We start from the raw sequence: 126,234 nt of genomic DNA on the forward strand, positions 1-126,234 counted from the left end.
GCTATCAACAAATGTAAAATCTGGAGAGAGGAGTAAGATTTTTAAAAATGTCTTGTTCTATCCTGAAGTCCATTTTTGTTTGGTTTTGGCCTGAAATTAATGGGGCAGGAGGAAAGAGGGTGGAATCTAATACCTTCTCATGCCAAGCGGTTTTCATGAGGGAGAAAAGGCAGAGGCTGGTCCAGTGCTGGAGAACAGTTTCTCCCTTATTTCGTAAGGTAGAGAAACGACAGGCTGAAAATTTTGACAAGAGGCAGCTGGTGAGAATTTGGTGTCTGTTGGCCATAGGTGCGAGAACATACGATCACCTCAAGAAGACAAGAGACGAGGAGCGCCTGAAGCGCACAATGCTTTCGGAAGTCCTGCAGTACATCCAGGACAGCAGTGCCTGCCAGCAGTGGCTCAGTCGACAAGCTGATATGTACGGTTACAGTAAGACTGTGCATTTTACATGCATATGCTTTAGCCAGAGAGGTACCTCAAACACATCCCATCTGATAATAATGAACGCATTCCCAATTTATTACAGTAAGAACAGTCTGCAAAATTCAGAGAAGCAACTGGATAACAGCAGTAGTACTTGCTGAATTTCAGACAAGGAAGTAACTAGTAAGGGCTCAAAAAAATCTTGGTTTTCTATATTTTATATTTCAAGAACTGAACTGCTGTTAATAAAGTCATTGAGGGAGGTGAGGTCTTTATGGGTATTAATGAGAGCACAGATGACACCTGAAATGTTTCAGAGGATTTTAGATGTAGCAGCATTATTAATGTATAGTCACCCTGCACAAGCCCTTTGAATTAAGGAAAGGGCTGCAATGCAAAGGAAGTGCATCCTGTATGCTGCAGTCTGAGCAGATGATCTGTAAATTCCCCAGTCAGGCTCCACTGGACTTTTCATGCCCCCTCCTTTTTTTCAAAAAAAAAAAAAAAACAGGTTTCAAACATGGTCTTCAATCTCAGAAATGCTAAATTTCTAGAAATCCTGTTGACTTCAGATCAGGGCCTGAGTTATGCAAGTTGAATTCTCTAATTATTAGAAGTGGGAAAAAAGTAGTTTCAGGGCCAACATATGCAGCTATTCTTACTTAACATGCAGACAGTTTGAAAATTTCCTTTCTTTTCAGTGATTCTGGCCTGAGTCCCACAGTACCAGTTGCTTCAAATTCAGGTAACTCCATTACGTGACAGTCTGTGATAAAAGTCAGCCATGCATCAGTAATGCCATTCTGACAGTCAGTTGAAGAGTGACTCTTTTGCTCGAGTGCAAGAGTGTCAGTCCTCAAGCCTCACTGCTTAACCACTGCACAAGTCAACACTTCCTCAATCTGCAACTCATTCCACATGCAAAGTCTGTAGCTTTGTGCTGAATTTCTGGATTTTTCTGGCTACAGAAGGAAAATCCGTCCTAAGGCTACATTAACAAGGCAGGAAAGAAGAGTTTTCACACGAGAACAAAATGTAATATTTAAAAGATAAAGCTATTCCAAATTTTTAATGCAGCTGTATACCGCATATCACAGCAATATGAACCTGACAGAACGCAGATTTGGGAGGGTAGAACGCCAAAAAGAGTTGCCCAAGAAGCACACAATGGTCGCAGTATTGAGCGCTCGAGAATTACAGAATGAAAGAATACAGGTTGCCTGTGCAACTTCAGTTTTCCTTTCTCATGAATATGCTTAGATAGTTTTTAATTCCCTAATCACAAGTTATTTTTTTCCCACCAAGAGGACCCCTGTTTCTTTCAGTACCCAGTATGGCAGATTCAGGGGTTAGTCAAGGCCCCTGTGAACAAGGCTGTTCTACACAATCCCATCCTCATTTGTTGAGGTCACCAGATGGCATACAATGAATGAGACTTGGGGGGGGGGGGGGGAAACAGTATAAATCTGTTAAATATTGCCGGGGGAAACTGGATTCTAGCTGTCTCTCATCTAGTTTTTATGTGGAGACTAATAAAATGACTTGAACCATACATCTCAGAGGTAGCCACTCATTCTGCATATACCTCATTTCTCTGGAAACACGACAGGAGCCCTGGAAACTTGGGTCAAAATACTGAGCAATTAGTCATTGCAGAAGTCAGTATGCACTAGGTTTTAAACATATTTAGCGAGAGCTAAAATCTGGTATTTTGAAGAGAACACAGCGTTGTGTTTCTCAGACTGGGCATTAGAACGCATGAAATGGAGACAGCATCCCCCCAGCTGAAGTACTGGTGTGAAAAATGAAATTAATTATTTGTGGCGCATTCAGTGGCCAACAAGAGAGGAGAGCACAAGAGGATATGAATTGTTTTGCTGATGGAGCTTAGATAGCATACGGTATTTATGACCGGTATCACATGTTGATCAAAACCAAAACATCAAATTGTTGCTAATTAAGTGGGCACTATTGATCCTGCATACTAAATAGGGCGAGGATACTGTGGACAAACTGCCACGTGGCTATGTAATTAAAGGCTGTATCATAAGGAACGTATAGAAGAGGGCAAATTAATGTTGCTTAACTTCTAGATCTAATTCTAGATCCCTTCTATTCTGTCATCTTGACGTTGTGGCCTTAATGCATTTGCTTTTATGTAGTTGGTGTGTGTCATTTCCTAGGTTTTTAAAAGGAAAAATCTGTCATGTCTCAGCGCAGCACTATCCCGAGACGTTTGTTCCAGGCTGTAGAATGAGGGAACGCAGCTGGGAACTAGCTTCCTCCGCTGTTTTTTCCTGAACTCAGCTTCTTCTTTTAATTTCTAACCTGTCCATCCTCTAGTCCTGCACTACCTACCGCAGACTCGGTACTCCAGTGTCTTCCTAGTCTTTGCGTCCTTCTCTCTGTGATCAGGCTTCCCTCTCCCAGGCAGCTCCCGCCTGGTTCCTGCCGGGAGCACAGGGGAGAGCGACTCCCCTCCCGCAGGGCTGGGAGCCAGCCGGAGCCCAGCGCGGAGCCCAGGCCCACACAACCCTTGGGGAAACGGAGCTACGGATTTTCCAAGAGCTTATCGCTTTGCCAAATTTGGGAAGTCTGTCCTGGGACAAGGAGACCCATCTCTGATACTGCCAAATATGCAGCCCATAGCACAGGGGCAATGGACTTTCTAAAAATATGAATAAATACCCCTAGATTTGTTAGATATTACTCTCAGCACCATTTATCATAATGGACAAAAATAAATCCACCAACTGCATTTGCTTTGCAATGTCTGCATCATATTTAAAGACTTTTAAAGAAAACTGCTCCAGGAGATTGTGAGCATTGCCAGGGAAATTGGCAGTTAATCACACCAGTAAATAGTCTCGGTATTTTTACAAGGTGCCGGTTTCACGCCTGCTAGGAGCTTACCCGGCACGCTGGGCACACCCGGGGCACACCCGCCGCGTGGCGCTGAACTCCCTAACCCCAGCCCCAGGAGCCGGTTTCGCCAGGGAGGTGCAGCCCAGCTTCGACGTGGTCAGTGTCTATTTGACAGGAATCTTGCCCACCAATTCTTCCAAAAAGACAGTAAGCCAGGGTTAACGACATAAGAGTGCTTACGCAGGTATTCACAGCGCTTAACTATGTCAATTGTAAAGCCATACTTTTTATCAAAGCAGTGCAATTTTTATGTGAAATCCTAAGTAACTCTGTCTATAAATACTTGGATCATACTGGGTTAACACCATGGGTATTTAATTGCTTCTGTGATAACACACTGAAGAAGCAGCCACTTCCGAACTGCACAGAGGCTTTCAGTGTTTTCCCGTCTTTTTTTTCTTCACAGGTAGACGGAGTGCCCCACCACTGAACCTCACAGGTCTCCCAGGCACAGAGAAGCTTAATGAGAAGGAGAAGGAGGTGAGGGAAGGAATGAAAAGATGACCTAGATATAACTTTATCTTCACAGTGCAGGGGTACTCACATCACCTGTCCTGGCTGCTCTGAATATCATCTCAATTTCAGGCCTCAACTACTCTTTTCTGCTCAGAATAATCATTCAGGTTTTCCAGTTGGCTTCATAACTTCAGTCACTGCAGTATACATACAATACTGCTTCAGCAAATAAGCTTATTTAGCAAAGAAACTTGGAGAGAGCCAAGGTGTCATTACATGCCATTATAATGTGCGGAGTATGACATCCTCTTCTGCCCTTGTGAGACCGGGGTGAGCAGAGAGGTTATTTTTCGTAATGAACATCTGTTTTAAAATTGGCAGAGGATTTCATTAAGGGCTTCACTGGACAGATCACTGAACCTTAATGATGTAGCTCTTCTATTACTTTGGATATCTCACAGCCAAACCTCAGCCAATTGTGTTTGGTTTTTCACTGAAACAGTGGAGTGAACCACGGAGGTGATAACAGAACATTCTTATTTTGATGTTTTGTCCTTAGATGGTGCACAAGGCAGATTTCAGTATATACAAAATGCCGTGGATATATTTCAGATTTTTTCCTCCCTTGTGACTTGTATGAATCAGCTGTGTTTCCTCTTCACTGGAGATAGCAGCACTGAAAGTCAGATCACAGAGTCACCATGGAACATGGTATTTGTGGGTCCATTCAGCATATAAATAATTGTGACTAGGACATTAGTGTATATACAAGTCTGATTTCCTTGTCTGCAGCATTCAGAGGAACTCAGACTTTGTCTCAGCTATTTCCTATCAATAAGGAACAATCATTAAGCATTTCCTTATTAAAAGGAGACAGCCAGTATCTCCACTGGGAGCAATACAGTGCACAACCTAGAAGGCAGCTGGTATTCAGAAGCAAAAGGGAGCATTACAACCTAACGACAGGACACAGGGGCTTGCGGAAGCAAACCTGAAGCCTAAAGGAGTGACCAGCGGTACCTTTTCCCTAAGGTCAGCACTTCCAAACACATAATGCCTTCCACACACGGTTTCCATCCTAGACTTCTGGAGGGAGCAAGCGTTGTGTACATAGCTGCTTTTGTAGAAGGTATTAAAGACCCAGTCTGCAGGGGATTAATAGACAGATGCCCTCCCTGGCTCTTGTCCAGCCTGCTGAATTGCTGGTTGCGAGTCTTTGGCATGCGTACTTCCCTCGGTTTGTAAAGAACAACGCCCACACAGGACATGCTCATAGTTACGCTCCTGTGAGCTGAGAGCTTGCTTTTATCCTCCTAGCTTATTTTTTAGTCAGGAATGTTTTTGAATACAGCAGCCAGAAAGCTCCTCCTCTCCCTACCTGTGGATTGAAACAGCTCAGAGTGCAATTACTGAGTCCCTCCGCGTACAAAAAAAAAAAAATGTTATAAAAAAAGCATTTTCAGAAAAATATTCACAATGTTGCTCCTCCAACGGGGATCACAAAATGAGAGAGCGTGACAAGCGCTAGTGTTTATTAACTTTACCTTTTGTCTTCCAGCTCTGTCAGATGGTGAGATTGGTCCCTGGAGCCTATTTAGAATATAAAGCTGCTTTGGTGAACGAGTGTAACAAACAAGGAGGCCTGAGACTAGCACAGGCTAGAGCGCTCATTAAGATCGATGTGAACAAAACCAGGAAAATCTACGACTTCCTTATCAGAGAAGGGTACATCACGAAAGCCTGAGGACAGACACAAGCGCCTTGGCTGGAGCAAGCAGATGTGGAGAAGCTTTGAAGTCACTTTGACAGCGCTGAAAGATTTTAACAGTGTTGAATCAAGGACACTTCCTTTTGTTTAAGATCTTTTGGAGCTTTTTTGTAAAAAAACAAGTAGGGAGCTTTGTTAAATTGTATGAATACTGACATTTCTTTGTCTGGTTGTCTTTTGACTGTGCTGTTTAACACTGCTGTTGTCAGAATTATGCTGCCATGTAGCATAAGAAAGAATTGTATGCCATATAAGCTAATCTTAAATGTGAATGGGCATTCACTTCTAACACCTCCTGTAACTAAGAGGAGAACCACGGTACTTTTATTCTGACAGCGACATAGAATAAGGACAGAAGAGCAGCACGTAATGAGTCACATTTTGACTTTGTGCGAGTGAAGGGGTATAGGAATGCAGTCCCCTCCCTTTTTGTGCTCGTGTCTAAAACAGCATCAGCTTTCAAAGGAGATAGCGCATGCCTGAGAGTATAAAAATAGAACTTGCAATGGTCCAGTCTTTTTAACTTAATTGTGATAAAGGATGGGAAAGGACGTTGCAGGGAAGCTCTTCAACAGGTGTTACTTTTATGTGATATTAGCGCATATCACAGCACGAGAGTACTGTACGAACCAATAAGCTTCATCTGCTCACTACCCGATTTGCGATTGTCAAGTTACATATAATTCCTCTTCCTATTTGGTTGCTCCGGCTCACTGGGAAGACTGGATGTTAAAGCCAGAGCAGCCTTTCAGAACATAAATAAAACGCCACTCAGCACCCAGACATTCTCTCGCACAAAAGACAAGCAGAGACAGCCACGAACCACCAAGGCTGCGCCCTTCCAGCCCCTCTGCACACAGGGCCTCCTCTTTTTGGTTTGCTGCACTAGTGGAACATACCCAGTTGACCAACAAAGCAACGGCAAGATGCAACGAGTTACTACACACGCAACACCCAGTCACATCAGATAATCCATTATAAGACTCCCATATAAAACATTTGTATTTGGAAATAAAAATTGGATGAAGCCTGTTCTTTCCAGAGGCAGCTTTGCATCGTTTATAGACAGTAAAGTGTGTTTAGCAGACAGCTTCCATTGCTAAGTGTAACGCGTCCTGTTAGTGTGTTCTGGCAGAAATAACGTTGTGCAAGTTACCTAAGAACCAAAGCAAGCAAGATGTTGTTTAAGTTTGGGATTTCACCTTGAAAAGCCTAACCAAGCTATAATTTTACTGATACCTATTTAAGATGTTTGGATTTGGGGTTTTCCCCCCACCAAGAGTAATTATCCTGTGTACCTGAGGTGCCACTGAATGTGAAATATTTTGGTTTGTAATAAAATCAAAATGATTTGAAGCAGTCTTGAATTTGTGTTCCTGGACTCTGAGTGAGACTGTAAAGATCATGAAACTACCTGTATCTATATCCATCAGCTTCTCGTGATGGGAGAGAAGAGAAACGCACAATAGTGGCTGTATGGATGTGACCTCTAAATTACTTAGTAAATATTACTATTTAAGGAAAAGCAGCAGCAATAAATGACATGTTGAAGATTCACATAAAGTCTGAAGGAGCAGGGATTGTAGAGACTGGAAGCGCCAAGGGAAGGGACAATCATTTTGCAGAGTAGTAAAAGAGGGACAAAAAGTAAGCTATAAATCCTTGGGAATGTTTTTGCCAGTTGTCTTTTAACATTAGGAAAACAGACCTGGAGTCAGATTTTTCCTGTAGCTGTCTCCGGCGTAGGTAGGGAGAAGAGGAGCGTTTCAGCCACCCTGACGGACTGCTTGGGGCCGCACCACAGCATGGCTGAGAGCTGCCCAAGATCCGCCACACCACGTCCTTCAGCATCCCTGGTTGAGCATAGCCAGGGCACAGCTGCCTTTGCTCCTGCACCATCTCCTGTGCCATGGCTTGTACAGAAAAGCAGCGTAGGAGCCAAACACGCCAGCCCTATACCTGCAACTTCCCTTTGCACCAGAGGAGCCTGAGCAGGATGGTGAGTACAACCCGCGTTGACCCAACGGGGATCTACCACCACTGTCACGACACGGCGGGTGCCGGGGAGAAGCCCGGGCCATTCCCGAGCTCTGCTCTGGGTGGTGCCAAGGAACTTGGCCCTCTGGAAAACGCCAGGGAGCAAATATGTCCATGGAAAGGCAAGAACCACATTCCTTTAACTGGCAGCAGAAGAAAGACCAGGAGAGAGAGTTTTCCTTTCCGAGGTAAGCGGAAGAGCGTGAGGCCGTGGGGAAGCGGGCTGGGATGTTTCCATCACAGCAGAAAAACAACAGGTTTTTCTCCTTTCACAGGTCACCTCACAAGCAGGAGGGTAACGGGCTCCCAGCACACTCATGCCAGGGCTGGTGCCTCGTTGCTGCTCCCGTCACCTTGACTTTCCAGGCTCTACCACGATACGCGGTTGTGCTACAGAAAGCGGGCCAGGAAAGCCAGGTTGGGAAAAGGCGGCCGGGCTAAAAAGCCACGTCTGTGACTGCACAGGGCTCGGGAGTGGCCCGTGGGTGCCAGCCCGGAGCGGGGGCGAGGGGGGGGACCTCTTTACCAGAGAGCTTTCCAACCGCTTCCAGTAAAATAAACCCAAACAGACAAGCAAAACCTGCCCAAACTGCTCAGCATGGGGCTGAGCGGTTCGGGAGCCAGCTTGGCCGAGCTGGTTCGAAACCAGGTCAGACTTTCCAGAGGGGGTTTCTCCAGGGCACAAGGGCTGAAGCCTCTTTGGGGACCAGCGCTGCCCTCCCTCCGCACTCTTGCAAGTGCCATGGAAGAGAGGAAAGGAGAGGACGCCTGGGCGACGGGCAGATGCCCTCCCCATCACTTCCATCCCCTTCTCCGGCACACAGGGAAGGTGCTTTTCGGGAGATGAGCACCCCGGATCGCCCGCCTGCCTCGCTGCCGTGCACATCCCTCCTCCCTTAAATCCTCGCGGAAACCCGGATCCTCACAAAATGTCTCCGTCGCTGCGCGCCAGAGCCGGGGCCCAGCCCGCGGCGGGCGAGCTGCCGCGTTGATGTCACTCGGAGCGGCTTTGAAACAGGGGAGCTATCTTTATCCGCGCCGGGAAGCGCCGCGCGCGGCTCTGGCACAGCGCGAGCAATTAACAGTAATGAAAAGTTGGGGTTGCCATGGATATGCTGCTCTATTTACACCGCGCATCTCTCCCCACCGTGCTGCCGGCGCGGCGGCCAGGGGAAATCAGAGCCCCATTCACAGCCCTGGCGGGTGGTTTTGTTTCCAAGCGGGCAGCGGCGGCAGCACGGACGTCAGGTCGGGCGGTGGGACCCGGGCCGGCGCTGCGCCCGCCGTGCCGGACACGACCGTGGGGTTTAGCTGCTGCCCTTCCTCGGAGACACCCGCTTTGCAGACTGCTGCTGCCAGGAAAACCACGGAAGTGCTGTTCAGACAGCCTCGAACAAAGCGGCTGTGGATTTTCTGCAAAAATGGCAGCTCCCGCCCGTCATTTCCAAGACCTTCGCCGGTAGCTGGCCCTCACCTCAGCCCCTGCTTTGGGAAGAGCGTTGGCTCAGCAGGAAAAGCTGGGGAACGAAGGGGAAAAGCCAGCCCGGGGGCTCCCGCGCATGCTGGCTCCCGCGCGTGCCACGGCGCTCAGCTAAGGATTCCACTTGGCTTAATTAGAGACTCAGGTGAACATGAAAGATTAAATATAGAGTGAAGCTGGGGCAAGACGGCCAGTTTGGGTTAATGCACCTATCCGGGCACCTGCAGGATTAGTTATGCCTGAGCACAGGCAACACGGCGAGGCTGCGGCTGTCTCATCCCGGCATGTTCTTAGTCACCTTTAATAGCCGCCTTACAAGCTATGTTCGGCAGGTCGTGTTATTTTCCTGTCATTAAAAGCATCAGTACTTTGGTTTTGCTTTGTTTTCCGGCTGCCGCCATGCCGGCGGTGAGCACCCTTTGCTGGTTCAGACCTGCAAGGCCCCGGGGGCTCAGCCGAAGGCTGCCGTGGCCCCAGTGCGGCCCCAAGCAGATAACACGGATAAAGTCACCAGAAGCCCTAGTTTTAGCGCCTGCTCGAATTCCAGCCAGGTGGGGCCCGTGAAACCCAAACCGCCTCCTTTTGGAGACAAGGATCGCGGCTCCAGAGCAACGGCTTCCCCGCGCCAGGTAAAGAAACACCACGGCCCCACTTCTGGCTCGGTGGAAACGAAAAGAGAAAAATCCAAACAGCTCGAAGACGCCCCATAGCAATTCCCTTTGCTCTTCCAACAAACTGGTTCAGCAACCTTCCGGGAAGGCAGGCGCAGATGTAGGAGCACCACAAAAGCGCGCGGAGCACAGACGTGTTTCCGCCCGGCTCCAGACCTGCCACTCGCTCGGACCAGAGCCGGCAAAGAGAATCGGGAGCAAATGCTCCCGCAGCCTTGCGCACCCCACGCAGGGTCCTTCCCCACCACCTGCCCTTCCCAAAGGAGCCATGCTTGCTCCTGTAGGGAATCACGGATCCAACCATGTACCTCAATACTCGTCCCCATGCTGCAGCTCTGTGCTCTGGGTTACGATGGTGCTAAACCTCACCGCTGTCCCCACCACAGGAATCTCCACTCTGGGCACCGTCTTACCTCCTCCGGGCAGTCCTGGACAGGGCTTCCCGGAGCAGCACCCAAGATCGAGGGCCTTCGGGTCAGTGGCCGTTCTGGAAAAACATGGGGTGCCCTGGCATGTGGCTTTCCAGGAGGTGGGCCAGCAGAAAAGACCAGGGTCACTACAGCGCGAGCCACATTCGCTCCTTGCAAGGGATCGGGAGGGCTGCAGCAACGCCAAGGATGCACCTGGCTGCTCCGGGATCAGCCACCCCTTCCCCTCCTGGTGCCCCTTGGGAGCACACAGAAAACCTGCTGCCTCCCGGCACTCCACCCTGTCTCCTGGAGCGGCCCTTGGTGACCTACATTCGGCCACAGTTAAATCGCACACAGCGACCTCAAGCTCAGGTTTTGCTTTCCCCCGTTAACAAGCCACAGCCGAGGCCCCTCGGCTCCGCACCGCTGGCCAGGCCACGGGAGATCCCTACCACTTCCGCAGCCACCCGCAGGCTGGAGGGCACGGGGTGGGAAAAGCATCCCAAAGCCATGCCACAGCTCCTTGGTGCACTGGCACCCGCCTGGGACACGAGGGCCCTAAGTCGAGGCACACGGAGCCATGGCCTCCCACGGCCGCCCGGGCCAGCGTGTGGGCGTCGCGCAGGGCCCGGCTCCGCGGGCGCTCCGGCAGCCGGGAGCGGAGCGGGCAGAGTAAACTCTCACGTTACCATGGAAACTGGCGAGGAGCCGCTCGAGGCGGATTCCTGCACATGCGGAGCCACGGGCCGGGCGCGGAGCCACGACCCGCACCGCCGGCCGCGGAAGGAAGACACCCCGGTGATTAAGCTAATCGCCCTAATGACCAGCTAATGCCCTCGTGGGCCAGACTCGCCCCTGGGACGTGCGCTCGCCCCGGCACAGCCTCTGCCGGGCTCTTCTCATGGGCCGGCTGGCGACGGGGCGAGGGTCGAGCCCCACCACGCTCGATCTCTGCGCTTCTGCTAACTTCCAAAGCCAATGGAAGGTCCTTCCCTTGGAAGGGAGAAAAACTCCCCCAAACCACATCCCTAGGGGAGAGGGCAGTCCCTAAGCTCTGCCTGGGCTGGGCAGGGAGAGGGATAGCCCGGAGGAAGCACCGTGACCCGGCACGCAAGGGCAAGAGGGCAGGCAGGGCCATGCCGGCATCCCCAGGAAGGCACCGGCCACCCAACGCCTCTGCCACGCTTGGCGGTGAAACCTCTCGCTCCCGCCCACCCGCTAACCCTGCCCGAAATTGCTTTTTGCACGAAGGGGTGGAGGAGACCAGCCATTTTAGGAGCGCTCAGCCTGCTCTTGGAGTGCCATCTAGCTCATCTCCTCCCTGCTCTGAGCTGGGAGCGAGCATCCTTCGGAAGGGCAGGGCATGGGGAGAAGCCGACATTCCCTTTCGACTCCAGCACCCACTTCATGTGCTGTGTCCGTTGGCCAAAGGGCTCCAAAGTTTCCCTCTTCACCTCCTCTAAACCACAGTGAAAACACACAAAGCTCCCCACAAGGAGAAGGGTTAAAAGCCCGAGTTATACCAATGCTAAATACATCTGCGCGCAGCTGTGTGATTATTTAAGGACCACCCCTCGCAAGCAGCTAGGTCTAACCAAGAACATCTTTCTCCCTCTTTTAACCATGAATGATGAGGGGAGAGATGAGGGACTTGGATGCTTGTTAGGGCTGACCACCCCGCTGAGCCGTGGAGGTACCCCTGAGGCCATTCTCACTCCCTCCTGCCTGTTGCCAATATTACTCCAAATTTGCCCCGGGATGGCTCCAAGAGCCTCCAGCCATGGGCACGGACCCATCACTCATGTCCTGCAACGACACCCCTAGAGGTAGAGCTGGTCCCTCAGCTTCTCCATAGATGCGAGACCTTCTCATCTTGGGGACATCCCTAGGGGAAAACACCTCAACCTCCAGGTGAGTCGTGGGCAGCCTGGACTGTTCCTGTAGACAAGCTATGCCCTCCTCTTTTGACGTTCCTGGGCAAGGGAACAAAACTCAACCGTGGGAATGCGTGTGCTGTCCGAGCACGAGGCCAGGAGCAGCACGATCAGCTCCGCGAGTACTGGTGAAGGGGGCCAAAACTGCCCATCACACCAGCACGTTTCCTTTTCCATGAGGTGGTGCCAGCCTGGGAAAGGCAGCAGCACACATCTGATACAACACAGAGGCAGAGCAGACCGGGAGCTTACAGAACTAAAATCCTTACATTTTCATTTTTTGGCCTTTTGAGGTTTCAATTTGTCTATTTTTGTTCCTCGCCCACCTCTGCGCTGAATGTGCCGAGCTGCTTCGCTGTAGAGGCAGGGTTTTAAGGAAGAGCGGTGGCTGTTATAAAGCAGATCGGCTCTTGGAAAAACAGCCTCTGGAGCAATAAACAGCCTTGGTGCTGAAGGCTGTGAGGGACGGCTCCATCTGGGCTGCTGAGTCATGAAACCTACCCAAGTGAGAGAGAAGCCAGAGGGCTCGGAGGCAAGGGAAGCTTCCCATTAGAGATTTTGCTATTTTGGTCCAAATGTGTGACAACAAAAAAACCCAGAAGCCGAACAAAAGCAGGCCGGGCCGGCGACGCTCCGGAGGCTGCCGGCAAGGCGCCAGCAGGCAGGGGGTTAAAAGCGGAGGCACGCTGCTGCCTGCTTCCCCGCTCGGCTCCGTGCGCGGCAGGGAGACGCAGGCTGGCTGATGTCACGAGAGCCCGCGCTGACATGGTGGCCACCACCGACGGGAACGCACCACCTATACCAGCCCGCGAGTTTCCAGCCACAGCCCAACTCTCCCCCTGCACGGGGTTAATTTTAGCAGCGCGCTTCGCTCCCCGCGCGCGGGCGGCTCTGCGGGGAAGGAGACCACGGCGTGGGGACGGCCGGGCCTGTCCCCATCGCTGAGGCGGGCGCACGATGGAGGCGGACATGGGGTGGGCAGCGGAGCAGCCCTTGCGCGGCCGCGGCACCAGGAGCGGGACGAGTTTCCCTGGCCAGGCTCGGGGCTGGCGGGGCAGGAGCCGCCACTGCCCTCAGCGGGACGTGGAGCTGCCGCCGCTCCTCTGCCCCAGAGGTTTATTTCCAGCGCCTCGGTCTCACGGCCTGGGCAGGCCCACGGCTCTGAGTCCAAACTCCCATCAGCTCATGGAGAAAACCTAGGTGCAGCTCCCTCTTTTAGGGCTGCCTCCCTCTCCATGGGGCACCCACCTCATCCCCACAGGGACCCCACCACGTCCTCTCCACAGGGCACCCACCTTGTGCCCACAGGGACCCCACCACGTCCTCTCCATGGGGCGCCCGCCTCATCCCCACAGGGACCCCACCACGTCCTCTCCATGGGGCGCCCACCTCATCCCCACAGGGACCCCACCACGTTCTCTCCACAGGGCACCCACCTTGTGCCCACAGGGACCCCACCACGCCCTCTCCATGGGGCACCCACCTCATCCCCACAGGGACCCCACCACGCCCTCTCCATGGGGCACCCACCTCGTCCCCACAGGGACCCCACCACATCTCCCTCCCCATGGGGCACCCACCTTGACCCCACAGGTATCCTGCCACATCCCCTCCCTATGGGGCACCTGCCTGGTCCCCACACGGACCCCACCACGTCTCCCTCCCCACGGGGCACCGCCACTTCCCCGCGGGGACACCGGGCGCAGAAGGGGCCGCGCCGAGGGCGCAGGCGGGCGGGCACGGGCTGCCGAAGGGCGCCACGGCCTGCGAGGCGAGGCGAGGCGAGGCGAGGCGGCGCGGCGCCTTTAACGGCGGGCCGGGCGCCAGCTCCCTCCGCCCGGGGGCAGAGCCGGGCGGGCGCAGCCCGCAGAGCCGTAGCCTGGTAACTGCCACACGGCGGGAGGGCGGCAGCGGCGGGGCGGGGCGGGGAGGGGAGGGGCGGCCCCGGCAGCGCCGCGATCAGGTGGCCGCGGCGCGCGGAGACGGTGCCCGGCTCGCCGGGGGATAAAAGTCCCGCCGCCGCCGCCGCCCGCCCTGGGACGCCGGGGAAGGAGCGCGGAGCCGCCGCGGAGCCATGGTAAGAGCGGGAGCGGCGCCGCTCCCGGGAAGGGAAGGGAGGGGAAGGGGAGGGGGGGGGCGCTGCCCCGCGTCGCCATCGCCGCCCCGGGGAAGGGGGCGGAGGACGGCGGGCGGCAGCGAGCGCGGCCGGGGCCCTCGGCCTGCCTCGGCGGCGGGGCGAGGGAGGTGCCGGCCGGGGCGGCAGCGCCAGCCGACGCCGCGGCGAGGCGGCAGGCAGGCAGGGAGGGAGCCTGAGGCGCGTGGGCGGCGGCGCAGGTAGCGGCTGAGCCCCGCTGCCGGGGGGCGCCGCGCCCGCCGGGGCTTCGCCGTGGCGACCGATGCGCCGCCGCCGCCGCGGTACTTACAACTCGCGCTGTCAAATGAGCCTCGAAGCCTCCTCCGTTGGGGCCGCTGGCCCGGCGCCGAGGGGGAGGCCGAGCCCCCCCCTCCCCCGGTGCCACCCCACCCCGCGGGACCGTCACGGCCCCGTGGCACGGACCGGCCTGGGCCGCTGCGGCCTCGCTCTGCGCCACTCGGCAGCTCCAGCCCTTAGCGAGGTCGAAGCGCGGCCGTCGCGCGCGAGCGGGACGAGGGCGCCCCGAAGAACGGGACGAGGCCGAGGAGGTCCGCTCGCCTGGCTGAACCCGGAGCGAGCCTCGCCGCAGGGAGGGAGGCGCTCCGCGTTTGCCCCGGGATAGCCAAGCTCAGAGGCCAGGCGGGTCCCTCCCGGCAGCGGAAAGGAACGCTCCCTTTCGGCGGCTCTCCCACCCGCTGGAGGTGACCCCAGAGGCGGCACGGCCCTCGCGCCGGGGCCTCCTGCCTCCCTCTCCGCCACGCGGCCAGCGGGGCCCCTCGGCGCCTGCACACCCCGACGCGGAAGCGCGCTCGCGGCTGGCCGGCCTCGAAACCAAACCGGTTGCGTGCGAGGTCCTTGACTCAGCCCTGGAATGGCTGCTTTGAGCAACACTAGTAATCAATGAGCGGCATTTGACTGGAGGGAGACCGGGAAGGATTATAACCTGTTTGACTGGACAGCAAATGAGTCTTTTATGCTGAAGCTCTGAATATTGACAGATGTCCTAATATCGTGTTGCAAGTTCAGTTTATCCCTGATGCTGCCACCACAGGAACGGTGGAGGGATTAGCACTGACTAAACATTGTTTTCTCTTATGGTGCGCTAGCTCAGGTGTCCCTCCGCTAGCAGGGGACGCGTTCCTGCCCCCAGGGCCTATCCCTCCACCTGCGGGCATGCCGACGTTGCCAGGGGCAAGCTCGCCACTCGCTTCGCAGCGCTCCGGCTCCATGGGGCCAATTCCCAAGCGACGCAGGCCTGACTCCCCGATCTGGAGAGCTGGCACCAGTTCCCACCAGCAGAAACCTGCTGCCACGGCTTAGCTAAGTGACCCTGGTGAGCATCAGGGGGGTGGCAATAGCAGCAGTGGCTTTTAACCGATTTATGCCTAGAAACAGTGAAAGTGTAGCTTTGTGCATCCTTCCTGCCGCTGAGGGATTACAAGGGTCTCGTGCAAGGGCACGCTCGTCCCATCCACTCCCTGCAGAGACGGAGGAGAAATCCCAGGGATTTCATCCGAACTGTCTCAACTCTGAGGGATCTGCTCCTGCCTCTAGCACCACTTTCTCATTGATCAGAGCAATATTGAAAGTCACTCGCTTGAATTCAATAACTGTTTCCAACTGAAACCTCAGAATTGGAAAGGCAGGAGAGTTTGTACCATTTTAGTGCTCAGAAACGCACAGGGTGGGGGGAAAAAAATCTTCTGGCTAAATCAGTTTTGGGAAAGGGGGAAAAAAAAAAGGAAGTGAATATGAGAGTGAAAGAGCCTCAGACTAAGCCTTCTGGTTTGAGGAACAATGGCAGTGTTGCACCAGGAAACCAGCCACGTCACATACTTGGGGATACAGGTAGGAGTCAGGATGAGGAGGGAAAGAAACGCGCCCGAACAGTGCTCTGGATGAGGCTGTCGCTAGCGTGGTGGAAGCCTTCTGGGCTTCCCACCACCGTTTTGGGCCCAAGGAGCAGAAACAGCCGCCCCTTCCTTCCTTCCTTCCAGGGCCTTGCGCCAGGTTGGTTTTCCCAAAAGGTGGGGTTTGTGCCTCAAATCGTATATGGCAGGTTTCTCCCAGCGCCTTTCATCTCCAAATACACAACCCTCGCTGTATGCACACCGATTTATCACTTCAAAAAAAGACACGCTGAGCGACTGCAAGGCGAACAGAAACACGAGCGTCTAGCAGATAGGGTTCTGGCATTTGGAAAGCGCAGAGAAATCTCTGAATTGCAGCCCCAGGTCCCCTGCTGCTTGGAAATAAAGCCTAAAACAGGAAGCTGAATTCCCTGCCCACCCTTCCTTGGACACGCAGGCACCACAGGCCTGAAAATGCCGCTGGGGGCATGCGCAGCACTTTAATTTCTAGCACTACAGCTCATGGGCTGCTCTCTCCCAGCTGCTCTCCCCCTTCAAAAAATAATCGTCCGGCAGGTTCCGGCCTCCTGGCAAGGTGGCTCAACAAGTGCCGCGCGGAGGGAGGGAGTTGGGTTACCTGGCGCTTCTCAAACGGCGCATTGTGGAGGAGGCCCAGGCACTAATGGGACTTTATTTTCCCCTTTGCAAATAGTCTGTCTCCGAGGGCAGAGAGCAGCGGCGTGTCCCTTCCCATTAGGGGAGGGAGCTTTGAGCAGCAATTCGCAGGGCCGGGAGTCCCTATTCATGAAGGAAATTGGAATTCGCTCGCTGTCCCTTCTGCTGAGCAGCTCCCCATACAAATATGGGTGTAGGATGCCTCAAGCACACGGAGAGCAATGCACCAGGAGACGAGAGGGGCGCTGGCCCTGGGCTGCTTACAGGGGAAGCATTTGCTGCTGCATGTAAACTTAATTTCCAACTAATTGATTAAAATTGGCCTCCCTTCCTGTTACCCTAAGCAACCCCATCGATGTGCTCAGAAAGTGACCTCATTCCTTACAGCTGCTGTGGGCGGGCGGCCGGGTGCTGTGAACCAGCCTATTTCCATCGCAGCTTCTTTCCGCTTTCGCTTCAGTTCTTGCTTTCTGCTTTTGTTGCCCTGTCCTGAAGCGCTGCGTGGCCTTGGTAAGGGATCGCAGCCCCACTGCCCACCCGAAGGGGAATCCCGTTAACCGGGGGCTGCAGGGCTTTGAGATCCCCCGGGTAAGCAAGGCCGTATTTAGAGCGCACACCAGTTGGCAGAGCCCCTGGAAACGTCTGGGCGAGAAGGAACTACCAGACAATCTCCAGGGAATTCGCAGCTGCCTTTGATTTTATGGTTACTGATGCAGGCTGCGGGGCCCGGGCCAAGTGGCTGCCCCAGAGCACCGCTCTGCCGTGTAAACACGGGACAAAACCACCCGCAGCCTCAACCCATGCCAGCCCTGTGGCACAAGCCGAGTGGCTCTGGTCCCCAGCAGACACTAACAGGCTAGTTCTCCGTGCTTTGCTCAACTAATAGGGAAGAAACGTGCCCCTTTTATCAGCTCTGATGGCACAGGGCATGTCCCTGGGAAAAAAAAGGCTCCATCTTGCAGCACCCCAGAAAACAGAACATGTTGCGAGTCCAGGCCCTTCTCCCTGCAGGTCCCGCAGGTTAATGGGGTCACACACAGACTGGAAAACAGGGTGCAGACTGCGGGGAGCAAGGGATAGAGCAGCAGAGCTTTCCCATGCTCCACTTGCAATCCAGATGCCATTAGCCAACGCTAAAATAAACTTTAGCGCTTCAGAACAGACTCAGTCTCCACTTGCTTTGAGAGCAGCAAGTTCAGAAACAGTCCCTGGTGTTCAACTGACTGTGGGACTGACACTGCACATAGCTATAGGATCAGCTCATGCCTCCCTGAGGCTTAATGCTGGTTTTTAAGAGCATTTGATGCACCTAACCCGAGTGCAAGTGAGATGCAGCTGGCCACACTGCTGGCTTGCGTCTGGCCCTGCAGGCTAGCCCTGTGCCACCCCGCTGCTCTCTCGAGCTACTGACATGCAGAGCGCAGCGTGTTAGTGCAGGAGAGCAGGCCAGGAGCCAGCAGCTCCAAAATAACAGATTTTGCTTTAAAAAGAAGGATTTTATGCAAGGAAAAAAACAACAACAAAAAAAAAACCAGTGTGCTGTTTGCCGAGGGAAGCTTGTCCCCAGAGCAGAGTGGCTGTCTCATTCAGGAGTTTATAAATATCAGCGTGCTCTAGGCTGTGCCCGCTGCTGCTCCCCATCTCAGTCCCCTCCCTGCCACCGCGCGATGGCTGCGAGGTGCCCCCGTGGCGAGGGGTTTTGTTAGCAGCTGGCAGGATCCAGCTGTCAAGCGGAAAGGAGGCAGCCTTGACTGTTCCCGCTCCGCAAAGGCGAGGAGGGGGCGGCTGCATGGCAGGGAGCGCGTAGCATGCCCGTGGGCAGGCTCGGCTGGGCTCGCGGAGGAAATAGTAGCACGAATAAAGCTGCTGCGGAGCTGCCTCTCCGTGCCTGCGAGAGCCACGCAGGCAGAGGGAAAGCTGTCAGCCAGGACCCTGACCGATGGTCTGCGTAGCAACCCTTCGCTTAGATCCTTCCAAAAACCTCAGCCACCCACCTTTTCTGCTCCTTCAGTGCTGAGAGAAGAGCAGATGAAGGAGTCGGGCTGCGCAAAGGTGCCTGGCTGGATAAGCACAGGAGCTTTAGCTAACCACTGCCCTGCCTTGCCTCCCGCCCCACTTTCAGCTCATCTGTTGTCCTCACATCTAACTGCTGATGGTAAATCCTTCCTCCCCTCTCCTGTCGGGCACTCCACAACTGGGGAGGAGCGTGCGGTGTCCTGGCTGTCAGCAAGCAGGAGCCCACGGGCCACCGGACATACCTGCTGGGTTTGCTCACCGGTGGCTTTGGCTCAGAGTGCAGGAAGGTGGCTAAGTTTTAACAGGCTGATGAAGCACTGCTAGACATTTAAGAGCTCATCAGCTGGGCTCATTAGACTGATTGAGAAGTTGCTTACAGCCAGCTGTTGAGACATGCCCCCGATGGTCTGTAAGGTAGCTTGGGTGCACCATGCTCCCGTCCTTATCCAAGCCAGCACAGCCTGAGCCAGTCTGCCCAGAGCCCCGGGTCGCTCTCAGCCATCGCAGCCCGGCTGCAGTCAGTGCCCGGGGAGGGGAGACGAGCTGCGACACAGGTGTCTGCTGCCACCCTTCCAAAGGCAGCGTCACAGCAGTCTGGCATGGGCTGGGTAGGGTTCTTCAGCCCTGTAGCCTAGGGAGAGCTGGCTCAGGTCAAGGGAGCAACCCGAGTTTCAGGTGTGTGGAGGGGGTAACGCTGCACCGAGGGAAATGAAGCTTCATGCTTGTAGACGAAACATGTTTGATCGGGGGTCACTGAGCAATGATAAGCCTGGGACCTTCTGCAGCCTGCTTTCGAGTTCCTCACCTAAGGGATAGTCAGGCTTGAAACTAACCCTAACCTTGAAACTAGCACACTGCCCCCCTGGGAAAATACTGCCGTGTTCTTGCAAGCACTGGGGACCCGGTTGTGCTCGGTGCTGTACGAGCAGCCAAGCCTGCTCAAAGCTTCGGGGAGACAGATTATCATCTTGGTTTAACATCTGATAACCACCCTCCTCTACTTGCTTAAGAGGGTAGCACAGGCTGAATGTAGGAATCAGAACAGGGTTTAGTCAAAGGCATAACGTAGAGCCGAGGCATCAGGCATCACACCCCCAGTCACTCCATTGCCTGCTCCCGTTTCCCATTCCTCTTCTCCATTTCAAAGCCAAACTGCTTTTTCTCCTATATTGTGTGCCAGTGGCTCCAAACCACCCTCCTGAAAGGAATCTGTGTGTAACACATCTACGTATATCCAAAGACAGTGAAGCAGAGAGCTCCAGCAGAGCAAACCACTGGTGTGAGACTGGAAAAGGAGCAAGAAGCTGGTGGTTTCGACACATCCCCTCTCAGTTCTACAGGGTGAGCAGCAGTCACTGCTGTAACACCCAGGAAAGGCAGGCCTGGCTGAAGGCCTCAAGCCCAATCTAAACTCCCTTGGACTCAGTACAAGTGAGACCTGACCCTGGGAATGGCTGCAGTTTATGCTCTCTGCTGAAATATGTTTTAAATGCCATTCTGCAAGACCATTTCTGTAGCAATTTGCTGCTCAGCCTGGCTACGAAGAGCCCTGAGCAGGCTCGTTCATTCAGTGCCTGCAATATTGACTCTTCTCTTTACTGCAGCATTAGAGAACATTTGTCATCTCTAAAATGAATAACTTCACCTCTCCTGGGAAGGAGAAGGTTTGCTTCAGTACTGACATTTCCTACACCCAGCCCACAAACCTGCTTCGAATCCCAGATGATGCTCTGGGAAAGAAACCAGGGGCTTCAGCTTCTTTGCTTTTTCTGGAGAGCAGTGCTCTAGCTTTGCTTGTTCCTCCCCATGCACTTTTAGGGTACCTCTCAGGCCCTGCAGTCCGCAGCTGCTCTGCAGATTCCCAGTTCTCCCCTAGCACTGCTCAGCCATGGGCACTAGTCAGGTGATTTGGCTACCGAGTCACATCCCTGCAGAGTCTCCTACAGTCCAGGGAGAGAGAAGCCTGGGAGATGCTCTCACCTCTGCCAGGTGCTGATCATGTTACTGTACAATCCAACATCCCAACTCCAACTGCAAGTCTTGCTCAAGTCCCTTAGGAGCAAGTCAGCACCTCTACTCTCAAGCCAGAGGAGCCTTAAAAAACCCCAAGCCCCCAAAACAGCAGTATCAGAATAAGAGAGTAGTGCAGGCTTGCCAACTCATAGTTCAAAGACTGACGAGCAAGGCCCTCTCCTTCTGTCCTAGAGAGCACAGCATATTTAGCAATAACATCTGCCTGTTTGCCTAGGTTTTTGGAGCTTTTTAGAGGTGTTTTCAGGCCTTTCTAGGGAGATCCAAGAGCCAGGAGTGCTTTCCTTTGGGAATTTCAGCCTTTATTAACATAACTATTTCTGGGAACCAAAGCTAGAGGAACAAAAACCAGCCATTGCAAGATGTGAAACAGAAGAGTCATCAGCATTGCCAGCAGCAACCTTTCTGAGAGACTGGAACACCCAATACACAAACCACTGTATAAATATTGTTTTTTGCTTTTGGAAATCCCCTTGTTTGGAGACGGGCCACTCTGATGTCAGGAAACCCAGCATAGCTCAGATACAACACAGCAGCAAACTGCGCTGGCTAACCAGCCCTGCAAAGACGCACACCAAGCTCAGCCTTACAAGGAACAACTACTATAGGCATCTCCGCTAGCATATTAGTTCTTCTCTTAGCGGACCCAACTGCAAGGGAAACTCTACAGCTTTGCTTCTGGATATGGCAAAAACATTCACAGTACCCGATGCAAGCCGCCAGGACTTACCGGAGCAAAACAGCTTGGAGCTGTGGGTCTGCGGCAGAGTTGCTCTTTGGGTGATGAGCTCTGGCCCCACGACAGCAGTAATGCAGAAGCAAGGTCTCTGCCATGGTAGGTGCTGGAGAAGTACCACTCCTTCATCATAAACTGGGAGCTATATGGAAAGAACCTGGAGGCTTTGAAGACCAGAGTCATCTCCAGGCTGTAATTAGTTGCTCACTCCCCCCACCCCTAATTATGCAGATGAGGGAAATGGCAGAACCCACCAATCTCCATGGGAGGGAGGAGGCTGCACCAGTCCCCGCCTCTGTGCCACTGTGGCCAGGGACCCCGTGCCGCCAGGGCTGGGGAGCCCAGGGACCCCTTGCCACCCAAGGGAGCCCCCAGCCCTCCCCAGCATCACCAGCAGCAGTCGGGGAAGGTGGTAGCCCAGTGGGATGAGCATGCAGCAGCTGGTCTCCGTGGATGGGGAAGACCAAGGCAGAGTCTAGAAAGGGGCTGGCTGTGGGTCAGGGCTGTTGCAAGATTAATTAATCTATTAATTGGAATCAGATCAGCAAACGAGGATGTGATGGCAGAGACACCTGGACACTACCAGATCACCAGCCGGTCAGCCCCAAGGACCAAACGCACCCTGAGGTTGTTCTTCCATTTGCAGGGAACAAGAACAAAATCCCATCTCCTTTAGAAGCAGATTTTTGGCTGCTTAGTTAGAAACAACCCCCCCAGTTCTGGCCAGTCAGCGGCACAGCCAGCGCGCCTCTGTTAACGCTGTCTCGCTGGGTGGGCGCAAAAAGTCAGAGCGCTCCGGTGAGCACAGCGAGAGCGTGAGCGTGCCTCCAGCGCGCCCACGGGCGCAGAGGGTGGCTGACTCGCAGGGAGCGGAGCTGGCGTGGGCGACTTGGGGAACAGACCCTAGCAAGGAGGCGTGCACGGCTTCGTTTGCTGGGGACCCCGTCCAGCTTGGCTCTTCTGGTGGCCGGGAGCTGTGTCAGCGTGGCGCTTGCTCAGGAAAGGCCACCAGCAGCAGGAGAGGCAGTGGGAAGTATCAGTTAGGTGATTTTCACGGTGCCTGTGGCTTGAAGTCTTGATTTTTTGGTCTGACCGCTTGCACACAGCCAGTACTTGGACGCTGACTTTAAGCTCATGTGATAACCCCAACCTATGCAACCGTGCAGAAGCTCAACCCAAGAAGAAATGGAAGGAGGTGCTTGTTTCACATGAGGCAGGGCAAACTGACTCTATCCATGCTGCTTTCTGTTCCCGTGCTTTGCACGGCACAGGCCAATGCACAGCTGAACCTGCCGCCAAGACCTCTCCTGGTGCCAATGCTAAGAGTGTGTTTGCCGCTGTGCTGGTCTGTTTTGCCGCTGTTCTTCATAGGTACCACAGGTGGCACGGTCAAAGGCTGGCCTGTGTACATGGCTCATTTGATCTTCAGCTATTTTTCTCTTTTTTTTGCCTGTAGCAGTGGTTGGAAAGAGGTCTTTTCACTCTTTTTTCTCTCTCTCTATTCCAGCACAATAATGGGAACTCCTGCATTAAGAGCAGCAGTGTTAGATTACAGAGGAGAGATGGCAGAATAAATTGGGTTTGTTAAGAAGAGCAAATAGAGTTTTGTGAGCCTGCAAAGCAGCCTGGTGGGAAGGGCTTTGTTCTGAAGGGGGCCGGGGCCCGGCACAAGCGCTGCACAAAGGTCCAGCTGTCAGGACGGGTAAAGACGCACACCTGCGCGCGTGGTGGTAGCTTCTAATCATCGGCTGAAGCTGCTGCACCGCACACGGCCTCTGCCACCTGAGCCAGACGAGGCCCCTTTCATTTTCAGGCTCCCTGCAAGACAGCAGCTGTTCAGCTTGGTTTGTGTAGGCAGGAGGAGCGTGGCTCGTCACATGCCCGAGACAGTATGTTACAGGCAGTGGCATCCCCGCCAGTTCCTACTGCGCGAGAGCTACGAAACAGGGGAAAGGCCACGCTCAGCATCCCCTGCTCCTTAGCTGCCTTCCCTCGGCATCTGCTCCTGCTGCTGCCAGGCAGCATCCTCGGCTAGGCAGGCGTTTGGTCTGACTGCACGCAGCAGCCGTCTCCGCCGCTTACATAACGATACCCTCTCCAAAACATTAACTCTTCCTGGACGAGAGCTGTTCTAGTTCCAAGAGAGGCAGTGCTGCCCGGTGTCAGCGATTTGGAGCCGCTCCAACACGCTCCGGACAAGCGGCATGTAATGGGGACGTGGGGGGGACTCTCATTTGGAGGCTGTGTTCCCAGCTAGACCCAACATCTGCCCCTTCCTGCCGCTGCAGCCAGCAGCGAACCGAATTGGGACGGATGCGCCCATACTTTGTGCTGCTCCTCTCCTCCCGCGCGCACCTGCAGGCACCGTGTGAGCCGCGTCACCAGTAATAGGAAGCCGCTCGTCCAACTGACCGTCCGTTTAGGCTGCCTGTGAGATGCCACCTCGGGTGAGCGGCCGGGGCCGCTCGGGAGCGGGGCTGCACGCTGCGTGCAGGCAGCTTCCTGCAAGCCCGGCTGTTGCAGAGTCTGCAGAGCGAGCCCAGCCTGTCACATGCAAATGTCAGAATAAGTTGCTACCTGCAAACAGGAACCACTTTATGAAAAGCAGCAGAGCCCTTCCCAAACTGCCACGGAGCAGGAATGCTCTGAATCCCCCGTGGGGAGCAGCCTGAGGCGAGGCGTAGCGCTGGGTGCGTGGGGCTGGGTGCGCAGCTGACCCAGCGCTGCGCTGAGAGCTGCACGGGGCAGATGGTGCTCGGCTGCGACCAGCCCCCCGGGGCGGCGGGCAGGGATTTGACTGCGCTGGTCTCTGCCGTCGGAGCTAAGAGCCCGAGCTGCGCGGACGGCGCGGGCTGCTAGCTGTACCTCTCCCGGGCAGGCACAGGTTTCTCGGGGCTGTGGCTTGGCGTCCAGCGCAGGCCGGCAGCGGCAGGGCTGTTCCCTGGGCTGCTTGCCGTTGCGGCAGCCTTGCTTAGGAGACCGGCTCCATTAGCAAAGCCGTCTGTCCACGGGCGGGCGGCAGGGCCACTGCTCCGCCTGCTCCCGGCGGCACCAAGGCGGTGGCCCTGACCTGCAGAGGTGAGTGCACTAGCGAGGGTTAGAGCACGGCCGCGAGCTGTCACAGCCTCCCTTCTGAAATGCAAATGTGTGCACTCACCTCTGAAGAGATCCAGCTCTTCCATCTTAACATTTAAGACTGAAAGTTTCCCATTTCCTCTTCACTGGCTTTTGGCACATAAGATCTGATCTTTAGTCAAAATATTAACTCTTGGGCTCAGGAGGAACAAGGCGCAGTACTGGAGAAAATGAAATATCCTGGCACAGGGCAGAGGAGGGCAGGATTACGTCAAAGCCATGCGGCATATTCAGCATTATACTGGAGGGGAAGGTTATTCTGGGACTTCGGGACCCTCATCTGCCAGGGACACCTCAGACCGCGAGCTGCATCCCCTCGGGGCGGGGAGGAGGAGAGGCCAACATCGTCGCCAGCACAAAGCCCAGGGCAGCCGGCCGCAGCCTGAGAGATGCAAAGGAATTTTTGTTTAAACTGTCCATCCTAAGCGGTGGCAAGGACGCGGGGAAGGCAGGGACGTTTCCGCTGCGGAAGCACCGGAGCGGGCAGCGCTGCTCTCAGTCCTGCAGCAGAGCTCCCGGAAGGAGCTGCTCTCTGGGCCATGGGGCAAGAGGACTGCGCGTGTAGGGAAAGCCTCCCTTCTCCACGCTGGTTATTACCTGCGGGTCGAGTAGGAGCTGGCATCGGGTACTGAAGGAGGCTGACTAAGGTGCTCGAGCGGCTGAGCGCTCTCCTGCCAGTTCCCACCCTCCCTCCGGAGCTGCCAGGCTGGGCAAGGCTTACTTCCTCCGCCTTGCCGTTCGGTTAGACCGAGCGCGACAGGCCTCCGTTCTGGAGCTTGCAGGAGCGGGGGTGAGTCCTGCGGAGAGGCTCGGGGGCTTTTGCAGGCGACCTGTGAAGACTGCCCTCCTGTTTGCCCAGGCCGAATCCCCAGGGAAGGTTACCCAGATCATCCTGCTGGGGCTAGGCTGCGCTGTCCGTGCCACTGCCAGGACTCGGGGGGCATTTCAGTTCGGGCAGTTACCTGTGGTCTCTCTAAAGCTGTGACGACAGAGAAGGAACTTGTTGCCTGGTCTCCACTGATTTCTAGTAAAGGGCAAATTCTCACTCACGCTTGAGTCTCTCGAAAATATCCCAGTCCGAGCATCGAGCTCATGGACTTCATCCCAGGCAACAGCAGATCTGCTAAAGAGAGAGTCATCAAAAGGCAGATGACATCAAGGAAGCAGGGAGGTAATTTGCTGGCTAATTTCCCATAATGAAAGCTGAGCTAAGACTAAATAACTGAGCAAACAAAGGCCTCGGGTTCAGCACTTTTTAAAAGAACCACTTAGGCTGACAGGCAGGGTCGTCCCTGTACGCAGCCGGCGTCGGCAGAGCCGGCAGCGGCCCTGCCCTTGCTGGCGTTGGGTGGGCGGTGAGCATCCGCGCGAGTGCCATCCGGCACGGCGGGCTCTTGGCCAGCGGCCGGGGCAACGTGCCCCAGCAGCTGCCTGCTGCCCTCTCGCAGCCCAGCGGCACGTTTGCAGGTCGCCCTCTGTGCTGATGTTTCCTGGCCCTCCTTAAGGGAGGCGCGGAGTTAAAAATCCTGTCTGGGTTTGTCATTTTGCCTCCGGCTGGCTTGTCTCAGCTGCACTGCTGCCTCCTCGGCCCACCCTGCCTGCGAGCAGTCCCGCGCCCGGCTTTGCTCGCTGCGCTGTGCACAGCCTGCCCTGCCGAGCCGTCGCAGCCCAGCCTCCCGGGACCCTCTGCCACATCGCCTGCCCGAAACAGCGGGACCTGCTCATTTCAGCCGCTCTCCCACGGCAGCAGAGAGCACATGAAACACAGCCCTTGGCCCAGGCCCAGGCAGCGATTCGCAGCTCTTTGCTCAGTCTTATCCCAAAATTAAAAGGCAGCATCAGCACCTGGCATTGCTTGGATCTGGTTTGCCTGAGCGCTCCCTCTCCGGAGCTCAGCCTGCAGTTTTCTTCATTGTTAAAAGACCTTGCACAGGGGAACTCCAAGTCCTTTCCCCAACCCTCCCCTGCTCGCCACCCTTCTGCAACCACTGTCCCGCTGGCCACAGAGCATGCCATAAACGTACCTCGGAGGCAGGACTGCCTGTCCCATTTGGGTTCAGGACAGAGCCTAATAAAACCAATGCTTTTTTCTCTTTCCAGGTCAGTGTTGGACAGGCTGTATGAGACATCCCAGCTTCAGCAGTACGCAGTGTCCGTGTGCTCGTCAGGTGATTGGGAGCAGCACAGTTTGTTACTGAGCGTGAGTGTCCAAGTTCTTTGCATTGTCAGTAATAGATATTTGAGCAGGGATTTCCCCTGCTCAATCAAAGGATTTTATTCCTTTGAAAAAACATTACTTCCATTGCTGCTCCAGCTGGGTGTCTGCAGCGGAGGAATCCAGAGGAGGCACTCAGCACTCACAGCTACACAAACGTCTTCATGGCAGGCTGCAAACTCTTGCAGTGCTGGCACCTTGGGCCCATGGTTTCAGGAGCAGCTCAGGTGGCTGCCAGTAGGGAACAAGCCACAGAGGATACCATGTTATGCTCATTAAGTTCCCATGCTGCAAAAACATGCCAAAAACCTGCTGGCAGCATTACCAGCTGCTGCTGAGACCTACCAGCCCTTCCCAGAGCACTCAGTGCAGACGGACTGCTGGGCAGTTGTGTCAGGATTGTGGGAAGCCGTAGTCAGAGTATTTCAGCCCTTTCAGAGGGTCCGGGTTGCCCTGCCCCCAAAGAAGTCTTCCTTAGGAAACATGGGATGGGTAGTATGTTGGGTATAACCCACACTTCCATGACCAGCATCACCCCCTGGGTAACGGCAAACACTGAGGACTGAGGGTTGTCTCCAAGGCAGAGTTAACGGCTGGAGGGACAGGACACCCTCTCGCCCAAGCAGCTGCATAGGTAGCAAGCCACTAAGCATCACCCAGATCCCTTCCGCATGGGGCCCAATAACACCTCTGGTGGGCTCAGACATACCTGGGAGATGGAGCAGTAACTCCCCACCTCATGCAGACAAGAGCCTCTCCCAGGGCCAGTCTCCAGCTGGAGAAGGCTTAGGTAAAGATGACATGCAAACTACTAACACTCCTGGGTTTGTGCCCTTGCTTGTGGCTTCTCCACTGGCTTTGGAGAAGACCTAAAGGAATGGGGGAAATAAAAGCAGGTGTTTAACTTCTTTTGCCTTCTTTTTTAAACTCTAGCTATTGAAATAGCAGGAGTGCCCAGATCTTGTCCTTCCTGGGATCCATGGTAGAGGTAGCCAGGAATGGGTGGCTCAAACAGGAGAACCCAAGCCTTTACAGAGTCTTCCTTCCTCCAGAACATTAGTCAGTAAAGCATCAGGAAAAGAGCTTCCTTTGACCCTGCCTCTGCTTTGGTTTTCCTCTTAGCTTCTGACATAACCAGGTCACTCTTTCCACAGTTTCCCAGCCTAGACGAGGGCTGATTACTGATCTAGATGGACATGACGCACTGCCTTTTCTAATGAACAACTTTCCTATGTTTATGTGCTTTGGCGGGGACTTTTGTGTATCTAATAAAGGAGGGGGATAGCACTGGGGAGAGGGCAGGGGAATCTAAATTGCTGGTATCTGTATCCAACCTGAGATGGTTCTCACCATCCTCTTGGACTCCAGTCAGTTGTGAAGTTGCCGCTTTTGAAAACAAAGAAAACAAACTAATCTTCCACGTGCTCACCCAAGAGACATGCTGTCCAGGCCTACAGATAGGCTGCCTAAGCCCTTGACAAGTAATTGGAGCTAATAACACTGGGAGATTTTTGTTAATATCTGTCCAGGCAACGCCTGGGGGCCCCGTGGTAATAAGCACTGCACAAACCAGAATGACCTTACCCTACAGAGGTTTGCCAGCAGGAGGCTGTCCAGGCCACAGCAGGGAGAGTTGGGTTTTCCTTTCCTCTTACGTAGACAGGGTCTCATGGGACAGCTGCCCTGCTCATGTGGTGTTGCTTGTCTTTTGCAGTGCCTAAACGGAGGAAGCTCTTGCTGTTCTAGCACCACCAGGCCAGACAATCCTTCCCTTGGCTGAAGATCACGTTGGATCTCTTCCCATAATGGAAGCGTGAGTGCCAAGATCCTCCATGACCTCCAGAAGCCACAACTCCTTACCGAGAACTCTGATGGCTCCACGAATGCTTTCCGAAGGTGCCCTTGGGGGCATTGCCCAAATCACCCCCTCACTGTACCTGAGCAGGGGCAGCGTCGCCTCCAACCGGCACCTGCTCCTGTCCCGGGGAATCACCTGCATAATCAATGCTACCATTGAGATTCCCAACTTTAACTGGCCCCAGTTTGAATACGTGAAAGTGCCTTTGGCTGATATGCCCAACGCCCCCATCTCCCTGTACTTCGACAGTGTTGCTGACAAGATAAACAGCGTGGCACGGAAGCATGGGGCCACCTTAGTCCATTGTGCGGCTGGCGTAAGCAGGTCGGCCACCCTGTGCATTGCCTATCTGATGAAGTACCACAAGGTGTCCCTGTTTGAGGCTTACAACTGGGTCAAATCAAGACGTCCCGTTATACGCCCCAACGTGGGCTTCTGGAGGCAACTGATAGACTACGAGAGGAAGCTCTTTGGGAAGACAACGGTTAAAATGGTACAGACACCATATGGCATCATCCCAGACGTTTATGAGAGAGAGAGGAGACCCCTGATGCCTTACTGGGGAATTTAATGTGACTGCAGACAGGAAGCACAACAGAAGGGACTCGCTGTTCTGAGTCTACCAGACTGGAGACATTCCCTTCTCTTTCTACAGCCAACTTTGGTTCTTTACCATACAGCAGAACCTCAACTAATTCTCACCTCACTAACCTGCAAGGCCAACAATTCCCTTCAAAGCATTTCTCTCTACAGGGATTCCCCAATCCATATTTCTCTGATTTAGCAGAATAAGGCCTCCTTATAAGTTTATTCCTTTCATAAAGCCTCTCTCCCTTTTTTAGTCAGTTTATTAGTATCCTACAAGGAAAGGCCTAAAAGGCATTTGGCAGAGTTAATGAACAAAGTGACGCTTTGTAACGCGGTAGCCTGGATATTTCTTTAATAGCTTGTTTGCTTCCTTGCAAAATCCTGTAGTGGCTAGGGAGCGGCACTAGCACAGAATGAATGAGGTCCTACTCTTAACACAGTGGGTTTTCCTAGGAGCCAGGAAAGGAGGAGTGGAGAGTTGTGTTGCTAGTGCTGACATTTTCTTTAACATCTGTAGTAACTCTCAGTATATAGTGTTTGAGATCTTTAGTCAGCTCTTAATCTGTATTAAAAGTCAAAAAAGAGTGAAGTCAGTCCATGTCGGCCACAAGTAAAATAAAATTTAAATGGTTCAAACCAAATAAATGCAAGGTCCTTTTTCACTCATTCCATGCCAGGGCAACAGTCCTGGAATACATTTACACTTCTGAAAAATACTAGTGTTTTCTGTGGGTGGAGAGTAAACAGAGATCTTGTCCAAGCGTGGGTCAAGACAGAAGCGAATGGTTAGCCTTTCCCGCACTGGCCAGCCAAAGAAATGTTTAGGAAACTGTGTGTGTAGGGCCACCTTCCAAAGGGGCCGAGCTGTGTTTTCTAATATTCAAATCAACCAGTAAATTGGAAGTAGGTAAATCTGCTTGATTACTTAGCTCTAAGTATGGTCGTGATCTGCCTTAGCCCATTTCTAAATCACTTCATTATGTCCTCAAGGTTATGTTGCATTCTAGAATTATTCTACGCAAAATGGCAATCTATTAAGCCTCCAGGACAAAGATGGCTTTACGGAGAAGGCTTTGCCTTGTTGTGTTTATGATGAGAAGGATTCCAGCTTGAGCAGTGGGAGAAAGCTTTCAATGGCATAGCAGCTGGATCCTGAGTGTCCTTCCCTCCCTTGCAGATGGGAGGATACTGGCTTCGTTAAAGCATGTAACTGGACCACCAGGAGGATGAAGCAAGTTAAGTTCCCTGATGAGACATTTCTGTCCTTTGCTGCATCTCTGAAGGAGGAATACAGATTGCTGGATGCTGAGATAGCTATCTGATTTAAATGAGATTCTATACTTGTAAAAAAAAAAAAATCAATAAAGATTAAACAAGAACATGTGTTGGCTTCCTATTCAGAACTGTGCTAACGTATCTGAAATAACAGTGAGAATGTGGTTTAACTCTGACCAGTAGTTTTATGCAAATCTCAAATTCAAATTTGGGGGGAAAAAAAAAAAGTGATCTGTTCCAGTCATTTGGTTAATCAGTTTACAATATATCTAGGTGTCCCACAATTCCTGATCCTCATCACAAGAGCTAGGCCATGAATGTGGCTTTTTCAAAATTTGTTTCTTCTGGAGTCCCAACTGAACAGCTAGCAGCATGGTTTTAAAGAATGCTAGAAACGATTACGGGTTTTCTCCAGACTGAGCCACCCTGTGCGAGGTTTACAGTATAAGCAGGTTTCTGGTTTCCCCAGACTAAAAACCACTGGACTGAAATCAAGAGAGTTATCACTGATGTAAAACCATGTGAATGGCCTCAACCTCATTTGGATCATTAGTAAAACCAAACATGATTGGAATAAGTCTAGATTAGAATGAATTTGATACAGGCTTTGATAAACTCAAACCCAGAAGTTTGTTTTCACATTTACTGCAAAGAGTTTTACCAGACCGGGCAAATGCCACTTGCTTGAAGTTACTCACCGGGGGAAGGAAACTGCTTAGCAGTTTTTAGGCTCCAATGAAAGGTCCAGCAAGGTCAGCGAAAGGACCGCTGTAGGAGTTGGCAGACTTAAAACTGGGCCCGAGGCCATTTACTGGGGGCTTGGAGGCCCAGTGGCACAGGACAGCGCTCTCGTACCCTACGGGCATGAAAGTCAGGAGGTCGGCTAGAAGGTCAAGTTACATTAACACCAAATTCTGCGCGCAGAGGGATCATTGTGAAAACAGTTACTGCAAATTTCTCAACGTTACAAGGGAATCCAAAGCATTCAAAAGAACTTGTCTACGTGCACGTATAGCCCATTCCCCCTGCGAGCCCTTCTTTTGTCTCTTACCTGTGTTACACTTCAACAAAAACACAAATGAAAACCCACGATATTTCAACACAGTTTTTTTAAAGCGGTATCGATACACAGATCTCCGTGTCCTTCAAGACCACGAACACACTGAGCTCAGTCCTGCTGAGGGAAGTTCTCTTCCTGCTTTTGCAGATGAGCAAGAATGAAGTTTTGGCCCACCGAAACTAAAGCAAGTTTTGCCATCAACTGCTTGCGGTTCAGATTTCACCGGCTGTGTCGCTCAGCGCCCTGCTTTCGGTGACAAACCAGGGGACGCAGCAGACTGACTCCGGCTGTTTAAATAATACACTCTACTCTTATTTCTCTGCTTTTATCATGAGCTCAACTGCACAAGGGAAATGGTAAGTTAGACAAGGAACTAGAGACCAAGAATGAGGACTAATAATTAGTCTAGAGACATTCTGAAAGCATGACATTTTAGAGGGAAAGATACTTTAAAAAATGAAATCTGCTTTCACAATTGAACTTTACCTAAAAATGGACCATGTATAATTTAACAGTATTTTCTATTATAAAAACTGGAAGGTAAAAATTCTCCATCTGGGGGAGGGGAAGATACTAATGTTCAAAATAGAAAGCATCAACATTGCCTTTTAAACAAAAGGGAAAGTCAGACCTATAAAAATGTAATTGTCTAATAAAGCACATCATGAAATAAAGAATTCATTTGAAATACTCATTAGAGATGAAGTAGAATGGTATTAATACTTATAGGTATTTCTTTCCAAGAGTTCCTTCTGTGTTCATTCCAAGAGAAGATATTTTACATAAGTCTGTGTTTTTCCCCCTCAATGTCTAATATTTCATGCATCCTTAAATCTGTAAAGACCAAAGAAAGGATAGCCATTAACATATTGACTCTCCGATGGCCACAGTTTAATTCAAAATTGCTGTAAACACACCAGCTCAATTTGAGGGAAAAGTCCTTCCTGCTCTAAATAGGCTTTTCTGAATGGAAGATATCTTAATTGTTTGCAGAATATTTTATATATGTTATTAGGTGAGACATCTTTTAACTACTAGCCACCCAGAGTATTTCACAAATATGGCTTCATTATGGCTACGGCCTTTTTGGTCAATCTTTCAAAAGTTCTCCCGAGACACGGGGAGGTTTCGCCCCGTCCACGCAGAGGAGCCCCAGCGGGCCGGTGCCCGGAGCGGGCGCGTGCTCGGGAGGCGACAGGCTGCAGGCACCAACACCACCGAGCAGCAGAAACGGACGCTTTTTTGCAGCTGCAGCCTGGAAAAAGCCACTTCACGGTTTTGTCAGAAATGAAACGAGTTCTTTATTAAAAGCAAGGTTTCATGGATCTCAACAAAGGATTTATAAATCATGGCAAGAATTAAGGGAGTAAACAATGTACTAAAAAGTCAATTAATAATAGTTATTCTCACTGGATTTAAAATATCAGGAGCGACTCTAACACAACACAAACTGAAACAGCTCCAACTACTAATCACAAAACCACTTCTGTAAGACAAATAACACTCACCCAGAGGAGAAAAAAGAATCACAATGTGAAGGGAAATTTTCTGAACGCTTCTTAAAATTATGACATTTATATTTTAATATTGAGAACTGGAATTAAATACAGGCCCAGAGAGCAAAAACATCTTTAAGAAAAAGCAATTTGTACAATAGCAGCTCTTACTGAAAAGGCAGGTTTTGTTTCAAGTTTAATTAAATTGACATGTAATTAGAAAACAGTGTATTCCTTGGGTTTTCAAGAGCTTCTCCTTCTCAACCTTAGGTTGACCTTCACTATAACTTCATATTTATTACCCAGTTTTCAAGGAGGAGCTGCTCAAAACAAACCCAGGTGAAGAGAAGCTGCTGCCAGAGTTGAAAATTCAGTGGAATGTTCAAGTGCAGAAGGTAACAACTCACATGCAACAAATAGTCTTCAAATATGGGTCAACAAGCTTGTGAGGATACTGAAAGCAAAACACGACGATGAACGGATAGGAAAACAGGTTGGAACAGTTTGCTCACTAGCACTCCTACTGCCACGGAAATGATAACTTCAGTTGAAACACACTACGATAGCATAGAAGCATTAGGAATACAACTAAGCAAAGTGATATATAAAATAAATTAACCAAGCAAATAATCTCTTAAACACCAAATATACACAAATATATAGAAAAGTCACTTTCCATAGGTAACCCCAAGGCAGATCCAGATAACACACATATTAAAAGGAAAAAATAAAAAATAAAAATAAATCAGGTTCCTCACATTTTCCTACTGAAGGAATACATCCAAAAATAGAGTTACATTTATAAAATTCAACACAACCGAAACAGAAGGCAGTACGCGGATTAACCTGCATGCAAACGAAGCAAGGGAATGTGGTCTGATACAATGCACTGTAGAAAATACCGTAACCTTGGATACAGATTCCAAGGACACCGGGCCTTTGGCTAGCAATGCAATAGCTGAGATGCTGAATGCAACAGTGAGTCATTTTAACGACATGGGTGTGCAAGTGAAGTGATCCTCCTTGTGCAATGCCCTTATCAATGGTATCTACATGTAAAACATTCAGTGTATTCCATGACGTAAAGGTGTTTAGAAAAACGCTTTCTGCTTGCCACAAATGCATTACTATTGCCTGCTGCTTTCCCTTCAGTAGGGAGCGAGCAACTAGTAGTGTCATACTTCAGTAAGCTCTACTGCAATTGTAATTGTAAATGTCTATTCCTTATTTTTATGTGCCAAAAAACATGCTAGATACATCTTAGAGAAGGAACTTGCTTAACAAATACGTTACAAGAAAAACATCACTGAAAAAGATTTTTATGACAATATAGCTGGTACTGTATTTGAAATATTGGTTGCTTTAAGTATCATGTTGCAGCCAGTTTTATTTGTGGCATTCTCTTTTAATTTAAAAAAAATCCTATCCAGTTAAGTGTTCAAGAACTGTGGTGGAAACCCATGCTAACAATAAACTCCCTTTTCCCAATACAGTATTTTAATAAACAATAGCCTTTACATCAGCTATATACTCAAAACCGCTTGAGAAGCCTCCTTGCTAGCAGCAAGACTAGGCATTTGCTTGAAGCTAGACAAAGCTTATATACTTTTTATAATCCAGAATGCAAAAGTGAGTGCTAACTTACTACGCTAAGCAGACCTCAAGTATCAATGGGAATACTTTCAGTAGTGATGTATACAGCAGTTCCCAAATGCGAGGAAAAACAACACGTGCAGTCAAAAGCTATGGGGCAGACTACTGTAACCGTTCCGTAGCTAATAAATAAAATAGCATTCAAAGAGCGACTGCCCTTTTTTGATAATTACTGGGCAACAGAAGGCAGGCACTCACCGTCACACTACTGAAAACCTGCCACATGATTAGCTTGAGCTGGCGACTGAAGGCACAAGTTGCTCATTTTATTAATGAGCTAATTTCAGGCAGCGTGAAGATTTTAATCTGTGTAAATAAGGGCCAGACACCTAGCACTCTTATTAGCCAAAAATTCTTTCATTTGACATAATTAATAGTTTAATATAACTAAGCTTTTTATTATATAAATGAAGCATCATTTTTCTTTGTAATTTCATTTTCAGCAAATAATCACTGGTCAATGTCAGTTACTCATAACGGAGGCAAGATTCACTTGGAAAAGCTGCCGATATCTTTGGAGAGAAGGAAGCTTTTCTAGAGATGCGAGAAACTTAAGTAATTCAATGAGTTAAGAAATAAGTTGCACTAGATGCAAATACATCACGTTTTGTCCACTCTAAGCTGAATAAGACTGTGCAGTGGTAAGGCTCTTAAAATAATGACATGAAGCTCCCATGGGATTTAAAATTCTGTAGCTAGCACTACATCTGACTGCACTGTCATCTTGATGTTGTATCTGAATAAAAAAAACAACACAGGTACTTTAGATTTATGGATAACATTTTAAGATAGCCTGATAAACTCACCTTTTACTGTCCAGAAAGGTGTACCTAACCCAAGCAACGAAATGGCAGGTTTGCAATAGCCTGCTTCAGAAAATTGCCTCCTTGAGTAAACCAACTTCCAGCATTAGATCACACCTACCTGTAGTAGGAGCTAAGGGACATCTTGTACTGGCAGTTTTAAGAGTCAAAAAAAACTATTATTACAGATAGCACTAGATTGCACCAGTTACCACAGGAATCCCATCAAGAACAGCATATTGACATAGAAAAAGGATAATACATACAGCAGCAAACAGTATCAACAGAGTCCAATTTTCAACAGTAATGCAGCCACACAACTACCTAAGGGTAACGTGAAAGGCATAACAAATCACATCCGTAGTTTAGGACAACTCCAAGAGGGGAATTTGTCTAGTATTTACAACAGAATAGCAGAGATTGCAAGTTCCAAAATCCAGCTGCCTATACTAAAGAATCAAGATACGATAGCAAAAAGTTCAACAATTTTTCCAAGCTCTTATTCCCCCATATTAACCAGTTATGTGTAGGAATACAGTGTAGTTTACAATACAGAACAGTAGAAATATAAATATACAATGACTCTCTGCAGTTCAATTCCTTAATCAACAATTCATTTTGCCTTGAAAGTTACTGTGGCTTGTGCATTGTAATAGTATAGCAGCAAATATTTAAAGAAAAACCATCATGGTCCATATACCAAAAATATTAAAGAGAAGACTTGTTTGCAAATACATATTTCAAGTATTTAAATGGTCACTTCCATGCAAATCTGTCTAGCATTTCAGTTTTTCTTGGAAACTAGGTATTATCTCATCTCAGAGGTTTATGCACTTTGATTAGCAGACTGGTTTGATACAAACACTAACCTACTTTCAGCTTGAGAAAGACTGAAATGCTGCATCTTGTGCCACGCTACATTTTTTTCCTGGTTATTTCTGAAGACCTCAAAATTCAAGTGAAATTCTTCATGGGGAGCTTGTATATTTGACCACAGCTTTAACCCATTATTGTACAAAGATCAAAGCCAAACATTTCAAATACTAATCACAGTTCAAAAAAGCCTTTCCACTTATTCTATCACATTGTTGCCCCAAGTGTCCTACATTATTAGAGCCTGATAATCCATCTTCAGCAGAACTCCTTTCAGAGCAAGTCCGGCAAAATGAGACCTGGAGGTTTTGGCTCCACACAGTTGATCCAGAAATTTGCACAGCTTGCATGGTACTGGTGCCCTCCATAAGCCAGTTTAAAGTTATCCGTTTCCGAATTAAAGGCCTAGAATAACAAGAATTGAAACAAGTGTGACAGTCTCATCTACTCCATGATCTAGAAACTAGAGTGGAAAATGGATATTGCACACGTATTCACCCCAGAATGGCATAGCATGGAAGAACCGGGACCCTCTCACCCTGAATAGATCATCTCTGCTTGCAGAAAGAGAGCAGCCAACGAACAATATTTTACTGCAAAATGTTTGCAGATGGACAAAACTTCCCACCATCATACCTGATGTCTACTTTTTCTGTTATAGACTGCATTAAAAAGAGTGATCTGATTAGTGTTCCATTTGATCTGAAACCTGGCAGTTAACTCACCTTGTTTCATGCACCTTCTACTAATTCTCCTACACACCTACACAAAGGAAGAGCTTCCTTCTGCCAGCCAGTAGCTAGCTACTGCATTTATTTCACTGGGTCAAATTTGCTGTGATTTAGACAAGTGCAACACTTGGTATCAGTGTTATCCTTCTATGTTTCAGGTTGAATTTGGTCCACTTTCTTCTATTAAGTGAACGTACTTTACAAAAGGAACTTCTGAACAGGGTGTGTAAAGCCATGAACAAACCTAAAACAGTCTGATATACGTTGCTAGGAGGAGATACTGCTTAGAAGTCATGGCGAACAAAAAAAAAATTTTTTTTTAATTTAGACCCTCTGAGATGAGGTTGATTTTTTGTTTTTCCTATTCAAAAAGAGAATGGTTAGCAGCTGTTCCTACTTCAAGAATGTTTCTAATGCTTCATGGCTACCTATTAAAAAGATATTCTAACTCTCTTCCTCACAACCCCAGATTTCCTCCATAGATTAAAAAAAAATGCCATTGCCTACTGGAAATAGCCCAAAGTCAATATTTGCAGCAAACAAACTAAGGTTTCCCACCTTCTGCAACAGACACACAGGCAGCTACAAATTCAGAAACTCACTGCGGTGAATTTTCTACCACACAACAGAAGTAGCACAAAAACAGAAAGCTATTCACAAGATACAAGCATGCAGACAAGACAGAGGGGAGGCTCTAGAGTATGTTAGTTGATCAGATCAAGTATTACAGTCACAAAAAATGACTAGAGGAAAAGGAGTCATGATTGGTACAATTGAGAATGACAGCTGAAGGCTAGTCAGCAGTTCAGCCTTCCACACTCAACTAAGAGAATGATTCTATAAAGAATATTTTTTTTACAGGTTCATACTTTTCTAGGAAGCTCTTCCACAGGTTTCTCTTCTTTCTGAAATAACGTTGAAACCAAAAAGTCAACAAAACTGTCGATAATATATTAACTGGTTGACATTACTCTGCACGTATCTTGGGATTCCCTCCCAGCTCTGCTAACTGTAATAGTTCCCTTATGGCACGATCTTCAGAGATGCATCTCATAAAAAAAAGTCATTAAAAGTTTTATTTATTTATTTATTTTTTAAAGTCTCAATACCCCAGTTTCTTCTGCATTCTGAACAATTTAACTCCTCGACCCTTTATCCACAACTGGCACCTGTCATACCCCAGGGCCAATGAATATAGGCCATGGATTATCTGAGTCCCATCTATAGGTCAGATTTTGCCTTTGCTACTTCCAGTTACTAATTATAGCCCTGAAGATTTGTAAATATACCCAAAGCCTAAACACAGTCAAATCTAAATTAAAAATGAGTTTGACAACAGAGGTCATGATACTTACTTTACTTCTTGAATCCACATTCAGGAGGCATACCCCACAGGCAAGATCTTGGGCATTTTTAATGCCTGGACGCAGCATACAAGACGAGAAATCCAGTGAGTTTTCATCTGGCTAAAAAAAAAAAAAAAAAAAAAACGACAGTAAAATTTGGGCATTTTCAGTGACCGAAACAATTTGGACATCATGATAAAAATTATCTATCTTGTTGCTACAGAGAGGTATCAAACAAGCAACATGGCAGAGATTACAGAGGTTACATTTTCTCAAATTGATGCATGATTTAATCAAAGCCATTAGTATATATTTGCAAGCTTGCTATGCAATCTCCATCAACATTAAATTATAACTCTCAGGCTCTTGAAAAAAGACTATACAACAGAGGAAAGAATTTTTAAGTTCTATGTTCCCACATCAAAAGAGGAAGAAACTTTTGAAGAAAGAGCACAGGCAGCTGCTGTTACACTTCAACTGCAGCATATTAAGAACTGGATGAAGATAAACAGTGGTATGCAACAACTATTTGTGCAGCTGCAAGAAAACAAGACATTGGCCAGCATAGCTTTCAATAGCATTTGAAGTGGTATCTGTATCAGTGTTTATTGTCCTGAATTCCATATTATTTCCTCATCACAAAAGAGCAGTTGTTATTCTTTCTGAAGGTTTTTCTGAATCTAGAATTATACAGCAGTATAAAATGGAATATTAAGGCTAGCCAAACCATACAAGAACGAAGGTTACCAACTGTTTTATGTCATATACATGCTCAGGTTAAAGAGAGACAAAGGTTGGGAGAATAAGCCTGGAGATAAACAAACAGGAGAGCTCAGTGGATATATTAATTTTTCTGTTACACAATCCTACATTTTGGTCACAAGATAAATGGTAATTGAAATCTGTGTGGTATAAAATTGTTGAAGCTTTGCTTGAACGTAGCAGTATAATCAAAAACAAGCCCTAGAAATGTAAGAGGCTTTAAAAAAATTGTGTGATCACAGAACATATGTGTACTTTAAGCCATAATCTAGGTATGCTAATCATGCTCCCCCAGCTGAATGACTGAACAGTAACTGGAATCCTGAAAAAAGCTTACAGTAGATCAATCAAATTAATAAAGTTGCTCTAATATTTGTTTACCAAATGCATGAGTGAGGCAAACAAAAGAGACATATTGTAATTTGCAATGAAAACCACAAGGCTATGCATAAAATTACCTTATTAAAAAAAATCCTTTAAAAGACAAAATTAACCTTTCCAGGCACATGCCTGTGAGCTAGGATGCTTCTATGTACTTAATTGGCACTTCTGCACCATTTAGGATCTGTGACTGCAATTTGAGATGAAGGTATGATTCCATACATCTCAGTGCTCCACGTGGAGAAATACAACAGAAAAGGAATTGGGAGTCCCTGCCTCTTAAATGACTTAAGAGGTACCATGCACGTACAAGAAGTCAGTGTTTGCAGCTCCTGGTGTGCTCAAAATTTAGCTGGACTGCTACAAGCCGGGAGCCACTGCAGCTCAGATGACATGTGAGCAAGCTTAGACGTTAAGGTAATCCCTGTAATCTTCCAAGGAAAAGCACTTTAAGAACTAAATTTTAATCCACTTGCTTAAATCAGGACAGAATATCCTGACAGCTTTTTAGATTATTATCAACACTGCCAGATTTCCAATAGATGAATCCTAGTCTATCAACTTCACCTGCCAAGTAGTAAAATATTGGAAGTGTAAGCTTCACATCCTGACACGATCTGTGTAACACACTGTCACCAAAAATACCTGCTTGCCACCACTATTTGTACTGGAGAGGTTTAAAAAGACGTAGAAGATGCATAAAAAGGGACTGATAGTTTATAATACCTATTGTGTAAGGAATGACCTAGGTCAAGATGGCTATTTCGAGCAGAAACCAAGCGTTCAGGGTCTCATTTATAAACAACTGTTTACTGAGGAGCAAAGATTTTTAGTTGGCCATAATTGCATTGCAAGAAGGGAGCCACAAATTAAGATGCTCAGTGAAAAGATCACAGTAACGACCCATTTATTGATGCTTGATGTGATGTATTGGTATTAACTTAAGAAATAAAGACTCCTTACGTATACACTGAGTCAAAAGGATGCATTATGCTAGACCATTTGAAGCACCTACAGACAGGTGATTCCCTGAGTTTTACGGTGGTTAAAGGAGGTCATTTTGCACATAGTATTTTCTGCAACATACACACAAAGTGCATGATATTTAATGGCAAGCTGATTTCTTGCTTTCTATCTTTGTACATTCTGCACCTGGCCCCCAACATGCCCCAGTTCCTCCCAGTTCCAGCCAGCTCCCAGCTTCCCATCTGGGGCTCCTTCTCTTAATCACTCCTCAGAGAGCCCCTCGCTGTCTCTCCCCTAACGCTTGCTCAGTTACATAGGAAGCTCTCAAGAGCTCCTACCAGACTCCTTTTGTCTCGGATCCATTGAGCTCTTTCTGACAGTTCTGTCCAGAGATGGAAAAACTATTTTGTCCATAGCAGGAACCAAAACAAACTTAGGCATTTCAAAATCCAGAGAGAAAGGAAAATACCTTAGTTATTCCTGCGCTGCTACATTGTGTGCTCCTGTATTGTGAGCATTAGAACTAATTGCAGGAATATTATAAAAATAACTTATTTCCACACTATTCTAGCTTCATACAATGGCTTACTTAAGTTTTATTAAATTTCCTTCATTGGAGAGGTCCACAGAAACATAGGATATCGCCTAATCATTAAGACACTAAGACAACATCATGCTTACACATAAATAACAGTTACAGAAAGCTTTAAACCTGATCCTACAGACAAGTGTATCTCTATTTTGCAAAAGGAAATAAAAAAACTGGAAAGTTAGTACACTGTGTGAAGTCACTTTACATGCAATTATGAGGTTTCTTCTAGAAAAGCCGTAGCTTATTTTTGGTCTTACCGTTAAAGCAGCAAGTGACATGAAGCTTATTAGGTTGTTCCACACTTTATCAATATCCTTCAGAAGCTGTTGGAGTTTCTCACTACACACAGCAGTTGCTTTGATACCCAGTTCAACTCTCTTTGTTACTCTATAGACTTCAACAACCCCTGTTGATATTAAACACAGTGGAGAACTGCAGATAAGTTAAGCTGCAAGCACACGTTCCTGAAACTGTAACTCAGAAATAGCAGGTAACAGGCAGGGCACGTGTAAGGTGGTGACGGATGGTTATTTCAAAAGAAACTGTTACATTCATTTAGCAGAAGAGTTGCTCATTATTTCAGTGCAGGCATAGATTAAGCTAAAAAATAATATGTTGGGAAGAGTGATCATATATTAGTATTTTTCAGAGGAGATCTTTTAACAGACATGATAAATTAACACATACCTAATAAATATTCCATGCCTTGAGCAGACTGGATAACTTCAGTGCAAACAGATGAACTACTTATTCCATTTAAGGTATCATTTGCTTTCTTTATTACCTGGTAGAAATGAATTTCATAAAATGGTAGTGTTATCTACCTTAAAGTACTTATTACAAACAAGGCTGTCACCAACACAAACTGTTTTAATTTGCCTTTTGTATTAAAAAAAAAAAAAAAAAAAGCCACACTACACCACTTGATTTTATACATTCATGCTGTAAATCTAAGTTGATCAGGTAAAAGTATGAACCTTCAAAATTTCAATGCATTCCCTCAAATATTTTCATTACTAAAATAATACTTTTAGTGTATGCATGCTTTGGTATCTATTTTAATAAAAGCATTTACAATTTTTGCTCACACTCAAATGTAAAAATGAAATCTTAAGGAAAACTACTCTGGCTGTGAAACATCTCACACATTAACAAAAAAATAAGTGGTCTCTCCCCCTGCTGTACTGAACAGCCTTGTTTCTCAAAAAGCGCTGAACAGCCAGGTGCCGATATCAGTGTCCGTAACAGCATGCCTCACTAGGTCACTCGCAACACAGGAACACTAAATTAACTAGTCACTTGAAAATTTAGGTAAAAGCCAAACTAATAACAAGTGACAGGGAGATTAGCTGAGGAGGTGTCACTTCTGCTATGTGACAGCTTTGGGTTTAAAAATTGTAATCTGCTTAGACTGATTCACACCCTTTCTATGCTTATATGGTCTGAAACATTGAATAAAGCTGTACATACAGGAAGGAGGAAGTGATTTCAGAACAGGTGACGCACTTACTTGCAGGGCACTTTCCAAGCATCTTTGCCATTCATACGCGTACCTCTCACTTTCCTGTTTGAAAGAAGAAGACAGTCTGAATCCTGTTCCTGCACACTTTATCCTATCACAACAGATGTACAGAAGACGGGTATATAAAGCGACTATTTACAGGTTAAGTACAAAAGTATTTTTAATACCTATTTCTAATTGTTTTCATTCCTTAAATATTCTCTCTGAACTTTAAAATTTGGTTTCTGGGAGTTAAAACTAGTTTCAAAAGAAAAAATAAATATGAGTAGGTAAAAAATTTGAATTGCACATTCCTACTCCAGACACGTTTGTTGCAGTTCTACTGTTACCGAAATGGGGATTAGCAGAATTTAATCTGAGTTGTTTTACTATCTATTCTCAACACGAGTGAGAGAAATAACTATTACATGGCCAAAAAAGTTAAGCCCTTTCCCAAAGCCAATGGTCTCAGAGCCAAAACTGGGATTAGATTTTAGTTGTAACGAATTTCCAGTCACAAGCTTAGACAACAAGTTCAAGTTATTCTGACAGTTTCAGACAAAAGGATTTTTTCCATATATCACAAGGCTTTAAAGACAAGAAGGAAGAAGCCTCCTTAATGAGTAGTTTCCAATCAAAACACCTAATCTTACCCAGGTTCTGTTTTAAAATCATGCCCTAAATTAAAAATAGCTAAAGCCCCCAACAGCTGGGATTCAGAACACCTTTAATACCACACTGATGGACGTCATTATTGATTTACTTGCATTCCAGGTAATTCCTTACCTCGACTTCCCCAGTTAAGTCTTTGTATTTGTCTCTGATGACAGGCAGAGCAGGCTTCTCACTTAGAGTATTTGAACGATCTCTGAATGGTTGTTCCAAAACTGGTAAAGGTGAAGAGCGGCTTATTTCTCTGTCACCTAGGCTTAAGCTCCTTTTATGAGACCCTAAAAATGTTAGGATATAAACTAATTATTCTTCTACACATAAAGACAGCAACTATTTAAAATGAATAGAGTGGCAGCAAGCAATGTACTCCCACTCTAGAACAAAGCCTTCTGTTTACTCAGTGAATGAAGCAAATTTTCCCAGTTTTTCAGTTCTTACAATTTTTTGGTACAATAAGTTTTTATATCTAGAAAGAGGCCTGTTCCAAATGCTATAAAAACAGTGAGAAGATTCAGCTTGATTCCAGCAGTCTTTGGAACAATCCCCACTGGCCAATCTATAATTCAATTAGACAAATAAGCATTTGATAGACATTTGCATTATGAGCTTCTTCCACCCCAAACATGCCTACCTTGAACAGACAGGTCAAAGGTAGCCAGTTCACTCTTGATCATTTCTTCACTAGATTTCACCTTGCCTTGGGAAGTTGCTACCAAGAAGTCAAATTTGCTGATTTTTGGCTTTTCACTTTGGAATTCTCCAAAATCATCTGTGGACTCTTTTCGGATTTCGGAAGAGACACCACTAGCAAGGAAGTCTGCCTCTGGATTTGTGTCACTTGCTGCTGCTGCATCCTGCGCTTCTGATGAAGGTCTCGCAAAATCACCGAAGTCTCCAATGTCATCATCGCTTGGACCGCTGGATATCGGGCCAGAGTCTTTAAAGTTTGCAAAGGCTGCAAAGGGAACGTCCTGTAAGGCATCCTCACTAGAAAAGGTTGTCACTTTGGAAACTGTTGTCATGGTAATGTTTTCTGAACTGCCAAACAAAGTCTCCTTCTTCTGAAGGACTGAAGTGGCTGCAGAGGATCCGCTTCCTGAAGGCTGGACAAAGGAAGAGAGCTTCTTGCCCTGATGAATGTCGTCTTTGTCGGACCAGTCATAGCTTGCCAGGCTGCTGACTGCAGACCCACTGTTATAGCTTCCAAATGGGGCACATTTTAAGTCATCTATATCTGAGAAAAACAAACCCCTGCAATTAGAAGCTGAAGTTCAACAAACGTAGCTCTCTCTACACTGCATAAAAATAATAGCAACTTGCTAAGAGTCTTAAAGAACTGCAGAAGCAAATGCAGTGAATTGTTTCAGTGAGGCTTAAACTAGAGTTTGCAAAAAAATAATCTGAAAAATAGCTAAGCATATAATAAAAAAAAAAACTTCTGTTTAATAAATGTAAGCCTTGTCCTTTGAATATTGTCTTATATTTTAAGCTGAAAGTCACCATCCCATTATGAAGAGTGAAGAAACATACTAAAAAAAATATATATGTTTCTAGACAGTACACACCACACAGATCACCAGTTTCAGTTTTCTGATACTGGTTGCAGAATCTACAAGCAAAATGTAAACATTAGCAACTCAAACATCTTATCAAATTACTTCATCTTATCAAAACCAACCACAGAGCAAACTAGGCTAACGTTCCCATCCTCTCAGATAAAGGATCAATTAACTTCAGTTTTATATCCATGCTTTGATACAAATATATAAAGTATAAAAATGTGCAGCAAGAATTAAAAAAAAAAACAAACAGAAATGATGTTTAAGGTTATCAGTTACAGCAATGCTGCACGACTGACTCTTCAAGCTTACAAGTTTCAGGAATGACATGAATATTGCAAAGATCTTGTTTTAGCTTTTACATATACAGATAAGTATAGAGAAAATCCAATTATTTTGCAGAAAGCTCCAAACATTTATACTCACCCAGCAATTATATAGGCCAATAGGTTCTTCTCACTGCCATAAGCAGGTATGAGAAACACTCTGTTTGCTTACATTAAACCCAGCAAAGGAGACTACACAGCGATACAGGTTCTGCTAGGCTTTGTCTGCTCTCAGGCAACTTATCTTTCACATTTAGACTGAGACTGATCCACAGGGAAGGCATAAAGAGTCAGGGGCTGGATAGTTTTCATTAAAGCATTAAAAAAAAAAACAAAAAAACAACCCTACAATATTACATTTGGCATTTGTTTTCCAGCATTAACAATTGTCAGTTTGGATTAGACACTCAGCTGCTGCTCAGTGCCCACGGTCAAATGGTCTCAAGGCAAAGCAAACACAAACCAGAAAATACATTCTCTTAGTATCGTTTTAGCTGAGACTATTCCGATAAACATTATGGTTTTAACCGGCTGGCGCACAGTAACAGCAACTTGGGTTTAACACAGACAGGGTGGAAACAAGTTGACATTCCAGCTGCCCTTCTTATTCAATCTGGCTACACTAGCCCGAGGATTAAGCCATGTTAACAAAACATTTCTGCCTTCATTTATTCATCTTACTGGAAAGGGAGAGCACTCCATGCTTCAGGCTGCTTTCCAGGCCTGACCCACATACATGATTAATTAAGAAGTCTGACAACATACAAAATAAAGATAGAAGAGTTTAATGGTTACTGCAACAAAGCGAAAAGCCCCTTTGCAATAGGTCAGTGAGGCATAACGTGGCACATATCTGATATTCCTAAGGGATAGTCTTCAGGCAGCTGCTGCTTTTGCGCGTATTACAGCATTTCAGTAATAAACATTAGCACCTTGCATATATGCAGCAAGATTTCAAAGTGCCGTTCACATATTAAATCTGTGGAGCAGGCAGTTTACAGAAGGGTAAAACAGACGAGAGATGAAATCACCTGCTTAGGGCAAAACCGATTGGAAACAAGGCCCCAAGGTGAAACGGAGCTGACTTGCAAGGGATCAGTAATTTATCACAAGAAATGCCATTTTGGTCTCTCAAATCTGAATTTTCACTTGAAGAAGTTAAATGAAAGCTTCCCTAGCATTAAAAAGATTGTCAGAAAAAAAACTGTTAGCCAACTGTAATTATTACTGGGAGCTTGAAAATACCACAGCACAGTAAGCAACCTCTTCATTTCAATAGAGTTGACTCCAAAACCCAAAGATTTTTGTGTTACTGTTGTTTCAGCATTCATCAAGACACGAAAAGAAAGAGTGCCGATCCCGCTAGGAAGATCCGCACAATCTGTGGCGAACGATTTCTTTGATAATCAGTAAGAGCTCGAGTTACACGCACAGCCTAGAGGAACAGGTCTACGCTTTCCTCCCGCTCTGCCCCGGCTCTCGGGCGCCCAGCAGCAGGGGCAGACGGGAATCCGACGTCCCAAAGCTTTGCCTGGAAGCGATAGGTCATTGCAGCAGGATATTTTAATTCTTCACAAACTAAGATTCAAGATCCTGCATTTGAATTCAGGCAGACATGAAACCTACCTGTATAAGTTTAAGAGCTGGGATAAAATGTTACAGTTCAATTTATATATTTTACTCATTTGAATAGTTTCACTGGCTACAAAAAATATTACTCTAATGAACAAACTTTCCTAAGAGTTTTACATTATAGGGAAAACGTGTTCAGAGACAAAGTGTTCATAGCTAAAGTAGTCCTAGAACAATTTATTGAAAAGTACGAAAATAAGAATGTATGTGCAACTCTCCATAATTCAAGGTAAACTATCTTTTATATTCTATTGAGAAAAAAAAAGCAACATTTGCTAAGATTTGCACCGAATCTGTCACAACTTAGATGTTTTTGCATAGAGGAAGTAGAATCATACTGCGTGATAGCTATGGTAAAAGTAAAGGCTTATCTAGGCTCTTAATACACTTGCTGCGTAATGAAAAGAAGAGAAAGAAGAGTCGATTTTTTTCCCCTGACAGGTAGCAGAGCAGCTTGCCACCAGACTAAGAAGCAAAGAAGCAGTTTACGTGTGAAAAGCCCAAGAGAACTCTTTGTGACGTGGGTATCTTTATTCTTGGCATGAAGATTGTTTTATTAAGCACAGTTAAGAACTGCTCCTGCAATAGCCTTTTTCTTTGAGACCACAAATACGATTAATGAATTTAAAAAGCTCCAGTTAAAATACTCCAATTATAATCTCTGGTGTAATAAAAGCTTCATTTTACTGTTATTGCAATTTAGTATTAAAAAAATGCACATGTATCAGTAATATTTTTTCAAAGCAAGAGACAATTAAGTGGAAAAAAAAGAAGTAAACTAATTCTAACTAAGCATCACACTTTGCAAAAACAGATGCTACTGAGGAACAGCTACTGCCATTTCCTCCTGCAGGAAACTTTTGGTAAGAACAGAATCTTAATGAAAGTTAAGCATCAAATTTTATCACAGAACAAGCAAAAACTAAATCCATTCAAAACTGCCAAAAGGCTTTGCTTTCAGAATATACAATCTTTCTTGCTAAGGTTAGAAGTAAAGTTATTTCTTATAGAAACCAAAGTTTCATTAGAAAATCACAAGTTTTCATAACAAAAAAATTATTTTGCAGAGTAGGAAGAGCAAAAGCCATCTGCTATTTGGGCTTCTCTTTTTTGTTTTTTTAAAAGAATTATTAGCATTCTAATATCACCTGAGTGGCATTTCAGCTTTCGCTGAGTTAAACTCTGTTAGTACTTTTTGGAAAGCATACAGCAAATTGTCCTGTCGAAGCATCTTAAAGTGATGTGTTAAGAATCCTGTAAGTCTACCACAAGAGATGTTCAATAGATTTCAACGAGATATACTGTAATAAAACAGTATTCCTTAGTAACCACAGAAGCAATTCTGTAGCGTCTTTCAGAAACGACACAAGAGATTTGGATTTATTTTTGTTATAAAAACCCAAAGGCTATCGCTCCCCGTAGAGTTAAAGCCACATGTAATTAGTGCTATCAGCTTTCCATTGGCTAGACCACAAAACGTACATCAGAGAAAATACAATGGATACAGATCCTCAAAGCACTTAAAGACAAGGGATGGGGGGGAAGGAGATGAGTGTGTGTGTTCATAAATTCAAACTCAGATCCATTCAAATATGTAAGCACATTTTCATGTTAGATTGGTACATTAAAAATATTTTCTAATGAACCAGGAATGGAAAAAGTGATCTTCACAGTGTCATGCCTGAGCGCAGTAAGCTTCTGGAGGTTTTAGGAGCACAGATCAGCTTGTATCTCTTTCAAAGCAAAAGGTTTGAAATATTTACCATTCTCTTCCCATCTATTTTGGGCTACCGGAACTGTATTCCCTGCTAAGCATGCAACCTGCCTGATAATCGCTTGGGAATAGCCACAGCTCTAGAAGTCGGCCATACAGCTGTTGATGAGAGGTAGCGTGATACTGGCCAAGGAACATAAAGAAGAAAACTGAGAGGATGAAATGCAGATAAAAACACTGTTTCCCAGTGTTATCTAATCTACAGAAAAACTTGACATACTTCATTTGAGCCAACTACAACAACTTGTTTCAACCACCATGGATTAAGTTATGTCTGGAAGCAATTTACAAACTGGAGTTTTCTGTGTCAAGGGTTTAATCACTCAAGGAGAACCTTTGACAGCATTAGTGATATTCTAAGGAAAAAGAGACATGACAGTTCAGAAGGTATAACATACTTTTAGTTATTCTAACTGACATAGGATACTTTCGCTTTTATATTTCAGTTTATATTCAGCTCAGATGAATAAACACAATTACTGCATCATTTGCTGGTTGTTAAGGCAACTCAGGTGGTAGCTAGTTCTGTTCCTAGTGGAACAGCATCAATGGACCAAAAATCCCCCACGAACACTTGTTAAACTGGAAACACTGCTAGCAGTCTGAGCAAAAAGCCCAGAGACTGGATGGCTACAGACGGCACCTCCTCGCTCCTTCCAGTGCAGATTCTCCTGATAAAGATGGAGATGAAAACTGGGAGAATACAGACGCTTTGCTCCTGTGATCTGTATCACGCCTATGAGCAATCAGAAAAATTCAAAGCCTGCTTCTCAGCTGGTGAAGTCTGGAACGGCTTCAAGGATAAGGGAGCTACTCCAATTTACTCCTGTTCAAGAGTGGCAGTATCTAGTACTGCTAGTGTGGAATCAAGAATGCTGAATAACTCACTTAAGCTTAATTAAAATAAAGGAAAAAGGAGAGAAAAGCCTTCAAACCTTGTGGAATTGAGAAATCCTACTAATTATTTTTTATTATCATAATAAACAATGTTTCACAGCAGAATAAAGACCCTCCGAGCTTGCATTAGAAGTTGGGAGACAGCTCGGTTTAATCCTTTAGAATCCTAAACGAGCATTTTGAATAGCTGCTGTGTGCATCTGGGCCTTTTCACTCAGCTTGGAAGGCTTTCAAGAAACACATATGTATCTTCCGTTCTTAGAACCCTTAGCCGGATACATAAGTGTTTTAAAGCCCTTGTATTTGCAGAATTATTCTCAATGAGGCCAAGTGAGTGAATTTGACCGTCAAGCCTGGACAAAAATGTAATAAGATACACAGCCATGAACATTATTCTCCTTCCTCCAGGTATGATTAGCTGAACAAATACTAATAACACAGCCTTACAGAATTAAGTCTCTCAGGTTTATGTTCAAGCCTTTGGTTTAAAAAACTTTATGGCTAGACATAATGTACTGGTTCTCCAGAATGAAAGAGCTTTTTCTTTTAAAGTCTCTCAAGATTGTTGTAAAGAGGAAAAAATATTCTGGCTTCTAGTCTAGTTTTCGCTCTGGGGCAAGGAAGTAAAAAAAGTTTGCAGTGGCGTAACATTTGATCATTATCCCACATCTCAATTATTCCTAACTTTTTACCTTGTCTGCTAATTTGACAATAATCCAAAACTGTTAGTGGCCCAGAACTTGGAAGAATTCAAAGTGACATAATTATGTAACACAAATTTGCAGCTGTCATTTGTGTTTGAAAGAACTTCAATATTTAGTAAGGCAGGACTTTCTGAATAGAGAAAAAGGAAGCAGGGCCCTTTTGGGGCATTTGATAACTCACTCTAGATTAGCAAAACAAATATCAGAATATTGTTTAACGGTCTCCTGCTCATAAGGGCCTCGATAGTTATATATTTTCCCACAGGCCCTCTTCACAAAGTCATATTATAACCTCGGCTGGCAGTGGGCAAATACAGGTGAGGAGACAACAAGGCAGATGCACAGTATTGCTGTCCTCACTCCAACCAAACTACCACCATACCCTCAACACTAACTCACAGGAACCAGCCGGACCCCCCATACATCCAGTCTATTCAGTCCCTCTCTCAAAAACTGCTCCAAATAGTTTTGTTTAGCCTGATATTTAGTTTCAGAAGCGCGCAGACAGCGAGGTCAAAGCAGTCAGTTCAAAACATTTGAAGAGCTGGAGCTCATGGTTCATTGCTCTGCAAGAGAAAGGTACCCACCAGTTTAAGGGGATACTCTAACTTTAAACTTTGTATTTTTCAGAAAAAAAGAGATACATTGCTGGACTGCAAACAAATCACACACATCCCCACACTTTCAAAATATGCCAAGATAATATTTATTAACACAGCAGGACTTACAGGTCACAAAAGATAGTGATACATAGGAGCTTGCAAGGGCGTTATCAGAATAAAGCATGCAGGTCAATACTTGCAGAAGAGATATCAAAGCAGATCTGAGAAGGCACATTCACACAGGAAATGTTTAGTTGAAATAAGACATTAGAAAAGCAGCAAAAAACCTGAAATTGATTAAAATATACAGAGATCTCCAATTATGCCAAAGAAAAGGTATTTTACAGATTTGTGAGTGCAGCAAACTGGATAACCCTTTGAGAATACTCTGATGGAGGGCACACTCTCGCCGCAACGTTCAGCAGAACTCGGAACAAATTAGGCTCATATAACATGACCAGATTCTAATTAAAACACTTTAATCTTGGAGTAAAAGGTAAATTTGGTTTCGGAGAAGCAGCCTCGTTGAATTAACACCATGCAGCCAGGGCTCAAAGGGTTATACGAAGTATATGCGAGAAAAATCAGGCAACATTAGTATAATCTACCTTCCGCACAAAGAATTATAGCAAAGTTTAAAGAGACAGTATCCCCTCTGGAGAGAGAAAAATTGAAACCTTCCTTCCCTCTGAGGCGCAGTCAGTCACGTGGGAAGTGACTGGCTGTCCTCTTTCCAATTCCAGCCATAAACAACCTGCCTGCCCCTACCCAAAAGCTACATTAACACAAATCTCAACAGGCGAAGGATAAAGACGTCTATATCAATACGTCAGAAAAGTCAAATCATTTAACAACTTCCCATCCTATTGCTATAATTCATTTAAGACATTACACAGTGCTTGCAAACAACACGGTTCCCAACGACTAGCCTGCCACTTCTCAATAGTGAGGACTACAAAGGGATACTGTCCCTTTTTGACATTAGATTCACAGATCAAAGAAAATGGGAAAAAAAAATCTACTTTTTAAGTTATGTCAACTAAAAAAAAAAAAAGAAGACTTTGAACATCAGCAGTTCGTAGCTTGAAATGTATCAAACATACATAAAGGAACACATGAGCACAGAAGTATTCGTAACCAGGAGTTCAGAGCAAGCTCCGTTGTGAGATCAGAACAGAATCAAATGGAGTAAAACTCTCCATGTGGAAAAACATCCAGCTTGGCACCGTAAGAGAATACAGGCTTGTTTTGTTTAAGTTTAATAAAAATAGCTTCTAATTAATACTTCAGAGTTCAAAAGTTTAGCAACAAGCACACAATCGGCTAACCCCTTAAACAACAACAAAAAAAATCTTTCCTGCCACAAATGGCAATTGTTAATACTGATTTCTGTGGCCAAAACACATGTAGTAGAAGAGCTACATAAGTCAAGCTACCACCAAAAGAGGCTAGAAAAATATTAGGAAAAAGTGCTTCCAAAACCAAAGTAAACATTCAAGAATAACACTGTAGGTGCTACGTTTTTGACTGCTCACTCGACTTGGAATTTTACCAAGCAGTAATATGAAAATTAAATGTCTTTGCTAATAAAATTATTCCTGATATTTTGTACCCTGTTATAGAGTATCTTCCATGTCAAAGTTGCCAACTTAATTTTCTTTTCCCTACTTAAAAATATCATATAATGCAAAATTACAGTACTGTATATTTTCTCTACTCATATCTGCAAAAATGGAAGAAATATTTCATATGGAAATAACCAATTCTTGCAGTAACAACTTTTAGATTTACAGTTTGTGTGCTCCCTCTGTTCAGAAAAGCCTCTGACTGCATAATACTTGTCACTAGAACACAGTAATGGTTCCCGTATTATCGAAGGCCACAAAACATTTAACTACATCTTATCTTCCTATGTACACATGAGAAGAAAAAGCAGGACACTTGGGAAATCTGTTTTATGATATGCGATCATATCGGAGATGGTTAATTCATTCTCTCGGGAATACTTTCATAAGGGGAAGTTAAAGAAGGTTATAACCTGATAAGGATAAAGTAAAATTCCCTCAGTTTGAATTTTAGGTCTGAAAGCTAGCGATAATTATACTAGCATTTACAAGTCCTTTGCACAATTATTCCAATAAAGGTTTTAATTCTAAAAAGCGTATGCAATACTTTCACTTGCAGTCCTGCAAAATACTGGCTACACAGATTAAGCCCCACCATAACGGGAATATACTGGTGTTGTCGATTAGACAGGTTTTCATTAACAGCATGAATTAGTGTTCTGCCTACCCTTTTAGAAGCACAGAGCAGGTTAAGCCCCCAAGCCAAATGCTTTGTTGAAACCCAGAGATTAAAGCAAGACACTCTGCCACTCATCTAGCTCATATAAATGGAACAACATTGTTTCCATTAGAAAATTTTCCACTCAAATCCCTTAAGTGACAATTGCTAACAGGTATCATTAACATAATGTTGTCATATCTCAAAAATAAACTGGAACTGAGTTCAAACTGACAGATCTATTTATAGTCATCTAAGACAAAATAAAATAAAAAAAAATTGCCCTTTTAAGGGGCTGGCGGCTAGCAGGTGCACAGATTCAGAAGCCCTTCACTATTGAAAGACTAGTGCATAATACTGTAATTTAGCACACAGAAGAATACTGAAATCTCCATCACCTACATTACCAGAGCAATCTAACCAATTCCTCACCTGCTGCTGGTGGATGCTGGCCACTAACTGTTGGCAAATCCAAAGAGCTATCAGACATGACATGCTTAAGATCTCCTCCCACATCAGCCAGTTTCATGTCAAACTGAACGGACAATGCATCTTCAGAATCCTCCTTGCCAACGCTGCTGCCACCAATGGAAGGGAGATCTAGAGACTTCACTGAAGCAGAGTCTTCTTTGGTCTGCTTGAAAGCTGCCACTTTGTCTACCAAGGACTTATCTGCACTGTTGCAAGTGGAAGAAAACTTGTTAGAGTGAAAGTCGGCAAAATCGTCATCACTCTTCACTGAAGAAAGCGTGTTGTCCTTCCCTTCCTCAAAACCTACTCCAGAGCCTTCCAGAGAAAGCTGTTTGAAGATATCATATTTAGTGGGTGTAGCAGTGGTGGCAGAATTTTGCCCACTCTTCACTGTGCTGGCAGATGAGCCAGACTGAGAAGCAGGACTGGCCTCTAGTTTAAGTGCATTGTATTTGTCATCTGTTTTTTGTTCAGAAAATCCACTGCTATTGTTGAAAGCCATAAAATCTGCAAAATCATCTTGTCCACTGGCCGTCGTGCAATTAGAAAATTCTCCAAAAAGGTTGAACTCTCCAAAGTCATCAGCTAAGCTTGAGCTTTTGCTGGGTGCTGGCTGGGCAGTCGTAGATGGAAGTGGTGGCAGAGGAAAAGAGGCTGATTTTGATGTATTGAATGCAGGTGGAAATGATAGCTGCTTGTTCTCTCCAGTAGAGGAAAAGAGATCCAAGTCTGCTAGATTCAAAGAGGTCTTTGTTTGTGTTTGCTGTTTTGACTGAACAGGTAGAGAAGGGAAGGATGTAGGGAAAGTTTTGTCTTTTGTAGGTGGCTCTAATGGTGAGATACTGTCAGCGGTTTTAAAATCTGTGAAACCATCATCAGTTCCTGCAGACTTGAATTCTGCAAGGTTATCTCCTGAGGTGAAAAAGAATGAAAAAAGTAAGAAACTGCAATGACAACAAATACATCATATTCACACCATGCAAGCAAGCAAATTATTTCATGCAACGTCAGAAGTTTTTATGCAAACTATTTAGATTAAGAGCTCAGGATGCAAGTAGAACTGCAAACTCAACTTCTATGAACCACACAAGTTTCAGGGTCAGTGATTCTAATATTCATTCCAGCGAAACTTAAAAAGTCCTTCAAATAGCCTCAAAGTCATATTAAATTCCCTTTACACTGAGTTAGTATCAAAGCACACCATGAACAATATATTCAAAGGTGATCAGTACTGTCTCATTCAGCTCCTGAATACATTTTTCCCCACCTCATCCTTCTCATATTTGCCAAGCAAATAATGTAATCTTGAATTTCACTTATACCAATATAGCATTTGTTTGGTTACAGAAGCAATCCTCCCCCTTCCTCTCTTCAAAATATTTCACAAATACAATTTTTTCATAGGATGTCAGCAGGAGGTTGAGACAAAAGCAGCCCTGTTGATAAACTGAAAGGAGAATACAGGAGGGACAAACTGGATTTGACTGGTGGCTGAAGAAGATACTTGCGGGGGGGGGGGTGTACAGGGGACAACACCTAAGGCGGCTGAAAGCCCAGCAAACCTATCCATTCCTGCATAACAGGGAACCCAAAGGATGGCAAGAGGCAAAGCCCCAAACCCCAAAAGAATGCAAGCTTCTTGTTCTAATTTGTTGTCTTAGAACATTTTTAAACTCTCGTTTTAATCTATCATTTTTTCCTTCTGTCAGGTTCACCCAAATACACAATAAAGTTAAATAATCAGAACTTTAAAAGGAAACTCAATTTAATTCAGGCATCTTATAGTTTCAGCTAAAGACTGATTACAACTTTATTAGGAAGCTTGGAGCTGGACTTTCACACGAGCATGAGAGTGATTAATCATAACGTGCAGATCTCTAGTTCAGCTACATACCAAAATGTAAGATAGCACTATGAAAGGGATTATAATTTAAACCTGATTGAACATTATGTAACAGAATATCTTCATTGAATCTACAATAAATATTTTGGTGTACTAGTTTCATAAATGTTTTCCTGTTCATATACAAATTTTTATTTTAAAAAATCTTTTAAATATATGAAAAACAACATGGAAAAATGTTATTTTATTGAGTTGTTTAACCCATTCACCAGCATATATTTGCTTAGACAACTTGTAATTTTAAAGTATTGATGCATATTTTATGACAAGTGTCCAATACCATATACAAACATATTTTGTCCTATTTTAGAAGTACACCATTAACATCTGTGAAACTGATTTAATTCTTAAGCTATCACACCGTGTCATATTCTAACTTAGTTTAACCAAGATTTAAAAGAATACTCCTTATAAAGGTAGTAGAGGACCATGACTACACCTGACATTATTCCATCCTCCTTCCCCTCCAGTCAATTCACTGGACCCAACAGCAATACAAGAACTTTTGAAATTGCCATTCATTTATCAAAACTAAAAACATCACAGCAAACTAAACTTACTGATGAATTGCAAACTTTTCCATTAGAAATGTAAGCTGGTGAAAGGGTTAAGAGTGGTCAGACCTGGATAGCAGGCAAATACAATAGTTTTCTGTATTTTAAGACAGGTAAGGAAAGAGATAAAATGCTGTTATTTCATTTAACTGCAAGATCTTAATCCTGAAGAGGACTGAACATGAAAACTCCACAAAACATCCCAGGAGTTTCAAAAACTCAATGTCTGAAAAAAGAATGGTATCTTTGAAAAGTATGGAGTAGGAATGAACTCAGGCAAGCAGTTTTGTCCTAGAATTTAAAATGCAGTTTACAAATAAAGGGACAAAATGCCAGGGTGTAATATAAATTTATTACTAATTTAACCTGACTTCCACAAAGTTATATTCTGATCTGTCCACTGTAATATAAGGAAGTTAGTAGAGCTTGAGATATCTTTATTATCTGATTAAAAAGATAAGATTACTTCTTATACTGCATAAATGAGTTACACATAGATGGTTCTGGAAAAGGATTAGGGAGGCCGCTCTTTTGTAATTGCATCTCACAAGATATCCAAAAGAGAGGCCAGTCTTCTACCAAATACAAAGTTGTGGGCTGTTACAACAGTACCTTGTACTCTTGTTTCAGGATACTTCCTGCTAGCTTACTTAGAGCCACTGAAGGACAATTATTCTGGAATCCTAGCAATGGAAATTCTGCAGTTCATAGGCAACCACCAAAACCCATGAAAATATACTCAAGCAGCTCCACAAAATATATTGCTTACCTAAGTATTTGCTCTCCGATGGTTGTTCTAATTCACGGAAAGCACTATACTTGTCTCCACAATCTAGTGCATGTGAGAAAAGAAATAAATTTACATTAAGATATTATGGACCCGAATATCATATATATTAGCACAATTGCTCTGGATTTTTATATTAACATTTTATCAAAGACAAAAATATAAGAAATATGAAATATTGCAATGAATTGCACATAGTGGTTGAATAGTTTTCCTTTTACCTCCAAAAGTAGATGAGCTTTCAGAAGGCTTCTCAGCTGAAATTCCTTTAAACACAGCATACTTATCAGTTGATGAAAGTGTCTTACTACCTGGGAGTGGCATTAGTAAAGAAGGAACACTAAAACAAAAAAAGATAAAAACAAAGTTCCTTAATTTATCCATAAGAAATCTACACTTCCAGCTTTTATTAAAAAAAGGGGGGGGGGAGAAGAAAAAAAGAAAGAAAAAAAAGAAGGAAAAAGAAGAAAAAAGGAAAAAAGGAACCACTGTTCAAAAAGAAGAAAAGGATAACTTTGAATTTCTGCACAGTGCAAATCAGCAAGTTTAGGTAGCCATCTATTCAGTAAAATAAGGATTATTCCATAGTTACGCAAGCAAATCTTTTTGCACATAAACACACTCTATATAGTAAAACTGCCATAATAACCTATGTTAGCAATTGCTGGAAGATTTAAAAGACATTCTGCCACAGCTTTGCTTGCCCTCCGCACAAGCCCCCTTATCAGACCTTGGCAGCTCTACAGAACAACATCCTTTACATATGAATGATGCATTTTACCTCTCGTTTATGTCATTCAGTACTATGCACATTGAAAACGTGAATGAATTTCTATGGTGTTCTTTGGCCTGCAGCAAGAATCTTTCCAGAGCCATTTAAATCTCCTTATCAGCAGCCTACAAGCAACATACAAACCTAGGACTTGCACACACGTGCTAATGATGGTCTGTGATGCTTGCAGACAGACAGTGCAATGTCAAAAAAATATAGCTTATGGTAATATAATTAAATTTCACATCACTGCAAAACAGGCTATTAGATATGCAATCTTGGCAAATGTAATGGTTAATCATCTGTACTCTACAGATGGCTTTTTTTTAAATAAAGCTCCATAAGCAATTAGATTATAGCTCATTGTAACATTCTGTTCAAAACTGAACGCTTTTACAACTGAATAAAGAGAACTGCTGCCATGAAAAAGAAACACCAGTTTTTCAGGATCCCCTGCTTCCCATTGTTGAATTTAAAAACAATGTTTGTTAAAACTTTCACTAGCAGAATGGCTTTAATTGCAAAATGATGTCTAAAATGAAGATTGTACTTAAAATAGGGCACCTTCAGACAAATGTGGCATAATTGATATCAGCAAAATTAAATTAAATTCCTCACACAGAATGCCGTCATGCATACTGTAACTGAAAGGTCCGTGCATAATGGCATCCTCTTTGAAGTTGCTGTTGAGGAAGTGACTGGTAATTGCTATTTACCTGGAAAGCATTAGTTCTATTTGTTCTATTTGCAACTAAGGACAGTCCAATACACTGAAAATTTGTGTGTCTACAATTAAAACACATGGAAGCCGCATAAAATTTTGCTGTGTGCAATAAAAGGAAAGAAGACTTTGGGATTTTATGATCTCAGGACTTTGAAAGATTAATTTTAAACTCTCAAAGGAAGTAAGTATGCATACTTACTTTGTCATACAAAATTTGCCTGAACCAGGATTACATCTTGGCAGTCTCCCAAATGAAAATGTAAGACTGCTAAAGTCTGAATGAGATTTCAATTCATATTTATAGTCAGTTATTAAAAGTTTAAGCACTGGCCAGAGAGACGATAGAAAGAATGAAAACCCACTACAGTTCTCCACCATTTAAAAGAAGAGTATGATGTCGTGTTCTTTGCATAGTCAGGGCCTGATGAAAGACCTTGATGCCAGTGAATGTCTTCTATCAACCTCAATGAACACCGGATCATACTTTTAACAGAAGCACACAACACTAAGAGCAGTACTCATCTGTTCGAATGTATTTTTTCTGAATAGCTGTATGTATGATTTTTGCGTGAATGCTCAGTATGAAGTAATTTACAGTTGCCTGTGCAATAGTATAAACATTTGAAAAACCTATCCGCATACCTTGCATATGCAATTTACCTCAGCATGGTGAATGGAATGCTAAAGAACAGCCAACCACCTATGGTACATCAAATGTCATTTTTAATTCAGAAAGCTTAATTGTAGTTGTAACAGCCTTCAAAAGAAACTGCCAGGGCAGAAGTCAGGTGACAGAAGAAAATTACAGGCTAAAAAGCTACCCACAAAAGAGGAAAACATTTCATTTCTTAAAAGACTTTTAAAGTATTGAAGGGGTGGAAATCAATGATCTACTACCTGCTCCGGTGCTGTGAACTGGCTGCTTTGGAGGAGCCAGCTACATCCCCTTGGAAATCAGTGAAAGAGTCATCTATTGAGCCAGACTTTGAAGCGTCCTGGAACTCCTGGAAGTCATCATCCTCTGGTTTTACTACCTGGATTACAGATGTGTAACACACAAATTGATATACTGTTATCTTCCCAGATTGTCATACAGCATTAAACCTGTTCAGAAGGTTTTTTTTCCCCCCACTTTAAAAAACAAACAACCCACCCCCCCACTTTCAACATTAATATGCAAAATTGGTATGATCGGTGTTTTACTTTGCCTGCACCTCACCCTACTGAAAACACACACGAGGTGTTTAGGATTACAGAAAGTATGCATGAACTGTTGAATAAGGAACTTCATTCCCTTTACATTAAATGTATTATTCATCATAGCCATGACATCTTTTAATACAGGAAGAACACTATTAATTTAAATCAATCATACACATAGCAAAAGCATCAGAAGAAACGTTCTTGCAAGAAGGATGAACCATATTTGCAAACACCAAAATTGATTCCCAATGTCATCTACTGTGTTGGAGAAAAAAGGCTTTTATAGTTCTCAACTTCTCTTGAAAATTCTAACTTATTTTATTAGCTAACAGGATATTTTGTGCAGTTTAACCTAAAGCTCCATTTTATGGGCATTATGAAATCCTAACTACAACTAAAATCCTCTTGCAAGCATTTGTAGTGGAGAAAGCTAGTTTGTAATGGAGAAAGCCTTTTTTTTTTTTAACCTCTAACACCACCAAAAAGAAATGGAAAAAAATAAAAGGACATTTACAGTGGCATGGCTTCGCATTTTTAGATGACGCATTCTAGATTTCAGCTTCATTTTTTGTCATTTACTTAAACTCTGTTGTCATTTTGCAGCTTTGAAACAGTCAGGCTAATTCTCTTTCCAGGACAACAGATTTACCATGCAACAGAAACATCTCTAACCTGACTTGGCGGGTAGGATGGTAGAAAACCTCCCGAAGACTGTGTTGCAGCTCCACCCGCTGGTGCTGTTATGCTCATTCCTATGACGGCGGGTCCAATACTGAGGGGCATGGAGACTGGTGGTCCAGTGGGCATCAGAGGCTGCTGGCTTACCGTGGCAGGCAGTGGCATTGGTAATCCAGTTAAAGTAGGGACAGGGGCAGCCGGAAACTGGTTTAGCACATCAGGACTCACTGCCGGTATTCCTCTCTGCACAAGCAGAAAAGCAAAGACAACCATATAGTACACACTGACCAAAAAAATGCATATTGCATTCTCAGCTCCAGTTTCTAGTTTAAATTATTGAAACCATGAAAGGGCAGGGAATCAGTCTGTCTGTCTGTCTGTCTCTCTCTCTCTCTCAAAAAAAAAAAAAAAGCCCATAAGCAATGTGAATCCTACTTAACACCCTGAGTGCTGGAGTTACATGGAGGGCAATGAAAGACCTCACCGGGGTGTTCAGAAACATGGGACTGCATTTTTGTTCAGCTTTAATAAGCAAATCTAGTAAGCACTGGCAAGCAAAGCTATGCTGAACCTGGTGTGTGCTACACAGTCTTTCCCCACACACCACCCCCACATGGTACTTCAGTTTGGATCTTCACAGCTGAAGACACTCGTGCCATAGTTTCCATACAGGGTTGGTATTTTCTGACAGCTTTCTACTAAACTGGTAAAATACGACACTAAACTGACACAGAACAAAAGCTTAAAATCAACACTCTGCTGGTGGAGGAGAGAAGGCAGCAAGTTCAGCTATTCACAGTCTAGGTATACAGAAACCATATAATTTGAAGGGAACAGATGTGCATACAACAGAAGAAATACAGCCAGTATTTTATATTAAAAAGATATATGAACAGAACATCATACGTATAAGAACTATCTTCAACTGACACTAAAGGAAGGAATAACTGAAGTGTAAGTGCAGGGAAAGAAATTACAGTTTCATTGAAGTTATAATGAGAGTTTCTCTTCTGGACTCCAACAGAACTAGTATTTTACTAGAAGTGTGGTATACTAGCCACTTGTGCTGACCCGCAACAGGCAGAGAAGTTAAGTGAGCTACCTTTCTGCATTAGTCTCCAAAGCCTTAGTTGTACCTGAGTTACTGCTATCATAGCCAGGACAGCGTAAAGCTCTTCTTTTGTAAGCTTCCCAGGTGTGGTACGGTTGGCTAAAGCCCATATTTGTCCAAGAGTCTCTCTGGGCAATCCAGACGACATCAGTATGGGATAGAGTTTAGCAGTATCTATTCCAGTAGGAGTCATCGTGGTTTCTAAAATTTTCTTATACAACTCTGTTAAGAGGGAGCCAGTATTACATAGTGACAATTTCAGTTTTCAAGTGAATTTAAGATGGCTTTTCTATTTTGACTCAAACTCTTAACATTTAGTATATAAAATTAATAGCATTCAAAAAGGCATCAGCATTCTGGCATCATATTCAATATTCATGTTTCATCTAAATGCATTATTTGATGGTCTTTACATACAAGTTTACACAAAGAAGAAATACTTTATACAGAATGCTATTAGTGCTCTATATTTAAAAACACGTTTCTTTAATGAATTTTTAGGATAATTCTTATAAAAAGATAGTTATAGCAGCTTTATGTATTTAGAATTCAGTGTAATCAATATCTAGTACAACATTTCATTTTCTATTTACTGTTATTTGCATATATAAAGCAAAATAACCTTAAGAAATGAGTCTGCTTAATTAAAGAGCTACCAGAAATCAAACTACCCATGAAAGCAGTATTATCAGCAATAGCAACTTCTACTAGCATAATCTGCTGTCATTACAAACTCTAGATTAAACATTTAATGTGCTTGAAGAAACTCCCGATTTCTTCAAATGCAGATAAAGCCACCGTGAATTTCAAATGTATCAAAAATACAGGCTTCAGCTGGTGACTGAAGAAAAACACATCAGTAAATGGCAATGGGCGTACATATGCATTCACACTTTATATTGCTCACTTGGTAGAACATAACATTTCTAGTCACACTCAACAGCAGTAATTGCATAACAGCAGAGATTATAGGCTGGTAAACTAAAACGTTGTAAGATAATCTTCCAGCGTTAAAAATCAATCACTCATCCTTTTAATTCCAAAGGAAAATCAAGGACAGCAAACATCCATGGGGGTGGGAAGGGTGGGGGGGGGAGGAGGAAACTTATTCTTTCAGCCACACAGCTGCTAAACATGTATTATACACATGTGCACGCATACATTTACATTACAAACATTTACTCTTCTGGCTAAGTGGTCATGATTCTAGAATAAAAGTAAAACTATTTTCTAATTACCATAAGCCACAGTAACTGGAAAGTTTTATTATAGTTGAACAATTAATTAGATAAAATATCAATAATATTTAGTGTATTGTTTTGTACTTTTTCATCAAAAATGTATTTTCATAGAATTATTTTGTTTTAGGTTTTATTCGGCATTTTGTGCCCCCCCCTTTTTATTTATTTATTTATTTACTTACCTGGGACCAAACTATCATTGTAAATCCAAGGAGGCATCATCTGCTGAATTGGGTCCTGTGAAGGGAACACTCCAACTCCTAAATGTGTACAATTTAATAAGAAAAAGAAAGAGACAATTGTATTAGGACATACAGATTCAGAGTATAAAGATCTTGAGACTAGATCAGTTTGTCAGTATCATTCAGCATTTCAGGCAAAGATTTCGGATAGGAGTCACTGTGCCCAGAGAGGAAAAACAGCTACTACAGTCAATATATATTTCAACATAATAACTAGAATGATTGGGAGTAACAGCAAGAATACAACTATATACACACAATGAAATAAGGAGCTCCTCATTGGCCAAATTGCTGGTTGAATAGAGGCTCAAGTCTCATTGTCTCTTAAAATTTCATACAGCAGTTCTGTGCCATATCAAATTCAGTCTTCCCATCAATAGTTTGCTATTAGGGCCACTTGTAGAACAAATAACGCACACCTACCAAAACAGAAGCCTAAGAAACATTTATAACACTCCACCGATAATCCTGCTCAGGGAAATCCACAAACAGCCCGAACCTCTGCAACAGATCTTTCCCCTGTTCACAAATATGTATCCGTTGCCTCACTGCTCCTAGTCTTCAGGTCCAGAAGACATCATTGCCGTCTTCGCTACTGCAGAGTATGATAATGCGATCTGTCACACTTTAGTCCCTGTGAATTGAATATTTACTTCTCCAGTGTGTTCACTCTTCCCCTCAGTCTCACAGTTTTACTCCCTGATCTAGCTCTCCTCAAACTGATTTTTTTCCTTACCTCAGATGAAGCTCTGACAAACTCTTCATTATTTAAGGATTCACTCATTCTTTCCCAATGTCCTTTCATCTCCTCATCTTCCGCATCAATTCTCTCCTGACTACAGTCTAATTTCTAATCATCCCATAGCTCCAAGCACATTTTAATACAAGCATTTCCTTCCATTTCACCAGCCAAGCAAAAGACATTTGCTGCTTCCTCCAATCTGATTATTCTTCTTCAGCTTTAACCACTCTTCCCAAGACACTTCTGCATACTACCACTTCTTGCTCTCCCCCCCCCGAATATCTGATATAGCTCAACTCCTTAAAATGAAATAATAGCAAAAGTGAAAAGGAATTCATATAGTTGATCTAGCTGATACATAGGAGAATCTTGCTCAAAACTTTGATAACATCAAGACGGCTGAAGGTTTGCCATTTTTCAGTATTCCCTTTTCTCTGCCGTTATCACTTATCTACCAAACTTCTGTTCCTCACAAAGGATTTGAGCTCATCCCTCAGAGCCCCCTTAACATCGGGAATTATTCTAAAGTATTGTACTACATAATCACCTCCAACACCATCATCTTCTGCAGGCTGCCTCTCATCTCAAGCCAGGGTCATTTGTCCCCCACCTCTTCTTCTTTTTTTTTTTTTTTAAACAGGCATCAGATTATATTGGATTTGTGCAAAATGAACAATGCAATTATTTTGCACTGACTGAACTATGAATAAATGAATGACTCCTATTTCATGCTGTGTATTCTTTTAAGTTAAGTCACTTTTATCAATTTATCATTTATTATAAAGGCCCTCCACTTATTAAAAAAATGCCTATTCAAACCATTTAATTTCATCCAATGAGTTTTTTTGTTTGTTTGTTTTGTTTTTTGGACAAGGTAACACTTGAAAGCAACATATACCAGCAGCCAGAGTGGAACACATAAGATTATTAATAAAAAGTTACTGAACTTCTAGGAAAGAACTGCTTGAGAAAGCGCCTAATTCATTTATCTGTGCACAAGAAATTGTCTCCCTTCTCCATTTCATCTCACCCTCCAGTGAAGTGAGATTACACAAAGGGCTTGTATTTATTCTTGAATACACTGGAGCTCAAGTTTCATGTAATCCTCAAGTCCAATATAGGAGCACTAATCAAGGTGCAACAGGTAACGTGGGTCTGTTTTGACTGAAATAAGTAGTGAAGAACCAAACATTCAACTGTCAACTTTAATAAAATGCAAACTGGAACTAAAGCTTGTTTAAAGTTTGACTTACTCCATCTGGTCCAGCTTTTGAAATTTTGATTTCTAAAATGCAGACAACTTTAGACAAAACACATATGAGAGGCAAATTGTCTAGGAATCTAATAGCGTCTACCCAAGGGCTTTAACCTAACAAGAGTTTACCCCTCAAAGTTCAAGATGAAAATCCACCATGATATTGACCATCTTTAGTAGCAAATTTCCTTAAATAAATAAATAATAATAATAAAATCTTTAGAGAGCACAATTTTTTTTCCAAGAAAGAGGACAGAATATTTTAAAACAGAAGCAGACCTGATTAAACAAACATGTTAAAGTGATTACAGCAGTAAATTCATGTGGAAAGAGTTCAGAGCAAAATCATAGTTGTTACTTTCAGCAAGGAGCAAGAGGCATTGACATATTATTCAAGCAGGCATTCAGAGCAAAATTATGCAGCATTGGCCTCAGAATTAGTGTATAAAGTGTTAGCATTCAAGCAGCATTTTATTAGATTTAAATTCTGTCATATGTTTCATTTGCTCACCACACTCTTCAACTGCTATGTTTTGTTCTGAAGCCTTGAGCACCTCTGCAGTAGTGGTACCACTTTCATGTCCACCTATACCACCCCAGTCATTGATGGTTAGACTGGGATGAACTTGGCTTGCAGCTGAGGCTTTGTGCCCAACTTCGGTTGTTTTAAGTTTGGTTTGGTCTTGTTCAGATTCATTTAAGCCATTATCTAAGACTTTCTCCTCCAAGGAAGAGCCTGAATAAACAGCAGGAGGAAGTGTTTATATTTGTTATTAACCACCCAGACTGTAATTCTACACTTCTAAAGGAGAAGTATTACTGGTACCACTGATGAATTATCAAGATCAGTATCTGTCCCAGTTCAGAGCAATAGTACCACCCTGTTCAAACACTTTTAGGGCCTGATTCTGCCCCGATATACCATACAACAAAGTAAAAAAAAACAAACACAAAAAAGCAGCAAGTAGGAGAGGAAATTCATTAAATACATAAGCGCATAAATGCTCCACAGTAGCATAATAAATGTATTTTTATACCACCAGCTCAATGATATCTTTTTGTACTGCACACTTTAAAAAAAAAAAAAAGGTAGTAGAAGAGGGAGAAGACTTAATTCTCTTAACATCAGCAATATGTATATTTAACAACCTTTGGATTGACACATGACTTGCTCTGGCAGTAAAGTTCTAAGGGAAGGAGGAGAGGAACTTAATCGCTTTTCCCCATGGATCAGCAGGTTTCTACTTAATTGCCTATGTATTACTTTTTTCAACCAGAGTGAATAACAATAAGAGAGGTAATGACTCTGTGCATCTCTATGACAGAAGGCGGCATTTAATAAAAGATATTTTGAGTTACCTGTTTTATGGATACTGGGTGAAGATGCAGAGGTAGGAAAATAAGGAACCTGCCCAATAGTACCATGCAGGATGGATAACACTGGAGTCTGGGCTGAAGGGAGAGGCTGGACCATAGCCTTTTCTGAAAGCAGTTGCCCAGCCTCAGTAGCAGAACGGAAAGGCTGAAAAGGCTGAGAGGTGGGTTGAGGCACCAGTTTGGGGATTTCAACAGGCCCTTGTATAAAGTCACTAAATTCTTCATCATCAAGAAAAGCAGAGTGGGAAACAGATACAGCGGAATGGGATGATGTGGGATGATCTGTAAAATGGAATGAACACACAATGCAAAGTGATGAGGGAAAAAGGCTCTTAGGTAGAAAGGTAGGGAAAAATGATAAATATTAGGTATGCACAGCAAATGGGTGAGGAGAAACAGCAGTGGATACATTATTTGACAAAGAGATGAGAATAGTTACCCTTGTTAGCATAACAGAAATACATGAGGTAAAACTGAGCAGTCACTTCCCACCATGCATCTTCTTTCCCAGATTTTTTATGAAGTAAACACTTGGATTGAAACTTGATTCTTAACACTGGCTATGAAAGTATTCCATTTGTTTTAAACAAACTGGGTCAAAACAAATCAAAGGGTAATATTCTCAAGTGGACATAACTGGGGGGTGGGGGGGCAGCAGGGGTGTTCTCCCTCAAAGAAGCATTTTATCCTCAGAAATTCAACAATATATCATAAGATCCAAAATAAGTTTATATTCAATTAGACAGTTTTCTGATGGATCCCCTTCCCATAGTTACCCATCTTAACAAAGCTGACATGGGATGCGCAAGTCAATCGGCAACGGAAAAATCATCAGAAAAACACTCGTGACCTCGGAATTATTTAAAAGCAAACCCACAGAACAGATGAAGATTTAGCTGGGAAAAAGCTTGTCTAGACAAGCTTCATTTCAGGCTAGACACAAAACAAGCTATACAACTACAATTCAAAGGAAATCTTTAGTAGTAATTGTTACAAAGGTAGTTATTACTGAGAAAAGAGAATACAAATGGCTTCAGTTTGACCATGCCCAGGTAATGGTATAAACATAAGCTATTAGAGTACACTGAAGTCATTATACAACATTTTGATAATACTTAGCACTTATATAGCACTTCTCAGCTTCAAAAGCACTCAGCAAAACATTAATTAATTGTTTGTCTAGGAAAAAAAACAAACTCAATTATAACATTTAGAATCAAAGCGTATAAAGGAAGTTACTAACGGTGGGCTTAACATTCATTATCAATTTACATGAGACTTCACATTAAGCACATCACATTAAGCTTTCTTCTAAAGATACAGAGTCTTCTAATGAAAGCCAAAATCTAATATTTCACTGTCATAACCTGAGAAAGCAAACAGCAGCTAGGATGACATTTCATTCTACAATGCAGAAAATACACCATATAAAGGTGCTTCTCGGAATCAAAATTCTCAGCAGAAGGAACCAAACATCAGAGTTCTGAATTGGAAGATGACAAACCTGGCTTTTTTGGATGCGATGCTGGTGTTGGGTGCATTTTAGCATCTCTAGAAAAACCATCTAAATTTCCTTTAATGGCTTCCAGTGCATCGTCTCGGCTTTTTTCACCTGTCTGAGACATGACAGAACATTTGAAAAACTGACAGTACAACTCAGTTTTTTTTCAACAGCCATGCTTGTTTAGCAAAAAAAATTAGCAATGCCTGCTGTTAGATTAAAACCTTCTTTCTCCAGCAACGCTTTTCTGAAGCATATGAACAAGAACTCTGCTATTTAGAAAGCGAGATTATTTTGCAGACCACAGAGTGACGGCGTTTCTCAGTCTTCAGACATACAGTTTGTGTATTAGAACAATGTATAAACATTACTCAGCTATTTGTATTCTTGCAGATGAGAACTTCTGAGCTCACTGGAACTGTCCAAAACTTAATAAAGTTAATGAACAAGCCACCAAACAATCTATTCTGGAAACTCCATCTGTTCCCAAATCTTACACACCAGGTAAGTTTATTTTTGAAAAGCTGATTTCATTTTCAACACCAGACTTTGTTTACATTACACCAAAAGTGTGTAAGTGTGTAAAGGACTGAATATTCCAGATGCTTTCCAAGATCTAATTTGATGCCTCAAATTTATACGAGGCATTATAAATTTCCCACTTATCTGCTTGTCAAATGAGACAATCCCATTAAAAGCCAAGTTAAAAAAAAAAACAAAAAAAAACCCACCACCCAGTTATTTAGGACATACCTTAGGTTTCACACTGCTCAAGAGTCTCAGCTTTTGTTTCTGCTCTTCAAACTGGCGTCGTTTTCGTTCTTCTTCTAAGAATTTCTGCTGGTGCTCAAATCTCTTTCTAAAGCAAAATGATGAAAAAGCTAAAGAAAGTATTTTTTCATTATAATTTTCATGTCAAGCTTCTTCTTGATTTTTCCATTTCTCCTTTCTCAAATTCAGGTGGCTTGGTGTACATACTTCCACTTTTCGCTGAATAGTAAGAAGACAGGCACTACTAACTTCATAGACTGCCTTCAAATGCAAAGGAGTGATCTTCACAATATTTTATAGTCCTAACTGCACTTCTTTCTAGAGAAACTATCAATAATAATTTTACTGTGTGGACTACACCTCCAGCCTATGCCTCTCCCATGAAAAAAAGGAGAATTTGCCAAGAGTAAATTAAGTGTCACTTACTGTTGTTCTTCTGCAAACTGTTTCTGCATGTCAGGGGTATACTGTGGGGCTGCTGGACGCATTCCTAAGAAAGGAGCCTGTCCCATGAAAGGCATTCCAGTTGCTTGCATTGGCCCTAAAGGCATGCCACCCTAGAACAAAAATCAATAATACAACTCCAATACAAAAAGCCAAACCACCGGAAATTACACCATGCCAAATTGTGAACTAGCTAGATCTCATAAAATTTAGAGCATTAGGTGTAATTGGATGAGAAGCCTCTGACCACAGACTGGCTGTTAAGAGGAAAAAAAAGCATCGGTCATTCAGTAGATGGCACTCTTCCCTCTCAATACAGAATCACAATTCTTAAAGGAATTTAAAAGGCAGGCTGCTCTTCTGGACAAATACAAAAAAAAAAAAAAAAAAAACCCAGGAATTCAGATCCATGTAACCTACCTCAAGAGTGGGAATGTTACAGATATCCCAACCTAAACCCTCTTCAGTACTATGCTTTGGGTCTTTTTTCCCTTTTTCCCCTATTCTAAGGGATTGTGTAATATTTTTAAATTCCATCCAGGAGATGCACTCTCCTAACCAACAATGGATGCTGGCAAAATCTGGTCTGGCCATTTTGCAAGCATAGCTTATCTAGGGGTCCAAGAGAGGGAGATTGTATAAGACAACAGAAAAGAGGACACTTGCCTGTATAAATTGCATCTGTATTAGAAAGGTTTGCTGATATATATAGCAATTAGCTACAGAAGAGTTAAAGACAGAAAGTTGCTTTAAGCAAGAAAAAAATGACAATGAAACACAGGAAGCAGGATAAATGGGAAAACTGATCAAGTGAAAAAAATATAGCACATTTAAGATATTCTTTGCTCCTTGGAACAAAGGATTTTTCTTTATTTTAAGTTTATGAATTGCCACCTACATTTACAAAACATAGTTCTATTACCACCAGCAGAGGCATTACAAATGGATAAAATGAAATGAGGTAAATTGGCCATGATCAATCAAATTGTGTACATAGTGACGTCTTATCAGCTTATAAACGTCTCATTTAAAATACTACACAATATACCACCTTAAGAGCAGGAATGTAATTAATAGAAAAGCAAAGCGAAAAAAGAGAAAGCATGAAGCAAAAGTAAAAAGACAGAAGTATATTGTGGGAGTTTTGAATTGCAATAGCTACTTAACAGTTCGATAGTATTACTAACCATACTTTAGAGTAGGTGGCATCTAATAGCTTTTCAACATCTTACTAACATTTTTGTTTCTGTTGCCGTTGAGGGACCACCCTTCTGTTACCAGACCTTGATGTAATAACACATATAAAAAATGAAAGGTCAGGTTCTATTATCTTTGACTGGACTATAACATCCAAGTTGCTTTAGAGGTAACTGATATTGTCCTTGCACTACACCCTCATTTCTCTTTATTCTACAACAGCAAGTAATATGCGCCAAACTCCCACACTCTCTCTATTCAGATCCCAATGAAGCTTAGAGAATTCTTTAAATATCAGAAATATATTCAAAGAGAATACTATCAAATCTGATGCCCTGCCTCAATTTATACCCACTAATACCCATGTTTCAGTTTCAAGCCAGGTTCTCCCCCGTTATTGCACCGCAGTTGAGAGGGCTACGAGGCTGGCTGTCACCTTTCGAACAAACATCAAAGCACCCATTTCAATCCACAAACACAAGAGTCACACACCTGCATGGTCATGGGTCCTGGAGGCATCTGAGAACCGTAATTCATGCCCATCATGCCTGGCATATTGGACTGCATGACAGAAACCATTGGAAACCCTTGCTGTTGCATAGGAATCATCCCTACGACAAAATATTAAACAAGGTAAGCTCCCTGTTAGTGTTAAAGCTTGTCTTTTGTTTTTGTTTTCCTATTAAGCCAGTATAGCAAAGGAAAGGAAAAACCTCTCAGTCTGGCTGGTTTCATAACTCATTCTGGTTTCATAAATAAAATAAATAAATAAAAAACATACAACACTGCAGGCAGCCACAGAATTTCCTTAGGTTAGGCGCTGGCCAGTCTAATGGAAGAAATGTTAAGGGGCTTCCCCAGCAACTAAGTTGATGAATCCCTCCACCATCCTACAGATTCTCTGTGGGTTTCTTCCCATCTTATTTCAGAAGGGTCATTTCCAACCATAACAAGATTTAATTGGCCAGGGTGACAGGCACTGATAATTCCCCATTTCTCTTGGAAGGGGAACTTATAAACTAGTAGCTTTTGAAGATAAGTCAATGGGAGATAAACTCGTATCGTTTTCACAGTCAAACTCCCACATTCTAAGCTGGCTGGATAGATTAGTTAGACCACTATCCGTATTAGAATGATTAAAGTTTTATCAGTAAAAGCTAAACTTAAACAGAATTAGACAAATCAAGCTGGAATGTGTTAATTCACTGAATAAAGCCAAACAGATTATGTTTCAGTATTTTCATATCTCACATTTTGCTATCTTGGGAGACACATACTAACAGAAAATACAGATGTGTTACCAGCACTCTGAGACAATTATAACGGTGCATAACTTAACATCATAGGTAAAAGCACTCCAGAAGGGACATGACACACTCGGGAGTAATCCATAAATCAGTCCCTGAGAAATGGCGTTTTTTAAGAAAATTCTCCCCTCCCCTACAATTTCTCTCTGCATTTCCCATTAATTAAACAAACAGCACTGGAATAGGAATGAGAACAAAGGTAATTTAAGGCTGAGGCTCTCCTATTGTATTAATATTTTCCACACAGGTTGCACCTCTTGTCCCAGGGTCTTGCTGTGCTTTGTAAATATTTACCAGGTCTTGCAACACCCACACAATATGGGCATACACAGCTGGTAGATGAAGCATAAAGAGGTTAAATACCACGTTGAAAATAATACAAAAATCTAAAAGGCAAATTCAGGTTCAAAATGGAGTTTTAGCTCCTAGATCTTTAATCTAGCATTCTGGTAATAGTGCTTCTTCAACATTATATATAAATTTTTACAAATAATGTTGCAAGACTCAGCTTACAGATACTGAATCGAAGCGAAAAACAGCTAAGAAGGTCACCTAATAGTCACATTTCTGAGCATCAGCACAGAACAGAAATTACTTTAAGTTGTTTAATGTATCTAAACAAAGGAAAGAACTTAGCGCTCAGAACCTGAAATTCATACATACCTTGAGGAGGGCCTAAACCGCCTGCTACAGGAAACATGAAGCTGGGGATGGAAAAAAGGTACATGAGAGTCTGTAATTTTAATGCAACTTCTCTACAAAAATGAATTAAAAAGCTACCTTGACTTGCATGTCAACACCACCACCAAACTCTCCCACCTTTTGGTCAGCATATGCACCTGCTACTGCAGATTTCACAGAACAGAACATCCCTACGTTATGGAAAAAGCCATCCCTCCCAGGGATCCTCAGGGGAGATCCTTCGAAATGACGGAAGAGTTGCACTGGCACTGTCAATATTGTCACAGGCAGCAAAACGAAGGAGAAACATATTTCACCTGCTGTAATACTACTAAAGTGGTTTTGACTCATCTACATTACCCACCAAAGAGTTTTCAGCACCTTTATTAACGTGGGCTAGGCCTTCAAGAACTGCAGAATGAATAAGCATCTCCTGCTGGAGGCATCTGATTCAGCAGGATCATCAACTGCATCAGGAAATAGTTCTCAGCTGCTTAGAAACAGTTTTTCTGCAGACAAATAAACTATCCAACTAACTAACAACAAGTATCACAAAATAACGTCTTTTATATTTTGTCAATTACATCTAATTAGAAGAAAAATAGCAGAAAATGGAAAAAAATATATTCATGAAAGTATCAAGGGCTAGGACACCTGAAGGAAGATCTGCTAAAAATTCAACTGAAATTATAATGGCAATTACTAGCCCTCACTTTGAAATGAAAGCATGTGCTGTGCTGCCAAACAGGAAAAAAGACCTAGTTTAGAAGTCTCATTTGCAAGCAACACTTTGAATGAAGTTCTCATCTGGTAAATTACTGCTGACGTATGTTTCTATGTCCCAGCCAGCTATTACATCAAAATACTATGCAAAGAAACATATTTATAGATATTCAATATCCCTCAGCACAAGGGTGGATTTAAAAGAAACTGCCAAAAAGGCAAAGGAGAAAATGGTATCATAAATGACTGCAGACAGTTTCTAAAAACCTTCAGTAAATTCAGAAAGACATCCTGATTTATAAATATAAAAGAGTGGTGTAATAAGAGTACCAAGATAAAATAAGGAATTCAGCTTGTGGATAAATGCATAATTTAATTGTAACTACCTATAATACAGACAGCAGGTTACATGGTCACCAAAACCACCTACATTATTCTCCATTTCATCCTCTAACTTGGAATCTTTTTAATACCTTAGCTTTTTCTTTTGCCCTAACCACCAGGATACACACTAATTTCTCCTTCCATAACTAACACACACTTCTGTGTTCCAGCAGGCCCAGGTCTTATCATTCTTAATCACCACCACAATTTTTAGTTTCCGTATTCGAAACACTAGGTAGATGCACACTATCTGACCTCAAAACAAGTGCTGGGACTATCTGGATGGGATTCAGATCAAACAGTCTAAACTGCGACCAAAATATACTGAACTGATGGGTGTTCAATTTGGTCATTTTAACCCACTTCTTAGCATACAAGTATTAATATCATGAAGACAAACAGCTGACTTTAAAAATCCTAGATGGACCCATGACCCCCATCTTGGTCAGAAAGGTGGTTTTCTCCATTCAAGGGCTGAAGTCCAGCCAATTAACTGGATCCTGCCTGCATTGGATTTCACCTATGGAAATAGTTCTTCTGCCACCTGTCAGCAAAGAGTGCCACCTTGGTAACATATCCTCTTAAAACGGGTGTAATTTCAGATGTGTGGAGTTTTTGACATAAGTCAGACCCACAAGTGCAACAATTTTAGGCATCAAAAAACCCACACAATTATTTGTTTCTTCAGAATTACAAAACATTAAAATTTAACTTTTAAAAGCTCACAAGTATCAAAAGGCATTCTCAGTTTCATGTTTTCCCTTATCCGTGGGGAATCTGGTCACGGAAACAAGAATTCTTCCAAATTAGCAAATGTAATGTCATCTAAACAAGCACTGCAAGGTACCATTGCTTGTTGGAAGCAAATAAAGGCCAGACTATTAAATATTTATCCCCTTCTACAGAACTCCTGATTTATTTATAAGCCTCCGATGAAAAAAAAAACAACAAAAAACGGCAGCTAATTAGAGGAGACTGAAAGAAGAGCTACTTAAACAAAAGCAGCAAAGCAAGCTTCTTTAACACGGTATTCTGTATGTGCGGCTAGGATCCATCACAGACCTCGCTCCAAAATTTAGCTATGCAATTGCCTAGATTAGCCACAAATCCACATGCGTAATCCCCCATGAATTGCTTTATTCAAACAACAAATTTTTTTTCAATCTCTGAAAAGTAGTCTAGAAATAAAGAAAAGGTATATCTACACATATCAAGCTAAAGCAACTGATTCTCAACACTGAAAAAGAAAGTTGTCACAGTAAGTTCTTAGACAAAACTGAAGCACTATAGAAAATTACGGAACTTGAATTACTATATATTGATAGGAGCAGTATCTGAAGTAACTTTCTTTTAAAGGAGACTTTTTAATTCCAGGTGTCTCAAGAGAATTACACAATAAACAGACACCTTAAAAAAAATAAATAAAAGGATGAAACTGTCCTATTTTTAAGAGGGGCATGATAAAGTAAGTAGTCCGTAAGACCAATATACTACTTTGGGGCTAAAGAACAATTATAACCAGCTGAAGGTATGCTCTAAAATGACCGAATACGCCTTCTACACAATGCAATCCTTCGACTCTGGTTGTTTAAAATACATAGGCTAGTTGACTACTATCGAGCACGCTGTTTTAATATAGTTTCTTATTTCCCATTATTTTTACAATGGATTTAAATGGACCTGTGGACATTTCTGTCATTCTCAACAGCAGACGCACTTGACCACCTAGGTTCACGCAATCAGCCATAATACTTTGGGTAACACAGCAAGAAAACGTAATGTAGACAGAAAGATACAAACTATGTATTCTATTTTGCGCAGCGTTTACCACAAGGAAAACAAAGCAACGTGGTTAGAATAGAACTCTCAAAGCAGTAATATAAATCTGCAAATTTCTATCAGATAAGTAGCTTAGATATGGAGCTTCAAAAAAAGTCAGCTTCAGTCAAAAAGTATGAGTGTAAGGAGAAGCAGCTCCTTTTCTGTATTCCTATTTTACTGCAAAAGCTCCAAACTACACATAACATTTTCCCATCTATAACTGGATTTTTACATCTCCTAATTCCTAGTGAATACAATTCTATCAGTACAACATAAACTAAGTCATAGTATTTTTCAATAGCAAATTTCTACCCAGAAGTCCACAACAATGAAAGAGAAACAAAGCAAAAAAAAAAACACAGAAAGAAACTTTTCCTCTACTTCCAGTCTTCAAACTCAAAAACCCCAAAATATTAACAATGAGAAACAGGGATTTTAAAATCCTCTTATTTTTCAAAATCTAGAGTTTATTAACAGTTTTTGTTACTTGTTTTAATCACGTATGCTTGCTAAGTAGACAGCGTTGCTCTAAGAGAAGGATGGATGGTTTATTCAGCCACTCGTAAGAACTTTTGCAGATTTGTATATATGGTGAAATACAAAGATAGCCTCCTATCCCTTCCAAAATATGCATACGCCTAAGTATATACTTGAGCTTTTCTCTTCCCAAATGCTTTGCAAACTGTATTCCCAGAGCACCTATGATGCCTGCTCATAAACGCAGAGCAGCAACCTGGCTAAAGACAGCCGAAGAAAAGCTCCCTACACACACGCGCGCACGTTTCCGGCAAAGGTCGCCACAGCGCAGACCTTCCCTCACTGAATTTATGCCAACACAGACAAAACTGCATGTTTTGGGTATCCAGGAAGACTCAATGAATTTAAATTCCCTTTGTCGAAGCACAATTTACCCAACTTTGTGCCTCTATAAAAGTAGGACAACAGATAAATAGCACATAAGAGCCTAGGTTAAAATACGTATTTTAACCGGCCCCGACCAGCAGCCTCCGTCGCTACCCAAACCTCCGGCACCCAAAGAGCGCTCGTGAGCCGCACAAACCCCTTTCTGCCCAAATTTCCGAGGCGGCAGCTGCGGAGCTAGACAGCAGAGCGGGGCACAGCCCCCCAAGTTTGGGGACCAGCGCCCAAGGCCAAGAAGGGGGGGGGGGAGATAAGGTAGGAAGCCAAAAAGGGAGCAAATCGCAGCAAAACGCAGAGGCACCCCGGCCCGAACGCGGCCTCCGGGGCGCACCCCGGGCGCGGGGCCCTGCCAGCCGGGTCTGCCCCCCCGCCGCTGCCCCACAGCCCCCCGCCGCTGCCCCACAACCCACCTGCCCCCCCGTGCCCCAAATCTCTGCCCCCCTCGCTCGGGCCGACATTTCCCCTCCCCCGCGCCCCCCAACTCGTGTCCCCACACAGCCTCTCGCCCGCCCCCCCACCCGTGTCTCCCCACAGCCTCCGTGTCACCCCCCCCGCGTCTCCCCGCGCCTCCCTCCCCCCGCTCTGCCCCACATCCCGCCGCTGCCCCTCCCGCCCCGCCGCCCGCTCCCCGGCCCGGCCGCCGCCACCGACCTGGCGGCCCCGGCGCTGCCCGCCGCGCCGCCGCCCGCGCCGCCCGCCGCCCCGCCGGCGCCCCCCGCGCCGGGCCCCGGCCGCAGCGCCATCTTCCCGCTCCGGCCGCCCCGGCAGCGGCTGTCAGCTGAGCCGCGGCGGCTTCCGGGGCCGGGCCCCGCGCGCGGCCCGCCCCTGCCCGCCCCGGCCCTGCCCTGCCCGGCCGCGGGGGGAGCCCGCGGGGCCCGGAGCGGCACGGCCAGGCCCGGCCCGGGGGCGCGGTGCCGTGAAAAAGCGGCCGAAAGCGGCTGTATGCGATCGCGCTGACGAAAGGACGGTCATAAACGCCGTGTCGCGACGCTCCGCTGAGCGACTCCAGGGGACGGCTTGTCCCTCCGGCCTCTCCTTTCTCCAAAGGAAATACCCCACCTCAGGGCGCCTGGTTAGGAACAGGCCATCTTCAAACGCGTACGGACCCTCAACATTGGGCTCCTTGACCCCGAGACAAAAAAAATTAAAAATTTCCAATTTACATCCGATCCTGTCTTCTTTTCAAGAGTGATTTTAATATTGAGGCTATGTTGACAACGTCACATTTAGGCACCTAAATAATTAATAAATAGTTGGGAGACTTAAAACTTTATCTTAACCAATATATTGGTTAATTATACGACCTAATAAGCCAATATCACTGCAAGTAACCTGGCACACAACGGCAGTCGCTGTAGCTTTTCTGCCTTTCACTGGCAGCCGAGCAGGGGAAGGTTGTACGCTCTCTCAGGCCTATCCCAACCGTCGTGCAACGCTGCATGGGAACAAAAACAGAAACCGTAACTCTGCTGCCCAAGGTACTATTTTCATTATAGGAAACAGCAGTAAGAGCATTCCAGCTCCCCTGACAGCCTCCCAGGCTCATTCTCCTGCCATCTGTGCTGCTGGCAGGAGCAGCAGCGGCACCAGCAGCAACTACTCACTGCAGAGAAAGGGGGAAGGAAGCCACTAATGCTTTTCTGTGAAAACTTTAAAAATGCCACCCTTCCCCTCAAATAGTAATAGGACATTGGGGATCTAAATCCCGGGGCTGGCAATGAAATCTAGCTGCAGCTGTGTCTTCTTCTCTTGCCATCGCAATACCCTCTGCAAGGGCAGCAATTGTTCTGGCTAATTTGGTCAAATACAGGTTTGTAACAGCTGGCCACATTCAGGTCATTTGAAGCATTACTTCCATGTTATTACATTACAACTGTCAGCCAAAAACCTCAGAAGTACTGTAGAATAAAAGCACTCCTTGTGATTAACTAGTAAATCATAGTGCACCTAATCATACAGTGGCACAGAAGCAGCTCATATCTCTTAATAAGATCAGCCAGAGCTTGGTAAAATATATTAGAAAGCACAGAAAAACTGGAGATCTTCTTTGCCCTCAGGCAAGTGCAAAGGTGTAAGATTCAGTATGACAATTTTTCATTACCTTTACACAGAAGTAAATCCTGAGAGATATCACTGCTTACGCTGATCAGTAGCCTATGAAAAGTTTCAAAAAACACATTAAAATCTGACCCAGCCTTAGAAAAAGCCAGATGTCTTAAGCTGTCTCATTTCATAAATAAACTCCCCTAAAGAGAAATATGGCACCATTCATTCTGCAGAATTAAAACTGCACCATGCTGTGCAAGACTAAGATGCTCATGATCAAAAGCTGTTTTCTCTCTCGCTACCACTACTGGAATAAGCATATATATTCTATGTATTAGCAGTGCCTTTAAAGGTGAATATTGGTAATTTCTTACTCAAGTTATTAAATATATCCTATCTTGTATCTGCCATCAGTGCCTTGCAGCAGGCAACTTGGGACTTCACAGAATATATGAGTGCATTCTTACTAAAATATACAGGCAAATTCATTTACAGATGTTAAAATGAAGACATTATTTCCTGTAGAATCCTAATGTAAGGTGCAATTCCTACAAACAAAACAAAGACAACGTAGCTTTAGTGTAACTTGGGAATAGGCCAAACAGGATGCAGAAGAGTCTTCCAACAGTTTCTCTCCCCTCCAAAAGTTTCTTACAAAACTTTCATAGTATTCAGTAGGATGGAAAAATTAACAGCTCTGTATTGTAAATGATTTCTACAGATCTAGGATCCATTTCCAAAATGGATTAAATATGACAAAACCTTGAAGGCAGAGCTCAGTGTGCATACACTGCAAGAAGCCAGTCCTGTAACAGGAACGCTTGCTTATAAGATTATCGTTGCAAAGGAGAAGGCACTCCTGCATTACTGGAATTCTGACATGACAACAGTGGATTGAGAACATGTAGAAGAGGAGGAGATGGAAAATGTGTGGAGCCTGGCCCTTCTACATAACAGGCTAAGGAATAATGCCTGCAGACTCATTCTGTCAAGGCTGTATAAACAGACATAAATCTCTGTATTAGAATCTCGTATGACATTGTTTATTCTGTTTTGATATCTAAATATGAAACAATGTAAAATTCTTGGGGTCTTACAGACATATGTCTTACAGACATAAAATATTACTTATTTCAAACTGATTTTATATAAAGCAAAAAAGGAGGAGGAGCAAGTCTACTTCATGCACATAGGATGCAAAAATTTTGTTCTGTTTTTTAAGTGACCAAGGAAGTCTTCAACAGCTGTATTTACCAAGCCTAATGGTAAACTTTGTGCATTCTCTGCCACTGTATCTTGTGAAAGTCTGACAAAGGTGTTAGGGATGATCTCAAGATAGAACGGACAGTTTTTCCAAGATGTAATACAAAACTGCATGATAGTAATAGAAACAAATGCTATTTTTGAAATATTGTTTGGAAGCTTAAGGTATTTACTGCAAGAACACAATCTTCATCTTCTATAAGAAGCATTCAGGAATCCCCTACTGGAATAACAGTAGAGACTTTCCTGCATGTAAACATCCATCCTCACCCAGAAGGAAAAAGAAACATTGGCCATGAACAATAATATTTCTCTCTCTTCTCCTTAGCAGCCATCTTTGATCTTCTGTTCTTCAGTACAGATATGGGTGTCAGCCCCAACTCATGGAGTAGTTTGTCATCATTCAGCTTTTTGAAACAGTCTGTAATTTACTGTCATTTTTAACTTCTTTAACTTTCTTTTTTTCCTTTATGTTTTCTTTTGTAGTTTTCCTACAAGAAACACATTGGAGACTAAGAAAGCTGAACATTATGCATCAAAAAGATGAAGTAACACGTCAGTTACCAGTTACCCAGTCATTTTACATCATATTAGTGCAGCTAAACATAAATCCTTTGGTAGCAACACTCTGAAGATGGGTAAGTGGGTTTTTTGTTTGTTTTGATCCTATCCAGCAGTCATCTTCAGGTAAGCAGTCCTGCTCCAAGGCACATCATCCTGAATAATGTCTCCCTTCCAGTCAAGACAGTTCCCAAACATGAGCAAGCTCTAGTCATTATATTGCAAGATTTATTTCTTGTAGTAGCAGTCTATGCACTAAAAACAAGCAAGCCCTTTGCCAGAAGAGGAGCAGATAGGTTCTGTCAAATGATAGTTAATCTAAAGTCTCACTTTAAGGCCAGTGGTTTAAACTTAGCTTGTTACAGAGCTAGCTGAAATGCTACCATCTGATAAATGGCACCACATAAGGTGAACTGATGGCATTAATCCAGTTTCCAGTAGACAGATATTGGCACTAGAACTTCACCATCATTACTAGTATTGTTACTTGGTGGTCTGTCCAAATAAGATAGCAGTTACTATTAGTAGGATAGCTGGGGGAAGCTTGCTGGGCCTCTTTGGATAAAGGGGATCTCTTACCTCCTCTTGGGACAAACCCACTTACTTTTTTCTTTTGGCCTTTTTTAAGAAGCACTGCGGGGTTGTACAAATGGCTTCTCTTGCCAGTGGTTTCTTAACAAATTTCTTCTTTTGCTTGCTGAGAACAACATTTAGTGAAGAAGGATTAAGTAGCTATAAAGGGCAAATATTAACATCCAACATAAAAAACAGATACTGAAAATATATTCAGACCTATAAGTCACCAACATCTACTAAAGCTTTTTGTCATTGTTTATTCCAAAATCAGTTCAGCCACATTATCTCTAGGGCATTAAAAAAAAAATTAGAGTTAAAAAGATATTGTGTTAAAAAATAGAAACCTGTGTATAAGTCCTATATGAAAAAGTGAACAGAAGCACTAATTACAAATAGATATATTGATATATTTATCTATACAGATACACTCCCACACCCTATTTGTTCAAGATAACTCAAAAGAGTAAAGGGCTTTCTTTTTCCTGGGGTCAACTGTTTTTCCTCTAATTGAGAGGGTTTTTTCCCATTTTTATGCAAGTAAAAGAACCCACCACCATCACACTCTAAGATTTCTTTTGCATATAAACTGCAACTATACTGCAAACTAGTAGATCTTTTGCAACCCTTATATATTCAACACCAATCATGCAGGCTTTTAAAATGGTAAATGAACTGGTAAACTGTGCAAAGAAACATACCTTTGCAGTTTGGGAAAGTGTTTTATGTAGTCTGGCACGGGACAGCCAGCTCGCTGAATAACACTGGCTATACTGGAAAGGAGAGCGGAGAGAAAAGATCAACTCTGGCAGTACATGCTTGAACAGAAAGATAAGCAACTACTGTGGAAAACAATGATTCCTAATAATTGGCTTTTTTTTTTTTTTTTTTTTTAAAACAAGAAACGACAACACAAAAACAAGCCAAGCAAGTTTGAATTGAACTGAGAAAAAAAACAAAAGGCATAACTGAAACTAATAACTCCATTTGAATAGCTTAAACAAGTTGAAACTCTAGATGACTACAGATTTTAGGCAGGTGAATAAAAAGTAATAAGCCAAACAGGAAAGTATCAGCCAGTCTTTTCAAGAATAAGCAAATTAAAGGACTGGATTACAACTGTGGTTTTGTATATTAACAAAAACTTCCAAAAAAAAAAAAACAACAACCACCCAATCACAGTGTGAAGTAGTCGTACTTTCTACACAGCAGATGACTTAGGACAACCAAAACAAGAACAAAGCCAGTTGCGTAGACTCTTGGACCTGCCCTTTAACTGGGTTCAAGTCAGAATAATCAGTTTTGCTGAAAGATGTTACCAAGTAAGCCGTTATGTTGCTGTTACTGGTAACATGACTGAAGCAAGTGAAAGGACACCAATTTATCTTTGGCTGCATTAGTGAACGGCTTCAAAAATAAACCTTAACCTGAAGTGTTCTTAGTCTTTCCCATACTCTGGTGTCACCTTGCAGTTCCACGATAATTGATACCAAGTTCTCTATCCACACTTGTAAGAGCTTTTTATAGCACAGGGGGATTTCAGAGCATGGAAATACTGTGCTTACAAGGTGTGTGGTACCAGAAAGAACTGTGTGGTTCAGCGGTACACTACAGAAAACACAAAGAGTATTTTTGCTACATCGTTTCCAATTTACCTTCGTAATAAAGGTTTATCATCTTCTGTAAAGAAAGTGACTGCTTTTCCTGTGTGTCCTGCTCTTCCAGTTCGACCTGTCAAATGCAAATTTTACAAAGAGTAGGGATTTTACTTTAAGTATCTTTGTTTAATTCTGTTGTTCTCCACAGCCCCAGTCTCCTGATGCATGTATACCACATGCACTACCAACCAGCTGATCATTGGAGATTGTTCCTGCTGCATGAAAGCACAAGCATGTCAGAAGGGTCTAAAGACTTAAGGTTCATAGAAGCCTAACAAAAAGTCAGTTTTACTGAACGGTGAGCCCAGATATAAGCTAGCTTAGGTGGTGTAGAAGTTAGTACTGTAGCAACACAGTCTTTACTTCAGCGTCTCTGCTTATGCACAAGAGCATCTCCATTAGAGACCTACAAATTGAGAAAAAGGACATGCTCTGTGAACAATCACTCACCTATCCTGTGGATATATTCCACTGCGCTCGTGGGCAAGTCATAATTAATGACCATATTCACTCCTTTGAAGTCAATTCCTCGAGCTAGTAAAGCTGTGCAGATGAGCACCCAGATCTTCCCAGCTCTGAAACTGTGTACTACGTTATCTCTCTAAGAAAAGAAAAGAAGTGTACTTGGGAACAGCCTAAGTAGCAATTTGAGAACAGAGATCAATTTGTGTACTGAAAGTTGTCATGATGTTAACTAATAAACCTAAATCTCCAAACCAAAGCCTACAGTAATTTAACTGTTTGTAAAATTTATCTGAAATCACATTAGAACGCTCTTATTTTAACATTTCTTTCTAAAGTGTTTCTGGAAAAGAAGTGAATCCTCCTACCTGTTGCTGAGTTTTATCTGCATGGATGACATCCACATTGATGCCTTCATAAATAAGTTCATGGAAAAGCTCTTTAGCCCTCTCAATAGACTGTACAAAAACAAGGACTGGAGGAGCAAAACCCTGCAAAAGAATAAACTTGTCTGAAGTTCAAGTCCTTTTCCTACCTTTATTGATTGCAGATACTGTGCTACTATAGACTTAATCAGCCTCAGTATTTTACATTTCAGAGGGTGACTTTTTTTGACTAACAAGAACTTTGGGAGTCAGAACTAGGCAAGTTCAACTCCACTGCCTTTGATGGAATGGTTTTTGACTTAAGCACTATGCTGCATTTTAATCCACAGAAACTAAGAGATTAATATATATATATACACATACATACATATATATACACACATACACACATACATACATATATATATACACATGTATATATGTGTGTGTGTATATATATGTGTGTGTGTGTGTGTGTGTGTGTGTGTATATATATATATATAAAAGGAACCCACTCATACTGCCAAGTAAAATTAAATAGACTGTTAATACAGAGCGGCCCTAAGACTCAAACACGTAACCAAGAATGGGGAATCCTCTCAGTTTTCATAGGGGGAGTACTTACTCCTCCTCTTGTACAACAGATTTGCACAATGGTTTAAAATCCGTCAAAGCCTATGACCTGTTCTTCAGTCCTGTTAACTTTTCACTTCCTCATCACCTAGCAAATTACGCGTCTCTGACAGAACACATGGCTCATTTAGGAAGCAAGCAGAATGTGCTCAATCACTCCAAAATACCTTTTTAACAAGCTCTCTCATTGCCATTAGCTTTCCTGTCTCAGATCCAACAAACAAAAGCTCCTGTTCTACCGTCTCCGCTGCAGAGTTTCTGAAACCAGAAATCCAACAGAAACACACCACTGTTAGTATCTTATACATACAAAATATTAACTGGTGAAAGAGAAACACTGCAAGACAATTGTTTCAGCAGTATATGCTCCTAGGGTTAATGTTTATTTGATGAAAGTAACAGGCAAAGGAAAACAACACTTTCCCCAATATCTAAGAAAGATTTCTTGAAACACTTTCTTGAGTACCAAGATTAATAACACAGATATACAACCAAGTGGAATGGTAATGCAAAGAAAGCAAATAATCTGATCAGGAATGGAAAAACCATGTGAGTGCAACTGCACACATACCTTGCTCCAATGGACACCAGAACAACACTGTCAAGGTTGAGTTTACACCACTCCTCTACATCATGTGCAAAGGTTGCACTGAACAAGGCTCTTCTCACCACGTGGGATGTGCACGCCAGGAATATGGAGGCCAGCTGGTCTCGGAATCCTGTTTTCCCATCTTCAAATAGTTTGTCTGACTCATCAACCACCAGCCACTCAACACTAGGAACAGAGAGATTTTCTTTTCAGCAACAGTTGCTTGTGGAGAAGACAAAAGTTCTGACAGACCATCACAGATAAAAGGACTATGCATGCATTCATTTTTCAGTAACAACGGTAAGAAAGAAGTCAGTAGCAAAGCCAGACTGAATAAAGATTCTCAGTACCTGGACAAGTCTATTGCTGGAGGATCTTGCTTCAGCAAATAAATGAGTCTGTTTGGAGTAGTAACCAGTACATCTACAGGAAAAAAAGCAAAACATTAAAAAACAAACAACAGAACAAAACAGACTTAAAGCCTTAAGATACAAGGGTTCCAATCCAATCTGCCAGAGGTTTATTAACATACCCCAGGGCAAGGCACTTCATTGTTGCAGTCTACTTCAGGTAAGAATAATTAAGCAGAAGATATTGTAAAAGGCTGTGGATTTCTCTAGAACTAGAAGATTTCAAGTGAATTGTTCTTAAAATCCATCAGAAGTGGTTTGGATATAAAAATCAATCCCCCTCCATTCTTATTCTGCGCCCTACCTTTTTAAGCATACAATTTAAAAAGATCCACTCTCATGGAGCTCACTTCCCACTCCTTCCACGCAAGCTACTTCTTTTAGTGTTGAGCAATGGATTGCATGACTTGAGTGGTATTAAATGATCTCTTAAAAGCCACATATGCCAGAAGAGAAGAGTTAGCAGTGTCATTTAGAAGTTTTCTGAACACTTCAGTAGTTAAAACAATTACCAAATTTCTTAGATGATTTGGGCCCGAACTTCTTAGCTGCTTCAGCTGCTTTGTGGATCATGTGTATTCTGAAGCCAGTTCCCTCAGCCAATTTTACCAGCTCTCGATGTGTCTGAAAAAAAACAGCAACACAGATTAAAGTTTTTACTCATTACCAAGCTGAGTAGCTGTTGTAATCAGAAAAACCCCAAGCATTTCTCAAGTTTTAGTTTCAAACATCACCCAGATTTCAGTGGGTTAGAGGAAGCTGACTTATTTTTCTAGCATCATAAAACTTAGCTTTCTAACATACATTATTCACTTGAAAGTTCTCTCCTGGGTCTGAATGCTGTATTTTGACTCTAACGATGTATGCTCTTATAATTTCTCTCTATTTGTATAAAAATGGAACTCTGCCCAAAGCAGTATTTTTTATTTCAGTTTAATAACAAAGACTCAAGACAAAGTTACTGTCCCAAACACAGGATTTCAAGTAAACAGATAAAGCATTGGGCAGTTTTAAAATATGAACAAAGAAACTTGAGTCCCTAATCTCATCATCTATCAGATACTAGATATGTAGCCATTTCACAAAGACTTAAAAGAAACATTCAAATTTACTTTTTTCCTGATATTTTAGAAGCAAGAAAAAAAAAACTATTATTAGTCTGCCATTTTTCTGAATCAGAGTAAGAGTGAGAACTTCAACGTAAAGTACATAAATATGATGACAACCCCTCTTCCCCACACACACACCTGGCTAGCAAGTTCTCGGGTAGGAGATATGATCAGAGCTCTGAATCCTTTGTTCCGAGGTTGTTTCAGATGTGTTAAGAGAGGAATACAAAACGCCAGTGTTTTCCCAGAGCCAGTGGGGGCTGAAGCTAGAAGTTCCCGACCCTGTGAGAAAAACAGCAGTGTGTTATATTTTACTAGATGGAAAAAAAAAAAGTCATGCAAATATTAATGCTACCAGCTAAACAAACAGAAGACACTAGTAAAAGCACAAATCAAGAATCTTGTAATACCTAAATTTTGAACTCTGATGGGTTGATACATATTTAAAGCTGTATAACTAACCACTGCTGTAACCCTAAAAAAGAGGCCTCTATCCAAGTTTTGCTATAAGTACAATAAAATGCAATACCAGAAAACTTACATGAAGCATAACGGGAATGGCCTGCATCTGGATTGGTGTTGGGACCTGGAAGCCAGCAGCTTGAATATTTTCCATGATTTTAGGGTGGATTTTGTATTCCCTTTGAAGTTGTTCAAATGTGGCAATTGGGTCAGGAAGATCTGTTCCTTGAACATTAATCTTGTGTTGATTCCTGAAGCGATTTATCTAAAAGGTATAAGACAAACTCCTTCTTTTTTTGACAGCATAAAACTAAACAAATGGATTCAGCTTCTGATTATTTTGGCCATCCTTGGTCCACCCTCCTCCCAAGAGCAATTACTGTGAATGAACTTCAACTTTCAGATGAAACACCCAGAGGAACCAAATAATCTGTTGCTACATTAATATTCTGTAGTCCCACCTTTTCCTTTCTCAAGCGTTCAAGTTTTTCAGCAGTAGGTTTTTTGTCTCTTGCATCTTTGAATTTTGCTTCCAGAGAGGACATCCACATTATTCCATTACTTTCTGACAACTCTGGCACAGACACAGATTCTAGAAGTTTCAAGAAATTTCCCATGAGTAAAATTCAGGCAAAAAAACTACTTGGTAAAAAAAAAAAAAAAAAAAAAAAAAAAGAACACCTCAAAACCTTATTTTGCTCATGCCCACTGAAGTCAGCAAAGACCCTGGCAGGATGGCGATTATATCTCCATGCCTTAACGCTGCCTGTATTTCGTGGGCTTTGACACAGTCCAGCCAAAGAACCCAGAAACCGCCTTTCCAGTAAAAGGACCTACTACGGATTTAAAAAGCAAAGTTAAGTAAGTGCGAACTCAACCAGGGCCTCTCTCCGGGACACAGGTGCATACACACAGATACCTGCTGTTTTCTTCTTTTTCCTCTTCCCGCCGCCGCTCTCCACCGTTGTTTTTCGCTTTCTCCCGGCCCCCGCGTCACGCTCCCCCCCGGGGCCCCCCGCTGCACCCTCGTCCCGCGGCTCCGGGTGTGGGGCGGCCCCGCCGGGCCTCGGCGGCGCTCCCTCCTTGCGCCCGAAGAAGTCGAGGCTCCCCGGCGAGCCGCCGCTGCCCTTCACCACCTAGGGGCGAGGGGAAAACGGTGAGACACCGGCGCCTCCCCGCACCACCGCCTGCCGCCGGGCCCGCGGCACGGGACGGGGACGGGACCCGGCCCCCCCGGCGGCGCCGCACCCCGAAGCGCTGCGCGTCCCGCCCGAAGCGCCGCACGTCGAAGCGGGCGCCGGCGCCCAGCCGCCGGAACAGCTCGCGTGCCTCCATGCCGCCGCCGCCTCCCGGCGCCCACCGCGCCGACCCGGAAGCGGAGAGCACTTCCGGGGGCGGCGGCGTGTTACGGCAACCGCCCCCCCACGCAGCAGGGTGCCATGGCAACGCCCCCCGGCGGCCATGTTGGCGGGCGCGGGCCGCGCTGCCATGGCAACCGCGCGGCGGGGCCGCAAAACAGGGCGAGAACCGCTGTATTTAGCTGCTCCGCGGTTCGCGCAAGGCCCAGGGCCTCCGTCATCGCGCGGGCCTGGCACGAGTCACAGACAGCGGCTCCGGCGCCCCCGCCGTAAAACCCGCCCGGTCCTGGTGGGCCCGGTGCGGCGTTTGGGCCTTCCGCCCATGCCTGGTGGCAGGTTAATTGCACCGATGGCTTCGCCTGATTTTCGAGGAACTCCTCATTTCGATAAAAGGACGGAAAGCTTTGTGAGAAGCTCCTGTGCACACACGCCTGTGTTTTCACTGCATTACACTGTGTTTTCACTGTGTTTCACTGAGTTACAGTGTCAATAGCGGGTCTCCAAGGCCCCGTGGGCCGAGCGCTCCTCGATCAGTCATGTCACAACACACACTCGGCCTCTTAGACATGTCAGCCAAGGTGCTGGATACCTCTGAGAACATGAACCAGTGGTTTATTAGCATGTTCCGATTTTTTTAATTTATATTCCCTTTATCAATTGCCTGGGAATTCCCTTTGGGCTGTGCAACAAGTGGCTCCACCTTTCTCAGTGAAAATTTAAGACCGTCCTCACTTGGTCTGATTCAAACCCATTTCAGTCAAAAATACTGAGGGCTCAGTCCTCAACCAGCCTTCTGATTTTAAGCCCCGGATCAACAAAGCATTTAAGCATGCATTTAACATAAAGCAGGTGAGCAGTCCCGATAACACCCAATTTAAAGTCAAGCATGTGCATAGTGTAGTTGCTTAATGCTCGATTTACACTGATACAATCCAGCCTCACACACATCGCTTGCTACTGTGCTTAAAAAAGTTCCAGAGGCAAAGAGAGGAGAAACAAACCAAGCAACTCAGCTGTTCAAGCCAGTCAAAAAGCTTCGCAGAGATAAAGATCAAAATTTATTTAATTCATGCATTTATTCAGTATGATAAGCTTTGAGCCCCTAATAATACAGGTATGCTACTAGTACCTTGTATCAGATCAAATGATACTGCTATTTTTCCTGGTATTCTTGAAGTAAAACAAACAGAAATCCAATTAAGCAGCATAACATCAGCATTACAAAAACTATTTTATGCAATAAAATTCTCAAGGGCTAAATGTTTACATTGCCAAACTCTGAGAGTCCTAAGAAAAACAGGCAATGGTTGTTCCTCCTGTAATGCTTGCTTCTTTAATTACAAGCTTTGAGATGAAAAATTGCATAAACTAGATCCTCCCTACAGTCCGTATCTGCCTGATTTATAGCATCTTTTCTCTGCCAACCTTTTGACTTCCCAGCGGACAGATGGACGCAGTCGTATGGAAACCTCGGGTGGCTGCAGCGACACGACGCTGCCTCTTCCTTCTTTTGTGTCCCTGTGCCGATCCATTGCTATGTAAGCATTTACAGTGAATAAAGACGGCGCAGGAGCACGCCACCAAGCCGCATCCGCAGGGCCGTTCCTGGGGTGGACGCTGCTGCGGGTCTGGTGGAAGAAGTGACTAATGGTTGCTGTGAGAGGACGGGGAAGAATGCGGAGGAATTTGTGTAACAAAGAACTATAAATCATCTCCCATACACCACCAATATCCATCACTCACCCAAGAGATGCTGTCAGCAGATTCAAGAGCGAGGAAACGGGAAATATTCCCTTCGTCAATAGACAGGGAAGTCCCTTTGTGGTCCGCGGCGAGCAGCTCTGCTCCCGAGGTGACAGTGTTGGGCAGAAAGCCGGGAGTCGGGAGCCCGGGACTGCCCTGAGCCGCTGTTGGGAAAAGCACCTGATGGCACGGGCCCAGCTTCAGGCACTTACAGCCCTGGGGCTCGAGTCTCCTTCACGCTAAGGTCAATTTGCCCTGCCCTGGGAGTGGAAAGAGAGGCGAACGCGCAGGACTTGGGCTGTGAGCGGTCACGTTGCATGCCAGACGTGAAGTCAGCGAAATACGAAAGCCAAGCAGCCTACATTAATGCAAAGCAAAACTTCTCCTGTCAAGGCGTCAGGTTTGGTTTTGTTTCGCTGGTGCTGCTCTATCAATTACTAGGCACTAATTGCCAAGTCGGTGCTGACACCGAATTTCCAGCAAGGCCTTTAAAGGGGGAGCGTGGGCCTTTCAGATCAGCCCAGCAACTAATGCAGTAATTAATGGTACAACAGCCTGATGTAACCGGGGAAATCCTCTGCTATTAGCAGAGCTCTTTGGGCTGGATCTTGATTCTACAAAAGTCAGCTCAAAACTGCACCTATCCTCCAACGCTGTATTTGATCCTTAAAATACCTAGATGGCTTGAACTGATTTCACTCTTTTTCAGTACCACTCCTGCTTGTGTTGAGCAAGGCAACATCAACACTTTTGGAGATGTACCCCCTCAGATACCTGCCAGAGAAGCACCACAAGACAAAAGACAACTTTCTTTGTCCCCTATAGTTAATCCAAAATAGTAAAGGGAAAGGAAAGTGCATTCCTCAAAGCTGCTGGGGAGTTCTCTTGCACCCCAACAAACAGCAGCTGCATGTGCCAGCTAAGGGGGCACCAAGAGCCATCGTTATTGCAGCGTTCGGTGCCCGAGATCCGTCAGAGAGAGCACAAGGAGCAAGTGCCTCGCTGGGATCAGGGTGGCCGCTGCAAAGCAGAGCTAGAGAGAGTGATCGAAAACGGCGTGTGAACTTCAGGAGTCAACATGAGCCAAACCCTGGGCCGTTTTAATCTTTTCTTCCCTCAAACTGGAACCCAGTCCCAAGCGCTCCTCCGAGGCTGTGCTGAACACAAGCCAGAGCCAGCCCTGAGCGGAGCCCCGCCAGCTACCACTGAGCTCAAGCGAAGTGGACAGGAGTATTTGCTGGACCAGCTCACGGTCTTTATTAGCCCCCTGCATCTGCTTGGATGTGCCGGGGAACACGAGTGCTTCCGACACACCGTGGCTGGCATAAAATTATAACAGCAGCACGTTAGTACTGGCCCCGCTCTGGCAGGACGCCTGCGGACTGAAACGGGACGCGGGGGAGAGTCCCAGGTGTTATGGCGTTTCTCCCCTTCATTTATTTTTCTTGCAGATGAGTACCTGGGCCTGCAGCATGCACAGGCAGAAGGTTAATCCGGGGGTACCCTTCTGACCGAAGCAGCCCACGTGCCGAAGGGGATGCTCTGGGGAGCTCTGCGGCTGCGCAGAAGAAGTCCAGGTGAGCTGAGTTAGAAAGCTCCTGGCCATTTGGCTGCATCCTGGCAAGCCACGCTCCCATACTTCACCCCCGTGCAGCCACATCCTGCCGGGAACGGGAATAGCAGAGAAGACGCAGGGCACTGTCGCAGCCAGCGCTGCTCCAGCAGCATCTGCCGGCACCTGTATCATCCCATGCGTCAGACAAGGCCGCTCGCCCCTTGCAGGTTACACTTACGCTTACAACCTCTGCAAAATGGGGGGGCACAGTGCGGCCCAAAGCTGCTGTCCAGGTGCTCGGTATGGGCCCTGCCCGGTCAGTCCAAAGTCTCTCTTTGACATCAGTCAGCTCCTTGGGCCTTGCCAAATAGGTAATACCGAAATAAAAAGGTTTAAGATTGCAAAGCAAATCTGGTGAGCAGATTTTATTTCATCACATGCACAATCGGGTCGGAGACACTCACCTAAAGCCTGAAGACACCCATGGATCCCCTCTTGAAGAAAGCCAGTTAAGGCCAATAGCTTTTTAAAAAAATTTTTTTGGTATATTTTTTAGTTGTTGTAAGATAGGAATTATAGGACCAAGCTTGTAAACGGGACTTTTACATATCTGTTCCCCATGTCCCACTATCATACTAAATTATCATCACTAATATGCACATAACAGTCAATTAGCCTAGCTGAGTGCACTCATGACCTCTGATCCCTGCTGTGTCCCCCAATCCATTAACAGGCCCTCATCCTTTAGCGCTCAGTATGAATTGATGTAGCATCTATTCTCTTTCGGCAAAGAAACATGCTTCCTCATTCATCTGTCCATTTCCACTTTCTGTTCTTTTGTCCTCTCCTTCTGTTCCCTGTGTTGCTAACCTGGTCACAACTTCTTGACCCCACGTCCTTGTCCCTCCCAAGGGTGTTGTAATCCCAATCACTACCAAAAAACTTTTACTTTTTTTTCTTTGCCCACATCTTATTTAGCAAAAATGGTTTCCAGCGGTGTGGGAGCTTTGATCCCCTATTCAAGAAATCCTTGCAATGTTTTTTTAAAGACTTTCTTTCTAAGGCAAATGAATTCTTCATAAAGGGGGAAATGGTGTGCTAGTTGGTCTCTGTTCATCTGAAGAAGACAAATGATCTCTTTTATTACTTGAAAAGCATAACAGTTGAGTGTGTAGATTTGTGATTTATCTGTAATTAAGAATCCATTTGGGCGGCATCTTAATTACAGAGAGGAAAATTAATTTTGCTGGATATAAAAGTAAAATAAAAGTTCCTCGAATTAGAAGAGAGTGCAGAGTTTCTGAGGGTCAGGTTTTGTGCAGATCTGTAATAACAAGAATGCTGGGATGGGACAACTCTTTAGTGCACGTTTGAGGTTTTTGGCTTTTAGGGTTAGTCCCTGGGGCCGAGAAACAGAAGCGCAGGGAGTCAGCACGCCTCCTGATCCCGTTTCAGAAGCGCTCCCGGGGCCCTGGCTCAGCTCAGCTCCTTACTGTGGCACGTACTCCCTCTTTTCTCCTGCTTTTCCCTCGCTCCCGCTGGAGGCTGTGGCTTTCCCGCAGCCCCATGCGCCGCCCGTGCGCTGCACCTCCGGGGGTGAGCCGCGCGGTGACTTCGCCCCTCGTGCTGCTGTAGGACCCACAATCATTCCACCGTCTGCAGAGGGGGGTAAATCGCCCTGCCACGTCCCCCCACTTTGCAAACCCCACTGCAAACGCAGAGGAGGCTCCGTCCTTTGTGTCGCCCCAGCGGCAGAGGCTCAGAGCCTCCCGTGGGTCTCTGCCTTCGGAAACCTCGGCTGTGGGCTGTTACATGGTTGTTTACCTGTTTGCACTGAGCGGCAAATAGCCCAGCTCCCGGGCCCGTGTAATACAGTCCGTGGCCCAGTCCATTCATGTCAAATGTTTGTTCTGACCACACGTGGTGACACCAGGCTCCTTTCATGAAGTCTCTTTGCTTTGTCCCACAAACGGCTCAGAGCGATGTCGTGCCCGTCCGGTCCGCGTAGGAGCTCCCACGGCGCTCGGCAGCGAGAAGGAAAGCAAGGGACGTGAGCGCCTGCCTGGGTGTGAACAAGGGAGCCGCTGCAGCGCGCAGAGCGGCTTGCAGGGCTTGCCGGCTGGCCCCGCTGGGATGGCGCACGGCGCTCCGAGGAGATGGGTCTGCCGGAGCCTGCGGCTGGAGCAGCAGCGCGGTACTCGTGGTGGCGTTCGCTCCACCGTGGGATGTGGAGCATCGCAAGCGCCAGCCTTGGTGGGAGGGTGGCGGGACATCGAGGCTCATTCAGACCTGGGTGGATTGCAGCGAGCCCCCAGATTTGCAAGTCCTGGGCTGCTGGGAGGAGGCCGGAGCTGGGCAGTGCAGCAGCAGATGGGGAAGCTGCAATGCCTGGAGCCGCAGGAGCTGTTGGGGAGCAGGCTGCACGCGGCATCGCACTTTGCAGGAGCTCTCTGCAGCCCTGTCCCGGGGTGGGAGCAGCGCGGGGGACGCGTGGGGCGTACTGGCATCGCCCAGCATGCTTGGGTTGAGCTGAACTGCGGTATCAGCCAAGGGGTGCATCGCAGGGGTGCCAGCCTCATCTGCCCAGCGTGAAGCATCTGCCAGGCTCCGTACATCTGATCCCGCGGCCGAGATGCAGCACGGAGAGGGGGGCTAGCAACGTCTGCAAACAGCCCAGCCTCAAACACAAGCAGTTTCTGCATTCCTCTCTGTGTACTAGTCAAACGGACATCGGCTTAACCAAATCCGCTCAAAGGCTTCAAAGGGCAGAGCGTGTTTGCTGTCCGCAGGGGAGCACAATGCTTTCCCTTTTGACCCATCGCGCAGGACGGCGCGGCGGGGACACGGCGGGGACGCCGGCAGCGGTGCCCGAGGGCGCAGGACGGCGCGGTCCTGCTGCCGCGTCTCGCCGGGCCGTCAGGAGCAGGGCCGGGAAGGAGCAGCGAGCGCCACGGCTCCGTGCGGCTGCGGCCGAAGCCTCCGGTTTTCCTGCTGAAGTTTCCAGTGGATCCGCCCAGCCAGCTGGACAGGCAGAGCGAGTCTGGAAAGAAAACCGCGCGCTGGGAGCCGGGCGCTGTCGTATAACCCAGCGTCGCTTTTTACACGCGCACCAAACATTTTTGAAGTTGCTGAAATAGCTCGTCTGACCCGGGGACGGCCGCAGAGGGGAGGTCTTTGCCCCGGGACGGCTCCAGCGACGGCAGCCGAGGGGACTGCGGAGGCAATAGACGCCGAGGAGCACCTGCTCCCCAGGGTAGTCTGGTGCCCCACGCGGAGAGCCTGTGCGGGACCAGCTCCGATAAGCGCGGCTCTCGCGCGGGCAGCGCTAAGCTGGTTTTGACCCGGTGCCTTTGCCGGCTGTATCGCCCACATGCCAGCGCGAACAGGAGGTGCTCCGGCCTGGATTTACCTGTCGGAGCAGGCGTCAGCCGGGCCGCGCTCTCCGCGGGCTGACGTTGTGTTGTGCTTACCGACATCGCGCGGAGGCACCCGGGCCATCCGGGGGAAGCGGCACCCTCCCTGCGCGCCGCCAGGTCTGTTGGGTCAGCTCCGCTCTGGCTGCTCTCATTCTATGTCTGTCTTAAAGCTGGTGCAGGAATCACCATAGTCCGTGCACCAAAAAGTACCGCTCCCCTTGGAGTATTAGCTCGGATGCAGCAAGCTTTGCAGTGCCGCAGCCCCTGCCCTCGCTCCTGCTGGATTACCCTTCGTTCCTCTGCGGGACCAAATGGTGTAAATTGACCTGATGCTGGATATGCATCAGCTGGGGAAAACTTCATGAGCCGCTCATGGAGTAAAACACTAGTAGGCATAAAGAGAGAATCCACATCATTTCCTTCCCGACTTGTACGGCACTGATGGGAACTAAGCCCAGGAGCAGTCTGAGCTGATCCAAAAGGGCTCAGCCCGGCACTCGGTTGCCTTGAGAGGGAATTGGGGAGCAGGAGGGTGCAAAGCGGGTCTCAAGATAAAAACCTGCACCTTTGCTCTCCAAACTTTACTAAGTGGGTCTATCACTTCTGAGCCTCAATGAGAGGGACCAAGCAGGCTTCACGCCTCTAGCCCTTTTTCGGCTTTGCGCTTGCAGTTTTTATTTGGGATAGCTGAAAATCGCAGACACAAAGACACTCCACCAAAAGGCTTTTCCCGAGGTGTCCCGCTCTGGCTGTGAAGGCGAGCCACCAGCCCTCTGCACGGAAAGCCTTTCCCACGGCAGCCCGCACTTGACTTTCGAAACAACCAGGTTCCAAAACAAACACGGACGCTTTTGAACGCCGTTCAAACCAAAGCCCTGCGCCACATCTTCTGAAGGGTCACCCTTTACCGCCGATGTGCTCCAAGTCATTCAGCTATGTTAGCTCTTTGCAATCAAAGCGCTTCAAAAACTACAGCAATAAGAGTGCACCCTCCCTCCTCCCTCCTCCCCCTCTTTTTTTTTTAACTGACCTATGGGCTCAATATCCAAAATTGATGGGGTTGCTCTTTGTCCGTCTGGTAGACAGCTCTTAATTGGTTTGCTTAACACTCAGCTGCTACAGTTAGCGAAGGGTGAGGAATAAGCTGCGGTAGAATAAGGGCAACATCATTAATGCCGCAGGAGGGTGAGGACACGGGTCTCCTGACCTCCAGCTCTCCATGTCCAAACAGATGAGGGAGTTTAGAGCCTGGGTCTGGCCAAGGCTTTGCCAAGGGCCCCTCTCTCTCTGGAGCAAACCCAAACCCCAGACAGAAACAGCCCCCAGAGGTGGGGTTTGCAGGAAAGCAAACTAAAACGCTGGTCCGGGAGCCCATTGCTATTTCTGGCGGATATGGGGGTCTTCTCATGAACTACTTGACTAACCACGTTCGGGCATGTAGAAACCTGGATCAATAGCGCAGGGGAGAGCAAGAGAAATGAATCACTGCTCCTTCAAGGGAAAACTCCGTCTGCTTCCGTGTCTCACGCTGCCTGCTGAACTGACACCTGCCAAACAGCAGATGATGATGATGATGATGATTGTGGAATTTCCAGGGCCTTTTACCCAAATATATGGTACTGATACTCTAAAATGTCTTGCTAAGCATTTCAGCTCCTCTTATTGGTGATGACGCTGGTGCAATATAATCTTTACCCTGGGTGCATAACTCGAGCAGATGATCACACAGAAACAACGAACCAGAAGAAATGGTATTTAATTATGGTATACATTAAATTAAAAGTCATTCTGCATATTGGTCTCCAATTCGTGATGACTTATTTACCTTAGGGCAACTCCTATTAGTCCCAGCAAGGATTAGGGTCCCGCTGTGCTAGACATTGTACAAATACAGAGCAAAAGAGCCTTCCTTGCCTCAAAAAAAAGCCTCCAGTGGTTTTCTTTTTAGCATTGGTCATCTGTCCACAGCTACCTCCGCTGGTCGTCACCTCTCTAATCACTCGCAGCGCCTGGCACACGCTGCAAAGCTTCAGAAAAAAACTACACAACATGGGAGCCTTGCATCAGTTTCCGAAGGGCTGCCGGCACGGAGGAGCTTGCGTCCCACGGGAGGTGAGACGACGCCTCTTGCAACTTTTGGAAGTCAGACTTGGGCACCTAAATTGCTTTGGCCTGGAGCCCTGTGTCCTTAGCGGGTGCCGATCCGGACGCGGCACTGACCGCAGACCTGCGCCGATTCGCAGCCTGCAGATCTCGCCTCGAAGCCTCTCCGAGCGCAGGCCAGGCGGGGAAGAGGCAGCGCTCCGACCCACGCTCTGAACTTGCCGGCGGGCCAAAGGAGACCTCCCTCGCCCTCCGGCCTGGAGCGAGAGAGGAGGCCTGCTGCAGCCTGGTGTTTGCATCCCTCCGCCTGCCGCCGAAGGACGAGCCGGTCTGTTCCCGGAGGTTCGTCGGCAGCGGCTCGTCGCCAGCCTACTCGCAGGGCAAAATAAACCGCCCGTACCGGCCGTGCGCTGGGCAGGAGACGAGGCGGCCACGGGGCTCCCAGTCCCTTCTTCCCAAGGGATTGCCGCTGCAAAACTGCAGAGGACAAAAGCTTTCCGCCGCCCTCTTCCCACCCCGCGGCAGCGCCTCGCCGAATCCGGCCGCGGGGCCGTGGCTCCGCTCGCCGGCCGCCCCTTCCCGCGGGCTCCGCGCGTGGCGCCGCGGAGGCGTTCGTGCCCGGCCTCGCGCGGAGCGCTGCCGTCCCGCCGGCATCCTTGCACGGGGCCGGGTCTTCCCTCCTGAGCTAATTCACTTACAGAAAGAGGAGATATACAAAACCAAAACTATGCTCAGCTCTGACCTTTACCAAAAAAAAAAAAAAAAAAAAAAAAAGAGAGAGAGAGAAGAGGTTTGGGAATAATATACACGGGCGGGGGAATTGCACTTAATTACAGTAGTTTACATCCATTGGACAAAATTCACCTCTTTCATATAAATCTCTATGTATAGGAGACGGGGAAGGGTCAGGGTGGAGCAGACCGTCCCTATATTTACAGTTTAATTGGCTCAGTTCGACAGCACAAGCGATTCCTCCTTCCGCACGCCAGGTAACAGCTCCAAGTCCCTCTCAGTCCTTTGGGTGACGGAGTATAACTTAAATAGCATTGATCTTCCCCTGCTGCCGGTTCGCAGCACAGTTTGTTCCTATTTCCGCAGGGGAGCCGGCGGCCTCTCCGAAGGCAAATACTTAAGAGCAAATCCTCAAGACGCGTCTCGGAAATACTGCGTGGAGGGGCGGAGGAGCGCGGTCCGCGCGGGGGCCGGCTCCTCGCGAGGCCGGCTGGTCCCCGGCGCGGCACGGCACGGCACGGCACGGCACGGGAAGGCGACGGCTCGCCCGCGCTCCCCGGCTTGGATTCGGATTAACGGGCTCCTCGCGCCGGTGCTAGACGAGCTGGCCGAGCTTCGCCGGGGCAGCTCCCCCCCCCCCGCCCCGGCTCGCGGGGCGCCCGCGGGATGTGGTGGAAAATCCGGTCCGGTTGCTAGGTGCAAAGCAAGTGAAGTGTGGAGCATCACCAGGCTTGCAGGGGACACTAGGAGAGAGGCAGGAGAGGCAGGTGACTGGCAGGGCCGGCGGGAGCCGCCGCCGCCGGCCGCCCCGCTGCAAACCCCGCAGCGCCGCCGGTCCCAGGGGGCTGCCGGGGCTCGTGCACCCCCCCCCCCCGGGGCTCACGCCGCGGGAAAACCGCTTCCCAAGCCAGATATTGCCCCAAAACAACAAAAAAAAGGGGCCTGTTTGTGCCCAGCCTCCTGGAGAAATTGTTCCGCGGCAGCTCGCTCACCTCAGTAGTGCTGCCAAGAGCAGCCAAGCGCGAGGCGCTCTGCTGAATAAATGAGGTCACGCTCGCGGTGGGAGCGGGGCCCGTCACGCGCCGGCGCTCGCCGCCGGCCCCCGGCGCTGCCCCGACCTCCGGGGAACGAGCCGAGCCGAGCCGAGCCGTGCCCGGCGCCCACGTCCTTCCCACCGGCCGGCGCGGCCGAGGGTCTTGCGCATCCGCCGCCGCCTTCCTTCGGCAGCGCTGGCACGTCCGCGGGAACCGCCGCAGCGCCGGGACCCTCGGTGCGAAACACCCCTCGGATTTGCCCCTCTGCTCTGCCCATCGCTCCGGGTGTCTGGGCGCCCTCCCGGCTTGCAGCACCGCGGCTGCAGAAGGCGGGGAGCACCAAACCGCCTACGCCAAAAAAACCACTCAAAACGGCCAAACCGGCCCGGAGCTTTTTGGCAAGGCTGCTCCGCGATTCCCCGCATCCCGCTCCTTCTCAGGACGGAGACGGGGCTGCGGCCACGGCAAACACGGCAGCGCGGAGATAAGGAGACGCCAGGAGCCCTCCGCGGCATGGTGTCAGGGCCGGGCCGCGCGGCGAGCGGGTGTTTGCGCTCGTAATAAAAATGGTGGCTCGGCCTTAAGTGCTGTCGGAGGAGCTGTTTGCCCCTTCCAAGTCTAAACAACAACATCTGATAAGAAATCAGCAGCATCGGGCTCCCTCCGGCGGGAGGGTCCGCGGGGACGGCCTGGCCTGCGCGGTGCAAAGAGCCGCCCGGGGCACGGCGTTTTAAGGTTTGCGCAAAATCCCTAGGAGCAAACGCAGCAAAAAGATCAAAACCAGCCTGGGAACTCATGGCCGCGCGGGGCCAGCGAGCGCCTCTCCCTTCCCCGCGCTCCGTCGCGTCGAGGGGGCCGTGCCCGATCAGGCGTCCCTGTTCGCGGCAGCTCCGGCCTCGCGGCCGAGCCGGCGCTCCGAGCCGCGGGAAGGCTCCCGGCGCTGTCAGCCGGATCCAGGAGCCCCAGGCCCCGGAGGCGTTTAGGCATTTGAGCCATCTGGGGATGCAGCAGCGTCTGCTGCACCCCCGCTCCCTTCCTGTGGCATTGAATTCTCACCTCTTGCTAACGAAACAGCTTAAAAAACAGATTTCCAGAGATGCTGCATAGGAGAAAAAGGGTTTCCAGCTCCGGCTTGATGCCAAGTGGTGCCTCCCGACCAGGAGGAAGAGAGGCCGGGGGTCCGCGCGCCGTGCTCGGACCAGTTCCCGCGCCCCGGCCGACGCCGCGCTGCCTTATTGCGTCCGCTTTTAATTACCACCTTCCCTGCTCTAACGAAAGCGGGGGGAAAAAAAGCGCGCGGGAGGGAGGACAAGGCGCGCGGGGCGACTTCCTCGGGCAGCCCTGCTTCACGGTGGGCGACGACCGCCCGGCCGGGGCAGCGGCTCGCGCTCGGCTCGGTGACCGGCCTCGCGGGTATCATCACGCGCCCTTTCCATTAGAGGAGCATTTCCTGTGCTCGGAGGGCTTGTTTCGACAAGCGAGCATCAAAGCCAGCCAGCGGCGGGGCGGCATAATTAATCAGGGGAGCAGTTCGGGCTGAACGCACACCAGATGGATTGATAAAGCCTCGCAAAGGAAATGGTCTTCCCGAGGCGCGCGGCCGTGCCTGGCTGCCTCGGCGGCGGAGCCGGCCGGGCGAAGGGCTCCGTGCTCCGTGCTCCGTGCTCTGCGCTCCGCGCGCGGCCGCCAGCCCGGGGATGCTCCCGCGCCGCCCGGCCCCCCACCGCGCTCCTTTCCAGCCTGGCCCCTTCCTTCACCCCCGGGCGTCCGTGGAAGCGACGTCCCGCCGTAATTCCCCGCCGTGTTTACTCTGCGGTCATCGCCAGCATTTTTCCCTTTCCCCCGTCAAACTCGGCAAGGAAGTTTATCTGGACGCAAGTTCAAGGCTCCTCTCTTATTTATCTAGCGATCAATAAGGGCCACATATTTCCCACAGCCCCCGGGGCTGGCTGCTCAAAGAGGAGCATTGTGTGCCGAGGGTCTCGCGCGCCTCCCGCGAGCCAGGATCCGGCGCGCCGAGGGGCCGATAAGGGTTTACGGGCGGGAGGGGAGCAGGGGGGCGACCCCGGAGCGCCGCTCCCGCCGGCCGGCTCGCGCCCGCCCTCGCGCTCCAGCCCGCCCGCCCGCGCCGGCCGTACCTGCTTACTGGAAGACATATTGGTTAAAGTACTGATGCTGCTGGTGTCGGTCACCACCATCGCCGACGGGAAGCGGGAGGTGTGGGAATACTGGGGGGGCTCCTGCTTGTGCGCGTACACTGCGGGAAGGGAGGAGAGGAGCTGCCGTCAGGCGAAAGCCACCCGGAGCCGTCGCGCGCGCCGGCTCGCGGCCCCGTTGCGTAGGCATCACGCGGAAATTAATGCCGTGGGGACACGTAGGAGATAAGACGAGCCGTGGGAACGAGCCCCCGCGTGCCGGGAAGGCAGGAGGCCCCCGGCCGCCGCTGGCGAGCCACGCGCGCCTCCGGGCCGGAGGACACGGCACGCATCCGGGGCGGCGCGGCACATCCCGCTCTGCCCCGGGGGTTATTCTGACCGCGCGTCTAACCCCTTACTGTGCGAGTTCTGCAGCTGCGTCACGGTGGCCATGAAGGGCTGCTGCGCCATGTGGCTGGGCGACTGCTGCATGAGCGGCTGCTGGTGCGGGCTGTGCAGCTGCTGGGAGAACTGCACGGGCTGCAGCGCTGCCAGGCTCCCGGCGACGCTGTTGATAACGGGCACGCTCTGCGCCTGCGAAGTGTTCAGGCCTGCGCGGCGGGAGAGAGCACAACGAGCACCGAGATGTCAGCGCCGGTGCAGGTGCGGCAGGCTCCCGGCACCCCCGGGACGGGGCTCCCCGCGGCCGCTCCCCGCCGTGCACGGTCCAGGAGAAGCAAACCCATAACCCCAGCGCTGGTGCGGTGACACCAGACCTCCACCGACCTCCTCCCTTACGCACAGAGCTGTGGCAGGGCCCGGGGCCAAATATGACAGAGTCAATGGCAAAAGTTCCCTGCTGCTCCCAGGAGAAGGAGCCTCCCGGGGCGAGCACCGAGCACCCGTTGCATCCCCTGCGGCATGGAGTGCAAGGGGCAGGGCTTCACTGGGCGAAGCATGCGAGCACCCGTTGCATCCCTTGTGGCACAGGGTGCAAATGGGACAGTTTCCCCAGGTGAAGCACATGAGCACCCGTTGCATCCCGGGGTGCAAACAGGAGGGTTTCCCTGGGCGAAGCACGTGAGCACCCGTTGCATCCCCTGCGGCACGGGGTGCAAATGGGAGGTTTTCCCTGGGTGAAGCACGTGAGCACCCGTTGCATCCCTTGCAGCACAGGGTGCAAAGGGGAGGGTTTCCCTGGGCGAAGCACATGAGCACCCATTGCATCCCCTGTGGCATGGGGTGCAAACAGGAGGGTTTCCCTGGGCGAAGCACGTGAGCACCCGTTGCATCCCCTGTGGCACGGGGTGCAAACGGGAGGTTTTCCCTGGGCGAAGCGTGCAGCAGCAGGAGGACCCCCACGCAGGCGCGGGACGGCGGAGCACTTACTCTGCGCGATGGCCATGACGCCGGAGAGCGGGGTCATGATGAGGTTCTGGGACTGCTGCGGGTTGTGGTGGGACAAGCTGTGGATGTTGGTCAGGGTGCTCACCGGGGGCAGCCCGCCCCCCGAGACGGAGATCTGCCGGGGAACAAAGCGGGGCAGCGGGCGTCAGCGGCGCGGTGGACAGCAGGGGCAACCCGCGGGGGGCCCGGCAGACCAGCGGCCGCTCGGGCGGCACACGCGCTCCAGACCCTGCCTGTGACTCCTGAACGCCGCGTTAATAAATAGCAAAGGCGTAGCGAGAGCAGCAGTGGCGAGAGGCTTTCCTGGAAGAGCTTCCCGAGATCCGGCTGAGCACGGTGCTGGGGACGTGACGCAGCCCCAGCGTTGGCCGTCCGGTTGCCCGAGTCCAAGCTCCTGCAGGCAGGGGGCAGCTGAGGACTCGCAACACTCATTAACTAACCATCACCCTTGCAGAGGAAAGGTGGGAAATATAAACTCTGGAAGTTAAAAAAACCAGAAGGCAAATAAACAAAGACCTCACAGTGATTTTCTAAGCCATCGCTTCCAAGGAGAAGCTCTGCGCTTGTCGGCCTGTGCACAGCAGCGGTGGCTGCGCCGGGCACGGACACGGCGCTCAACCAGGCTCGCTGGCCAAGGCGAGGTCCCTGGCTTTCAAGTCAGTGTTTAAAGGTCAGACACAGGGCAAAGTCACTCGGAGCACGCAGAAGCTGCTGAAACTGGTTCCCAGCGTAAACGGGGGCTGCGAGAGCACCTGAGTGTTTGGATTGCTGCACGCGCTCCCACCGCGCCGACCTGCGTCGGGAGGAAAGGGGCGAGTTCACCAAGCCTCCTGCCCCGAGCAGCCTCGGTCCGGACCTCGGAGGCATCGCCGAGGCCGCGTGTGACACTTCCGGACGCTGGTCCGAGCACCTTGTTTGTTTTGCATGTGCGGTTCGAGATTGTCCCATCGCGATTGAAACAAATGAATCAATAAATTCCAAAGCAGGGGAATGACTCATATTTCCTTATCCAGTATTTTCCCCTTTCAGGGTTTCTTCAAGGCCAGGTTACAGCACGCTCCGGTGCACCGCTCCTGCAGCCTGTGGCTAACGCGTGTTGCTCGCTTGCAGCCGGGCTCCGCTCAAGGGGAGATTAGACCAAAAACCCTTCACCCCGAAGAAACGAGCTGGGGATTGCACGACTGGGGAAAACTCTCCGAACACGGATCCCCCGGGAGAGGCTCTCCGGAGCTACCGTGGCCACAGGCAGCCCGGGAGCATGAAGAGGGAAACCCGGGGCAGCTGCAGGCTCGGCCTCAGAAAAGATTGCCCTGAGATGCGGCAATTTCCTTGGCTGCTCTTGGTTTCGTGTGGGATATTAAAGGCGCGTGTTTACTTACTAGAAACCGCAGCCTACAGCATACTTTTATGAAATAACTTGCAAGCACTAGCTAGCCTTGCTTAAAGATCAGAGATAAGCGGGCAGGCTGCGCGCTGCCGGAGGACCGGCACAGGCGCGGGGCGCTGCTCAACGCCCGCGCGGCTGCGGTGGCAATGCCGGCGCTGCCACATGTGTCTTCCTCCCGCCGCTTAACGCTGCATTTCCAAACAGCTTTCGCCCATGCTGCCCTTCCCACTTTGGGGGAGCTTTTGCTGCGCTTTCCCGAAGGAAATGCAACAAAACCTGCCCCTCCAAAGGGACCCTGCAAAACCTGCCCTCCAAAGGGACCCTGCAAAACCTGCCCTTCAAAGGGACCCTGCAAAACCTGCCCCCCAAAGGGACCCTGCAAAACCTGCCCTCCAAAGGGACCCTGCAAAACCTGCCCCCCCAAAGGGACCCTGCAAAACCTGCCCCCCAAAGGGACCCCGCAAAACCTGCCCTCCAAAGGGACCCTGCAAAACCTGCCCTCCAAAGGGACCCCGCAAAACCTGCCCTCCAAAGGGACCCTGCAAAACCTGCCCTCCAAAGGGACCCCACAAAACCTGCCCTCCAAAGGGACCCTGCAAAACCTGCCCCCTCCAAAGGGACCCTGCAAAACCTGCCCTCCAAAGGGACCCCGCAAAACCTGCCCCCCAAAGGGACCCCGCAGAACCTGCCCTCCAAAGGGACCCTGCAAAACCTGCCCTCCAAAGGGACCCCGCAAAACCTGCCCCCCAAAGGGACCCCGCAAAACCTGCCCTCCAAAGGGACCCTGCAAAACCTGCCCTCCAAAGGGACCCCACAAAACCTGCCCTCCAAAGGGACCCTGCAAAACCTGCCCCCTCCAAAGGGACCCTGCAAAACCTGCCCTCCAAAGGGACCCTGCAAAACCTACCCCCCAAAGGGACCCCGCAAAACCTGCCCTCCAAAGGGACCCCGCAAAACCTGCCCTCCAAAGGGACCCTGCAAAACCTGCCCTCCAAAGGGACCCCGCAAAACCTGCCCCCCAAAGGGACCCCACAAAACCTGCCCTCCAAAGGGACCCCGCAAAACCTGCCCTCCAAAGGGACCCCGCAAAACCTGCCCTCCAAAGGGACCCCACAAAACCTGCCCCCCAAAGGGACCCCGCAAAACCTGCCCTCCAAAGGGACCCCACAAAACCTGCCCTCCAAAGGGACCCTGCAAAACCTGCCCCCAAAGGGACCCCGACAGCAAGAGCTGCCCGGCGGTGGGCAGACAGCTCTGCCATGGCGCTGCCCGCTCGACTCCCCACGCGCGCAGGCGGTCCGCGCTGCCATCTGTTTGCAACTCATTTGACGGCTTTCAGCTCAGCTCAGCCGTGCCGCGCAGCGAGACGGGCGCGAGGCGGGCAGCGGGAGCGCGCCGGGAGCCTGGGGACGTCGCCCGGCCAGGCTGCACGCGGCCGAGGGCCGCTCGGCTTCGGCAGCGTCCGAGCCCCGGCGGCTGCAAGGGGACCCTGGCAGCAAAGAGCCAGGCAGCTGGCAGAGGAAAGGCAAAATGGAGAAGAAAAGGGGAAAACGGCGTTTAGGCGCCCCGGGGGAGCGAAGCGCGCCTCGGCACAGCATGCCAGGCTCGCAAGCGGCCCGACGCGACCACCCAAGGGGGCCAAGCCTGCGGAAGTGGAAGCGAAAACCGCCGAAGGAGCCGGCTCGGAGGTCTCCACTCAGGCGGCCAAGTGCCATGTTTGACTTTCACTTTCAGCAGGAAAACCGCCTCCCCGGAAGAGGAGGCACGGCCTGGCCGGGCCGGCATGGCACACCGCTCCCGGGCTCCTCGGGGGACCAGCCGCCGCTTCGGCACGGTGCCCGCTCCGCTCCGCGCCGCACTGGTCCGCGCGCTCCTCCGAGCCGTTTCGAACTCGTGCGACGGGCACAGAAACGAGCCCAGGGCACCTCGGCCTCGCCCAGCCCCGGGCAACTTTTGCAATGGGGGAAAAAAAAAAAAGGGCGTTTTTCTTGCAATGGCCCAAATGCAAGGTGCAGGGAGGCGCTAGGAACCCAGCGGGAGGCCCCGGTGCCCCTCGTCCTGCCGTTTCCCACGGCCCCTACGTCCCTGCTGGTTAGAAAACCCCGGCAGCGACTCCTCGCGCGCATCGCAGGCGGGTTTGTACCCTCCACACGCGCGCGCGGAAGGGGAGAGCGGGACCCACCACCGGCTCAACGCCGCTCGCCGCAGCCCAGGACAGGACGGGACGGGACGGGACGGGATGGGATGGGATGGGATGGGGGCGAGCTTGGCCCCCTGTGCATGCTCCGGCCGCGGGAGGAGGAGGAGGAGGAGGAGAGCCCCGCTTGAAAGGAAACCGCTTCCCAGCGAAACTCCCGACCGGGGAGGGCTTAAGGAGAAACAACGAACGAGCATTTTATCAGCGCCCGTGTCATCGGCGGGAGAAAACAAACAGCGATCCACCCAGCGCGCATGCAATCCCCCAGGCATGCGATCGATAAAAGCCGAGCGGGGGCTCCGCCGGCTTTATGGGCCGCGTTGGGAAAAACCACGCCGTCGCCGGCGGGGCCGCGCGGGGCCGAGCGCCGCCTTTGAGGCGGGCGGCGGGGCCGGCCGTGCCCCCGCGCCGCCGCGGCCCCACAATGCGCCATTGTTCGGCGCGGGCCGCGTGTGAAACCCGCCGGCGGCGTGTTTGCTTTGCCCGCCGGGCCCTCTTATCTTATCAGCGCCGCGGCCACAATAGGGCCAGGTGTACTCACCATTTTGCCGTCGGGCGAGAGCAAACCGTGGCCCGGGTCCAAGGCGGCCGGGGAGACCTGCTGCAGCACCGCCTGGCTGCTGGTCACCATGGCACCGTTGCCGTGGTGGCTGATGGCCCCGGAGGATGCCGCCTCGCCGCTCGCCGCCTGGCTGTACCGCACTCCTGCAAAACACCACGCCGGCGTGTTGCTCCGTGGCCTGGGGTGCCCCGCCGGTGCTGGCCGCCGGGGAGGCTTCCCGTGGGGCTCCCCCCACCAAACACGCCATGCAAAGGGGGAACCCCCCCAGGGCTCCCTCGGCACCGTGCCGGCGCCGCACCGGGGTGCAACAGGCTTTGCAACGGGCAACAGGCTTTGCAATGGGCATTGGGCTTTGCAATGGGCTACGGGCCTTGCAACGGGCATCGGGCTTTGCAATGGGCATTGCAATGGGCAACGGGCTTCACAAATGGGCAATGGGCTTTGCAGTGGGCTTGGGGTTTGCAAATGGGCAACGGGCTTCGGCAGCAAGTGGGTGCTGGACCCTGGTGCAGACCTTTTCCGCAGCCGTACATTCTCCACAGTGCCTTTGCCACCCACCCGCTCTCCAGAACAGCAGAGCTAAAAGTCCCGGGCTTTAAATTTAACTTCACACTTGAGCAATAAGCTGGGAGGGCAGCACAGGATGACCCCCCCCCCCTTGCTCCACTGCTTTTAAAACTGCAGTGACAAAACTACAGTGGGAGAAGCCAAACGTGCCTTTTGCAGAGCACCCGGGCCGCCCCGCGGCAGCAGCCCCCGCAGCGTCCATCTGCATCGCTCCTGCTGCAACTTGCACCATTTTCACCCTTTGTGCAAATTCCGGCACGTGCCCGCAGTGCCCAGGCCCCGGCCTGGGTGGCCCCAAGCTGCTGGGGAGCTCCTGGCCATCCCACGGCCTTTTCCCCTGATGGCCCGGCTCTGCTCCGCAGAGCTCCCAGCCACCACAGACCCTTCCAACACCGAGTGACGGCTCTTGCTCCTTCCTCGGGCCCTTCCGAATCCCATTTCCCTCTGGACAAGTGTATGATTAACAGATTCCCGCAGGAAGAGGGAAGAGTGCCCAACAGAAATGTCCCACCAGATCACAGCTGGCCACCACCGAGGAGCGGAATCTGGCTTGAGCACCGGTCTTCAACATAAATATATTGAATTTGGCCAAAAAGCCTTGCACTGATAACCATATGATGAGCCGTGTGTCATGCAAAGGCATCCAGAGATCACAAATAATTAACCGAGGAAAACCCGCTGGAAACAAAAGCGGCTTTTACAGGGCTCCCTGGCGACTGCGGCTGCAAAGCCATCGATTACGGGGAGCCGAGCGCCGCGCTCGCCACGGGGTCACCGAGCTTCCCGGGAGCGGGACGCGCCCGGCCGCGGGACCCCGAACCGCCCCGAGGGCTGCTCCCAAGCCCCTCCAGCGAGGGCGCCGGAGAGGGGAAGGAACGCTCATGCGGGAGGCTCCCGAAAGCATGGATGCCGCCCGCTCCCCTCCGGCGCCGTCTCCGAAGTTTCGGGGTCTTCCCGGCCGGTCCCCTGCAGAACGAGCACCTGTAACGCCTGCGAGCGATACTGCAAACGCGTAAAGTAGGGATGCTAATGGCTGCTAAGTGCCAGGACACTTTTCAGTCTCTTTTGGACTCACTGAAGCTTTCAGTAAGGAAAACCCCGAATCCCCTTACGTCCACGTCAGGATGCTCGTGACTCACGAGCCAAGACTCCTGCGGGAACGAAGCTGTCTTTAAAAACGCTGGGATTTTAAAAGCCGATTTTCAACCTTTCCCCTGCAGTCCCAGGGACAGGATATTTCTCGCCTAAGAAAGATCTGCTTCAGATTTCCTGGTGACCTGGGGACTGGGATTTGGGGTCTCTGGACCCCAATGCAAGAAATACCGCGACCTCTTGACGAAGGCTCGATCCTCCCTGCGGGAAGGCGTCAGTGGCCCACGGGGGGCTGCGGGGCGCCGGGGAGCAGGGCGGCCTGCGGACGGAGGCAGGTGCTGGCCAGCCGCTCCGGCCGCTCCGGCCTCTCCGGCAGCACCATGCCCTCGGCCCACGCTGCAGCCGGCTTGGGGGCGGCCAGCCCCGATGAGCCAGTGCCGAGACCTCTAGGAAACCACCAACCATCCCGACTTGCTCTCTGCCATTCCCAGAATGGGACGGCTATATTGCTGTTATCTATATGCCCTGGGAATTGGGTTGGATTTTGGCTCGCTGGATAATTAACTTTGGGAAAACAGTACCAGATATTATTACTGTAACCAACGGAGCTGTGCAGCCACGGAAGCTACCTCCGCGCCAGCTCCCCGGTCCCCGATCACGCCGGGCTCCTCCAAGGCGAGCTGACGATGCCCCCAAGGAGACAGCCATCTCCATGCTTTTCCCAGGCTCCTCCAAGCACAAAACACCCTCCCTGGGACAACTCACCAGTTTTCCCGGTTTTGGAAAACTTCTTCTAAAGCATCAGACACCCCTGAGCCGCAGGGTCCCACCAAGCAGGGCGTTATCCTGCTGCGGGAGCGAGGAGGGAAGGGACTCGGCGCTCAATCCTCCCCGGCCGTGGGATTCCCAGCAAATCCGGCCCAAACCTTTCTAATGGGTAACTAATACTCGGCCTGGCTCCACGGGCTCTTATTTTCGGGGGAGCCCTCAAAGGTCCCCTTGGGAGGCGCCGGGAACGGAGGCGATTTCCACCCCTTGCCAGACCTGCCGGGGTCTCCGGGCACCGCGGGATGGTTTCTACTTCCCGCACCATGGCGTAAAGGTTTCCCCCTGGGATGAGCCGCCGGAGAGCTTTACGATCGGGCCCGAGTTCACGGTTTATGGAGCGGCCGGGGCAGACGCTATTGAGGGCCCGACGCAATTGTCCCTCGCCGCGTCCTTGTGCTGCCGCAGCGGGACGCGGCTCCGGGCATGGAGCCTCGTCCGCCGCCGCCTCGCCACCGGCCCGGGCAGCAGCCTGCGCGCGAACCGCCCCGCCGGCCCCGCTGCAGAGCCCCCGCTCCTCCAGGCTTTTTTCCTTTCACTGGAGCTACAGCCGCAACATAAAAGCCCGTTTATTGGAGCTGGCTATTGCTGGGCCCCCCGAGTCGTTTACTGCCCTCCCGCGTTTCCACACCGGGATGCCCAGCCAGGCCGGGGCCGCGGCTCCCGGAGCCGTATCCCTGCCGGAAAGGGACCGGTTTCGGCAAGGGCTGCGCCACGGCGCTCCCGGGATGGGGAGGCGGGAGAGGCCCCAACGCCCATGTGAGCTGTGCCAGCCTGCTGGGGCCTCGCAGCATCCCCCGGGAAGCATTTCCCCCTGGGAAGTGTTTCCCCCTGGGAAGCCCCAGGCACTGGGGAAGAGCCCGGGATGCACCAGGGTGGTGATTGGCAGCCTCCCGCTTCCCGCACGCCTTGCCGACTGCCCGTGCCCTTTCCTATGCGCGCTGCGGCGTGCCGGGAGAGAAAGCACGGAAAAGAGGCCAGAAAAATGCCACGCTTCTGCTTTCCTCCTTGAAACCCCTCGATTTTAGTCCCGTTTCCTTGGCAGGCAAAGCGGGGGAGCAGCTTGGACCTCCTCTGGTTTAAATCTCGTGCAGCCGAAGGGTTGCAAACTTGGTGTTTTTTAACGTATTTCCGGTGCAGCGGATCCACCGTTGACCCTACTCCATGAGCGGGAGCATCCCAGGGAGCCACGCGCAGCCCTGGGCACCGGCGGCTCAGCATGTCGGAGCGGCTCACGGCAAAGGGCCGGGGCTGCATTTCGGGGCTCGTCCAGCTCGGGGGGGAGGGGGGACAGGCCCCTCTGACCCTTCAAAAACTCAGGGCCAAGATTTGATTTCTGGGCTGCCACTCAAGCTGCCTCTAAAGTGTTAATCTTGCTAAGTTACGGAGGGGCGCAGTTTATATCCATTATAAACCTGTTTATTGGGACTGGAGCCTCCCATTCTGCTGCTGCCATAAAGCCCTAATTACCCTCCATAAAAGCGGCAAAAGCCTCTCGGGGCGCCCTGCGCGGCCGCCGCGGCACAACGGGCGCAACAGGAAAACCCGGCAGCTGCTGGCTGGGCACCGGCGGCCGCGGCGGGGCCGCGCGGCGCCCACGGAGCAGCTCGCGAGGTCCGGATGCAAACCCAGGCACCGCTGCACTGACGCTTCATTGACAGGCCTTGGGGGAAAAAAAAAAAAAAAGGAAAAAAAAGAAAAAGGTCCGAACTGCCTTTTCTGTTTCGGAGCGTTCCAGGGATGCACCCGAATTATTTCCATAGATATGCCTGCACCTGTGGCTATACCTAAAAGCGTACAAATAGTCTGCATCCATATATATACACACACCTGGATGAGCATCCCTAAAGGGAGGTGATGGGGCTTGGGGCGCGAGCGCCGGCGCCGCGCGGAGTGGAGCGGAGCGGGGCCCCCCGGCGCCTTTGTATGCAGCGGCGGCGGCTATCGCGGGCGGCCCGGCGCCCCTAATCCCATCACCGCGCCGATTGTCCGCGGGCTCTTGGAGATAACGCAGGACCGAGCCCGGGCCCGCGGCGTGGCACCGAGCGAGCGAGATAAAGCGCGGCCTGACCTTCAAACCAAACAGGGAGCCGAGATCGCTGATAATAGCCGGTAGGAAGGGAAAAGTCCAGGGGCTGAGGGAAGCCTCTGAAACAGGCTCCGGGTATTCACCTCCAAAGAGTTAAAGGAGATAAAACCCGCAGTTTGAGGTCTGGCAGAGGGATCCCCGAGGCGAGGTGGCGCGGATGCTCGGTTTGGTTTTTACAGCTATTAATTACCCACACTCCCGGCGTTCATTCCCTCCTTCGCAAGACGCCATTCCCTCCTTCGAGGACCGAAGCCGCTCTGCTTCCCGCCCGCCCGCACGTGCGCGATTTCCGCGCGTCCGGACCCCGTCGCTTCCGGCCACGGACGTCACGGGGCCGGCCCGGGGGCCCTGGCGAGCGCCGTCATTAAGCCGTTAAGGCATTTAGTGCTCCGGACAGCGCCGCGCGCGGCGCAAGGGCAGTTCAAATCCCAGCACGGAGACTCGCGGAGAGGGTCGGCGAGCCGGCAGAGCCGTGCCGCCTTCCCCGCGGCGGCGGCGGCGGCGAGCGCGCCAGGCAGCGCGTGGGAAAGATGCATCCGCCTGCCCGGACTGCCCCGCGCGGGGCAAGGACGGTGCCCTCGAGGCTCCTCGCCCCCCCAAACCGACCCCTCCGGGGGAGAAATAATCCCTCCTATGGCCCAATGCCATCTACGCCCCTCGCCGCAGCTTCCCGGCGCCCCACGACGCCCCATTCCTGCGGTCCCAGCGCGGGAACCTGCCGGCGGCGCGGGAAGCTGCCGGCGGCGCGGGCACCTGAGCCCACTCCGCACCCTCTCCGTGCCCGTTTCCACCTCCTCTTCCTCTTCCTCGAGGCCCGGGTTCGGGCCCCGGGCTCCAAGCAGACGGCGCGGGCCCCGCGCCGAGCCCTCCTGACCCCGCGGAGGGGCCCGCGGCCGCCACCACCGCCGCCGCCGCGGCCATCATTCCCGGCCCGCTCAAAAGGCCCCCGGCGAGGCTGTCAGCGGCCCTATAGCCGCGGCTGGCTCCTGCCGGCGGGGGCTCGGCAGCGGGGAATAAAGGCCCGGCCGTAAGGGCCCTCCGGCCGCAGGATAAATGGAGGCGGCGACAGGAATTGCGGTGCCCCGAGAGGGGGGAACAAAGGCGCTCGCGGGGCGCCTGAATGCGCGCTGCGAGGGTGCGAGCACTTCAAAGGCGACGAGGCCCGCCCCAAGCCCCCGCTTAATTGCCAATTAAGCATGCATGGGGGGGGCGACGCCATGACAACGCGGGGCCGCGCGCTGGTGCGGCATTGTGGAGCCCCGCGGCCGACACCGAAAACAGCTGATTTTGCTGACAATGTGCTGGTAGGGCACCTTGTAAGCAATCAGCCGGGGACGGGAGGGCGAGCGGCCGGCCCGGCCCCGCGCTGCGCTGCGCGGGGCATTCCCGGGGCAGGGTCACGTCGTGGTCACCGCGGGCCGGCCGGCGGCCCGCTCGGCCCCACCGCGTTCGGCGGACAGTGGCGGTGCAGGGACGGAGCCCCGCAGGGAGCTCCGGGGCCGGGTGGGATTCCGGCGGCGGCAAAACCTGCCGCACGCACGCACGAGACGGCCGGGGGGGGGGGGGGTTTCCTCCGTGCGTCGCGGCAGTGATGCTCGCCGCGGAGGTGCCCCGAGGAGCGGGTCCACGGGGCATTTAAGTGAGGGGCTCGACTAGGGGCGGCGAGAAACTCGGTCTCAGCCTCTGCCGGGTGCCGAGGCAGACGGCATCCCTGCCTATCTCCAAGCCCATCCCCGCTGCGTCCCCCCGGCACAGCCCCTGCTCCAGGCCAGGGCGCAGGAAGGCGACGAGAGCCGGCCGCCCCGGCGCGGATGCTCCGAGCTGGTACCCGGGGGCCGGGGCTGCAGCATCCGGGATTTACTCCACCACCGAGGCCAAAAGGCGCCGGATGCTGTGGGCACAACCCGGCCGCTGGCCCGTGCCGCCCCACTTGCCCCTGGCCTCCTCCCCAGCTCCCCCTGGCAGCATTATCTCCTCCTCAGATCCGCTGGGAATTTTCTGCGGATTCCCTCTCCGCGGCTCCAGCCCGGCCGAGGTGTTTCCCTACGGGGCATGCGGCACGGGGCTGCATCCCGCTGCATGGCATGGGCGCCGGGGGCTGCGTCCCGCCAGCTCCCGCGGGAGCAGCCGGGTTCCCGCAGCCGGGTTCCCGCGGTCTGCAGCGAACGTGCCCAGCCCGGGATGTTTCGGTTCGTCCTCAGCAGGGCGGACGCCAGTTGGCGCATCCGGCGGCACCACTACACTTGCTCCTTTTCGCACTGCCCGCGGGACTCCAGCGGCCCCGGGGACCTCGTCGCCCCGAGCCCCGTCCCCTCTCTGCAGGGACACGACGTCCCGCCGGGGAGCAGCGGGTTCTGGCTCCGGCTTGCTTTGCCCAAGCCGGTGCGGGAACCGCAGCAGGAGCAGGAGTGGAGCGCGGCCACCATCCGCCGGAGCTGCTCGACGTCCTCGTCCCGCCGGCCGCGTGTGCGCGTGCGTGCGCTCGCTCACCCACCTGGCATCTTCCCGGGAGGCGAGGCGCTGGGCTGGTTGTGGTGGGGGGAGCCGTGGGAGAGCAGCAGGTTCATGCTGTGCGGCGGCTGCCCGGAGCTGTAGGCGTCCATGGCCAGCTTCTGGCGGAAAGCCTCCTCCTTCCGCCGGTTGGCGAACCAGTTGTAGACGCGCACCTCCGTCACCAGGTTGGAGCCCAGCCCGTGCGCCTTGGAGGGAGACACCCCTCGCTGCAGACACTCGGCCCTGCGCGGGGCAAGGGGACAGGTTGGGACAAGCGTGCCGCGGGGGCGAGGGGCCGCGAGCGACGCCGGGACGGGCACGCCGGGGTGGGGGGGCGCCTCGGAGCCCTGCCCGAATCCGCTCCGCTCCTTCCGACTCCGCAAGCGTCGCGAGAGCCACCCTGCTCCCTCCGGCCGCGCCGCAATGCCGTGCATCCCCGCGCTTTGCCCCGGCGGCGCCGGCACGCGGCCGAGCCTCCGGGGAGCCCGGCGCCGCGGGCGGCTTGGGGACCGCGAGCTCCGGGGCCGGTCGGGCGAGCGGGGAGGCGGTGCGGAGCCGCTACCTGTTGCACTCCTCCACCAGGGCCTCGCGCTCCTCCTTGCTGGGGTTCTTCTGCCGGTCGTAGGCTTGGTACAAGATTTGCTGGGACGCCGGCCCCCACTTGAAGCGGTTGCGGCGCATCTTCTTGCTGGGGGTTTCGGCGCAGGCGTCCTCGAGCTGCCCGGCGCCCTGGTTCTGCTGATTGAACTCTGGAAAGAGAAACAGCAGCTGATCCTGACTGCTTTTGTCTGTCCTACTTCCACCACCCTGGACTGTCTGGTTGAACTCTGAAAGAGAAAGGAGCAGATTTGATGGGGCCTGTAGCCGCCGCCACTCTGAGTCAGCCCCGTGCCGCACCGCGCCGCGCCGCGCTGCCCTCCCCGGAAAGCCCCCCGCCGCCGGCGCCAAGCCTGCCCCTCGCTCCAGCCCCGCTCATCCCGGATCCCAGGGCAGGCGGCGGCTGCAAACGCCGTGGGGGCCAGGATGCTCGGACACGCGGGGCGAAGCGACGGCGGAGCCGCCCGAGCCGGGCATTGAACGGGGAGGCACGTGCCGGGCGCGGATAGCCCCGGCCTGGGTCCCTGCCTGCGCGCGCTTGCTCGGGGAGGAGCTCCGCGCTCGGAGCGCTGCGGCGGGGGCCGGGCAGGGCGGCTGCGGAGATCCCCCGTCCTGCCTCTCTCGGATCCCCCTTGCCGTCCCCAAGCACCGGGAAAGGAGCTCAGTCCCGCGGGGATACCGGGGCTGGCACCAGGATACCGAGGCTCCTTCCGAGCCCGGCGCCCTGCGGTGCACGCGAGGGGCACTAACGGGAGACGGACGGGAGGTTTTTATTATTCTCAGTTTTGCAGGGGAATTCTCCCTCTTTTCCTAACAGCTTCTCCCCATGCGACAGCAGGGGAAAGCGCAGGGCAAGGCTGCAGTGGAGTCTGCTTGCTTTCACCTCTCAAGGTGTGTTTTCCAAGCAATGGCACTTGGTGCTAAATCCTTCCCCGCACTTCCCATCCGCTGGATGTTTCACCGGCGGGAGGAGGAAGGCAGCGCCGTGCCGTGCCGCGCGGCCCCCCGCATCGCTCCCCGCCGAGGCTGCGCCGAACTACGGCCGCCAAAGCCCTAGCACCTGCTCTGCGTCCTCAGTCACGTGCATTAGAAATGGCACGGCTGCTCCAGGCCGTGCTACGGATGCGTATGATTCGCAGGAGGCTTCTTCCTCTCTCCCTTTGCTTTTTTGCAAGCAGTTGCAAAAAAATGGAGTGGGGGGGGGCCGGGGGGGAGGCGGGAAACCTGTCTAATTGCGTGTAATTACGAATTGCTCTGCCAGCGCCAAGGGAACGCAAACGGGCAGAAGCTCGGCTGTTTGATGGGCTTGGGGCAACCTGCACGCTATCACGCAGGGATGGAGAGAGGCTCCTGCCCGCTTTTCCTGGGGCTTTAAATACATTTCAGCTGCAGGAATACCTGGGGGGAGGTGGCACGCCACCTGCCCGCAGCGAAAACACGGGGTTCCTCCCTGCGCGACCGCGCGGCCCAGGCAAAGGGAGACCCAAGCGGTGGCTTAAAGCCGAGGAGCGGGGAGGCCCCCGCGGCGCAGCGGGGATCCGTCCCGTCCCGCCTCGCGCGGCCGCGCAACGGGAGCCGGGAGCCGGGAGCGCGCGGGCGGGCGCAGGCGCGTGCACGCGAGCGAGCCGGGTACTTACGGCGGAGGATCTCCCGCTGCTTGCGGACGTACCACGTGTAGAGCGCGGCCCGCTTCTGCGTCTTCATGGGGGTGCCCTTGTTGAGGTGCTGCGAGAGGTGCGACTGGTTGAGGCCGGTGACGTCCACCACCTCCCGCTGCGGGATGTTGTGCTGCTGCATGTAGCCCTTGATCATCTTCGCCGCCCGCCACGGGTCCTCGCTGGAGGGAAAGCGAGCGTCAGCGCCGCGCCGCAAAGGTGCTCGGCGGCCGCGTCCCCCGGCCACGGGCACCGGGAATTCCCTGCTCGCGGGCTGCCTCCCGCCCTCCGAGCCCCCCCCCCGGCTGGTTTCGGGCAGGCGCAAAACCCCACCACCGTGTTTTCCCGCAACGCCACGCGCGTCCTTCGCCCGCCTACGGAGCAGAGCCCGGAAAAACAGCTCCCTCCCAGGGCCAGGGAGCAGGATGCCGGCTCCACGGGTGGCCGCAGGGCTCCGTGCGCCCGGTCGGGCACCCCGAGGGGAAGGAAAGAGGCCCCAGCACCCTGATGGGGTGCCGAGGTCGAGCGAACGCTTGCAAAGCGCTTCCGGATCCCTGGGGGGCGGAAACGCAATGGATTCGGTAGCTGCTGCCATTGCCGCTATTACATTAATGGCAATTTCCCCCTTCGAAGGTATGCACGTGTGACTGCCATATATACACGCACACATATATATATATTTTTATATATACATATGGCGGTGGCTCCTCGCGGCCCCGTGCTCTGCTGAGCTCGCCCCAAGCTGGGCGCTTTATCCCCAAAACGCCGCGGGAGCGAGTGCAGGGCTGCCCGGGCTCGGCCCCCGCCGCAGCCCGCCGCCCCCCCGGCGCCCTCCTTCCCCCGCGCTCGGCAAAGGGACGGGACGCGGCGGCAACAGGCCGGGCAGGTTCATAAATCTCAGCCCTGGCAACGCAGCGGAGCTGGCGACAGCTCTCTGGGGAGGAACAGCCACCGGCCCAAAAAGTCCCGGCCCGCCGCGAGCGCCCTTTCCTGGGCTCTCCGGTCCGCCCGCCTCGGCTGCTTTACTCCCTCCCTCCCCTTCCCAGCGCCCGCGGGAACAACTATTCGAGATCTCCGTGCGCATTTCCCGGTGGGAGACCCTCTCCCGCCGCCTCACGAGCGCAGGCGGCAGGGAGAAGCCTCGGATGCAGCAGGTCAAGGCGAGGGAGCAAACCCGGGCGACGCTCCCCGAGCGCCGAAGCAAACCGCTCTGCCGCCGGCACCGAGCGAGGCCCCAAAGCTTCCAAGCGCTTGCAGTTGGCGACGCGGCTCCCGCAGGACCGGGGTGCAAAACGACTCTCCCCAAACCCGCACGAGCCCCGTGTCCTTGCACTAGCGCACACCAACTTAGGGAACAAAAATACACCAGAAATAAAAATGTCGTAGGTGCGCTTTTAGATCTACCGAACACCAAATCCGGATGAACAGGCCAATACGCGTCGGCATTATTTGGGATCACCGGATTTATTCTTTAATAGATGCAGATGCCGGACTAAAAGGAAGTGCTTTAGCACTGAAAAAATCAGTGTGGAACCTGAACCTGGTCACAGTTATGCACTCAAATAATGAGATATTCTAATGCTTTACTTGGAATAACCGTCTAACTGCTTTTCCAATTCATTAGTTATTCTGGATCCTTCAACTTGTCAAGGGGAAAAGCCCAACAGGTAGATTTCTTACTTTTTGTCCTGAACGCAGCGCGAAAACAAAGCTGTTGGGAAGCGAAGCAAAAGTAAGCAGCTATAAACAGCCCTTTCGATACAGGAGGGCGCTTTACCGGATCCCCCGTCCCCGGGAAAGAGGGCCCGGATCACATGCAAAGCTGCTGTTCCCGCGCCTGGCGCTGCATCCCCCGGGCAGGGGATCCGGCCACGGGGAGCGGGAACGTCCTGCCCCAGGCCGCGGCCCCTGCTGCCGCGAGCGGTCGGACGCCGGCGGCTTTTCCGACACGAGCGGTTTAGGGATCTTTTCCTTCCTGTGCATTGTGCCCTTTACGCGGCCGCAGTCACATGGCGCTGCAAATCCGCAGATACCTACGTCTGCGCGCGCACACGCACGTATAAACATTGGCCCGAGCTTGCCCGAGCGGCCCGACGCCGGCTCCGGCTCAAGTGCTATCCCGACGGGAAACCCCACTTCCCGTCCCCAAAACTCCCGGCGCCGCCGTGCCGGCCGCGTGCGTGGGCACCGCTGGGGAGCAGCTTTCCCGCGGCGGATGCCGGGGGCTGCTGCTGGCGCCGTCGAAGGAAAGGTGACGGGGTCTGAGATACCCGGATCCGAGCCGGAGCAGCCCCGGGATTTTGCCCTGTGGGGAAAGCCCCGGCAACACCACCATGAGATTTCGGAGCCTCCGTCTGCCCGCCGCCGCGCGAGGCGACGAGGAGGCAGGAGCCAACAGCAGGAGCATCAAGAAAATATCTTCTCGCCCAAGTCGCCATATGCTCGTTCCCGGTTTCCGGACAGGGAACCGGCGCAGGCAAAACGCGCTGGGAGCGGTGCCGAAGGCGGCTCTCGCCGTCCCCGCGCCGAGGGTCCACGCGCAGGCCGGTGTCACGGGTGCTTTGTGCCACCCAACCGATTTTACCAATTACCGATTAATCGTAACTCAATAAAACAGAGCGCCTTGAAACCGCTAAAGGCGGCTCGGCTCACAGCTAGCCCAAGGGCATCGTCGTGCGGCGCTGAGCCTTCAGCCGCCGCGGCAGAGCGCCTCCGATCTAGAAACGCGAAACGAGTCACCTGGGGGCTACTTGGGGGCTTTCTGAATGAAATAAAATTGAAATAAAAACTCTGAATGAAATAAAATTGAAATAAAAATTCTGAATTGCAATAAAATTGAAATAAAAATTCTGAATTGAAATAAAATTGGCAATGTTTTGGCCAAAAAAAAAGGGAGGATTAGGAAAAAAAATCCCTGAGTTTCACTTCATTTTATCATTTTAAGAAAGGCTTCAGTTTGATATTTCCAGCCCATTTCAGACTTACGCTTTCAAAACATTTATTCAGCTTTTCATTTCTGAGCAATGTTTCTCTTTAGGAATCAACTTGACCGTATTTAAAAGGGTTAAACAACCTGAAACCAAACCCAAACATTTTGTTTCATGTTAAACAAAATGTTTGGACTTGACCCAGAATGAAAGGTTTGAGTGTTTGTTTGGTTTCTTTTTTGTTTTGTTTTGTTTTGTTAACCTAAAAACCGGAGAGGAAAAGCTTTCGGTTCAACAAAGCCTATTTTTTGGTTCTGTCACCGAAATGAAAAATCCATTAATTGTCTAACCGCCGTCGGGCGGGGGGAAGGTATGCAAAAAAACCCCGAAGCACTTTGCAGTATCAGAAAAGCAGTTTACGGACCTCAGGCCGCGGTCCTTCTCCACCCAGCGCTTTTACGGAAACCAATGAAAGGTTGTTTTTTCCTGCACAACAGCGGCCGCAAACAACCACAGCTGTGATCGCGGAGCGAGGAGCGGGCATTTTGCACGGCGGGCTCCGCGCGGAGGTCGGGAGCGCGCGCGCGGGCTTCCCGCCCCGCGGCGCCCCAGGATTCCCGCGCCCGCTCGCCCCCTTTGTCAGCCTTGAAAACAGGTAAATACACTCCACATCCTCGGAGAAATATGCCAAGAATTTATACACACGGATTATAAAACAGGCTCTCTACATAAATGATCTATCTAATCTGCATCTCTCTGTACACACAGGAGGGATTAGGGCCCGTAGGTGTGCTGTGCTCAGCGTGCCGCGCTCCGCGCTCGCCCCTTACCCTTCGCCGCAGCCCGCTCCGAGGGGCGAGCGGCAGCGGCGGCAGCCCGGCGATGCCCCACGCCTGCCCGGGGACCGGCGCCCGGCTGCTGTGCCGCTGCCTCGGGCCCGGGCGTTCGGCACCGCAGCTCTCCGCGGGCCCCGTGGTGGGTCCGGGAGGGCTGCGCCAAGCTGGGATCCCAGCCCGCGGACGGGGCCAGACCTGCACCCAGAGCGGGTGCCGGCGAAACCCACCTGGGCCACGTGAAGGGGCCCGAGCAGAAGCTCCCGAGGGAAAGGGCCGGCTTGCCGGGGGCCGCGGGGCCAGGACCACCCTACGCACGTTAAAAGCGGGCACGGGGCTGAGCACCCCGGGGGGATGGGAACAGCCCCGAGCCGGCCCGGCCCTGGGGTCAGGCCGCCGGAGTCGGCGGGAGGCGAAGCAGGTGGGTTCGGCCCCATGTGCGGCCGGAATAAATGGTTGCCGACTGCTCTGCGCCGGCTCCCTCTCCGAGTACAAAGGCCTCCCAGAGCAAACAGCGGCTCTGCGGAAGGCTCCTCGGGGACATGCACCCGCTCTTGTTTGCACCCAAGGCAAACTTTGCACAGGAACACCTGGGGAGAGCGGCGCTCCTCGGGGCAGCACCCGCTCCGCGCCTCCGCCAGTGCCGCGGCGGGCAGCACCGCGCACCCCCGGGCAGGATGCGGCCAGCGAGCAGGGTGGGAGACCAGGGGCAGGGCGGGAATTAGGCGCAGGGCGGGAGACAGCAAGCAAAGGTGCGGGGCGCAACGCGACACAAGCGGCGGGGAGCCCGGCTGCAAGGGCCTGGAGCAGCTTCTGCCCCCGACAGAGCCTCCTGAGCGCTCAGCAGCCCCCCGGCAAGCCCAGCCTGGTCCCTGTGCACCCGGCCGCCACAGGGGCAGGTCCCCAAGCACCGCACACACGCCACACGGAGCACAACGGGCCCCCGATGCCCTCCCGGGCCCTGGCACGCCGCCGCGGAGGAACCGCCGGCAGCACCGGGGCTGCTCAGGGCCGGGAGCTGGGGCTCCGCGGGCTGGCGGGGGGCTGAGCCCCGGCGAGCAGGATCGGTGCGGTCCTGGGGGCCCCATCCCGGCTCCGGGCGCCGGGACGGATAGGAAAAGGGGGCGCAGGGAGGAGGCGCACAGAGGTGCCCGCACCCACGCACACGTTAGCGAGCCCCCGGCGCCCAGACCTCGGGGAGCCGGGACCGCCCCGGCACCAGCCGGCAGAGGCGGGGGGACAAGGCGCCTGCGGCCCCCGCCCCGCTCCCTGCGGAGCTGCGGGGGGAGCGGTCCCGCCGCGCCGCGCCGCGCCGGGCTCGGGGCAGGGGGTGCCCGCCGGGCTGGGGGCTGCTCCGCCGCGCCCCGACGGCGGCACCGCTCCGAGCGGCTCGGCTCGGCACCGACCGACGCGGCACCGACCGACGCGGCTCGGACCGACACAGCTCGGCTCGGACCGACACGGACCGACGCGGCTCGGCTCGAACCGACACGGACCGACGCGGCTCGGCACCAACCGACGCGGCTCGGCTCGGACGGACGCGGCGCGGCGCGGTCCAGCCCGGCCCCACGCGGCTCGGTTCGGCTCGGCTCGGCGCTGCCGGGGCAGCGAGCGGGGACCCGACGAGCCCCGGCGCCGTGCGGGGCCGGGTGGCCGCGTCCCCCCGGCACGGAGAAGAAACGAGCCGCCGCGTTTGGGGGTTTCCTCCTTCCCCCCTCCCCGCCTGGTTTACAACTTCGGCAATGAATAACCCGCCTCTCTGTGCGCCCTAATCGCGGCCCTTTGTGTATCTTTCTGTTGATGATTTATAGAAATAAATTAATAACACCCCGGGCTCCACGTGCTGCAGTTTATGTTTTATCTCCCGGCAAGGAGGGAGGACAGAGCCGGCGGCGGGTCCCGGCCTCCCCGCGCCGCAGCCCGAGCCTCCCCCGGGCGCCCCGCGACCCGCCGTTAACGGAGCGCCGGCAGCACCCGACGGGACGGGACGGGACGGGACGGGACGTGGGGCGGGAGAGAGCCGCCCCGGGGCAGCGGGCTCCCGGCCCGCCCGGCTCCCCCCGCGTGTGCGGCGGGGCCCGAGCCCCCGGCGGCGCTGCCCGGCCCGGCCCGACCCCCCCCCCCCCGCCCCGAGGGGCGCAGCGGGCGGCCCCGGCGCCGCCGTGCCCCGCCGGTACCTGATCATCCTGTCCACCTCGGCCCGCTGCTCCACGGCCTCCTCGGTGTTGAGCGCCTGCAGCTCGCGGAGGATCTGCGGCGTGTCGAAGTCGTCGCCGTCCTCGGAGCCCTCGTCGCCGGAGAGCTTGCCCTTGCCGTGCCCGTTGGCGAGCGGGTGGAAGACGGGCTTGGCGTCGGGCGGCGCGCCGCCGCCGGGGGACAGCGGCAGGCTCTCGAGCTTCACGCCGAAGCTGGTGGTGGGCACCATGTCGTCCAGGGCGCGGATGAGCCCCTCCTTGGTGGCCCCCGAGCTGAGCAGGGCGCCCAGGAGCTCCTGCTGCAGGGCGCTCAGCTGGGACACCATGGTCCCGGGGCGCACGGCGGATCCCCGCCGGGGCCCTCTGCTCCGCCGCCCCGGGCCGGCGCGGCGCGGCGCGGCCCCGGCCCCGGCCCCGGCCCCGGCCCCGGCCCGCCCTGCGGACACCTGCCGCTCCGCCCCGGGCTGGCGAGGCTCCTGCGGGGAGCGGGCCGCCCTCTACCAAGCCATGATCGCCTCCATTAGGCAATATACCCTATGCAAATCAGCGCCGGGAGGCCTCTCCTCCGGGAGCCGCGGGGGCGGCGGCGGCCCGGGCCCCGCGCCCCTCCCGCCCGGCCCGGCCCGGCCCGGCCCGGCCCGGCCCCCCCCCCGCCGCCGCCGCCGCCGCCGCCGCCGCCTTGCTGCTCCCGGCCTTTATCAGCCAAACTTGGGCTGGACTTTGCCCGCGCCAGCGGCGGCCGCCGGGAGGCCACCGGGAGGAGCGGGGCGGCCCGGCCCGGCGCACCGGGGGCAGCGCCGCGCTCCCCGCCGCGCCCGCGGGGCCGCCAGGTGGGCAGCGGGGGTCGGGGCGCCCCGACGGCGCGGACCGGGCGGCGGCACCGGGCTCCCCCCGCCGCGGCTCGGCAGCTGCCGCCCGTCGGGGGCCGAGGGGCTGCTCGCCGCCGCGTCGCGACGGGGAACTGCTGGCCGCGCCGGGCGTGTCGCGACAGGGGGTGATGGCCGCGCCGTGCCGCCCTGCGAGGGGACGGGGCGAGCGTGTCCCCCCCCCGAGGGCAGAAGTCCCGCCCGGCCGGGGACCGGCACCTCCCGGTGCCCCGGGCTCGGCCCGCGCCGCCCCGACACCCCCCGGCCCCGGCACCGGCACCGGCACCGGCGGGCGGCACCGGGCTCCCCCCGCATCCCCTAGGTCGTGGGGGGCAGCTTCCTCGGGGGGGGGGCGCTGAAAGAAGGGGCCGAGCCCCATATCTGGAACCTAGAAAACCCTCCTAGGTCCGGTGGGAGAGTTTTTCCCCCCCGGCGGGACCGGACCCCCCCCCCCCAGCAGTACCGGACCTCCCCCAGCGGGACCAGACCGCCCCAGCGGGACCGGACCCCCCCGCTCACGCAGCCGGAGCACCCGGGGCGACCGCAGGGCTCGGAGGGGCCGGGCCCCCCGGCGTCCCCGCCAGGCCAGGTTTCGGCAGCGGGGGCTCGGCCCCCCGTGTGGGCCCGGCTGTGGGGCAGGCTCAGCTCCGGGCAGCGCGGCCGGGCTGAGCTCCCGCCGGGCACAGCCTGGAAGGACGCCCAGCGGTTTCGCCGGCGGGACGGTGCGGGGGCAGTGGGTGCTCCGGGCCCCGAAGCTCCCCCTTGAGCCGGGCAAGCCAGCGGGGGGTGGGAGGAGAGAACGGGTTTGGAAACGGGCAAAAAAGTGATCCAAGCCGGGCTCTGGGATCCGAACGCGAGTTGCTTTTCCTTACACAATAAACACTCTGAGTCCCAAAAGATCAACAAAGTCACTTACATCAAAGCAGATGCAATAAATACAAGCGAGACACACCACCGTCGCCCCGAGCGGGATGCGGCTGGGCCGGGGGTCCTGCAAGGGCGGCAAGCCCAAAGTCTCTGCCCCTGTCCCCCCCGCACCAACGCAGCCAATTCCTTTCGGTAGCCCCGCTTCCTACAGCTTTGGCTTGTCGGGGACCCTGAATTCAGCCCCCCCAGAAGACGATAGCTTTATGCTCCCAGGTATTCAGCCACAGCCAGGTTCTCCAGAGCACCCAGAGGTGCAGCTGCCCCGAAGAGCCGGGGAGCCCCCGAAAGCCCCACCGGTGCCAGCACCGTGGCGGCTCCCCTGGCACCCCGAGCCCTCGGCCCTGCGCGCTGCAGGTCCCCCGCCGGGACCCCTCTCCCGCTGCTGGCCCTGGGCAACAGCTCCGGAAAACGCCCCACGGAACCGGCCGGGCTTTGGTTTCCCTGAAGGAGGGCAGAGGGAAGGGAAAAGTCCGGGAGCCGGGTGGGGACACCCTGAGCCAGCCCGTGCCGGCGTGCACGTCCGGAGCAGCGCTGATTTGCGCGCGGGCGCGGGGCCGGATTGGAGCGCTCGGCGTGGCGGCGGGGCAGAGCAGCCCCGGCCTCGCGGGGAAGGGCCGCCGGGCCGCTGCCTTCCCAAAGCAGCAGGCCCAGCCCGGGGCCCGGGCCGGGTGTGCCGCGAGGCGGGCAGAGGGCTGGGAGCCGAGACCCTTCCCGAAACGGGGGAGACGACCTCTCCGTGCTCTTGGGCTGGAGGGGGGCGGCCAGCGGGCGATGGCAGTGCAGGGCGTCCCGCGGGCAGGCAGCGGGCGGCACGCTTAGCCGCGACTGCAAGAAGAAAGGGCTGAAAAAGCCCAAATGCCTGCCCTCAGCCCGGGATCCCAGCCCCGCTCCGTGCCCGGAGCACTGGCACCCGGGGAAGTGAGCAGCCGCCCCGCACACTCCTCCGCCCTGCTGCGCTCCAGGCTCGGGAGACCTCCCGGCGCTGCAAGCAGCAGCTCCTTGCCCGTCCTGCCCAGGCTCTCTCCGGACAGAGGGCAAGCGGACAATAGCTGCCCACCGGGCTTCCCGGGGCTGTCGGCGATGGCCAGAGGTGCACCACGAGGTGCTGTCACCCATCTCGTGTCTGAAACGGGTCGCGCTGCTCCAAAAGTTCCCCTTTCCCAGGTGAGATGCCACCCGTGGCCCCCGTGGGCAGAGCCACCAGCACCCCCCAACAGCCTGCGAGTAGACCTCACGCCTGGACCTGGACGTTGGCCCAGGCTCTGTCTACCCCTCCTTGGGCTTCCCTGCTGGTGGTCGCCCGTCCAAAGACCCTCTCCCAGGGTGGAGCTTGCTGAAAGCTCCCCGTGGTGGAGCTGGGACCACAAAAGGCGAGTGGGAGCTGGGATGAACACCCAGGTGCCGGGGCGCTGGAGACGGGCCGTGCCGGCACGGAGATAACCCCCTATCCTCGCCTCCCGGGAGGCCGTGCCTGGGAACAGCCTGCCTCGGCTTTGGGAAGGTCCCCGCTCTCTTTCAAGTGGGCTGGTGAGCTTTGACTTGGTCTTTGCACAGGCTTCATGGCATGGCATGATAATAATGTTCTGTCACAGTGGGTGACCTGGACCTTGTCCTATTTCCACACATTTGGAGCCACCTGGCTAATGAAGTGGATATTGTTTTCTGGTCCATCTCTCCCACCCTATTGCTCTTCCCCCTTCCTCCACGCCCATCTCTTCCGAGCGGTCGCAGGAGCGTCACCGCGCTCGGCCTTTTCCCATCGCTGTCCGGCACAGCTCATTAACTCTTCCCAGCAGAAGATCATGGCCATTACGGCTCGGCAGGCTGATGGGCTCTCCGCAGGGCTGGGCAGCGCATACTTTCCCAGCCGGGGAGCTCGCTCCCCCCGGGACGTGTGCCGTCTCAGCGGCGCTGGGGGCACCGGCGCTGCGCGAGCGCCCACCCCGGCTTTCAACACGCGGCGCCCGCGGCTGGGAACCAGCAGAGCTCTCCGGTGCCAGCGCCCGGGTTCAAGGCCAGCTCCGGGCGCTCCTGCCCGGTTTTTACGAGCCGAACGCGCCCTGCTCTGCCAACCGCGTGGCCCGGCTGCCTCGCGCCCCGTCCCCCCGCAGCGGCAAACCCCAACTGCGAAACGCTCCCCGCTCCGTCCCCTTGCGACCGCTGCAAGGGAGCGACCGTCCCGCCGGGACCGCGCTGCTCTCCGTCTCCGTGCAGGCGGCCGGAGGACTTTGCTCCGCCGTCGCGCGGGAGCCCAGAGCCCCAGGGGCCCTTTGGCGCCGCCAGCCCGTTACAGCGCCCGGCACCGGCCTCCCGCAGCGGCACCCGGGGGCTGGCGGCCTGTCCCCGTCCCCATCCCCGTCCGCGGGGATTTTCGCCCACAAGTTGGGACCGGCGGGGGCTCCGTGACTCACGCGCCGCTGGGGAGCCCCGCCATGAACACGCTTACGCGTTTGGTACGCGCACCTCTTTTTTTCTTTTTTTTTTTTTCAGTTTCATTTAACGCCTGAGCGCGTGCAGACACACCGGCCTCTGACCCCCCGGGCAGTGGGCAAAAGAGTTCCCACCACAACAAGGCCATTAAATCCCCCCGCTTATATTTTCTCTCCTCTGCCCCCACTTGCGCCGAGGTTTCTGCATTCCCTGCCTGCCTCCGCCTCCCCCACGCCGCGGTGACGTAATGTTTTGAAGGCTTCTCCCGTCCCCACCTTTATTAAATATGACCTGCGCTTGCTCCCCGCGCGGAGGCGAAGGGAAGCTGTGGTTTCGGCGGGGAGCGGGCGCGAAAGGCAGAGCCGGCCATCGCGCCCGGCGCGCCGGCGGCAGCGGCCCGCGAGGGAGCGGCGCCCCGGCCAGCTGCTGGCCCCGGCGTCCGCAGCCGCGAGCGTGGCGGAGGCGAAGGTGCCGGAGGGGGCAGCCGCCTCCAGGGGTCCTGGCGCCCTCCAGCTGCACCGTTCGTGGTCCCCAAACGTGCCTGCAGCCCCCGGGGAGGGGACAAACCTTTGCACGGTCGAAGACCCCCAGGTTCATCCTCCCCCCCCGGGCGCAGCCGAACGGCTGCCGAATGCGGTGCAGCTCACAGCGAGCGAGCCCGGATGCGGCAGAGGCTTTCAGGGAAGGGGGGACGCACTGGTCCGAGGCGTGACGAAGCCAGGTATCGAGTCAAGTGTATAAAAGCGACTCTTATTCCACCCACATGATTCCCAGCCCGTTCCGGTGTCGGGCAAGCGCAGGGAGCCCTGGGCGAAGCTCCGGCGCCAGCTAGCCGGGCGGCCCGGGCGACATCCCGGCCCCGCAGCCCGGCGCCCCGGTCCCATCCGCCGGGATGAAGGCAGACGAAGCCCCGAGGCGGCCCGTGGAGAGGCGGC

The 126,234-nt window shown here is 49.9% G+C and overlaps 5 protein-coding genes across 11 annotated transcripts in view; 2 read left to right on the plus strand and 3 right to left on the minus strand.

Moving 5' to 3' along the window:
• The window catches only part of TADA2A (transcriptional adaptor 2A), a 25,981-nt gene extending 19,047 nt beyond the window's left edge, over window positions 1-6,934 (plus strand). For both annotated transcript variants that reach the window (XM_067309664.1, XM_067309665.1), the window contains 4 exons: window positions 289-421; window positions 1,128-1,171; window positions 3,758-3,831; window positions 5,366-6,934. In XM_067309664.1, coding sequence (XP_067165765.1) covers window positions 289-421; window positions 1,128-1,171; window positions 3,758-3,831; window positions 5,366-5,551 — 437 coding nt within the window. In that variant the 3' untranslated portion in view covers window positions 5,552-6,934. The remainder of the gene's footprint in view (window positions 1-288; window positions 422-1,127; window positions 1,172-3,757; window positions 3,832-5,365) is intronic.
• Window positions 6,935-14,057: 7,123 nt separating this feature from the next.
• DUSP14 (dual specificity phosphatase 14) lies at window positions 14,058-30,724 on the plus strand. Its single transcript, XM_067309541.1, has 3 exons — window positions 14,058-14,184; window positions 26,785-26,884; window positions 28,614-30,724. The coding sequence occupies exon 3, from the start codon at window positions 28,732-28,734 to the stop codon at window positions 29,326-29,328; it is 597 nt and encodes a 198-aa protein (XP_067165642.1). The 5' UTR covers window positions 14,058-14,184; window positions 26,785-26,884; window positions 28,614-28,731; the 3' UTR covers window positions 29,329-30,724.
• A 2,232-nt stretch (window positions 30,725-32,956) lies between these two features.
• Window positions 32,957-79,702, minus strand: SYNRG (synergin gamma). Of its 4 annotated transcripts, XM_067309731.1 has the most exons (25): window positions 79,623-79,702; window positions 78,145-78,197; window positions 77,376-77,478; window positions 72,177-72,217; window positions 70,699-70,817; window positions 68,992-69,122; window positions 68,548-68,653; window positions 67,798-67,909; window positions 66,276-66,575; window positions 65,428-65,652; window positions 62,860-62,937; window positions 61,462-61,658; window positions 60,320-60,568; window positions 59,342-59,478; window positions 57,170-57,288; window positions 56,931-56,993; window positions 53,666-54,616; window positions 44,088-44,690; window positions 43,571-43,734; window positions 42,794-42,847; window positions 41,971-42,067; window positions 41,541-41,689; window positions 38,592-38,702; window positions 38,106-38,141; window positions 32,957-36,910 (listed from the first exon to the last, which is right to left on the minus strand). In XM_067309731.1, the coding sequence occupies exons 4-25, from the start codon at window positions 72,211-72,213 to the stop codon at window positions 36,779-36,781; spliced, it is 4,170 nt and encodes a 1,389-aa protein (XP_067165832.1). In that variant the 5' UTR covers window positions 72,214-72,217; window positions 77,376-77,478; window positions 78,145-78,197; window positions 79,623-79,702; the 3' UTR covers window positions 32,957-36,778. The 4 variants fall into 4 exon arrangements, with proteins under 4 accessions (XP_067165832.1, XP_067165834.1, XP_067165833.1 ...); XM_067309733.1 differs by lacking the exon at window positions 38,106-38,141; XM_067309732.1 differs by lacking the exon at window positions 78,145-78,197 and having other exon boundaries at window positions 79,623-79,699.
• On the minus strand, window positions 79,111-87,520 carry DDX52 (DExD-box helicase 52). 2 transcript variants are annotated; one of them, XM_067309735.1, is made up of 15 exons: window positions 87,423-87,520; window positions 87,094-87,310; window positions 86,636-86,766; window positions 86,254-86,439; window positions 85,851-85,994; window positions 85,116-85,227; window positions 84,544-84,616; window positions 84,176-84,379; window positions 83,772-83,862; window positions 82,975-83,097; window positions 82,595-82,745; window positions 82,142-82,217; window positions 81,188-81,259; window positions 80,518-80,610; window positions 79,111-79,843 (listed from the first exon to the last, which is right to left on the minus strand). In XM_067309735.1, exons 1-15 carry the CDS (start codon window positions 87,507-87,509, stop codon window positions 79,756-79,758), a joined length of 1,848 nt encoding a protein of 615 aa, XP_067165836.1. In that variant the 5' UTR covers window positions 87,510-87,520; the 3' UTR covers window positions 79,111-79,755. The 2 variants fall into 2 exon arrangements, with proteins under 2 accessions (XP_067165836.1, XP_067165837.1); XM_067309736.1 differs by lacking the exon at window positions 79,111-79,843 and adding an exon at window positions 80,706-80,776 and having other exon boundaries at window positions 80,532-80,610.
• Window positions 87,521-95,985: 8,465 nt separating this feature from the next.
• On the minus strand, window positions 95,986-121,483 carry HNF1B (HNF1 homeobox B). Of its 2 annotated transcripts, none has more exons than XM_067309614.1 (9): window positions 121,059-121,483; window positions 115,104-115,303; window positions 113,432-113,618; window positions 112,871-113,112; window positions 105,783-105,946; window positions 101,640-101,772; window positions 100,670-100,861; window positions 100,254-100,372; window positions 95,986-97,824 (listed from the first exon to the last, which is right to left on the minus strand). In XM_067309614.1, the coding sequence occupies exons 1-9, from the start codon at window positions 121,400-121,402 to the stop codon at window positions 97,804-97,806; spliced, it is 1,602 nt and encodes a 533-aa protein (XP_067165715.1). In that variant the 5' UTR covers window positions 121,403-121,483; the 3' UTR covers window positions 95,986-97,803. The 2 variants fall into 2 exon arrangements, with proteins under 2 accessions (XP_067165715.1, XP_067165714.1); XM_067309613.1 differs by having other exon boundaries at window positions 113,432-113,696.
• Window positions 121,484-126,234: the final 4,751 nt, after the last annotated feature.

Source organism: Apteryx mantelli, chromosome 22 (assembly GCF_036417845.1).
Source record: "Apteryx mantelli isolate bAptMan1 chromosome 22, bAptMan1.hap1, whole genome shotgun sequence".
Taxonomy (NCBI): Eukaryota; Metazoa; Chordata; class Aves; order Apterygiformes; family Apterygidae; genus Apteryx; species Apteryx mantelli.

Excerpts from the sequence above, each read along its gene's own strand:
- DUSP14 (XM_067309541.1), top strand. The coding sequence starts at position 28,732 with ATGACCTCCAGAAGCCACAACTCCTTACCGAGAACTCTGATGGCTCCA.
- SYNRG (XM_067309731.1), bottom strand. The coding sequence starts at position 72,213 with ATGTTTCCTGTAGCAGGCGGTTTAGGCCCTCCTCAAG. Across the intron at positions 66,576-67,797 it reads ATCGCATCCAAAAAAGCCAG|ATCATCCCACATCATCCCAT; the intron begins GTTTGTCATCTT and ends TCCATTTTACAG. Across the intron at positions 43,735-44,087 it reads CTTTGACCTGTCTGTTCAAG|GGTCTCATAAAAGGAGCTTA; the intron begins GTAGGCATGTTT and ends TAACATTTTTAG.
- DDX52 (XM_067309735.1), bottom strand. The coding sequence starts at position 87,509 with ATGGAGGCACGCGAGCTGTTCCGGCGGCTGGGCGCCGGCGCCCGCTTC. Across the intron at positions 84,380-84,543 it reads CCAGCAATAGACTTGTCCAG|TGTTGAGTGGCTGGTGGTTG; the intron begins GTACTGAGAATC and ends CTCTGTTCCTAG. Across the intron at positions 82,746-82,974 it reads CAGATAAAACTCAGCAACAG|AGAGATAACGTAGTACACAG; the intron begins GTAGGAGGATTC and ends TTCTTTTCTTAG.
- HNF1B (XM_067309613.1), bottom strand. The coding sequence starts at position 121,402 with ATGGTGTCCCAGCTGAGCGCCCTGCAGCAGGAGCTCCTGGGCGCCCTG. Across the intron at positions 100,373-100,669 it reads GCAGCTGCAGAACTCGCACA|TGTACGCGCACAAGCAGGAG; the intron begins GTAAGGGGTTAG and ends CCCTTCCCGCAG. Across the intron at positions 97,825-100,253 it reads ATATGTCTTCCAGTAAGCAG|TGTCCCCTGCAAGCCTGGTG; the intron begins GTACGGCCGGCG and ends CCTCTCTCCTAG.